Source organism: Heptranchias perlo, chromosome 13 (genome assembly GCF_035084215.1).
Source record: "Heptranchias perlo isolate sHepPer1 chromosome 13, sHepPer1.hap1, whole genome shotgun sequence".
Taxonomy (NCBI): domain Eukaryota; kingdom Metazoa; phylum Chordata; class Chondrichthyes; order Hexanchiformes; family Hexanchidae; genus Heptranchias; species Heptranchias perlo.
Window position 1 is genome coordinate 58748686 of NC_090337.1, and position 144179 is coordinate 58892864.

The 144179-nt window shown below is 47.3% G+C and overlaps 2 protein-coding genes across 2 annotated transcripts; one reads left to right on the forward strand and one right to left on the reverse strand.

The window, feature by feature from the left end:
• Positions 1 to 11409: 11409 nt before the first annotated feature.
• klhl6 (kelch-like family member 6) lies at positions 11410 to 63448 on the forward strand. The gene is made up of 7 exons (XM_067995549.1): positions 11410 to 11867; positions 18764 to 18929; positions 28220 to 28669; positions 38841 to 39078; positions 43109 to 43311; positions 44262 to 44475; positions 61454 to 63448. The coding sequence occupies exons 1-7, from the start codon at positions 11608 to 11610 to the stop codon at positions 61753 to 61755; spliced, it is 1833 nt and encodes a 610-aa protein (XP_067851650.1). The 5' UTR covers positions 11410 to 11607; the 3' UTR covers positions 61756 to 63448.
• A 74317-nt stretch (positions 63449 to 137765) lies between these two features.
• LOC137331150 (probable G-protein coupled receptor 148) lies at positions 137766 to 138803 on the reverse strand. The gene has a single exon (XM_067994755.1). The coding sequence runs from the start codon at positions 138801 to 138803 to the stop codon at positions 137766 to 137768; it is 1038 nt and encodes a 345-aa protein (XP_067850856.1).
• Between the last annotated feature and the right edge of the window lie 5376 nt (positions 138804 to 144179).

Below are 144179 nucleotides of genomic sequence, written 5' to 3' on the forward strand. Positions count from 1 at the left end.
TTTTGTCAATTCCCTTCATAATCCTGAAAAGGAAATACTATCCTGGTGTCTGGAGTTTCTCAAGTCATTTGGAGCAATTCACTCAGTCATTTGGTAGGTGTGGCGGTGTTACATGGGGGTGTGATTTTAATTATGTATCATGGAGCTGGTTTTGAGTCAGGAGGAGCCCTGACTGGAAGCCATGCTATAGGCCAGTGTAACACATAAAAAAACCATTTTCTACATCTGAATCACTTCTATCAGTCATCTATATTGTTCTGCAATGAAAGAAGTGCTCCAAGGACTATCAATGATACTTGACTTATAGAGAGAAATGTGAGTGAAATCCTTCAACATTCTAATTCCATTAATTATCAGCACAAGGAACTTTAACAAAATTAATTATCTCATTAAACAAACATAAGAACAAAAGAAATAGGAGCAAGAGTAGGCCATACGGCCCCTCGAACCTGCTCCGCCTTTCCATACGATCAAGGCTGATTTTCGACCTCAACTCCACTTTCCCGCCCGATCCCCATATCCCTTGATTCCCCTAGAGTCCAAAAATCTATCTATCTCAGCCTTGAATATACTCAACGACTCAACATCCACAGCCCTCTGGGGTAGAGAGTTCCAAAGATTCACAACCCTCTGAGTGAAGAAATTCCTCCTCATCTCAGTCTTAAATGACCCCCTATCCTGAGACTATGCCCTCTAGTTCTAGACTCTCTAGCCAGGGGAAACAGCCTCTCAGCATCTACCCTGTCAAGCCCCCTCATAATCTTATGTTTCAATGAGATCACCTCTCATTCTTCTAAACTCCAGAGAGTATAGGCCCATTCTGCTCAATCTCTGCTCATAGGTCAACCCTCTCAACCCAGGAATCAATCTAGTGAAGCTTTGTTGCACTGTCTCTAAGTATATTCTTCCTTAGATAAGGAGACCAAAACTGTACATAGTACTCCAGGTGAGGTCTCACCAAAGCCCTGTATAATTGTAATAAGACTTCATACCTCTAGTACTCCGCCCCCTTACAATAAAGACCAACATGCCATTTGCTTGCTAAATTTGTGTTTCTTGTACGAGGACACCCAAATCGCTCTGAACACCAACATTTAATAGTTTCTCAACATTTAAAAAATATTCTGTTTTTCTATTCTTCCTATCAAAGTGACTAACCTCACATTTCCCCACATCATACTCCATCTGCCACCTTCTTGCCCACTCACTTAACCTGTCTATATCCTTTTTCAGACTCTTTGTGTCCTCCTCACCTAGCTTTGTGTCATCAGCAAACTTGGATACATTACACTCGGTCCCTTCATCTAAGTCATTAATATAGATTGTAAATAGCTGAGGCCCAAGCACTGATCCTTGCGGCACCCCACTAGTTACAGCCTGCCAACCTGAGAATGACCCGTTTATTCCTACTCTCTGTTTTCTGTCCGTTAACCAATCCTCAATCCATGCTAATATATTACCCCCAACCCCATGAGCCCTTATCTTGTGTAACAACATTTTGTGTGGCACCTTATTGAATGCCTTTTGAAAATCCAAATATACTACATCCACTGGTTCCCCTTTATCTACCCTGCTAGTTACATCCTCAAAAAACTTTTAATAGATTTGTCAAACACAATTTCCCTTTCATAAAACCATGTTGACTCTGCCTAATCATATTATGATTTTCTAAGTGCCCTGTTGCCACGTCCTTAATAATGGATTTTCCTGACAACTGATGTCAGGCTAACTGGCCTGTAGTTCCCTGTTTTCTCTCTCCCTACTTTCCAATCCACAGGACTGTTCTAGAATCTAGGGAATTTTGGAAGATCACAACCAATGCATCCACTATCTCTGCAGCCACCTCTTTTAGAACCCTAGAATGTAGGCCATCAGGTCCAGGGGATTTATTGGCTTTTAGTCCCATTAGTTTCTCCAGTACTTTTTCTCTACTGATAGTAATTACTTTAGGTTCCTCACTCTCATTAGCCCCTTGGTTCCCCACTATTTATGGCTTTTTGTGTCTTCTACTGTGAAGACAGATACAAAATATTTGTTTAACATCTCTGCCATTTCCTTATTTCCCCTTATAATTTCTCCTGTCTCAGCCTCTAAAGGACCAATGTTTACTTTTGCTACTCTCTTCCTTTTAACATACTTTTAGAAGCTCTTACAATATTTTTTAATATTTCTTGAAAACAAATGTTTTCAAAGCCAATTTTAGCTTTCTTGCATTTGAAAAGAGAATTTTTTTTGGCTGGGAGCAAACAGTTTGCACCAGAATTCTCTCTCCGTTATTTTTTAGTGAGAAAAGTAGATATGAATAAAATGTGAGAGCCGATATTACGGAACTGTGCTCCCAGTGTGGAGATCGCTGGCTGGGGACATGTTTTGGGAAACAGGCCTGTGGTGTATTGTTGGCAGAAATGCTAGTGGGCTATTTGTTCATGGTTAACATTGCACTGACTAGTCTTAATCCTCAGAAATGGATTAATGAATACTCATGAAAATGAGGAGAAAAGCCTATTTTGTGCTTATTAAGACCTTGGTAAACTCACCATTGATAAACTCGTTCAGCATTCCATGGATGCACAGTCAAATCCAACAGTGAGTATTTTACTCCAAGTCAGAGTAGCAGGAAGGGAATAGTACAGAGGAATTTTCTGCCCAATATCATGGGTGGAAATGATAGCATTGGAGTGCATAGCGCACAGGAGGTACATATGTATAACTCACAGCGACTTTGGCCCCAAGCAGTGGGTGTACCTCAACAAAAGTCAGTTACCTGCACACGGCAGAGGAATAGTACCTGAAGATGCTCAGGCTCATGAGGGAGAGTGTGACTGAGGTGTGCCTCCTAGTCATGAAAGTTTGCAGAAGCAGTCAGCCATCTGGAATGCACTGCCAGTGGCTCTGAAGGTCACCACTGCCCTCAACTGTTGCATCACAGAGGACATTCCAGGAGCCACCCACTTAATTTGGCTCTTGGACAACTGATGCATTATTTTCTGCACATTAAAGGAATGACAGAAGGCTATATTTATTAAAAATGAATTACTCATTTTAATTGGGTTTTGCAGTGCTTGTGGTGGACATGCTACATGTGTTTTACTCCCATGTCAACCTTTGTGTGTTGTGAATTCCTCCCTATTGACTGTACATGTGCCTTACTAATACATGTTCCTCTAGGGAGTCACACTAGTGGGTAGCTCCAGAGCCAACTGGTGATTATTACATTACAACAGTGACTACACTTCAAAAGTACTTCATTGGCTGTAAAGCACTTTGGGACATCCTGCAGATGTGAAAGGCACCATATAAATGCAAGTCCTTTCTTTCTTGAAATTAACATTTGCAAAATGATTTATTTGATCTCTGACGGTGTACTGGATAAGTACACACCCTGGTGTAGCACTGAACTGTAAAGACCACGAGAGTCACAGGATCAATCTCTGCTCTGTGGTGTGTTAGCTGATCTCAGCTAGGGCAGCAATCCGGGATCCCTGAACTGGGCTGGGATGGGGAAAGGAGAGGAGAGGAGAGGTCAGTCAGGATTCCCGCACCTGATCGCAATCCAGTGCCCGCCTTCTGCACGTCATGCGTGCATGTCGGGTAAGGATAGGACTGGGCTGTATTGTGTTACCCACATAGTTGAATAGCCTGGTGACAGTCACAGCCCAGGCTCATATTTGGGTGAGGTATTGGAGGAAGCAGGGCACCAGTGGAACTGTATCCTAACAGGAGTCCGTGCTTTCAGGAAGAGGATAATATTGCAGGAGGAGGAGGAATAATTGATGAGTTACGAGGGAGTGACGCAGAGTTAAATACTTGGTGACAGCCTTGGCTCAGTAACAGCCCTTGCTCAGTTCCTGGTGCAGACACGACGGGCCAAATGGCCTCCTTCTGTGCCGTAAATTTCTATGATTTCTATGATTCTGCAGGGCCACTACCTGCACTTGTGAATCAGCACCAGGGAGCTCCATGCATGCCACTTCTGGAGAGTGTCTCCATATGATGCTCACTGATCTATCTGAAAAAAGGACAGTGGGCATCTATGAGGACTAAACTTTATGCTCCTGTCAGACATTATGGTGAGGATGAACCAGAACTTTCTCCAACTCGTGTTGTGGAGATGCCGGTGATGGACTGGGGTTGACAAATGTAAACAATCTTACAACACCAGGTTATAGTCCAACAATTTTCATTTAAAAATCACAAGCTTTCGGAGGCTTCCTCCTTTGTCACGTGAAGGAGGAAGCCTCCGAAAGCTTGTGATTTTTAAATAAAATTGTTGGACTATAACCTGGTGTTGTAAGATTGTTTACATTTCTCCAACTCAACACTGGTGGGACTGAAGCCATCCTGTTTGTTTTGTACACTTCAGCTCTCCTCCCCCACTCCCATCCCCCTTCTGCCTGCTCAGTTAAGTTGAGGCCTTCGATGCATAACCTTGGTGTCCTCTTTGACCCCATTTCAAACTCCACATTCAGTCCGTTACTACAGCTGCCAATTTCCACCTCAGTGATATCACCTGTCTCCATCCTTAGCTCATCCTCATTACTGAAACCCTCGTCCACACCTTTGTGGTCATTGGGTGTCTCTCAGCGGCCTTCCATCTCCACCCTACACAACCCCTTATTCATCTAGGACTCCACTGACCCCATTCTACCCCAAGCTAAGCACTGCTCACCTGTCACCCCTGTTGTCACCAACCTCCACTGGCTCCCAGTCCTTCAGTACATCGATTTCAAATTGCTCATCCTCATTTACAATTCCCTCTCTGATCTCATTTAAACCCACCTCTGCAACCTCCTCCCGCCCTGCTCCCAACTCCCACCCTCAAAGAGGTATATCATGTATTGACCCCTTTGATTGCCCCACTATTAGCGGCAGATGTTCCAACCATTATCTCCCCTGCACTCTGGAACTGCCTCTCTAAATCCTTCCTCTATCTCTATCTCTCCCGGCTTTCAAAACCTGCTCAAATCCAACTTCCACCATGTCCATGGTCACCTCCCCCAATTCTTCCCCTAACTCTTAGTGAACAGATCCTCACTGTGAAGCAATTTGGGACGTTTGAGAAGCCAGGTGAAGACACGTTATTCCTGTGCTCGTTTCTTCAATGTTACAGTGGAATGCAGACGATCGTTTGTTGGGTCTAACTATACCACCTTCTAATGCTATGGGTACAGAAGCATCTGATGGCTCAACACAGGTTCCACGTTCTAACAACCTTTGTTGTGAAGCAAGCTGGCCAGGGTCTGGATTACCATGTGACTCAGGTGAGGCACTGAGCATCCTGGGTCTCTACCCTGGACCAGCTGAGCCCCCACCAGCCCCCACCCCATCGCCATTTAATCAGTATTGCTCAGTGCCTGACTCTCCGCTTCCTGCTCCAGATCACAATGAGCTTTTCCAATAACGTGAGTTTCTGTGCTGGTGCCAGCTCCTAGTGAGGATGGGGTTGGCTGGTGCTCGAGTGAGTGGTGCTCTTTGGGTGCACTTTGCAGACGACTGGATTCTCCTTGCTCTGTGGAGAGAGCAGATAAGACATTATGGGGCTGCAATTGGTCTTTGCCAATAGTGCAAAACGAGATCAGAGCGAATCAGCCACCTGCTTTACACCGTACCCGTTTTACACCACGCCCGTTTTACACCACACCTGTTTTACACCGTGCCCGTTTTACACGCGCCCGTTTTACACCGAGCCCGTTTTACACCATGCCTGTTTTACACCACACCTGTTTTACACCGTGCCCATTTTACACCGTGCCCATTTTACACTGTGCCCGTTTTACACCACGCCTGTTTACACCGTGCCCGTTTTACACCACGCCTGTTTACACCGTGCCTGTTTTACACCATGCCCGTTTTACACTGTGCCCATTTTACACCGTGTCCGGTTTTACACCGCGCCCATTTTACACCGTGTCCGTTTTACACCGCGCCCATTTTACACCGTGTCCGTTTTACAACGTGCCCGTTTTACACCGCACCTCTTTACACAGCGCCCGTTTTACACAGCGCCCGTTTTACACAGCGCCCGTTTTACACCACGCCTGTTTACACTGTGCCCGTTTTACACCACGCCCGTTTTACACCACGCCTGTTTACACCATGCCCGTTTTACACCACGCCTGTTTACACCATGCCCGTTTTACACCACGCCTGTTTACACCACGCCTGTTTACACCACGCCCGTTTTACACCATGCCTGTTTACACTGTGCCCGTTTTACACCACGCCCGTTTTACACCACGCCCGGTTTACACCACGCCTGTTTACACCATGCCCGTTTTACACCACGCCTGTTTACACCACGCCTGTTTACACCACGCCCGTTTTATACTGCGTCCGTTTTACACCGCGTCCGTTTTACACCGCACCTGTTTACAGCACGCCCGTTTTACACCACGCCTGTTTACACCACGCCCGTTTTATACTGCGCCCATTTTACACTGCGCCTGTTTACACCACGCCCGTTTTATACTGCGCCCATTTTACACCGTGTCCGTTTTACACCGCGTCCGTTTTACACGTGCCCGTTTTAGACCGCGCCTGTTTTACACCATGCCCGTTTTACACCGCACTTGTTTACACCGTGCCCGTTTTACACCGCACCTGTTTTACACCGCGCCCGTTTTACACCGCACCTGTTTACACCGTGCCCGTTTTACATCGTGCCTGTTTTACACCACGCCTGTTTACACCGTGCCTGTTTTACACCACGCCTGTTTACACCGCGCCTGTTTACACCGTGCCCGTTTTACACCGCGCCGTTTTCCACCGTGCCCGTTTTACACCGTGCCTGTTTACACCGCGCCTGTTTACACCGTGCCCGTTTTACACCGCACCTGTTTACACCGTGCCCGTTTTACACCGCACCTGTTTACACCGTGCCCGTTTTACACCGCACCTGTTTACACCGCACCTGTTTACACCGTGCCCATTTTACACTATGCCCGTTTTACACCGCGCCTGTTTACACCGTGCCCAATTTACACTGCGCCCCGATTTTCTTTTGTACTGACCTCAATCGGTCGTGGTGTAAAACATGCTGCTGATTCGCCATTAGCCCGTCCCGTGGTACTGGCAAAGACCACTGTGAGTACATAAGCACACCTACCCATTTGTGAACTCTTGTCAATACATGCACCATTGTGTGCTTTTGCATAATCAATACCTTATGGACATGTGATATAGTATACTATGCAAATAATAGAATATAACATTATTATGAATTATACCAGTTGGTCTGCACACCCGCCTGAAGTCACAATGTCTTCCAGATTTTCCCTTCCAAATAGCTCTATAATTGCCCCTTCATGCTGGTATAGTTGGTTCATAACCTGTGGTACTGAATTATACAGACCAGAAAGTCCCAGGTTCGATCCCTAGTCTGTACTGAGTGAGCTGATCTCAGCTGGGGTGACAATAGGAGCACTGCAATTGTCCTTAATGTGCTTAGGCTTGAAAGGGGGAAAATCAGCCAGGTTTCCTGCTCCTCACCACTATCCAGTAACCCCTGCTGGACAGTGCACATCTATGGCCATTGGCTGAGGACAGGGTCTTGGTCAGCTGTGAGGCCCCTTTATGGTCATATTGTGATAGTTGTGGCTCAGTTGGTAACACTCTCACCTCTGAGTCAGTAGGTTGTGGGTTCAAGCCCCACTCCAGAGACTTGGGCATATAATTAAGGCTAGCACTTCTGTGCAGAACTGAGGGAGTGCTGCACTGTCGGAGGTACTGTCTTTCGGATGTAGATGTTAAACCTACCCTGTCAGGTAGATGTAAAAGATCGCATGGCGCTATTCGAAGAAGAGCAGGGGGGGGTTCTCCAACATTTATCCCTCAACCAACATCTAAAATTGGTGATCTAGTCATTTATTTCATTGCTGTTTGTGGGACCTTGCTGTGCGCAAATCAGCTGCCATGTTTCCTACATTACAACAGTGACTACACTTCAAAAGTACTTCATTGGCTGTAAAGCACTTAAGGGCATCTTGTGGTCATGAAAGGCACTCTATAAATGCAAGTCTTTCTTTCTGACGACATTCAAAGTCTAGGGTCATGCATGAATAATGGTCATTTGGACAAAATAGTTGAGGGAGGAGCAGAGTCTATTAAATTCTGCTCCAGCAAGAGTCAGAGCCTTGGGGGGGAGAGGAGAATTTTAAAAAAGGCCGATAGTGAATTATGGATATAAACTGGAAGATTTAAGGAGGCACAATCTTCATGAGGATTGTACAGGAAAACGTACGGCCAGACCCTCACGTGACATTCCGTACTATCAAACTGCACAGTGGTGCCGTGATGACGTGCTTTGTGTGTTTGCAAATGAAGTAAAGAAAGCTTTGTCAGACACTTTTTCGCATAGATCGAGCTTGCACCCCTGAGGCTGCTCCTCTCTCCCCACCCCCCCCCTCCCCATGAAGCACAGGAATTGTCCATTGATTTCCTGAGATTCCATGAGACTCTCAGTCAAATGTGGTGGAAAAGAACAGGGCAAAGATTGGGCTTTAAAATGTCCCACTGGAAAAGGCATAGCTGAGGGGTAAGGGAGACAAAACTGGAAATGTCAAAGTGAGACAGGATATCCATGATAGTCAGGAGACTGTCTCAGTGGAACAGATGCTTCTGCAGAACAATAGGCCCACTTCTGTTAACAGTATGGTGGAGTTCAAAGGTTAAAGTTAACTTCCTCTGATGCAGAGTAGCAACACAGCCAATGGCCTGGATAACAGCCAGAATATAACTTTAAATGACACAAAGCAGACCGCTAGATTGAACTAACTGCGTGTATATTGCGTATTTGCCTGAGCTTTCAGAATACAGTAACCGTATTAATTTGCAGGCAAAATAAAATGATCATTTAGAACAGGCCACATTGTTTAGCCCCTGAGATTACACTTGTAGCAAGCGACTGTAGAATTGTCGGCCATTCAGCCCCTCAAGCCTGTTCCATCATTTTATGAGATCATGGCTGATCTGTACCTCAACTCCATTTACCTGCCTTTGCTCCATATCCATTGATGCCCAAAAATCTATCAATGTCAGTCTTGAAAATTTAAACTGTCCCAGCATCCACAGCCTTTTGGGAGAGAGGTTTCCACATTACCGGTACTCTTTATGTGAAAACGTGCTTCCTGATTTTACTCCTGAACAGCCGAGCCCTAGTTTTAAGATGGCGCCCCCTTGTTCTGGATTCCCACACCAGAGGAAATAATTTCTCTGTATCTATCCTAGCGAATCCCTTTATCAGTTTAAAGACCTCGATTAGATCACCTCTCAATCTTCTAAACTCAGGGAATACAATCCAAATTTATGCAACCTGTCCTCATAATTTAACCCTTTAAGCCCCAGTATAATTCCTATGAATCTGCACTGCACCTCCTCCTAAGCCATTGTATCCTTCCTGAGGTGCGGTGCCCAAAATTGAACACAGAACTCCAGATGGGGCCTGACCAAGGCTCTGTATAATTCAGGCATCACTTCCTCATTTTTGTATTCCAGCCTCCTTAAGATGAACCACACTGCGTCTCTTCCTTTTGCAGGCAAAACAAAACACACAGAATGATCAAACTCCCGCAGCTGTTTCCTATACATCTAACTCACAAAAATTACAAAAACTTACCGCCAAAAAACAAGAGGCATCATGGCAACACTGTAATGAATGAACGGAGACCGAAACTAACCAATGTAAATTGACAGCCGCAGTTGATTAGACGCTGTCCTTTCACCTCTGGGACCTGAATGCAGTCTAGACTGTTAAGATGAAGTTCTGTGTTTGTTTCATGGGTTTCAGCTGCACTGTGTTTGGACAGTTCAGATCCAGTTTCTGGTGGACATGTGACCAGAGCATGGAATTGTTCACAGCTCGGCACAAATTGGAACTGAATTACAATCTCACTCAGTGGGGTCGTGAGGATAAACTAATGCAGTAGGAGGTGCTTTTTTGAGCCTGAGGTTGAGGTTGGGTAGAATTATTGGGGTAAGGTAGCTAACCCATGGTATGCATGACCTGGTAATGCTTGTTAGAACAGAATAGAGGGAGCTTTACTCTGTATTCAACCCATACTGTACCTGACCTGGGAGTGTTTGATAGGTCAGCGTGGAAGGAGCTTTACTCTGAATCCAACACGTACTGTATCTGACCTGGTAATGCTCGTTGGAACAGCGTAGAGGGAGCTTTATTCTGTATCCAACCCGTACTGTACCTGACCTGGGAGTGCTTGATAGGACATTTCAGAAGGGGCTTTACTCTGTATCTAACTGTGTTGTATGTGACCTGTGAATGTTTCATGGGCAGTGCAGAGAGAGCTTTACCCTGCACTTAACTCGTGCTGTACCTGCCTTGTCATTATCTGATGAGTCAGTGTAGAGGAACCTGTAGTCTGTATCTAACCCATGCTGTACCTGCTCTGGGCGTGTTTGATGGGACAGTGTAACAGAGCTTTACTCTGCATCTAACCCGTGCTATACCTGCCTTGGCAGTACTCGATGGCACAGTGTAAGAGAGATTTAGTCTGTATCTAACCCTGCCCTGTGAATGTTTGATGGCACTGTGCAGAGGAAGCTTTACTCAACTTCTAACCCATGCTGTCCCTGACTTGGGAGTGCTTAATGGGGCATCAGAACAAAAAGTGGAGAATTATCCCATTCCAGCTAACATCCCACAACCTCAAAAGATATTGCTTGTTGGTGGGCCCTCCTCACTTTATTCCAAAGTCTAGATCTTGTCTGAGACACTGATGGCCTTGGCGCTCTGAGACTCCAGCACTGCTTTGAGGCCAAACGTAACGAGAATACTCAGCACCTCCAGACAAGCACGGTTCTGAGATTCTACGATTGACCCCCCAATTAGCCTGGTGACTGCATTTTACAGGGAGCCATTGCATACTCTGTTCATCACACTTACTGCACTGGATCTCATCGTCTTGCAGCAATGCAGTTTTACATTTAGTGCCAGAGTTTGTGAACTCACAGACAGGGGCAGCGTTAGCACCGTGCGATCCAGAGTATGGACTCTCTTGGGCCCAAGGGACTGAACCGCAACAAGTGTCATCGTCCTCAGGAGAGGTGGAAGAAAAAAAGAATTGTACGACAGAAAATTGTTGCTATCTAGCTGTGCCTCCCCTCGATCAGTAAACACTACGCTCTGGGGAAGGTTATCCAAACACCAGGAACTGACTGCAACACGGTTTGAGGATTCAGATAATTACCGAACCTCTCGATCTGCAGTCTCATGGTTCTTGAGATCATTCAAGCTCTGCTTTGATCCTAACACCCAATGCCCATCTTCTACCACCGTCTCATTTTACCGGAGCTGTACCTGTGCATGACATTCAAATTTCATTTGCACGAAGGAAACTCGACGAGGACAAGAGCTGTTGATTTAATATCATTCAGTGGGCTTACTAAACTCCATGGAAAAAAAGGCAGGTTAGAGACAAGGAAACGAAAAATGAGAAAGTGCACCTCTTCCTGTTCTGCGTGTATGTTGGTCTCTGATAAGAAGCGAGTCATGAGCAGGAAATCCGTCAAAGGGCAACATTACAACGAACTCCGAAACCTCGAAACGCTGCTACAGTCAGCGGAGAGTGGAGGAATCAGGCAGTGGCATGCGATATGGCAGACGTGGTGGAGAACAGCACTGACAAGTCCCCCAGCTGCCAGGCTGGGAAACACCCCCAGGATGTTGAGGGGCTGACGGAGAGCTCGTCTGACGGGAGGGTGACTTTTGACGACACCGGGCTCTCCGCTGTCCTCCAGAGCGGCCTGGAGAACCTGCGGCTGGAGAGGTCCCTGACAGACGTTGTGCTGTGTGTGGACGGCAGGGAGTTCTTCTGCCACCGGGTGGTCCTGGCAGCAGCTAGCAGTTACTTCAGGTAGGCCAAAAGTAGACCATCTAGCCTTTGTTCACACGGCGAGAACATTTGATATTCCCTTCGCTCCACCATTGGAGGCCGTGCCTTGAGCTGCCTAGGCCCTAAGCTCTGGAATTTCCTCCCCAAACCTCTTTACCTCTCTCTCCTCTTTTAGGATGTTCCTTAAGACCTACTTCTTTGCCCAAGCTTTTGGTCACCTGTCCTAATGTCTCTTTATGCGGCTCGTGTCAAATTTTTGTCTGGTTATACTCGTGCGAAGAGTCTTGGAACATTTCACTACGTTAAAGGTGCTACATAAATGCAAGTTGTTGCTCAATTGAGTTAAGCTGCTCCATGGGAGATGTGGACGAGCTTTTTTTTGAGCTGGAGACTGCAGTCTAAAAAAAAAGATAAATAAATATTCAATAATAATCCTCCAGCCCCTCACTATTGTGTGAACAGCTCTCTCGTTCACTGATAAAGAAAACAGCATCAAGTAATAAATTTGAAACTCTGTACCCATCCCTCCGTTTACTGTTGAATCGCTGACACCACTGATAAATAAGATTAGTGTCAGCTGGTCACTCCTAACGCCTCAGTGTGGCTTCCTCTTACACACAGTGACTGCTGATCTGTAATTGTTGAGGCAGAACCCGTCAACATTTGGGAAATGCGAGGAGTGGGAAATGTAAGGAGTGAGATTTATGATCAAAAAATGTGAGGAGGGTTGCCAACCCTCCAGGATTGTCCTGGAGTCTCCAGGAATTGAAGATTAATCTCCTGGACACTGCTGCAAGAAACTCGAGAGAAAAATCATAGGGACACATTTAAAAAAAAAGTGTTTTTTTTTCATTTTCTCATTTATTAGTTATGGAAATATTGGAAATGGGAAAAAAGGCTATTTGATTATACAGGGCCATTGGAGGTGATGAAACCTCCAGGAATACCCTAAACGAGAGACAGATCACAGGCCTGTTTAAAAGCGCAGAGCCGTGTTTGTGAGGACTGAGATACTTCAAAAGAGATGGCAAAATGAGTGCGTTTCATTCCAGACAGCAAGCTGACAGGCCTGCCCAACACATGGAAGTGTGCGCCAGGCTCCAGTTATCTTTCATCGCAAGCATTGCATTTTGCTTTTGTTTTAAATTGATGAAGAATTATATAACAACTTCTACATCATCAGAACTTCCGCAAGGATTTAAAAGCTTGCTTTCGAAGTGTAGTCAGTGTTGTTATGTAAGCTAACGCAGCAGCCAATTCGCGCACAGAAAGGTCTCACAGACAGCAATGAGATAATGACCAGTTAATCCACTTTTGCTGGGGGGTAATTTTGACTTTAGGCGATAGTGTAAAACGGGAGGCTGAATCAATATCGCCCGTTTTACACAATCACCCAAAGTCAAAATGACTCCCTTGGTGTTGGTTGAGAGATGAATGTCGGCCAGGACACGGGGAAAATGTCCCCGCTCTTCTTCAGATAGGGCTGTGGGATTCTTGATGGGGCCTCAGTTTAACATATCACCTGAAAGGTAGTACATCTGACAATGCAGCACTTTCCCTCAGTACTGCGCTGAAATGTCAGGCTAGATTATGTGCTCAGTGCGGGGAGAGTGACTCCCGTGGGTCAGTGTGGGGAGAGTGACTCTCTGTGGGTCACACTGTGGGGAGAGTGACTCCCGTGGGTCAGTGTGGGGAGAGTGACTCTCTGTGGGTCACACTGTGGGGAGAGTGACTCCCGTGGGTCAGTGTGGGGAGAGTGACTCTCTGTGGGTCAGTGTGGGGAGAGTGACTCTCTGTGGGTCAGTGTGGGGAGAGTGACTCCCGTGGGTCAGTGTGGGGAGAGTGACTCCCGTGGGTCAGTGTGGGGAGAGTGACTCCCGTGGGTCAGTGTGGGGAGAGTGACTCCCGTGGGTAAGTGTGGGGAGAGTGACTCCCGTGGGTCAGTGTGGGGAGAGTGACTCTCTGTGGGTCACACTGTGGGGAGAGTGACTCCCGTGGGTCAGTGTGGGGAGAGTGACTCCCGTGGGTCAGTGTGGGGAGAGTGACTCTCTCTGGGTCATACTGTGGGGAGAGTGACTCCCGTGGGTCAGTGTGGGGAGAGTGACTCTCTGTGGGTCAGTGTGGGGAGAGTGACTCTCTGTGGGTCAGTGTGGGGAGAGTAACTTCCGTGGGTCAGTGTGGGAGAGTGGCTCCTGTGGATCTGTCTGGGGAGAGTGACTCCCGTGGGTCAGTGTGGGGAGAGTGACTCCTGTGGGTCAGTGTGGGGAGAGTGACTCTCGTGGGTCAGTGTGGGGAGAGTGACTCTCTGTGGGTCAGTGTGGGGAGAGTGACTCCTGTGGGTCAGTGTGGGGAGAGTGATTCTCGTGGGTCAGTGTTGGAAGAGTGACTCCTGTCGGTCAGTGTGGGGAGAGTGACTCTCTGTGGGTCACACTGTGGGGAGAGTGACTCTCTGTGGGTCAGTGTGGGGAGAGTGACTCCTGTGGGTCAGTGTGGGGAGAGTGACTCTCGTGGGTCAGTGTGGGGAGAGTGACTCTCTGTGGGTCAGTGTGGGGAGAGTGACTCTCTGTGGGTCAGTGTGGGGAGAGTGACTCTCTGTGGGTCAGTGTGGGGAGAGTGACTCCCGTGGGTCAGTGTGGGGAGAGTGATTCTCCTGTGGGTCACATTGTGGGGAGAGTGACTCCCGTGGGTCAGTGTGGGGAGAGTGATTCTCCTGTGGGTCACATTGTGGGGAGAGTGACTCCCTTGGGTCACATTGTGGGGAGAGTGACTCCCATGGGTCAGTGTGGGGAGAGTGACTCCCGTGGGTCACACTGTGGGGAGAGTGACTCCCGTGGGTCAGTGTGGAGAGAGTGATTCTCCTGTGGGTCAGTGTGGGGAGAATGGCTCTCCTGTGGGTCAGTGTGGGGAGAGTGACTCCCTTGGGTCAGTGTCAGGTTCATATCTGCAGTTGCTGCCTGCAGTCAATTTGTATCGGGGATGGGGGTGTGGGTAAAGCAGGATAAGAGGGAGTGTGAACCTATCCCCTCCACTACAGCACACCTCACAGCAGGTGGTCACACAACTGGTCCCAATGGGTGGGATATAGAGTGCCTTGCAATGAGACCTAAAGGGAGAAGTTATAAAGTTAGAAATCACTTTTGAAAGAAAGAGATAACTTACATTTATATAGCTCCTTTCACGACCTCCCGGATGTCCCAAAGTGCTTTAGACCCAATGAAGTACTTTTGAAATGTAGTCACTGTTGTAATGTAGGAAAGGCAGCAGCCAAATTTCACACAGCAAGGTCCCACAAGCAGCAATGTGATAATGACCAGATAATCTGTTTTAGTATTGTTGGTTGAGGGATAAATGTTGGCCAGGACACCAGGGAGAACGCACCGGCTTTTCTTCAAAATAGTGCCATGGGATCTTTTGCATCAGGGCCTTGGTTTAATATCACATCTGAAAGGCAGCACCTCCCTCAGTATTGCACTGAAGTGTTAGACTAGATTTTCAGCTCAAGTCTCTGGAGTGGAGCTTGAACCCATAACGTTATGACTCATGGAGAGAGGTGTACAGTGGTATTCCCCAGGGGTCAGTGCTGGGACCACTGCTTTTCTTGATATATATTAATGACTTGGACTTGGGTGTACAGGGCACAATTACAAAATTTGCAGATGACACAAAACTTGGAAGGGTAGTAAACAGTGAGGAGGATGGTGATAGACTTCAAGAGGATATAGACAGGCTGATGGCATGGGCGGACACGTGGCAGATGAAATTTAACGCAGAAAAATGTGAAGTGATACATTTTGATAGGAAGAACAAGGAGAGGCAATATAAACTAGAGGGCACAACTCTAAAAGGGGTACAGGAACAGAGGGATCTGGGGGTATATGTGCACAAATCGTTGAAGGTGGCAGGGCAGGTTGAGAAAGTGGTTAAAAAAGCATTCGGGATCCTGGGCTTTATAAATAGAGGTATAGAGTACAAAAGTAAGGAAGTCATGATGAACCTTTATAAAACACTGGTTTGGCCGCAACTGGAGTATTGTGTCCATTTCTGGGCACTGCACTTTAGGAAAGATGTGAAGAGGGTCCAGAAGAGATTTACTAGAATGATTCCAGGGATGAGGGACTTTAGTTACATGTATAGAAGATGGAGTTGCTCTCCTTGGAACAGAGAAGGTTGCGAGGAGATTTGATAGAGGTATTCAAAATCACAAATGGTCCAGACAGAGTAGATAGAGAGAAACTGTTCCCGTTGGCGGGAGGGTCAAGAACAAGAGGGCATAGATTTAAGGTGATTGGCAAAAGAACCAAAGCTGACACGAAGAAAAACTTTTTTTCACAGCGAGTGGTTAGGATCTGGAATGCACTGCCCGAAGGGGTGGTGGAGACAGATTCAATCATGGCCTTCAAAAGGAAACTGGATAAGTACTTGAAAGGAAAAAATTTGCAGGGCTATGGGGATAGGGTGGGGGAGTGGGACTAGCTGGATTGCTCGTTCATAGAGTCGGTGTAGACTCAATGGGCCAAATGGCCTCTTTCCGTGCTGTAATCTTTCTATAATTCTATGATTTTATGATTCTATACGTAAGTGTGATACCACTGAACCACGGCCGACACCTTGCTGATATTATTGGACAAACACTGGAACAGGGCCAGGTTACAGAGCTGGGCCAGGTTACAGAGCTGGGCCAGGTTACAGGGGCCAGAGCTGGGCCAGGTTACAGGGGCCAGAGCTGGGCCAGGTTACAGGGGCCAGAGCTGTGCCAGGTTACAGAGCTGGGCCAGGTTACAGGGGCCAGAGCTGGGCCAGGTTACAGAGCTGGGCCAGGTTACAGGGGCAGAGCTGGGCCAGGTTACAGAGCTGGGCCAGGTTACAGGGGCCAGAGCTGGGCCAGGTTACAGAGCTGGGCCAGGTTACAGGGCCAGAGCTGGGCCAGGTTACAGAGCTGGGCCAGGTTACAGGGGCAGAGCTGGGCCAGGTTACAGAGCTGGGCCAGGTTACAGGGCCAGAGCTGTTTGATGTGAAGTTGAAGAACGCGAGCTAGCTCTGTACCCCGTCGCCAGGCAGGTACTGGAAACAACACACTCTCAGCTCGTGACAGAATGCACTTCATAAGGCGATGATACATTTATATTAAACATTTAGAATCAAACCTCAGTTTCTGTTGCGGATGATAAAGGTCGCCCCAGACTGCCCTGCAAATTTATTAACCAATGAATTTTATAACATCCCTTTTCAAAATGCGATTACAGAGAGTGGCTTTCCAGTTGGGGGATTGGGTGGAAACATAATTAAAAAGGAAGTATGCTAAAACTTGAATGCTGGTGAAAATCGGACCCTCTGAGTAAATGGAAGGGTCACTTGGCAAATAAACCCCAGCTGCTTATAAAGAGAGCTGACCCAAAATGAAAATCCAAGCAAACGTCGGACAGGAAACGGACGGATTCGGGGAGTCTAAACAGATGCCAGATGAAGTAAAGGACCACCACGAATGGCATGGCATTGAGTGTCCCAGGGACTGCAGATATCTTAAATGATCTCTTTATGTCCTTGTTCCAGAAGGAAACCATGGGTTCCCTTCCCAGTGCACAGGTTGAATTCCCAGGGCAAGCTGAGTAAAATTGAGGGTGGGGGAGTAAAACGGGTGTTGGACCAGAGCCCGCCTGTTTCTCAACCGGCAGGTCAGGTTAATATTACCCCCATTACCTTTTCTAGGGATTGGTGTTTCTATTGCTGCCCTAACTAGTTATCAGATCTGAGATAACCCACAAAAAGTGGTGGTGCCTTATAGGCTAGGTCAATAGGAACACAATCTACCTGCACAACCTACTGTAGATGTCTTGTTTACCAGTAGAGGCAACGAACTACATGCACAGCCTGAGTCCAGAGAAGATTAGGTTTACTTTTATACCTGCGACACAGCTCTAGCCTTTGGTCATGAGTTTGGAAGCTCCCTCCACACCCCTCCCCCCCTCCCTCCCCCAGCACCTTGTGTGATAGATGGCATTGATTTTGATTTACTGAGGCTTTACCGAGGCAGTTTTCCTTGAGTAGGAGTGTGGCGATTAGTTCACCACAGGATCCCTCCTGTTCTTCCAGCAATAACCAATTTAACAGCAACTTTATGTTGGCTGCCGTGTAAAGGAAGGCAGCTCTGGATCTGGGAGGTGAGGTTCCATTTCCCAATGAGGGAGGAAATGCAGCCGTCTTGGGTTCTCTTCCTCCAAAACAGCTTCTTGTTGTTGGATGTCAAGGCCTTGGAGAGGGTGCAGAGGAGATTTACCAGAATTACACCAGGGAAGAGGGACTTCAGTTATGTGGGGAGACTGGAGAAGCTGGGATTGTTCACCTTAGAGCAGAGAAGGTTAAGGAGAGATTTGATAGAGGAGTTCAGAATTATAAAAGGTTTGAATAGAGTAAATAAGGAGAAACTGTTTCCAGACCAGAAGGGTTGGTAATCAGAGGACACAGATTTAAGATAATTGGCAAACGAACGCAAGGGAAGATGGGGGGAATTGATTTTACAAAGCGAGTTGTTATGATCTGGACTGCACTGCCCGAAAGGGAGGTGGAAGCAGATTCAATAGTAACTTTTAAAAGGGAATTGGATGAATACTTGAAAAGGAAAAATTTGCAGGGCTATGGGGAAAGAGCAGGGGAGTTGGACTAATTGGACAGCTCTTTCAAAGAGCTGGCACAGGCACGATGGCCTGAATGGCCTCCTTCTGTGCTGTGTGATTCTATTATTTGTTGCCTGATCACAGGGTGGAATTAGATGATGACCATGGAACAATTTACAAACAAACCTGCCTCACCCTCGTCCTGGTTTCGGCTGACCTGGCTTCAATGAGAGGAAATACAGAATTGGAAAAGAGAAAGAAAATGAATGATTCATTGTCTCATGTGAGATTTCCCTTCTCTCCCAGGGCGATGTTTTGTAATGACCTTAAAGAAAAGCATGAAGAAAAGATAGTGATTAAAGGGGTCGATGCTAATACCATGCAGACGTTATTGGATTATACCTACACCAGCAAAGCCCACATCACCAGGCAGAATGTCCAGAAGATCCTGGAGGCTGCCAGTCTCTTTCAGGTTAGCAACAACAAAATACTGCTCAAAGGAAGCTGAGACAGCAGATCCCGGGTGGCGTCACTAAGATATGTGATTGCCTGACTAACCGTTGTCCTACATGGTTCTTCAGAAATACCCAGATCATTGCAGGTCGTGCTCTACCTCGCACTCTACGAGAAAACCCACACCAAGGTTAACTACAGCCTTAGTCGCAACTGCCCACATGCCGCCAACCATCTCTGCAGACCCTGGAACAGCTTCCTGGCAAAGACCACGGGGATAAGTTGTCTGAGGGCCTGAGTCAGCAGAGAGGTGGCTGCTGAGCTATGCCATTCGCTGTAAGGATACCTGCAGCTACCATGGGACATAGGGCCTGTACATGTGCAGAAGCGGTAATGGTCTAAAACTTGGCTGCATCTCTTTGTAGGCTTGCTCAATGCTGACCTAGGGAGATGGCACCGTGGAGTGGTACGGAGGGCCACCTTCCTTGAAAGCAGCTCCTGTAGCACCACCTTAACATTATCAGCTGTCAAACTGGAGCTTGGCTGCTGGGCCACTCCATCACTTGTTGGCAGACACTTGCCTACCTCTAGGGTTCCCTTTCCCTTCATATTTGCCTGACACGGCTCGATCCCCTGCCCCTCCAGCCTTGGCAAAGACAGATCCTTTCCGACGCTCTCCTAAAGCTTTCTGATTTTTGTTGTTGTCCCCTTTTAATTGGCTCATTCTCTTAAGTTGGACATATGCAGTTTTTCTTTCCCACCACCCGTTTGAGGTCACACCTGGTGCTGTCAATAACTATGCAAATAAGTTTACACCAGAAAAGCGAATGGTGTTTGCACTTGACCGCTAAGGGAGCATTTGCAGAAGTTCTTAATCATTAGGAAACAACCTACACCTGTAGACTAAAATCGGTCAAAGGTATCTAGGCTGGGGCTTGTTTCTCTCGAAAAGAGAAGGCTAAGGCTAATAGATGCCTTTAAAATTATGAAGGGGTTTGATAGGGTAGACATAGAGAAAGTGTTTCCACTTGTGGGGAGACCAAAACTAGGGGTCATAAATGTAAGACAGTCACTAATAATTTCAATAAGGAATTCAGGAGAAACTTCTTCAGTCAGAGAGTGGTTAGAATGTGGAACTTGCTATCACAAGGAGTAGTTGAGGCAAATAGCATAGATGCATTTAAGGGGAAGCTAGATAAGTACATGATGGAGAAAGGAATAGAAGGATATGTTGATAGGGTTAGATGAAGAAGGGTAGGTGGAGGCTCGTGTGGAGCATAAACACCGGCATCAACCAGTTGGGCCGAATGGCCTGTTTCTGTGCTGTAAATTCTATGTGATTCCCTACACTCAACTACTTAGGGAGAGCTCCACCGGCCAGTAAGGATTCTCTAAAACAACGGGAAATGCCTCTATTCCAACACTGTAAATCTGAGATACAAGCCTGCTCATTTGACTTAAACAGCTGATGGCCAATCGCGGAGTGCAACGGCTGGTTGTTGTGGGCAATTCTATGGCCAGAGATGAATGTCCTTTGGGGGAGTGAGGTGGCACAGGCAGTCGGGGGGCCAGCGTGTTGTTCTTGATGAGTGAGTGGAGGGCACACTGGTGATCCCCCTCTCCCCCCCACCATTCCGCCCCCAACGGGCGGTCACTGGCTCCAATGTTACAGGGAAATATTTTTTGTTTACACTTGTTTGAATCCAGCGCACGGAATTTTTGACACAGTATTTGCATCAAACCACAAACCGTGCATTGCCTCTTCGAATGGGGAAAGATAGAACATATTACAGAGTGATAAAGATCACAGCTTCCCCTCCACGTACCTGTAGTCACTCTGATTTGACTTGAAACTGTTCCACAGTCTTCAGTCTCACATTTCTCTGAAGTTGATGGCATCTCCACTGAACAAGCAGGGTGGCTGAACACCCAGCTCTATGGGGGCACCAACTTGTTTATTATTTATCGATCGTCGTTCCGTTGCAGCTGGTATCTGTTGATGGTTTGAACATGCACACATGTCCAGATTAGTCTGTAAACAGCAGGATGGTGTGGTTTTCACACCAGTGCACTTTGCTGCCTCTGCAGTAACTCTTACTCTGAAATTTTTTTTTAGGCAAGAGTATTAAGGGTTATGGAACCAAGGTGGGTAGATGGAGTTAAGGTACAGATCGGCCATGATCTAATTGAATGGGGGAACAGGCTCGAGGGGCTGAATGGCCTACTCCTGTTGTTATGAAACTTGCACAGAATCTACAGCATAGAATCAGGCCATTCGGCCCAACTGGTCTGTGCCGGTGTTTATACTTTACACGAGCCTCCTCCTGCTCTAGTTACCTCTTCCCACCCTACCCTTGTGTCTCTCTATCCCAGTCTGCCTCATGTATTCCTCAAACTTTCCCTTAAATGTATCAATGCTAGCTGCTTCAACCACTCCATGTGGCAGTGAGTTCCACATTCTCAGCACTCTGTAAAGAAATTGCTCTTAAATTCTTTATTTGATATGTTAGTGGCTATCTTATAGTTATGCCCCCTTGGATTGCCCCACAAGTGGAAACAGTGGCCCCGATATTTACGGGAAGGGTGGAAGGAGCATGGGAGCGTGGTTGTGGGGGAGAATATCGGGAATGCGGAGGTCCTGCCGAATTTATTCCGTTTCCCGCCCGGTAGCCGGCCAGATTGACAGGCTGACAGGCTGCCGGGTGGGAAAGCCTGCAGTAGAAGGCCATAGCTGGGGCCGTTGGGGACGGTCCCCGGCAATCGGGAAAGATCAGGGCTTGGTGGTGGGCAGTTGGACCGGCAATCGGGAGGGAGGGAGGGAAAGATCGCGGGGCAGAAAGGGGAGGGGTCATCAGATCTTGGATTTGTGGGGGGAGTCTTCAGATCGCGGGGCAGGAGTTGGGGAGGAGGGGGGGGGGTCGACCTATCGCGGCAGCGAGGAGAGGCTGCGATCGTCAGAAGGTTTGCTTGGGGGGCCGGGGGGGGGAAGCACTCCCGCTCCTCCTGGTCCACAAGCAGTGCTGGAAAAACCACTAACCTGCTGGATCCGGCTGCTCCCGTCTCCATTTAGCTGCCGGATTTCCCGAGCCCTGGGAAACCCTGCCGACCAGCTTTAAATTTAAATCAGGGTCCCAACTGCACTGTGGGAGCCTGATTTAAATATTATAATGAAGTGTCCCGCCTCTCGAGAACAGGACATTCGCACGGCTCGAAACACGTCTATGTAAAAGCAGCGATAGGTGCGGAAACGGCTGGTTGGGGGTCGCAGTTCGTGATGTTCAATTTTTAACCCCCCCCCGACCCTCTCCCGCCCGTTGTGGGGGATTTAATATCAACCCCCGTCACTCTCCTGCAGCACCTTTCTTGTTTACAATTTTGTTCATGTGAAGTTTAGGTTTAAAGCAAAGGAGGTTAGCCCTCGGGAATACAGCACTTACCATTCCAAGGATCCAGAGAGCATTAAACAAAGTCAGTACAGCACAGAGTATAGCTCCCTCTTCACTGTCCTATCAAACACTTTCAGGGCAGGTACAGCATGGGTTAGATACAGAGTAAAGCTCCCTCTACACTATTTCACCAAGCACTCCCAATTCAGGTACAGCATGGGTTAGATACAGAGTAAAGCTTCCTCACCAAGCATTTCCAGGACAGCTACAGTAAAGGTTTTGAGTAAAGCTCCCTCTGCACTGTTTTAACAATGAGGTTCAGAGTTAACCTTGCAAGAACACACTCGCCTACACTAGTGTGACATTTTTCCCTTTCAGTTTCTGAGAGATTGTTCATTAATGCTGAATTAGGGGTAGATTCGTACTGTGGCCCTCTGCCCACTGGAAATTGGATTTAGACTGCCCGAACTCATTTCACATAGCACCCTTACGGCCAGCAGACAGGAAAGACTTTCACCCCATTAGCCTGGGTTCCCAGAGGCCAGTGTCTAACCCACTGCACTATTAGATCTGGCTTCCTTTTTTTGGCATTGATTGTACTGTTCTCCAGGGAGTAGAGATAGGGCCCCTGCACTGACCTGTAGCAGTGCTTGGAAACTGCCTTTTGCTTGCCTACTGTAAGACCACTGAGAATCATAGAATTTACAGCACAGGAAACTGTTCAGCCCATTGTACCTGTGCCACTGCCAACTCTTCCATTGGAGCTGTCGGCCCTAATCCCTCTTTCCCGGTATCCATTTTATATTCTTCCATTACAAATATTTATCCAATTCCCCTTTAAATGGTGTTGTAGTTTTTTTTTATTCGTTCACGGGATGTGGGCGTCGCTGGCAAGGCCGGCATTTATTGCCCATCCCTAATTGCCCTCGAGAAGGTGGTGGTGAGCCGCCTTCTTGAACCGCTGCAGTCCGTGTGGTGACGGTTCTCCCACAGTGCTGTTAGGAAGGGAGTTCCAGGATTTTGACCCAGCGACAATGAAGGAACGGCGATATATTTCCAAGTCGGGATGGTGTGTGACTTGGAGGGGAACGTGCAGGTGGTGTTGTTCCCATGCGCCTGCTGCCCTTGTCCTTCTAGGTGGTAGAGGTCGCGGGTTTGGGAGGTGCTGTCAAAGAAGCCTTGGCGAGTTGCTGCAGTGCATCCTGTGGATGGTACACACTGCAGCCACAGTGCGCCGGTGGTGAAGGGAGTGAATGTTTAGGGTGGTGGATGGGGTGCCAATCAAGCGGGCTGCTTTATCTTGGATGGTGTCGAGCTTCTTGAGTGTTGTTGGAGCTGCACTCATCCAGGCAAGTGGAGAGTATTCCATCACACTCCTGACTTGTGCCTTGTAGATGGTGGAAAGGCTTTGGGGAGTCAGGAGGTGAGTCACTCGCCGCAGAATACCCAGCCTTTGACCTGCTCTCGTAGCCACAGTATTTATATGGCTGGTCCAGTTAAGTTTCTGGTCAATGGTGACCCCCAGGATGTTGATGGTGGGGGATTTGGCGATGGTAATGCCGTTGAATGTCAAGGGGAGGTGGTTAGACTCTCTCTTGTTGGAGATGGTCATTGCCTGGCACTTATCTGGCACGAATGTTACTTGCCACTTATCAGCTCAAGCCTGGATGTTGTCCAGGTCTTGCTGCATGCAGGCTCGGACTGCTTCATTATCTGAGGGGTTGCGAATGGAACTGAACACTGTGCAGTCATCAGCGAACATCCCCATTTCTGACCTTATGATGGAGGGAAGGTCATTGATGAAGCAGCTGAAGATGGTTGGGCCTAGGACACTGCCCTGAGGAACTCCTGCAGCAATGCCCTGGGGCTGAGATGATTGGCCTCCAACAACCACTACCATCTTCCTTTGTGCTAGGTATGACTCCAGCCACTGGAGAGTTTTCCCCCTGATTCCCATGGACTTCAATTTTACTAGGGCTCCTTGGTGCCACACTCGGTCAAATGCTGCCTTGATGTCAAGGGCAGTCACTCTCACCTCACCTCTGGAATTCAGCTCTTTTGTCCATGTTTGGACCAAGGCTGTAATGAGGTCTGGAGCCGAGTGGTCCTGGCGGAACCCAAACTGAGCATCGGTGAGCAGGTTATTGGTGAGAAAGTGCCGCTTGATAGCACTGTCGACGACACCTTCCATCACTTTGCTGATGATTGAGAGTAGACTGATGGGGCGGTAATTGGCCGGATTGGATTTGTCCTGCTTTTTGTGGACAGGACATACCTGGGCAATTTTCCACATTGTCGGGTGGATGCCAGTGTTGTAGCTGTACTGGAACAGCTTGGCTCGAGGCGCAGCTAGTTCTGGAGCACAAGTCTTCAGCACTACACCTGAGATGTTGTCGGGGCCCATAGCCTTTGCTGTATCCAGTGCACTCGGCTGTTTCTTGATATCACGTGGAGTGAATCGAATTGGCCGAAGACTGGCTTCCGTGATGGTGGGGATATCGGGAGGAGGCTGAGATGGATTATCCACTCGGCACTTCTGGCTGAAGATGGTTGCAAACGCTTCAGCCTTGTCTTTTGCACTCACGTTCTGGACTCCGCCATCATTGAGAATGGGGATGTTTGTAGAGCCTCCTCCTCCCGTTAGTTGTTTAATTGTCCATCACCATTCACGACTGGATGTGGCAGGACTGCAGAGCTTTGATCTGATCCGTTGGTTGTGGAATCGCTTCGCTCTGTCTATAGCATGTTGCTTCCGCTGTTTAGCATGCATGTAGTCCTGAGTTGTAGCTTCACCAGGTTGGCACCTCATTTTTAGGTACGCCTGGTGCTGCTCCTGGCATGCTCTTCTTCACTCCTCATTGAACCAGGGTTGATCCCCTGGCTTGTTGGTAATGGTAGAGTGAGGAATATGCCGGGCCATGAGGTTACAGATTGTGCTGGAATACAATTCTGCTGCTGCTGATGGCCCACAGCGCCTCATGGATGCCCAGTTTTGAGCTGCTAGATCTGTTCTGAATCTATCCCATTTAGCACGGTGGTAGTGCCGCACAACACGTTGGATGGTGTCCTCAGTGCGAAGACGGGATTTCATCTCCACGAGGACTGTGCGGTGGTCACTCCTACCAATACTGTCATGGACAGATGCATTTGCGACAGGTAGATTGGTGAGGACGAGGTCAAGTAAGTTTTTCCCTCGTGTTGGTTCGCACACCACCTGCCGCAGGCCCAGTCTAGCAGCTATGTCCTTCAGGACTCGGTCAGTAGTGGTGCTTCCGAGCCACTCTTGGTGATGGACATTGAAGTCCCCCACCCAGAGTACATTTTGTGCCCTTGCTACCCTCAGTGCTTCCTCCAAGTGGTGCTCAACATGGAGGAGGACTGATTCATCAGCTGAGGGAGGACGGTAGGTGGTAATCAGCAGGAGGTTTCCTTGCCCATGTTTGACCTGATGCCATGAGATTTCATGGGGTCCAGAGTCAATATTGAGGACTCCCAGGGCCACTCCCTCCTGACTGCATATCACTGTACCGCCACCTCTGGTGGGTCTGTCCTGCCGGTGGGACAGGACATACCCAGGGATGGTGATGGAAGAGTCTGGGACGTTGGCTGAAAGATATGATTCTGTGAGTATGGCTATGTCAGGCTGTTGCTTGACTAGTCTGTGGGACAGCTCTCCCAATTTTGGCACAAGTCCCCAGATGTTAGTAAGGAGGACCTTGCAGGGTTGACTGGGCTTGGTGTTTTTTTGCCGTTGTCGTGTCCGGTGCCTAGTGGTCCGATGCCGGGTGGTCCGTCCGGTTTTATTCTTATTATGACTTTTCGTAGCGAGATTTTACAACTGAGTGGCTTGCTAGGCCATTTCAGAGGGCAATTAAGAATCAACCACATTGCTGTGGGTCTGGAGTCACATATAGGCCAGACCGGGTAAGGGCGGCAGGCTTCCTTCCCTAAAGGACATTAGTGAGCCAGATGGGTTTTTACGACAATCCGGTAGTTTCATGGCCATCATTACTGATACTAGTATTTTAATTCCAGATTTTTTATTTAATTAATTGAATTTAATTAATTGAATTTAAATTCGCCAGCTGCTGTGGCGGGATTTGAACTCATGACTCCGGATTTTAGTCCAGGCCTCTGGATTACTAGCCCAGTAACATAACCACTATGCTACCGTACCCTCAATAGCCACTTGTGGTAAATTTTACATTTTTGAAATAAATCTCCATCTGAAAAGATCTCACCCAACATCTCCCTCTCTCTCCGCCCCTTGGTTACTGATTCGTCAACCAGTAGAAACAATCTCACAATACTTATCCTCTCAGAAACGTTCATATTTTTAAAAACTGCTATTAGATCCCCCTTAACCTTCTCTGCTCCAGTGAAAAAGCCATAGTTTTCAAGCTTTTCTCCATAACTATAAACTCATTCTACTGAATCTTTGTTATACTTTTTCCATCCTTCCCATAATGAGGAGCTCAGAACCACACACAGTTTGTGGCCCGTGACAAACAAAAGAACATGCATTTGTATAGAACCTTTCACATCTTCAGGACATCCCAAAGCACTTCACAACCAATGAAATACTTTAAAGGTAGTCACTGTTGTAATTTGGAAACGCAGCAAACAATTCGCGCACAGCAAGGTCTCACAAACAGCAATAAGATAATGACCTCTCTCCCTGGCAGTCCCTCAGGGTCGATGACTTGGTGGAAGATGCCCGTGCGTGGATTCTTTTAACAGGGGTGGTCGTTGCACACCAACCAGTCCCAACAGAGTGAAGTCTTGGCCCAATAGCAGGGAAATCCAAGACAACTGGAGACCAGGCTCTGCTGTAGGATGGGGACAGTGCAGCACTTCACTGGAGTGTCAGCCTAGATTTTTGTGCTCAAGTTGCTGGAGTGGGACTTGAACCCACAAACCTTCTGTCTCAGAAGCAAGAGTGCTGCCCGCTGAGCCACGGCCGACACAAGCTAATGACCATATAATCTGTTTTAGCGATGTTGATTGAGGGATGAATATTGGCCAAGGACACCAGGGAGAACTCCCCTGCTCTTCTTCCTATGATGCTGTAGGATCTTTTGCATCCATTCTTGAGAGCAGACGGGGCCTCAGTTTAACGTCTCATCTGAAAGGCAGCACCTCCGACGTTACTGCACTGGAGTGTCAGCCTGGATTTATTTGCTCAATTCCTGGAGTGGGGCTTAGAACCCACAACCTTTTGACGCAAAGGCAAAAGTGCCAGCCATCAGCCAAGCGAGATGGGCAATTCATGCATGAGATATGATAGGATCAGGCTTGGCCATTAGCCCCTCCATGTCTAGGCACAGATATTAGATTGGTGTTTCCCCACATTAGAAAAGTGACTACACTTCAAAAAGTATTTCATTGGCTGTGAAGTGCTTTGGGACGTCCTGAGGTCATGAAAGGCGCTAAATAAATACAAGTCTTTACTTCTTTCCAATGTGTTGTCCGCTGAGCAGTGAAGCTGAATGTTGCTGCTCTACTTAATGAACAAGCCTCATCTGACTCATGTCATCTCAGCGTAGTGGGGGTGGGGGGGTAGGGGGAAGAGCGGGCATGGTAGGGGTGCTACAGTTGGCCTCAGTGCCATCAGGATAGGGAGGGAAAAATATCAGGCAGGGTTTCCAATTCTGATCATTATCCACTGGCTCCCATTGGACTTGTGAGGTCATCAGGATCGGGCCAGGCTGTGATACTACCCACGGTGGAATAGTCAACGGACAATCACAGTCCAAGCTCACACGTGAAGAATGGACAAAGTGATGGTGGGCTGCCAGTGCTCGAGGGACTTAGCTCAGCCAGAGTCAGGGGAAGAAGGGGAGAGAGAACAGGAACAGAAAAGCTAAGGGGGCCTCTATTTCTTGCCTGCTGACTGTGTGCCTGTTTTTTTTTTGCCCGACAGTTCCTCCGGATGGTGGATGCCTGCGCCAACTTCCTCACCGAGGCGCTGCACCCGGACAACTGCGTGGGGATCCTCAGGCTGGCCGACGCTCACTCCTTGGACACCCTGAGGTGCTGCGTCCAGAACTACATCGTGCAGAACTTCCCCCAGGTGCTGATTCACGAGGAGTTCCTGGAGCTGCCGGCGGAGATTCTGTCGGAAATTCTCGGAAGCGACGAGCTCTACGTCACGGAGGAGGAGCAGGTGTTTGAGACGGTGACGCGCTGGGTGCGTTACCGAGAGCCCGAGAGGCGGCATCAGCTGTGCCAGGTCCTGAGGCATGTCCGTCTGCCCCTCCTGGACCCCTGGTATTTTGTGGAGCGCGTGGAAGGTGATGAACTTGTTTGGCAAAACCCTGACGTGTTCCATCTGTTGCAAGAAGCCAGGATGTACCATCTGTCAGGCAATGAGGTCGGACTTTTCTACACTGATTCAGTCATTCCAACCTTTTTTTTCAGATTGCGCTGGTTTGTGATGGTGACGATGCAAATAGAAAGAAAAAGACTTGCATTTCTTTGGAGACTTTCACGACCTCAGGACATCCCAAAGCGCTTCACAGCCAATAAAGTACAGTCACCGTTGTAATGCAGCAGCCAATTTGTGCATAGCAAGGTCCCACAAACAGCAATAAGATACATGACCAGATAATCTGTTTTTATTGATATTGGTTGTGGGATAAAAGTTGACCAGGACACCAGCCCTGCTCTTCTTCATATAGTGCTGTAGGATCCTCTACATCCACTTGAGAGAGCAGATGCAGTTTAACATCTTGTCTGAAAGGAGGCGCTGCCAAGAGTGCACCACTCCCTCAGTACTGCACTGAAGTGTCAGGCCTAGCCTCTGGAGTGGGACTCGAACCCACAGCCTCTGACACAGATACAGGAGTGCTGCCATTGTGCCAAGGTTGACAGTTAAAGTGTAGTCACTGTTGCTTTTGTAGATGAATGTGGCAGTCAATTTGTGCACAGCAAGGTCCCACAAACAGTAATGAGACATAGTGCCATGGGATCTTTTACATCCACCATGAGAGGGCAGATGGGGCCTCAGTTTAACGTCTCACCCAAAAGTCAGCACCACAGATAGTGCAGCACTCCCACAGTACTGCACTGGAGTGTCAGCCAAGGTTATGTGCTCAAGTGTCTGGAATGGGGCTTGAACCCACAACCCTCTGATACAGAGGCGAGGGTGCGACTAATGGCTGACGCCTCGGGATAGTGTAATTCAAAATTCCCCAGGTTTCAGTTAGATGAGATGACTAAAAGGGAGCTCTCCTGATCATAGAATCATAGAAAGTTACTGCACGGAAGGAGGCCATTCGGCCCATTGTGTCCGTGCCGGCCGAAAAAGAGCTATCCAGCTTAATCCCACTTTCCAGCACTTGGTTCGTAGTCCTGTCGGTTACGGCACTTCAAGTGCACATCCAAGTACTTTTTAAATGAGTTGAGGGTTTCTGCCTCTAACAACCTTTCAGGCAGTGAGTTCCAGACCCCCACCACCCTCTGGGTGAAAACATTTCTCCTCAGCTCCCCTCTAATCCTTCTACCAATTACTTTAAATCTATGCCCCCTGGTCACTGACCCCTCTGCTAAGGGAAATAGGTCCTCCCTATCCGCTCTATCAAGTCCCGTCATAATTTTATGTACCTCAATTAAATCTCCCCTCAGCCTCCTTTGTTCATAGAAAACAACCCCAGCCTATCCAATCTTTTCTCATAGCTAAAATTCTCCAGCCCTGGCAACATCCTCGTAAATCTCCCCTGTACCCTCTCCAGTGCAATCACATCTTTCCTGTAATGTGGTGACCAGAACTGTACGCAGCACCCAAGCTGTGGCCTAACTAGTGTTTTATACAGTTCTAGCATAACCTCCCTGCTCTTATGTTCTATGCCTCGGCTTATAAAGGAAAGTATTCCGTATTCCTTTTTAACCACCTTATCTACCTGTCCTGCTACCTTCAGTGATCTGTGGACATGCACTCCAAGGTCCCTTTATTCCTTTACATCTCTCCGTTTCCTTCCATTTATGGTGTATCCCCTTGCCTTGTTTGCCCTCCCCAGATGCATTACTTCACACTTCTCTGGATTGAATTCCATTTGCCATTTTTCTGCCCACCTGACCAGTCCATTGATATCCTCCTGCAGTCTACAGCTTTCCTCCTCACTATCAACTACACAACCAATTTTTGTATCATCTGCAAACTTCTTGATCAAGCCCCCTACATTCAAGTCCAAATCATTAATATATACCACAAAAAGCAAGGGACCTAGTACTGAGCCCTGCGGGACGCCACTGGAAACAGCCTTCCAGTCACAAAAACACCCGTCAACCATTACCCTTTGCTTCCTGCCACTGAGCCAATTTTGGATCCAACTAGCCATTTGATGGCCCAGTTGGTGAATACATTGCCCAATGTGGTGCTCAGTCGTACAGTGGAGGGGCTCTGGCTTCAATCCCTGAATAAGCTGATTTCAGCTGCGCAATAGGTGAGGGGTTATGACTAACCTCCATACAACTTGACAAGGGAGCAGAAAATTGACTGCTCCTGATCGCTATCTGGTGATTTCCACTGCAAAGTGTGCTTGTGCAGATGTCGGATGAGAAAAGGATTGGGTCCAAAAGTGACGCCCTCCACAGTCGACTAGCCTGGTGAAACATATGGAGAATGGCCACTTTTAACAAGGCTTAGCTCAAATTCCAAGTAGAGTCAGTCCCTGTATACCCTGTCAATTCCCTTCATTATTTTAAACACCTTGATCAGATCAACTCCTGAACAACCTCAACCCCAAGGAATATAAAACAAGTTTTCCCAGTTTCCCATCAGTCCTTCATTCCTGAGAGGGAATTTTACAAATTTGTGTTTCAAGTGTAGACACTGGGAATTAATAGACAGAAAGTCACATGTCCAAATTCCCAATATACTTCCAGCAGGTGAAACTCCCTGCTGGAAGTGCAAATTTGTAAACCTGCCCTCCTGCTGAGTTGAAGTTTGGCGATTATTTGCTTTTATAGGTGGGTTGCCCAAACCTGAGACCTGACAGTGCTCTGAGTAACTGCTTTTATATTCTGAACCCCCTGTGTTGAAGCCTGGTATTCCATTAGGCCTCTGATCACATTTTACATTTTGGAACTAGTTATTACTGAATTACGTACCTGAACCCACAACTCCCTCTGTTTACCTAGCACTCATGGCTTTCCCATTTCGACTTTACTGCCGACTTACATCTAAAGTGCAGTACCTCACACATCGTTCTGTTAAACTGCATTTGCCATCAATCCGCTCACTTGCTTACCTTCTCTGCAGCCTTTTCCATTTTTCCTGCTTTCCATCACAATTCACAATACCCTCCTAGATGCTAACTATATTTCCTAGATTGTAATTATACATACATACAAACATACAAACATACAACAACAACAACAACAACAACAACAACTCGCCCTTATGTAGCATCTCTAATGTAAAGAAGGTCCAGAGGTGCTTCACCGGTAAATAGGAGGAAATTGTACGCTAAGCCAAGAAGGGTGAAATTAGGGGTGACCAAAAGTTTGGTCGAAGAGATGAGAAGGCTTTTAAAAGAAGAGGGAAAGGGGGAGAGCAGAGTGGTTTGGGAAAGGAATTTCACAGAGTAGCACGCAGGTGGCTGAAGGCATTGCCGTTAATGGTGTGGCTGAAAGACTGGGTGTGGGGAGGAGGGGTTCCATTTCATGGGACACTGGCCCCAGTACTGGGACAGGAAGGAGCTGTACCGTTGGGACGGGTTCCACCTGAACCGGAATGGGTCCCGTGTTCTAGCGGAAAGGATAAATAGGGCTGTCGATTGGACTTTAAACTAGTAAGACGGGGGGACGAACCTGGTGAGGGTAACTTAAGTCTGAAGATAAAAGAAATAGGAAGTAATAGAGAGTAAAGGTCAGACGAAGGCAAGGAATATGGGTAATATAACCGGTCAGGGAATAAATACAGTTACAGAACATCAGTACAAAATGACTGTTAAAAATAAAGTGAGGGGAACAATTATTAAAAACAAATTAAATTGCCTAGACAGCAATGTGCACAGCATCTGAAACAAAACAGGGGACCAGGAGGCAATAATTCATAGTGAGGAGCCAGATGTGGTAGGGATCACTGAAACACGGCTACATTGGGAACAGGGCTGGCAGTTGAATATTGCAGGTATAATGTATTTAGAAAGGATTGGGAAGAAGCGGGGATGGGGTAGCTGTACTAATTAGAGAGAACATAATTGTAATAGAAAAAAGAGACATAAGTAATATTAAGATAGAAACAGAATCCATGTGGATTGAGACAAAGGATAAGAAGGGATCGATCACGTTAATAGGGGTATTCCACAGACCACCTAATAGTGGAGGGGAAGTGGAGGATGAAATATGTAGACAAATCTATGAAATGAGTAAAAAACATCGAATAATAATCATGGGAGATTTCAACTACCACCAATTGGCAAGAAGAGGTAGGAAATGGGGAAAGGGGAATGGGGTTTTTACAGTGTGTACAGGACTCCTTTCTTACCCAGAATGTGAGAAGCCCAACATGAGAGGAATCACTGCTGGATCTAGTAATGGGAAATGAACCAAAGCAGATAAAAGAAGTTAGCGTTGGGGAACATCTAGGCAATAGTGATCATAACATAATACTGTTTAAAATAATGATTGAGAAAGACGTAAATGAGATAAAGACTAAAGTAATAGATTGGAAAAAAGCTAATTTTGAGGGGATGAGAATGGAACTAGGGAAGGTAAACAGGAAAAAAATGTTGACAGGCGAAGAGATAGAATAACAGTGCGAAATATTTAAAACGGTGATCAATAGAGTTCAGGAGAAATATATTCCTTTAAAAGCAAGAACAAACCAGCCAATAATGATGAATAAAGAGATAATAGTAATAATGGATGAATAAAGAGATAAAAGTAAAATTGAAACCAAAGAAAAGAAATATACTCTAAGTACACAGTCAATAAAGGAGAGGATGACACAAGGGAATATGAAGAGGTGAGGAAAAAAGTTAAAAAAAACAATTAGGAAAGCAAAGAGGAATAATGAGATTAAATTTTCAAGGAATATGAAAAGAAACAGTAAAGTATTCTACAGACACATAAATAACAAAAGAAAAATTAGGTTAGGGATAGGGTCACTAAGGGAGGCACACGATAAACTCACAGGTAATGACTGTGAAATGGCAGAAATATTGAACAGTTACTTTGCCTCAGTGTTTACCAGGGAGACTAACAAGGTGGGCATGACATTGGAAGAAGAGATCAAAAAAGGTATAAAAACATTTAAGATAGAAAGGGGTGAGATAAACTAATCAAACTTAGAGAGGATAACACCATTGGTCCGGATCAATTGCATCCACGAATATTAAAAGAAGTTAGGGAGGAGATAGCAGAAGCACTATTACATATATATAAAAATTCATTAGAAAAGGGAATAGTTGTGTTATACTTGTATAGAACCTTGGTTAGACCACACGTGGGGTATTGTGCACAGTACTGTCTCCACACTATAGAAAGGATATAGAGGCATTGGAGAGGGTGCAAAAATCAGGAAAGGCTGAATAGGCGGGGGTCGTTCCTCTAGAAAGAGAAGATGGAGGAGTGACCTGATAGAGGTCTTAAGGTTAATTAAAGGGTTTGATAGGGTAGATGTAGAGAAAATGTTTCCACTCCTGTGGGAGTCCAAAACTAGAGGTCATAAATATAAAATAATCGCTAATAAATCCAATAGGGAATTTAGGAGAAACTTCTTTACCCAAAGAGTGGTAAGAATGTGGAATGCACTACCACAAGGAGCAGTTAATGCAAATAGCATAGATGCATTTAAGGGAAAGCTAGATAAGCAAATGAGGGAGAAAGGAATAGAAGGGTATGCTGATAGGGTTAGATGAAGTAGGGAGGGAGGAGGCTCGGTTGGAGTATAAACGCTGGTATAGACTGGTTGGGCCAAATGGCCTGTTTCTGCACTGTAGTTTTGATGTAACTCAATGAGAGGAGGAGAGGATGCAGAAGAAAACCAGAGTTAAAGGAACGGAGGCAATATAGAGCTGGAGGAGGCTGCAGCGATAGAGAGGGGCAAGGCCATGGAGGGATTTAAAGACGAGGATGCGGATTTCAAATTTGATGCACTGGGGGAATGAGGAGCCAGTGCAGATCAGCATGGGAATCAGTGTCGGGGCTTGCAAATGAGGCCCAGGAATTAATATCTCTCAGGCCTCATGGTCTCGGGTTACCAGAAGGCTTGGCGCCAGCTTTGGACCCCATACCTCCAATTCCCGCCTCAACTTAAAACCGGGGCTGACATAACGTCAATCCTTAGATGCATACGGTCCTGATTTGTTGTACGCATTAAGAATGATACAGGTGCAAACTGTTTTTGTAGGGGGGGGGCGGTGGTGAAGGGGAAGGGGAATTCTTGTATGATGAAGTTGGCCCTGTGAACTGCTGAAATGGTGGCAACAGCATAATGTTTCCATCGGTTACCGAACAAAACATGAGGAATAGTCCCTTGGGTGAGGTACTGGGGGCTGATGTTGCTCAGGGAGTCATTCGCATCACCTTCAGGAGAGAGGGGGGTAACTTGGTAAATAAAAAAGAGCTAACACCGTGCTGCAAATAGCCGTGGATTGTTAGGAGGGACTGTGCTGTATCCAATCTGAACTGGGCTGGAATCTCATGGGTCCAGCCGACGAGATGAAATAGAAATGAAACACGATGGAGTGAGAGAATAAAGAGAGAGAGGATAAGTGCGGAAGAGAGAGAGAAACTGAGAAAGAAACTGCGAGAGGGAGAGACAGAAAGAAATCTAGAGAGAGACAAAGTGAGAGAAAGATACAGAGAAAGAAACATAAAGAACGGGAGACAGAAAAAATGAAAGAAAGTGAGAGATGGTGAGAAAAAGTGAGAGAGGAAGAAAAAAAGAAATTGGTCAGTGTCTGACTACAGGCGCGAAATGAGCAGCGTTACTGCAGCCCACCCCCGAAGAAGTCAGCTCAAGGATCTCCCGAAATTGGTCCTCAGGCCTCATTATAATAATTGTAGCGAGCACCTCCAATGGAGGATCACTGCTCCCCACTGCTGTAGAAACTGTATTTAACAGATTCTAAGACCCATGAGTCAGTTATACATTGACAGATGTTTATTAATATTTGACAGCATACTGAGGCTAGAAGTAATCAATATGCGTATATATACTTACAAGTAGAAAGTCCATCGGGGACATACAAATGATACCTCTCAAGGCTATTTGCAGCACTGGGTCTCAACTTGTGCTAGAAATCACTTGTGCCAGCAATCAATATTTATACAGATTAACAAACAAGCGTAGCTGAACTGTGTTATGATTAACTTCCTCTCAACTGCTGTCTTTGCCTCTTTTGTTCTAAACTTGTCTCAAGTTCTCTCTGTTTTCTTACATGGCCATGATGAGCTGATTATTGTACTTTTCCGTTACCCTTAAACTAGTTTGTCCCATTGTAACCTTAGCAATTCTCATGGCATTCACACATAATGCTTTCTGCTCATGTCAAGTTATCCTAACCTAGCCATGTTCTGTGTACACCTCCTAACAGCCACAGGACCAATTTGGGTCTCCTGCCTCATCGGCCGTCAGGTATGTCCTGGAAGGGTGATGGAGGAGAATGGGAGCATGGCAATTGTGGGCTAACAGCGGCCCACAGTAGTTCTGTGGATCCAGGAGAGCACTCCAGCAGCCCCCCCTCCCCCCACCCCCGACCCCTGGCTCCACATAAATGTAAATTAAAAAAAAAATGTACTGACCTTTTTTTACTGTGGCCTTTAGGAGCATTTTTTTGACGAATACTGAAACTGTCGCAGGACCCACATTCTTTGCATATTTAAATCAGGCCAACGCATGCTTTCAGGCAGCCACCAGGGACGCCTAAAAACAGTGAGGACCAATATGGCGGCAGCACATATCGTGTGCAGGACCACGCATCCAGAAATTGGTGTACGTTGCACCCGTTTCACGCCCGAAAACTGGGCATAATGCATACCAATTTCTCCCCCAGTAAGTAAGAGAGAGAGAGAGAAAGACAGAAAAAAAGTAATGGGGGACAGACAGGCAGGGAAAGCATATCAAGTGGAAGTGAGAGTTGAAAGGAAATAATAGGTTATTTTTAGAAGCATAAGACAACATCAAATTAATCATCGGCTGAGTGTTTACCACTGTTCCTTTTTTGGATGCAAGAATTATTCAGTGTTAAAGAGTGTCCACTAAAGGAACTCAGCTCCATAAACATGCCCAGTGACAGGCTTTTTACTTCTCCTAACCATCTCTCAGCAGTAACCTCACAAATGAGACGTTGAATTCTTGTTGCTACGTGGCCCGTGACCATAAGATGGCGCCAGTCGTGGAGATCACCAATGCAGCGCGGTTACAGCCGTCATGGCAGTACCAAAACTTGTGGTCAAATGATAGAGCTGTTGCCCTTTGCCACGGTGGAGGTGGTGCGAGGTGGGGGGGAGTGGGAGTGGAGATGCAAGGGCAGAGTCGACAACGTAGGGGGGCAAACCTGGGGACCCACCTTGGGCCTGTTCCAGCGCAGGAGCCAAGAGCTGTTACTGCCAGCAGGAACTGATAGAGCAGGATCATGACCTCCACAGGTCGAAACCAGCTGCTGAGGGGCAAAATAAAGTTGTGGATGGGAATAGCAGCATTCTGTGCTTAAATGAATCTCAGCACAGGTCAGAGATTGGACGGCTGCTCTCAAACCAATGGTTTAGTGCTCTTGTGGCTATTGTCCCCGCTCCTGATTATATCTCCCGTCTCCCAGATAGGCTGTCCCTGGCTGGTTCTTGGGAGGACAGTCTGCTTTTTGACCAGGGTCCATTTTTGTATTCTTGTTAATGTTGGTCAAAGAGGTAGGTTTTAAGGGGCATCTTAAAGGAAGAGAGAGAAGTGGAGAGGTTTAGGGAGGGAATTCCAGAGCCTAGGGCCCAGACGGCTGAAGGCACGGCCGCCAATTGTGGAGCGAAGAAAGTGCGGGATGCACAAGAGGCCAGGGTTGGAGTGACGCAGAGATGTCGGAGAGTTGTAGGGCTGGAGGAGGTTACAGAGATAGGGAGGGGTGAGGCCGTGAAGGGATTTGAACATGAGGATGAGAATTTTAAAATGGAGGTGTTGGTGCACCGGGAGCCACTGTAGGTCAGCGAGCACAGGGCCGATGGGTGAATGGGACTTGGTGTGAGTTAGGAGACGGGCAACAGAGCTTTGGATGAGCTCAAGTTTATGGACTTTGGAAAATGGGAGGCCGGTTTTGGAATAGTCTAGAAGTAACAAAGGCATGGATGAGAGTTTCAGTAGCAGTTCAGCTGAGGCAAGAGCAGAGATGGGTGATGTTACGAAAGTGGAAGTAGGCGGACTTGGTAATGGAAAGGACGCACTTGGAAATTTTCCCCTGTAAGGGGTGGGTGCAGTCTTGTGTTCATCGGGCAGTGACCTGCCAACGAGAGCCACGCAGTCTGCATGTAATTTCAACATTTAATTTCTTTGCATGTCACTCCCAGCACATGTGCAACTGCTAGGCCTGAGGCCTGCACTTATCCTGTCTTCTGGCAGGGTCCTTTCATATCTGGTGTAAAAATGCCTGAACACAACAATCAATAGATTTTACTGGGGTTTTTCTCCCAAATTTTTCTACCCGACCTGTCCTGAAGGTTCTCACTCTCGCTGAGGTCCAGTTCTGTGAGTGGCAGTCACTCTCACCCAGCTCAAAGGGAGAGTGCTGAACGGGCTATTCAACATGGGGGCATCACAGCCAGGCCCAATTTTATCCTCACCCAACATTCATGGGCACAAACCTGCCAGCAGGGCTCACTGAACAGTGATAATCAGCAGGAGGCCCTGGTCTGTTATTTTCCTTCCTTAGTCCAGGGGTGCTGAGAAAGAAAGAAAAAAGAAAGAAGAAAGACTTGCTTTTATACAGCGTCTTTCACAACTTCAGGACATCCCAAAGCGCTTTACAGCTAATGAAATAATTTTGAAGTGTAGTCACTGTTGTAATGTAGGAAACACGGCAGCCAATTTGCACACAGCATGATCCCACAAACAGCAATATGATAATGATCAGATAATCTGTTTTTAGGTGTTAGTTGAGGAATAAATATTGGCCAGGACACCGGCTTTCTTTCGAAATAGTGCCATAGGATCTTTTATGTCCACCAGAGATGGCAGACAGGGCCTCGGTTTAGCATCTCATCTGAAAAATGGCACTCCCTCAGTGCTGCACTGGAGCATCAGCCTAGATTTTGTACTCAAGTCTCTGGCATGGAACTTGAACCCACAACCCTTCTGACTTAGAGGCAAAAGTGCTACTCGCTGAGCCACAGCTGACAGCTGAGGCCACCTTTGATCCCAATCCTTGAGGCCAATTGGTTGCCTGGCTGAGATCAGCCCAAGGATTGAACCTGATACCCCCCTGTTTTGTATGACTGAAGAGGGTAAAGTTCCTCATTGTGAACTTGTTTCAGGGTTCTTTGTAATCCAAGATCGAATGAAAAAAAGAATAACCCGGATTTTGCACTCACCCTTTTTATCATTGGCGCAGGTTATTTCGGAGAGGACAAAGCCCAGGATGCAGGAGTTCCAGTCAGAGGTCTTCATGATAATTGGTGGCTGCACCAAGGATGAGAAATTTGTGTCGGAGGTGACCTGTTTGGACCCGCTCCGACGTAGTCGCCTGGAGGTGGCCAAGCTGCCCATCACGGAGCAGGAGATGGAGAGTGAGAACAAGAAGTGGGTGGAGTTTGCATGCATTACATTCCGCAATGAGGTCTACATCTCAGGTGAGCAGTGTTTAGAGCCATTAATCCCACTGAGATAGTTCTTTTCATTTGTTTATTTTGTGATCATCAAGGTGAGACCTGGGGAATGCAGCACTTTCCATTTCAAGGAACCAGAATGATAGGACAGTGTAGAGGGAGCTTTACTCTGTATCTAACCCGTGCTGTACCTGCCCTGGGAGTGTTTGATGGGACAGTGTAGAGGGAGCTTTACTCTGTCTCTAACCCATGCTGTACCTGCCCTGGGAGTGTTTGATGGGACAGTGTAGAGGGAGCTTTACTCTGTATCTAACCCGTGCTGTACCTGACCTGGGAGTGTTTGATGGGAGAGTGTAGAGGGAGCTTTACTCTGTATCTAACCCGTGCTGTACCTGACCTGGGAGTGTTTGATGGGAGAGTGTAGAGGGAGCTTTACTCTGTATTTAACCCATGCTGTACCTGCCCTGGGAGTGTTTGATGGGGAGTGTAGAGGGAGCTTTACTCTGTACCTAACCCCTGCTGTACATGCCCTGGGAGTATTTGATGGGACAATGTAGAGGGAGCTTTACTCTGTATCTAACCCGTGCTGTACCTGACCTGGGAGTGTTTGATGGGTCAGTGTCGAGGGAGCTTTACTCTGTATCTAACCCATGCTGTACCTGCTCTGGGAGTATTTGATGGGACAGTGTAGAGGGAGTTTTACTCTGTATCTAATCCGTGCTGTACCTGCTCTGGGAGTGTTTGATGGGACAGTGTAGAGGGAGTTTTACTCTGTATCTAATCCGTGCTGTACCTGCTCTGGGAGTGTTTGATGGGACAGTGTAGAGGGAGCTTTGTCAACACTGGCATCCCTCACCCTAATGAACATAAAAATTCAGAACAAAAAAGCTGCACGTGTCCCATTCCTGGTTCCGGCAGCTCCGTAAACAATTGTTTAGCTGCCTTCCTAAAATAAATCCAGTGGCAGTTCTGCATAAAGTGGCCCAATGCCAGGCTGTTTTCTACAGAGCTCAGTGATGAAAAACAGGGGAGACGGCATTCTGAGAGGAAGTGAAGATACAAACAGGAAATATGGCAAGAGATGAAGGGGACGCTGAGTGCTATTTTTGGCATTCATGAATCAAAGCTGCATCTCCTCTGCTGACACAGCTAGGCCCCACGTATTTCCAGAGTTCTTTTCTCCCCACCCTGAGTTTTCTCCCCTCGTCATCTGAAGGGACTGATTCTCGCTGGGGCATGTAGGAACAGGAATAGGCCATTCAGCCCCTCGAGCCTGCTCCACCATTCAACTAGATCATGGCTGATCTGTACCTCAACTCCATCTACCCACCATTGACCCATATCCTCTTGATACCCTTACCCAACATAAAACTATCAATCTCAGTTTTGAAAGCTTCAATTGACCCCCAGCATTCGCAGCTTTTTGGGGGAGAGAGATCCAGATTTATACCAAACTTCCGTGTGAAGAAGTGCTTCCTGATATTATCCCTGAATGGCCTGGCTCTAATTTTAAGATTGTTCCCTCTTATTCTGGATTCCCTCACCGGAGGAAGTAGTTTCTCCGTATCTACCCTATCGAATCCCTTTAACATTTTAAACACCTTGATTAAATCACCCCTCAATCTTCTACATTCAAGGGAATACAAACCAAGTTTATGCAAACTGTCCGCATAATTTAACCCTTTAATCCCCGGTATTATTTTGTTGAATCTGCACTGTACCACCACCAGGCCAATATATCCTTCCTGAGGTGTGCTGCCCAGAACTGAACGCAGTGCTCCAGATGGGGTCTAACCAATGCTCTATACAAACGGAGCATCATTTCCACCCCTTTGTATTCCAGCCCCCTTGAGATAAAGGCCAACATTCCATTTGCCTTCATGATTACTTTTTGTACCTGACCATTAGCTTTTAGTGATTTGAGTACCCGGACACCCAAATCCCTCTGCTCCTCCACAGCTCCTAGTTTCTCACCAAGGTCCAGTTCGACAGATACCGGCTGTCTCCAGCACCTCACCCAAGTGACTATTCTTTCCCTCTGAGTCAAGTCAATGAGTTTTGGCTTAGCTCGTTGATCGTCGGGGGGGGGCTTCACTGTCGAGCCCCCAGCCTGTCCCCACCTGACGATCATGCACGTGCACTTTCCATCGGGGGACACAGGAACGTTGGCTGATTTTTTCCCCCCCCCCCTTTCTAGTCTGGGTGTGCTGAGTCCGCTCATCTCGCCTCAACTGCTACCTCAGGTTTTAGCGGTACCAATCAGCACAGCCTGAGGACCAAACCTGGGATCTTCTTGTCTGTATGGTTTGGTTCTACACAGGCCATTAGGGGAGCTTCCAGAATTGTTCCACACAAAGCAGGGGCTGCAGTATGCATCAAATTGGTACAATGAGAAGGCCCCTGCTAACCCTTGTGGCATAGTGGCAGCCCAGTAAGTCCGTGTTGGCCAGTGATGGAGTGTTGTATTTCTTCACCATAAGGTCCCTAGTTCAAGACCTGCAATTGCTAAAAGTTTCTTTTATGGGAAAAACCCTTGGGGATAAAAAAAAGCTCAGTAGGTAACAGCATGAGACTAGCAACAATACTTTTACTGAGATAGTACCTTAATACATTGGAACATCACAGAACACCTCGCTTAATGAATTACTTCACTGTTGCAACAACAACTTGCATTTATATAGCGCCTTGACGCAGTAAAAGGTCCCAGGGCGCTTCACAGGGGCGTAATAAGACAGAAATTGACACCGTGCCAAAGAAGGAGAAATTAGCAACCAAAGGTTGGTCAAAGAGGTGGGTTTTATGCAGTGTTTTCAAGGAGAAGAGAGAGGTAGAGAGGTTTATGGAGGGAATTCCAGAGCTTAGGGCCTAGGGAGCTGAAGTCATGGCCGCCGATGGTGGGGTGAAGGTAAGTGGGGGAGGCACAAGAGGCCAGAATTGGAGGAATGCAGAGATCTCAGAGGGTTGTAGGGCTGGAGGAGGTTACAGAGATAGGGAGGGACGAGGGCCATGGAAGGATTTGAACACGAGGATATCTGGGCATTATATGCCAGCATTGTCCCACAAACAAAAAATGAGATGAATGTGGAAGGTTTTTTTGATGGTGTTGGTTGAGGGACACCGGGAAAAGTCCCATGGAACCTTTACCGTCCACGGGAACTGGCAGACGGGATCTTGGTTTAACATCTCTTCCAAAGGACTCCCTCAGTACTGCACTGGAGGGTCAGCCTAGATTATGTGCTCAGTTCCCGGAGTGAGCTAGGCCCAGGAAACAGGAATAAGCCATGCAGCTCAAATAAGCCCAACTCTTTTTCATGGACCAGCCTCACCTACTCGCCTTCTCACTGTCTAAAATAAGAAAATCTAGACCAAGAAAAGGCCATTTGGCCCATCAAGTCTGCTCCATCCAGAGCCATGTACGATTATTCCATCATGAAATTCCCTTGACTGTTGATCTTATAGTTTAAGGAACACTACATCCCTTTGAAAGACTCAATCAGTGCTCTAACCATATTCTCCCATTCTCAACAGCTATCAATCCAGCTCTTTTCTAGTGGTGCTAATTGTCCAGGATCAATTCCCTCCTTTCAGAGCCTGTTCTGTCCACTATCCAATGAGGAAAGTGTTTCCTAATCTCTAATCCTGCTTGAAATTCATAGGGGAAAGATTTTAGTCTGGGCCCGTTTCCGGGCCTAGACTTGGTGCTGTGGAGCCAGTGTGCGCCTGAACCAAAAGGCCCGAATTGGTCCTCGGGCCTCATCTACATGTTCAGGGTGAGCTGATCATGTCTTGGTGAAGTGCCTTGGGATGTCCTTCTACGTTAAAGGTGCTATGTAAATGGCACTTGTTATCGTCCTGCGTTTGCTGTACAAGATAAAATAGCTAGTTTTCTTCACCGCTTTTCATTATTTAAAGACCTGAATCATGGCCAAGGAAGCAGGAATGTATGTGGAACAGCTCATCGGTCACATGTACACAAGAACTTTCAAGGGATAGAATTCAAGTCAGGGCTCGTGCGTCTGGAAGATTAACTGTCATATTTCTGTCATCTTTCCAGGTGGTAAAGAAACGCAGCATGAAGTGTGGAAGTACAATGCCTCCCTAAATAAGTGGATTCAGGTTGAATATTTAAACATTGGACGGTGGCGGCACAAGATGGCAGTTCTGAGTGGCAAGGTATACGCAGCGGGAGGTTTTGACGGCAATGCGCGCCTCAACAGTGTGGAAGCATACGACCCCTTTCACAACTGCTGGACAGAGGTATTTATCGAGCGGAACATCAAACAATCATATATATGTATATATACATCCATGTAAATGTCAATCTATAATATATCGAGTTATTTGTATAGTGTGCACTTCCTGTACATTTCACACTTTATTTCCTGTGTCACAATTTTTCTGTAACGCTACTTCTGTCACGCCTGGGTGTCACATCTCTTGGAGAAAGAACTTGCATAGTGGCTTTCACAACCTTAGCACATACCAATGAAGTACGTTTTTGAAGTGTAGTCACTGTTGTAATGTACGGAAAAGCGGCAGTCAATTTGCGCACAGCGAGGTCCCACAAACAGCAATGAGATAAATGACCAGATGACTTGTTTCTTTTAATGATGTTGGTTAAGCGATCAATATTGACCAAAGCACCAGGACAGCTTCCTGCAAATGGTGCCATGGCATCTTTTCCATCCGCCTGAGAAGGCAGGCGGGGCCTCAGTTTAACATCTCATCCGAAATGCGGCACCTCCGACAGTGCAGCACTCCCTCAGTACTGCACTGGAGTGTCAGTCTAGATTGTGTGCTCGAGTCTCTGGAGTGGGATTTGAACTCACCAGTTTCTGATACAGAAAACACTGTAAATGCCACTTGATGTCGTCCTGTGATTGTTGTACAAGATAAATAGCTAGTTTTTTTCACCTCATTATTACCTTTCAATACTGAGGAAGTGGAATCAGTTCTTATACCTGCCTTGTTCCTGGGGGATGGTGATGTGATGCAGCAATGGGGGAGGGGGTGGGGGGAGGAGGGGAGGGGGTGATGGAGAGAAGCTGAAGAGAGAGGAGAGAAAAACTGAAAAGTTGTGATAAAGTAAATACTTTTCTTCTCTTTTACCTTTCTTAAGCAATCACATCCCTCATTCGAAAATGTGTCCTTTCATTCTGTGAATTCCGATCAGTGAATTGTGATCCAAATTATTCCTTCTGCCGCAGGTGGTTCCGCTCCTCGTAAACGTGAGTTCGTTTGCTGCCACCACCTATAATAAGAAGCTATACATCATTGGAGGAGGACCCAATGGAAAGCTGGCCACTGACAGGACTCAATGCTACGACCCTTCAGCCAATAAATGGAGCCTCAAGTCACCCATGCCCATTGAAGCCAAGTGCATCAATGCTGTAACATTCAATGACCACATTTACGTCGTAGGTATGTGGACTGCGGTGCTTTGCTATGGAGCTGTGGGTGGTGAGTGCAGATGTTACATCTGAGCACGAAGAGTTTGGGTACAACTTTCTGTTCAAAGAACAGAAGGATGTTTAGGAATGTGCAAAGGTTATTGAACCAAACAAGCCCTTCCCTTTTTCATCGATCAACGCTAACTACTCCCCACCCCCCTCTCACCATATCACTCAACCTTTTCTGTCTCCAGGAACGCATCCAATTGTTTCCTACAAGTTGAAATTTACCCGAGTTGTGCACCAGAGATGAGGTACCTCGCCCACCACCCAGCGCCTAACGAAAGGTCGTGGGCACGGTGCCCATGATTTCTCATCGAATGTAAAATCGCAAGCGTTTCCCATTGTACATTGGCGCGTACTTGGAAAACTGACTGGATATTGGCTGCTTCAGAGTCCTTCGCTGGTAACTTATTTTTGAAACTCCAAACGCCTGTTGTGTCACAGTTTTCCCACTAATCTTCCCTTGTCTCTCCTGACTTCCTCGTTCATTACTTGTCTCCCCTGGGATTTGAAGCCTTCATCACATGGATCAGTTGGCCCGGGTAACTATGTCAGTTCCTTTCATCATTTCAATTAGATCGCCTCAAAGTGGTGGTTTTAGTTACACAATAACATTAGGAAGAGGCCATTCAGCCCCTCGAGCCTGATGTGCCATTTGATTAGATCTGGCTGATCTGTACCTCAACTCTATGTAGCCGCCTTTGATCCATATCCCTTGATACCCTTACCTAAGAAAAGTCTATCAGTCTTGAAAATTCCAATTGACCCCCAGCAACCCAACCTTTTGGAGGAGTGAGTGATTTCTACTACCCTTTGTGTGAAAAAGTACTTCCTGTTTTCCCGACTGTACTAGGTCAAAATTTCTCATATGCTCTACTGGTAGGTCAAAGTCAGGAAATGGCCTCTCTTGTCCATGACTTGAATTCCTGATATACAGAGTGATCTTTGCTAGCCCCTTGGTACCCTCTCGGGGTCAATAAGTGGTTTTGAGCTCTGCTGAGGGTCGCTATGAAGGTAAAGGGCCGTAGAGACGTATCTTTCCTGCCTGTTTGCGGGTAGTTCAGACTGGCTGGCCCGGTGGATTTAACGGTGGGATATAGAAGGGCGGTTGACCCCATGTCATGCACCTTGCACCCAGCACATGATCGAGTCAGGTGGCACCAAATTCTTGACTCAGCGGCAAGAAGGCGGCTCACCACCACCTTCTCAAGGGCAATTAGGGATGGGCAATAAATACTGGCCTTGCCAGCGACACCCACATCCCATGAATGAATAAAAAGAAGACCTTTGAAGATTTTGAAGTGTGCGTGGGCCTCATTGTAGCATTGAAAGATGCTGAATGTTTCCTTACTGATCAGCTCTTTGGGCTTTGCTTGGCAATTTAGAACTGGGACTTCTGGGCTTCTGTACTATTCAGTGCAGAACATCCATTCTTAAAGTTGGGGCTGACTAGTTGTTTGGACACTTGCCTTGTGTTGCTGTCATTTTTGACTCGTCAGACTGTTCTTTCTGCACATTCTTGTTTGCCCAATCTCTTTCTTCTCCCTGCTGTTTGGTGTCGAACTTTTGTAATTCACGACTCCCTTTGCACAGATCTCCAGCCACAGCTGGCTAGCAGCTGTCAGCCTCAGCACCATCCATAGTTGCAGACCACGTGCTCTTTTTTTGAGCGAGCGATCAGCAATTCTGGCCCCTCTCTGCGCTGCTTGTGCAGTGCTCTCCTGGCCGGCCTCCCTCCTTCCACCCTCCATAAACTTGAACTCATCCAAAAGTCTGCTGCCCTTTTCCTAAGTCGCACCAAGTCCCGTTCGCCCATCACCCCTGTGCTCGCTGATCTGCACTGGATCCCAGTCCGGCAATGCCTCGATTTAAAAATTCTCATCCTTGTTTTCAAATCCATCCATGGTCTCGCCCCTCCCTACCTCTGTAACCTCCTCCAGCCCCACAACTCTCCGAGATCTCTGCGTTCCTCCAATTCTGTTCTCTTGCGCATCCCCTACTTCCTTCCCCCACAATTTTCGGCTGTGCCTTCAGTCATCTAGGCCCTAGGCTCTGGAATTCCCTCCCTAAACCTCTCCGCCTCTCTACCTCTCTCTCCTCCTTTAAGGCGCTCCTTAAAACCTACCTCTTTGACCAAGCTTTTGATCACCTGTCCTAATCTCATTCTTTGGTCTGGTGTCAACTTTTGTCTGATTCACTCCTGTGAAGCACCTCGGGACATTTTACTACGTTAAAGGCGATATATAAATGCAAGTTGTTGTTGGTGAAAACATTCTCAAATTGCGGAACTGTTCAAATTGTCTCTCGGTACTTTCCTAGGGTTCAGTCCTGTGGATGTGCTGGACTTGTCCTTCATGCATGTACATCCGAGGCGATTGATTATAGTGCGATTTCAAACAGGAACGTTAATATAGAAGCGTGGGAATTATAATAGTAGGGAGCTGTGCGAGTCAGGGCTGTTGATATTGACCGCTCATCAATGTGAACCAACAACAAGTAGTATCACAGGCAATACATGGCTATACCAAGAACACGGGGAAATTACCAATGCTTCAGTGCATCGGCTATAATCTGATCCAGTGCTGATATTTGCATGTGTATGAGAAGAGGCGGAACAGGCATTAAAGGCAGGAATTTCAAGGTTGTGGTTTGAAGTCCACATCAAAGTGAGCGACAGCTGAGTTCAAGGAACTGTTATCACAGCCGAAGGAGACAGAAAGAAAAAAAATCAGCATCTCAATAGGAAGCACAATGCTGACAGGCTGAGGGCCACGTATTCAGCTCACAGTTTTATTTGCAACTTTAAACCACAATCATTCTTGTAGAACTTATTTGATTGTGATTACAAGAACACTAGTCGATTTCTTGGTAAACGGATTATCAGATTTCTACCAGGTTAAAAACTACAAGGAAGTTTCCAACCATATCAGATCTTCAGGATCTTGTCAAGAGCGTGAAGTAAACATTTCTTTGGAATTACGATTATTTTATTCCGTGGAAAAGTGCCAAGGCTTATGTTTAGAGCCCGGAGGTGGGTTTAAAAACGATCAACAATATTACTCCATCAGGGAATGGAACTGACTTCTCTCTAAAGTATAGAGGGAAGTCAGTTCCATTCTAAATGCGATTTCATTTTGAGGATTTCATTTCGTTCACCTGAGGAAGGAGGAAGCCTCCAAAAGCTTGTGAATTTAAAATAAAATTGCTGGACTATAACTTGGTGTTGTAAAATTGTTTACAATCCCTCTAATGTAGTTCATGTAGTTCACTGTAGCACATTTGGCAAAATATAGTTTAATTGGTTTAATACGTAGATAATTGAATCCAATTAAGGTGTTAGCTGTTATGGTAATTGCACAATCCAGATCACTGTAGTAAGACACTTATGATTAAACATTCGTGGCTTGAAGCAATTACCTTTTCCAAAGGAAGGGTACAGTAGTGTAGTGGTTATGTTACTAGATTAGTAATCCAACAATACTGGGCTAATAATCCAGAGAATGTGAGTTTAAGTCCCACCATGATAGTTTGAGAATTTGAATTCTGTTTTAAAATTAAATCTGGAAATAAAAAGCTGCTATCAGTAAAAGTGAATGTTAAAAACCCAAGTGGTTCACCAATGTCCTTTAGGGAAGGAAACCTGCTGTCCTCACCCAGTCCGGCCTACACATGACTCCTGCCTCACACCAACACGGCTGACTCTTCACTGGCCCCAGAAGTGACCCAGCAAGTCACTAAGATGTATCAAACCACTGCAGTAGTTCAAGAAAAAGGCCAATCACCACCTTCTCAAGGCAACTAGGGATGGGCAATAAATGCAGGCCTTGCCAGCGATGCCCACATGAGAATGAATAAAAAAATATTTTGCTATTCTCCTCTGGAGAATATATTTGCTATTCTGCTCTGGGGTAAAGGTGATGATCCCTTCTTCTGGAAAAGGGTTGGTGTAAAATTCCCAAACAATAGGAAATACCCACAAGGCAAATTGTGTCGGTTTTATTCACTACCCTGGGATCGGGAAGATTGCGTCGTCCCAAATTATAATGCAGGCCCATTTGAACCCAGAAACAGCTTGTGTGGTTGGCTTAAAATATAAAAAAATATAGAGTTCAATGGGAAATTAAAATGAATGATTTTCCCAGTGCCTATGCAAATCATCACCAACGCCCCCACTTTCAGGTTTAACGGAGGCGCGTTTGGATGTGCGAGAGTAACCTACTCACCGGAGGTGGGTCCCGAGTCAGTGCAGGCGGGCGGGTAGTTATCGGAGCAGATTAACATCATTATGTCAGCATTTACAGTAGTTTGATGAGATTAATTTCCATCCACTGTGACTTTCAGATTGAATAGTTAAAAAATCCTGGACGGGTATCAAAAGAGTCACTGAAGGAAGGAATTGTTTTTGAGAAACTATTCGAACAGCAGGAGACAAAAGTTATAATTTCAAGAGGAGAGAAGTTACGCAGAACCTTTTGCACAAAGGGGTAATCAAGCTGTGGAACAAGCCGGGGGAAGGACATTGAAGCAGGCAGTGTAAATGGGCTCCAGGGGACAGTTAGATGTGATTCTGGAGAGAGATGGGATTGAGAGATAGGGTGAGAAGGTTGTTGTCCTTGGAACAGAGACAGTCGCGAGGAGATTTGATAGAGGTATTCAAAATCATGAAGGGCCTAGACAGAGTAGATAGAGAGAAACTGTCCCCATTGGCGGAAGGGTCAAGAGCCAGAGGACATAGATTTAAGGTGATTGGTAAAAGAACCAAAGGCAACATGAGGAAAAACCTTTTTATGCAGCACTGGTTAGGATCTGGAATGCACTGCCCGAGGGGGTAGAGGAGGCAGATTTAATCATGGCCTTCAAAAGGAGACTGGATAAGTACTTGAAAGGAAAAAATTTGCAGTGCTGCGGGGATAGGGCGGGGGAGTGGGACTAGCTGGATTGCTCTTGCATAGGGCCGGCACGGACTCGATGGGCCGAATGGCCACCTTCCATGCTGTAACCTTTCTATGAAACGTTAATTAGGTCTTTTTAAATTGATTTTAAGAGGCCTTCAAATTTAACACCTCCAGCACGGGTTTCCCAGGGCTCGTAAATCTCGCCAGCGAAACGGAGGTGAGAAGGGCCGGACCCATGAGGTAAGTGCCTTTGTTGCACTGCTCGTGGGTCAGGAGGAGCAGGAGTGTTTCCCCATGGCTCACCAAGCTTACCTTTTAAAGAACCCGTGATCAGCCGACCCCCACCCACGATGTCCGACTTTCCACATCTTCCCCCAACCCCCAGTGATTGTCCCCCCCGCCCCCCCATATAAAGCCCGAAGACTCCGATCTCTCCCGGGCTGCGTTCCCGCCCGACAGGCCGCCAGCCTGTCAATCTGACTGGCTGCCCAGCGTGAAACCCGGGAAAAAAAATGGAATCTTTCAATTCAGCTGTGATTGCGGAATCCGACCCGCTAACTTCACCTCTGGGTTTTGGGTCCGAAAAGATCCCCCCCCTCCCCCGCACCTGCTCTCTCCCTGGCTCCAAGTAAATTCTGGGGCCATTAGGTCAGAAGGCAAAACTGTGGTAGATGGAGTTCAATGTGGGGTCACCCACTTTGGATCCAAGAAAAGCAAATCGGAGTATTTTCTAATTGGTGAGAGACTGGGAACTGTAGAGGAGCAAAGGGATTTGGGTGTCCATGTACACAGATCACTGCAGAGGTAGAAAAAGTAATCAAAATGGCAGATGGAATGTTGGCCTTTATCTCAAGGGGGCTGGAATACAAAAATGAGGAAGTGATGCTTCAGCTGTACAGAGCCTTGGTCAGACCCCATCTGGAGTTCTGTGTTCAATATTGGGCACATTGGCCTTGGAGAAGGTACAGCACAGATTCACCAGAATGATACTGGGGCTCAAAAGTGTTAAATCATGAGACCAGGTTGCATAGACTTGGCTTATATTCCCTTGAGTTTAGAAGGTTGAGGGGTGACCTAATTGAGGTGTTTAAAATGTTAAAAGGGTTCAATAGACTAGATACAGAAAAGGTATTTCCTCTGGTGGGGGAATCCAGAACAAGGGGGCACCATCTTAAAATTAGAGCTAGGCCGTTCAGGAGTAAAATCAGGAAGTACTTTTTCACAAAGGATAGTAGAAATCTGGAACTCTCTCCCTCAAAAGGCTGTGGATGCTGGGACAATTGGAGCTTTCAAGACTGACATTGATAGATTTTTGTTGGGTAAGGATATTAGGGGATATGGAGCAAAGGCGGGTAAATGGAGTTGAGGTACAGGTCAGCCATGATGTGATTGAATGGTGGAACAGGCTAGAGGGGCTGAATGGCCTCCTCCTGTTCCTAAATTTCCTATACATGAAGCCGTTGGGTTCCACCTTCAAGAACGACAAACTGAGTTGCAGAATGTGATCCCAACACATCAATAAAAATACTGAAACCCAGTGCAATAAAAACCAATTTAACTTATTCAGTTGCCCTGAAGCAGTTCCCTTGGTAACAGGCCTCGTCATAGTATTCAGGGTTGTGTTTCAGTTATACTTTGTTTTATTGGGTTGTCAGTTTTTGGGGGCTGTGCCAGATTTTCTGAAGCTGTTTTGTCAGCTTTTCTGAGTTTTGTAAGTTGGCATCTGTGTGAAATGCAGCTCTGGTGTATCAGCAAACACTGTTGTTACAGCTGGTGTTACTTATGTTGTGGGACATCTGCTGAGAGCAGACAGCAACGCCATCTTCTGGACTATCTTTTCTAACTGAAGAAGGCTCTTTACAGTAATTTGATGAGATTGTAACTATCTGTAACTATCAGATTGAATAGTTCAAAAACCCTGGACGGTTAACTGATGGAAGGAATTATTTTTGAGAAAATGTATTCCAACAGCAGGGGGCATATGTTATAATTTCAAAAGGAGAGAAGTTAGGCAGAACCTTTTGCACAAAGAGGTAATCAGGGTACCTGGGGAAGGACATTGAAGCAGATAGTGTGAATGGGCTCAAAGGACAGTTAGATGTGATTATGGAGAGAGGTGGGATTGACGGATAGGGTGAGAAGGTGGGTAGGTGGGATAGAGGGATAGGGTGAGAAGGTGGGTAGGTGGGATTGAGGGATAGGGTGAGAAGGTGGGTAGGTGGGGTTGAGGGATAGGGTGAGAAGGTGGGTAGGTGGGATTGAGGGATAGGGTGAGAAGGTGGGTAGGTGGGATTGAGGGATAGGGTGAGAAGGTGGGTAGGTGGGATAGAGGGATAGGGTGAGAAGGTGGGTAGGTGGGATTGAGGGATAGGGTGAGAAGGTGGGTAGGTGGGATAGAGGGATAGGGTGAGAAGGTGGGTAGGTGGGATTGAGGGATAGGGTGAGAAGGTGGGTAGGTGGGTAAGAGGGATAGGGTGAGAAGGTGGGTAGGTGGGATTGAGGGATAGGGTGAGAAGGTGGGTAGGTGGGATAGAGGGATAGGGTGAGAAGGTGGGTAGGTGGGATTGAGGGATAGGGTGAGAAGGTGGGTAGGTGGGATAGAGGGATAGGGTGAGAAGGTGGGTAGGTGGGATAGAGGGATAGGGTGAGAAGGTGGGTAGGTGGGATTGAGGGATACGGTGAGAAGGTGGGTAGGTGGGATAGAGGGATAGGGTGAGAAGGTGGGTAGGTGGGATTGAGGGATAGGGTGAGAAGGTGGGTAGATGGGATTGAGGGATAGGGTGAGAAGGTGGGTAGGTAGGGCTGAGGGATAAGGTGAGAAGGTGGGTAGGTGGGATTGAGGGATGGGTGAGAAGGTGGGTAGGTGGGATTGAGGGATAGGGTGAGAAGGTGGGTAGGTGGGATTGAGGGATAGGGTGAGAAGGTGGGTAGGTGGAATAGAGGGATAGGGTGAGAAGGTGGGTAGGTGGGATTGAGGGATACGGTGAGAAGGTGGGTAGGTGGGATAGAGGGATAGGGTGAGAAGGTGGGTAGGTGGGATTGAGGGATAGGGTAAGAAGGTGGGTAGGTGGGATAGAGGGATAGGGTGAGAAGGTGGGTAGGTGGGATTGAGGGATACGGTGAGAAGGTGGGTAGGTGGGATAGAGGGATAGGGTGAGAAGGTGGGTAGATGGGATTGAGGGATAGGGTGAGAAGGTGGGTAGGTAGGGCTGAGGGATAAGGTGAGAAGGTGGGTAGGTGGGATTGAGGGATAGGGTGAGAAGGTGGGTAGGTGGGATTGAGGGATAGGGTGAGGAGGTGGGTAGGTGGGATTGAGGGATGCGGTGAGAAGGTGGGTAGGTGGGATTGAGGGATAGGGTGAGGAGGTGGGTAGGTGGGATTGAGGGATAGGGTGAAAAGGTGGGTAGGTGGGATTGAGGGATAGGGTGAAAAGGTGGGTAGGTGGGATTGAGGGATAGGGTGAGAAGGTGGGTAGGTGGGATTGAGGGATAGGGTGAGGAGGTGGGTAGGTGGGATTGAGGGATAGGGTGAAAAGGTGGGTAGGTGGGATTGAGGGATAGGGTGAGAAGGTGGGTAGGTGGGATTGAGGGATAGGGTGAAAAGGTGGGTAGGTAGGGCTGAGGGATAAGGTGAGAAGGTGGGTAGGTGGGATTGAGGGATAGGGTGAAAAGGTGGGTAGGTGGGATTGAGGGATAGGGTGAGAAGGTGGGTAGGTGGGATAGAGGGATAGGGTGAGAAGGTGGGTAGGTGGGATAGAGGGATAGGGTGAGAAGGTGGGTAGGTGGGATTGAGAGATACGGTGAGAAGGTGGGTAGGTGGGATTGAGGGATGGGTGAGAAGGTGGGTAGGTGGGATTGAGGGATTGGGTGAGAAGGTGGGTAGGTGGGATAGAGGGATAGGGTGAGAAGGTGGGTAGGTGGAATAGAGGGATAGGGTGAGAAGGTGGGTAGGTGGGATTGAGGGATACGGTGAGAAGGTGGGTAGGTGGGATAGAGGGATAGGGTGAGAAGGTGGGTAGGTGGGATTGAGGGATAGGGTGAGAAGGTGGGTAGGTGGGATTGAGGGATACGGTGAGAAGGTGGGTAGGTGGGATAGAGGGATAGGGTGAGAAGGTGGGTAGATGGGATTGAGGGATAGGGTGAGAAGGTGGGTAGGTAGGGCTGAGGGATAAGGTGAGAAGGTGGGTAGGTGGGATTGAGGGATAGGGTGAGAAGGTGGGTAGGTGGGATTGAGGGATAGGGTGAGGAGGTGGGTAGGTGGGATTGAGGGATGCGGTGAGAAGGTGGGTAGGTGGGATTGAGGGATAGGGTGAGGAGGTGGGTAGGTGGGATTGAGGGATAGGGTGAAAAGGTGGGTAGGTGGGATTGAGGGATAAGTTGAAAAGGTGGGTAGGTGGGATTGAGGGATAGGGTGAGAAGGTGGGTACGAGGGATTGAGGGATAGGGTGAGGAGGTGGGTAGGTGGGATTGAGGGATAGGGTGAAAAGGTGGGTAGGTGGGATTGAGGGATAGGGTGAGAAGGTGGGTAGGTGGGATTGAGGGATAGGGTGAAAAGGTGGGTAGGTAGGGCTGAGGGATAGGGTGAGAAGGTGGGTAGGTGGGATAGAGGGATAGGGTTAGAAGGTGGGTAGGTGGGATTGAGGGATAGGGTGAGAAGGTGGGTAGGTGGGATAGAGGGATAGGGTGAGAAGGTGGGTAGGTGGGATTGAGGGATAGGGTGAGAAGGTGGGTAGGTGGGTTAGAGGGATAGGGTGAGAAGGTGGGTAGGTGGGATTGAGGGATAGGGTGAGAAGGTGGGTAGGTGGGATAGAGGGATAGGGTGAGAAGGTGGGTAGGTGGGATTGAGGGATAGGGTGAGAAGGTGGGTAGGTGGGATTGAGGGATAGGGTGAGAAGGTGGGTAGGTGGGATAGAGGGATAGGGTGAGAAGGTGGGTAGGTGGGATAGAGGGATAGGGTGAGAAGGTGGGTAGGTGGGATTGAAGGATACGGTGAGAAGGTGGGTAGGTGGGATAGAGGGATAGGGTGAGAAGGTGGGTAGGTGGGATTGAGGGATAGGGTGAGAAGGTGGGTAGATGGGATTGAGGGATTGGGTGAGAAGGTGGGTAGGTAGGGCTGAGGGATAAGGTGAGAAGGTGGGTAGGTGGGATTGAGGGATGGGTGAGAAGGTGGGTAGGTGGGATTGAGGGATACGGTGAGAAGGTGGGTAGGTGGGATAGAGGGATAGGGTGAGAAGGTGGGTAGATGGGATTGAAGGATACGGTGAGAAGGTGGGTAGGTGGGATAGAGGGATAGGGTGAGAAGGTGGGTAGGTGGGATAGAGGGATAGGGTGAGAAGGTGGGTAGGTGGGATTGAAGGATACGGTGAGAAGGTGGGTAGGTGGGATAGAGGGATAGGGTGAGAAGGTGGGTAGGTGGGATTGAGGGATAGGGTGAGAAGGTGGGTAGATGGGATTGAGGGATTGGGTGAGAAGGTGGGTAGGTAGGGCTGAGGGATAAGGTGAGAAGGTGGGTAGGTGGGATTGAGGGATGGGTGAGAAGGTGGGTAGGTGGGATTGAGGGATACGGTGAGAAGGTGGGTAGGTGGGATAGAGGGATAGGGTGAGAAGGTGGGTAGATGGGATTGAGGGATTGGGTGAGAAGGTGGGTAGGTAGGGCTGAGGGATAAGGTGAGAAGGTGGGTAGGTGGGATTGAGGGATGGGTGAGAAGGTGGGTAGGTGGGATTGAGGGATACGGTGAGAAGGTGGGTAGGTGGGATAGAGGGATAGGGTGAGAAGGTGGGTAGGTGGGATTGAGGGATAGGGTAAGAAGGTGGGTAGGTGGGATAGAGGGATAGGGTGAGAAGGTGGGTAGGTGGGATTGAGGGATACGGTGAGAAGGTGGGTAGGTGGGATAGAGGGATAGGGTGAGAAGGTGGGTAGATGGGATTGAGGGATAGGGTGAGAAGGTGGGTAGGTAGGGCTGAGGGATAAGGTGAGAAGGTGGGTAGGTGGGATAGAGGGATAGGGTGAGAAGGTGGGTAGGTGGGATTGAGGGATAGGGTGAGAAGGTGGGTAGGTGGGATAGAGGGATAGGGTGAGAAGGTGGGTAGGTGGGATTGAAGGATAGGGTGAGAAGGTGGGTAGGTGGGATTGAGGGATAGGGTGAGGAGGTGGGTAGGTGGGATTGAGGGATGCGGTGAGAAGGTGGGTAGGTGGGATTGAGGGATAGGGTGAGGAGGTGGGTAGGTGGGATTGAGGGATAGGGTGAAAAGGTGGGTAGGTGGGATTGAGGGATAGGGTGAAAAGGTGGGTAGGTGGGATTGAGGGATAGGGTGAGAAGGTGGGTAGGTGGGATTGAGGGATAGGGTGAGGAGGTGGGTAGGTGGGATTGAGGGATAGGGTGAAAAGGTGGGTAGGTGGGATTGAGGGATAGGGTGAGAAGGTGGGTAGGTGGGATTGAGGGATAGGGTGAGAAGGTGGGTAGGTGGGATTGAGGGATAGGGTGAGAAGGTGGGTAGGTGGGATAGAGGGATAGGGTGAGAAGGTGGGTAGGTGGAATAGAGGGATAGGGTGAGAAGGTGGGTAGGTGGGATTGAGGGATACGGTGAGAAGGTGGGTAGGTGGGATAGAGGGATAGGGTGAGAAGGTGGGTAGGTGGGATTGAGGGATAGGGTAAGAAGGTGGGTAGGTGGGATTGAGGGATAGGGTGAGGAGGTGGGTAGGTGGGATTGAGGGATGCGGTGAGAAGGTGGGTAGGTGGGATTGAGGGATAGGGTGAGGAGGTGGGTAGGTGGGATTGAGGGATAGGGTGAAAAGGTGGGTAGGTGGGATTGAGGGATAGGGTGAAAAGGTGGGTAGGTGGGATTGAGGGATAGGGTGAGAAGGTGGGTACGGGGATTGAGGGATAGGGTGAGGAGGTGGGTAGGTGGGATTGAGGGATAGGGTGAAAAGGTGGGTAGGTGGGATTGAGGGATAGGGTGAGAAGGTGGGTAGGTGGGATTGAGGGATAGGGTGAAAAGGTGGGTAGGTAGGGCTGAGGGATAAGGTGAGAAGGTGGGTAGGTGGGATTGAGGGATCGGGTGAGAAGGTGGGTAGGTGGGATAGAGGGATATGGTGAGAAGGTGGGTAGGTGGGATTGAGGGATAGGCTGAAAAGTTGGGTAGGTGGGATTGAGGGATAGTGTGAGAAGGTGGGTAGGTGGGATAGAGGGATAGGGTGAGAAGGTGGGTAGGTGGAATAGAGGGATAGGGTGAGAAGGTGGGTAGGTGGGATTGAGGGATATGGTGAGAAGGTGGGTAGGTGGGATAGAGGGATAGGGTGAGAAGGTGGGTAGGTGGGATTGAGGGATAGGGTGAGAAGGTGGGTAGGTAGGGCTGAGGGATGCGGTGAGATGGTGGGTAGGTGGGATTGAGGGATAGGGTGAGGAGGTGGGTAGGTGGGATTGAGGGATAGGGTGAAAAGGTGGGTAGGTGGGATTGAGGGATAGGGTGAAAAGGTGGGTAGGTGGGATTGAGGGATAGGGTGAGGAGGTGGGTAGGTGGGATTGAGGGATATGGTGAGAAGGTGGGTAGGTGGGATTGAGGGATATGGTGAGAAGGTGGGTAGGTGGGATTGAGGGATAGGGTGAGAAGGTGGGTAGGTGGGATTGAGGGATAGGGTGAGGAGGTGGGTAGGTGGGATTGAGGGATGCGGTGAGATGGTGGGTAGGTGGGATTGAGGGATAGGGTGAGGAGGTGGGTAGGTGGGATTGAGGGATAGGGTGAAAAGGTGGGTAGGTGGGATTGAGGGATAGGGTGAAAAGGTGGGTAGGTGGGATTGAGGGATAGGGTGAGGAGGTGGGTAGGTGGGATTGAGGGATAGGGTGAAAAGGTGGGTAGGTGGGTTAGAGGGATAGGGTGAGAAGGTGGGTAGGTGGGATTGAGGGATAGGGTGAGAAGGTGGGTAGGTGGGATAGAGGGATAGGGTGAGAAGGTGGGTAGGTGGGATTGAGGGATAGGGTGAGAAGGTGGGTAGGTGGGATTGAGGGATAGGGTGAGAAGGTGGGTAGGTGGGATTGAGGGATAGGGTGAGAAGGTGGGTAGGTGGGATTGAGGGATAGGGTGAGAAGGTGGGTAGGTGGGATAGAGGGATAGGGTGAGAAGGTGGGTAGGTGGGATTGAGGGATAGGGTGAGAAGGTGGGTAGGTGGGATTGAGGGATAGGGTGAGAAGGTGGGTAGGTGGGATAGAGGGATAGGGTGAGAAGGTGGGTAGGTGGGATTGAGGGATAGGGTGAGAAGGTGAGTAGATGGGATTGAGGGATAAGGTGAGAAGGTGGGTAGGTGGGATTGAGGGATGGGTGAGAAGGTGGGTAGGTGGGATTGAGGGATAGGGTGAGAAGGTGGGTAGGTGGGATAGAGGGATTGGGTGAGAAGGTGGGTAGGTGGAATAGAGGGATAGGGTGAGAAGGTGGGTAGGTGGGATTGAGGGATACGGTGAGAAGGTGGGTAGGTGGGATAGAGGGATAGGGTGAGAAGGTGGGTAGGTGGGATTGAGGGATACGGTGAGAAGGTGGGTAGGTGGGATAGAGGGATAGGGTGAGAAGGTGGGTAGATGGGATTGAGGGATAGGGTGAGAAGGTGGGTAGGTAGGGCTGAGGGATAAGGTGAGAAGGTGGGTAGGTGGGATAGAGGGATAGGGTGAGAAGGTGGGTAGGTGGGATTGAGGGATAGGGTGAGAAGGTGGGTAGGTGGGATAGAGGGATAGGGTGAGAAGGTGGGTAGGTGGGATTGAGGGATAGGGTGAGGAGGTGGGTAGGTGGGATTGAGGGATGCGGTGAGACGGTGGGTAGGTGGGATTGAGGGATAGGGTGAGGAGGTGGGTAGGTGGGATTGAGGGATAGGGTGAAAAGGTGGGTAGGTGGGATTGAGGGATAGGGTGAAAAGGTGGGTAGGTGGGATTGAGGGATAGGGTGAGAAGGTGGGTAGGTGGGATTGAGGGATAGGGTGAGGAGGTGGGTAGGTGGGATTGAGGGATAGGGTGAAAAGGTGGGTAGGTGGGATTGAGGGATAGGGTGAGAAGGTGGGTAGGTGGGATTGAGGGATAGGGTGAAAAGGTGGGTAGGTAGGGCTGAGGGATAAGGTGAAAAGGTGGGTAGGTGGGATTGAGTGATAGGGTGAAAAGGTGGGTAGGTGGGATTGAGGGATAGGGTGAGAAGGTGGGTAGGTGGGATAGAGGGATAGGGTGAGAAGGTGGGTAGGTGGAATAGAGCGATAGGGTGAGAAGGTGAGTAGGTGGGATTGAGAGATACGGTGAGAAGGTGGGTAGGTGGGATTGAGGGATGGGTGAGAAGGTGGGTAGGTGGGATTGAGGGATAGGGTGAGAAGGTGGGTAGGTGGGATTGAGGGATGGGTGAGAAGGTGGGTAGGTGGGATTGAGGGATGGGTGAGAAGGTGGGTAGGTGGGATTGAGGGATAGGGTGAGAAGGTGGGTAGGTGGGATTGAGGGATAGGGTGAGAAGGTGGGTAGGTGGGATAGAGGGATAGGGTGAGAAGGTGGGTACGGGGATTGAGGGATAGGGTGAGGAGGTGGGTAGGTGGGATTGAGGGATAGGGTGAAAAGGTGGGTAGGTGGGATTGAGGGATAGGGTGAGAAGGTGGGTAGGTGGGATTGAGGGATAGGGTGAAAAGGTGGGTAGGTAGGGCTGAGGGATAAGGTGAGAAGGTGGGTAGGTGGGATTGAGGGATAGGGTGAGAAGGTGGGTAGGTGGGATAGAGGGATATGGTGAGAAGGTGGGTAGGTGGGATTGAGGGATAGGGTGAAAAGGTGGGTAGGTGGGATTGAGGGATAAGGTGAGAAGGTGGGTAGGTGGGATAGAGGGATAGGGTGAGAAGGTGGGTAGGTGGAATAGAGGGATAGGGTGAGAAGGTGGGTAGGTGGTATTGAGGGATACGGTGAGAAGGTGGGTAGGTGGGATAGAGGGATAGGGTGAGAAGGTGGGTAGGTGGGATTGAGGGATAGGGTGAGAAGGTGGGTAGGTAGGGCTGAGGGATAAGGTGAGAAGGTGGGTAGGTGGGATTGAGGGATGCGGTGAGATGGTGGGTAGGTGGGATTGAGGGATAGGGTGAGGAGGTGGGTAGGTGGGATTGAGGGATGCGGTGAGATGGTGGGTAGGTGGGATTGAGGGATAGGGTGAGGAGGTGGGTAGGTGGGATTGAGGGATAGGGTGAAAAGGTGGGTAGGTGGGATTGAGGGATAGGGTGAAAAGGTGGGTAGGTGGGATTGAGGGATAGGGTGAGGAGGTGGGTAGGTGGGATTGAGGGATAGGGTGAAAAGGTGGGTAGGTGGGTTAGAGGGATAGGGTGAGAAGGTGGGTAGGTGGGATTGAGGGATAGGGTGAGAAGGTGGGTAGGTGGGATTGAGGGATAGGGTGAAAAGGTGGGTAGGTGGGATTGAGGGATAGGGTGAAAAGGTGGGTAGGTGGGATTGAGGGATAGGGTGAGAAGGTGAGTAGGTGGGATTGAGGGATAGGGTGAGGAGGTGGGTCGGTGGGATTGAGGGATAGGGTGAAAAGGTGGGTAGGTGGGATTGAGGGATAGGGTGAGAAGGTGGGTAGGTGGGATTGAGGGATAGGGTGAAAAGGTGGGTAGGTAGGGCTGAGGGATAAGGTGAGAAGGTGGGTAGGTGGGATTGAGGGATAGGGTGAGAAGGTGGGTAGGTAGGGCTGAGGGATAAGGTGAGAAGGTGGGTAGGTGGGATTGAGGGATAGGGTGAGAAGGTGGGTAGGTGGGATAGAGGGATATGGTGAGGAGGTGGGTAGGTGGGATTGAGGGATACGGTGAGAAGGTGGGTCGGTGGGATTGAGGGATAGGGTGAGAAGGTGGGTAGGTGGGATTGAGGGATAGGGTGAATAGGTGGGTAGGTAGGGCTGAGGGATAAGGTGAGAAGGTGGGTAGGTGGGATTGAGGGATAGGGTGAAAAGGTGGGTAGGTAGGGCTGAGGGATAAGGTGAGAAGGTGGGTAGGTGGGATTGAGGGATAGGGTGAGAAGGTGGGTAGGTGGGATTGAGGGATAGGGTGAGAAGGTGGGTAGGTGGGATTGAGGGATAGGGTGAGAAGGTGGGTAGGTGGGATAAAGGGATAGGGTGAGAAGGTGGGTAGGTGGGAGAGAGGGATAGGGTGAGAAGGTGGGTAGGTGGGAGAGAGGGATATGGTGAGAAGGTGGGTAGGTGGGATTGAGAGATACGGTGAGAAGGTGGGTAGGTGGGATTGAGGGATAGGGTGAGAAGGTGGGTAGGTAGGGTTGAGGGATATGGTGAGGAGGTGGGTAGGTGGGAGAGAGGGATATGGTGAGAAGGTGGGTAGGTGGGATTGAGAGATACGGTGAGAAGGTGGGTTGGTGGGATTGAGAGATATGGTGAGAAGGTGGGTAGGTGGGATTGAGGGATACGGTGAGAAGGTGGGTAGGTGGGATTGAGGGATAGGGTGAGAAGGTGGGTAGGTGGGATAAAGGGATAGGGTGAGAAGGTGGGTAGGTGGGAGAGAGGGATATGGTGAGAAGGTGGGTAGGTGGGATTGAGAGATACGGTGAGAAGGTAGGTAGGTGGGATTGAGGGATAGGGTGAGAAGGTGGGTAGGTAGGGTTGAGGGATATGGTGAGGAGGTGGGTAGGTGGGAGAGAGGGATATGGTGAGAAGGTGGGTAGGTGGGATTGAGAGATACGGTGAGAAGGTGGGTAGGTGGGATTGAGAGATATGGTGAGAAGGTGGGTAGGTGGGAGAGAGGGATAGGGTGAGAAGGTGGGTAGGTGGGATTGAGGGATAAGGTGCGGGTATGGAGACAAACGATGAGGGGTGGTAGGTAGTTGGCGAGTGGGGTTGTAGCAGTAAGCATGGGTAAGGCGAGTGGTATGTAAGGGGGAGAACTTTGATCTCTTTGGTTTTCATTACACTGTAATATGGAATATTGAGCTGGAATGTCATTGGGTCAAACCTCCATGCTTGGTTTCCAATCTACCATGTTGCTCTACTGCAGCCTCAGTAATCTGTGACCCAGTCACCTGTTCCCACTGCTTTAATCGCTCTCTCTTTCCCCAAGGCGGTGCAATGAAGGCCCTTTACTGTTACAGCCCCAAGGAGGACTCGTGGACTCTCGTCACGCAGATCGGTCATGAGCGCGCCAGCTGTGGGATCGCGGCGTGCAACAACAAACTGTTTATCACGGGGGGCCGCGACGAGAAGAACGAGGTCATCGCCACCGTGCTGTGCTGGGACACAGAGAAGCAAAAGCTGACAGAGGAGTGCGTCCTGCCCCGTGGGGTATCGCACCACGGCAGCGTCACTGTCAGGAAGTCGTACACGCACATCCGCCGCATCGTTCCAGGAGCAGTCTCCGTATGACGGACGGGGAATCGCGGGCAACTTACTCGTCTCCTGAAGGGCTGCCCCCGGGGGGGCTTTCGAAGATTCCGCATTCTCCTGAGTTTCTATCTCGACAGTTGGATGCGTTTAACAAAACGTTTTCCTGATACCAGGATCTGTTTCCTTCTGGATGTCACCAGAGAACTGACTGTGCAGTCATTGCGACTGACCCCTGGTGGGACAAACATTGCAGTGTCAGAAACCGGAGTCTCATCCAAAAAGATTAATTGCATGTGTTTTTGTGTATAAAGAAACTGCAAAATAGATATAGAGGATGCACATTAAGGAAACAGTGGGATATGAAGGAGACACATTGGGATCAAAGGGATATAGGGGAAATATGCCAGTAGTGGAGAGATATAGAGAGGGTACACACTGGCTAAAAGGGTTAATTTATGAGGTCAGCTTGCATAAACTAGGCTTGTATTCCCTCCAGTATAGAAGATTAAGGGGTGATCTAATTGAGGTGTTTAAGATGATTAATGGATTTGATAGGGTAAATAGAGAGAAACTATTTCCTCTGGTGGGGAGAGTTCAGAACAAGGGGGCATAACCTTAAAATTAGAGCTAATCCTTTCAGGGGTGATGTCAGAAAGCACTTTGTCACACAAAGGGTAGTGGAAATCTGGAACTCTCTCCCCCAAAAAGCTGTTGAGGCTGGGGGGTCAATTGAAAATTTCAAAACTGAGATCGACAGATTTTTGTCAGGCAAGAGTGTTAAGGATTACGGAACCAAGGTGGGTAGATGGAGCTAAAATACAGATCAGCCATGATCTAATTGAATGGCGGAGCAGGCTCGAGGGGCTGAATGGCCTACTCCTGTTCCTATGTTCCAAACGGTGGGATCTAGGGGAGACACTGGGGAACAGTAGAATATAGAAGAATACAAGTTGTGGAACTTGTTCCCCATTGAGTGTCTCATCACATCCTCCTGTTCCCCGGTGTGTATCCTTTCGAAATCTTCAGTCTCCCAGTGTTGATCCTCTTAATATCTTCGCAGTGTTAATCCTCTCTATATCCCACTGTTCCCCAGTGTTAATCCTCTCCATATCCCACTGTTCCCCAGTGTTTAACCTCTCTATATCCCACTGTTCCCCAGTGTTTAACCTCTCTATATCCCACTATTCCCCAGTGTTAATCCTCTCCATATCCCACTATTCCCCAGTGTTAATCCTCTCTATATCCCACTATTCCCCAGTGTTAATCCTCTCTATATGCACTGTTCCCCAGTGTTAATCCTCTCTATAATCCCACTATTCCCCAGTGTTAATCCTCTCTATATCCCACTATTCCCCAGTGTTTAACCTCTCCATATCCCACTATTCCCCAGTGTTAATCCTCTCTATATCCCACTATTCCCCAGTGTTAATCCTCTCTATATGCACTGTTCCCCAGTGTTAATCCTCTCTATAATCCCACTATTCCCCAGTGTTAATCCTCTCTATATCCCACTATTCCCCAGTGTTTAACCTCTCCATATCCCACTATTCCCCAGTGTTAATCCTCTCTATATCCCACTATTCCCCAGTGTTTAACCTCTCCATATCCCACTATTCCCCAGTGTTTAACCTCTCTATATCCCACTATTCCCCAGTGTTTAACCTCTCCATATCCCACTATTCCCCAGTGTTTAACCTCTCCATATCCCACTATTCCCCAGTGTTTAACCTCTCCATATCCCACTATTCCCCAGTGTTTAACCTCTCTATATCCTATAAATTGGATATTTTTATTCTGGCTTCGGTAAGCTCCGAAATTCTTGAATTGTGATTTGTTGACGCTTTCTGAATGTGAAATTTGAGCAAATGAGTGTTAGTGTGACAGTGATTGTGTGATTCTGATACATGATGGGCGCTGGTGGGAGTGTTGGGGACGGTCCTGAGATCTGAGAACACTTGGGAGAGGGTAGTTTTGGAAGATCGGAAGGGGTTTATGGGGTCTGGAACACTGAGTACAGAGAAGGGGGTCTTGGGATCTAGCAGCAATGTGGGCAATTGGATTCTGGAAGCACAGGGGATGCTGCAGCATTGTGGAAAGGAGTACCTGGATCCCAGCTTCATCAGCATTGTGGAGTGGGGAGGGGTGGGGTGGGGGTAATTGGGACTGGGAGGATGATCCCAGGTTATAGCAACACCGAGGAGGGGGATCCTGGGTTTCGTAGAATTGGGGTTGGCCAGGGTTTGGCAGCATTAAGCAGAAGGGACTGTGTAGACACTGGGCTGTGTTGCCCTCCGCCATCCTCAGATATCAACATTCCATGCGGCTCCCACTTTCATATATTTGCTGGGTCTGTATTCAGTCAGCAAATCCAGTATTATCTCATACGTGAAACCGTGCTCAGGATATGATCCAGGAGTGCAGGAGAGGGTGCTGCCTGATGGCCAGGACTGGGTTGGAGCAGCAGGGACCGTACTCGGCCGGGGAGGGGGATGGGCAGCTGATGCAAGCAGGCAGTGGTAGGTGGCACATGCTTCAGAGATCACAGGGAGAGCGGCCAGTGTCGCACTTGGAGACTGGTATAGGTTCCAAGCAGGAAGAAAAAGTAGAGCTTGGGCCTGGTGGGATCCCAGATTCGAAGGGGTAGAGAAAGTGAGATGCCTGGAGGTATCTCAGACTCAGGTGTGTGTGTCTCAGTACCTGGTGTGTTTCTCAGTACCTGGTGTGTGTCTCAGTACCTGGTGTGTTTCTCAGTACCTGGTGTGTGTCTCAGTATCTGGTGTGTGTCTCAGTACCTGGTGTGTGTCTCAGTACCTGGTGTGTGTCTCAATACCTGGTGTGTGTCTCTGTACCTGGTGTGTGTCTCTGTACCTGGTGTGTGTCTCTGTACCTGGTGTGTGTCTCAATACCTGGTGTGTGTCTCTGTACCTGGTGTGTGTCTCAATACCTGGTGTGTGTCTCAGTATCTGGTGTGTGTCTCAGTACCTGGTGTGTTTCTCAGTACCTGGTGTGTGTCTCAGTACCTGGTGTGTTTCTCAGTACCTGGTGTGTGTCTCTGTACCTGGTGTGTGTCTCTGTTCCTCGTGTGTGTCTCTGTACCTGGTGTGTGTCTCGGTACCTGGTGTGTGTCTCAGTACCTGGTGTGTGTCTCAGTACCTGGTGTGTTTCTCAGTACCTGGTGTGTGTCTCAGTACCTGGTGTGTGTCTCAGTACCTGGTGTGTGTCTCAGTACCTGGTGTGTGTCTCAGTACCTGGTGTGTGTCTCAGTACCTGGTGTGTGTCTCAGTACCTGTTGTGTGTCTCTGTACCTGGTGTGTGTCTCAGTACCTGGTGTGTTTCTCAGTACCTGGTGTGTTTCTCAGTACCTGGTGTGTGTCTCAGTACCTGGTGTGTGTCTCTGTACCTGGTGTGTTTCTCAGTACCCGGTGTGTTTCTCAGTACCCGGTGTGCGTCTCAGTACCTGGTGTGTTTCTCAGTATCTGGTGTGTTTCTCAGTACCTGGTGTGTGTCTCAGTATCTGGTGTGTTTCTCAGTACCCGGTGTGTTTCTCAGTACCTGGTGTATGTCTCAGTACCTGGTGTGTTTCTCAGTATCTGGAGTGTTTCTCAGTACCTGGTGTGTGTCTCAGTACCTGGTGTGTGTCTCTGTACCTGGTGTGTTTCTCAGTACCTGGTGTGTGTCTCTGTACCTGGTGTGTTTCTCAGTACCCGGTGTGTGTCTCAGTACCTGGTGTGTTTCTCAGTATCTGGTGTGTTTCTCAGTACCTGGTGTGTGTCTCAGTATCTGGTGTGTTTCTCAGTACCCGGTGTGTTTCTCAGTACCTGGTGTGTGTCTCAGTACCTGGTGTGTTTCTCAGTACCCGGTGTGTTTCTCAGTACCTGGTGTGTGTCTCAGTACCTGGTGTGTGTCTCAGTACCTGGTGTGTGTCTCAGTACCTGGTGTGTTTCTCAGTACCTGGTGTGTGTCTCAGTACCTGGTGTGTGTCTCAGTACCTGGTGTGTGTCTCAGTATCTGGTGTGTTTCTCAGTACCTGGTGTGTGACTCAGTACCTGGTGTGTGTCTCAGTACCTGGTGTGTGTCTCTGTACCTGGTGTGTTTCTCAGTACCTGGTGTGTGACTCTGTACCTGGTGTGTGTCTCAGTACCTGGTGTGTGTCTCAGTACCTGGTGTGTGTCTCAGTACCTGGTGTGTATCTCAGTACCTGGTGTGTGTCTCAGTACCTGGTGTGTGTCTCTGTACCTGGTGTGTTTCTCGGTACCTGGTGTGTGTCTCAGTACCTGGTGTGTGTCTCAGTACCTGGTGTGTGTCTCTGTACCTGGTGTGTTTCTCGGTACCTGGTGTGTGTCTCAGTACCTGGTGTGTGTCTCAGTACCTGGTGTGTGTCTCAGTACCTGGTGTGTGTCTCAGTACCTGGTGTGTGTCTCATTACCTGGTGTGTGTCTCAGTATCTGGTGTGTGTCTCAGTACCTGGTGTGTGTCTCAGTATCTGGTGTGTTTCTCAGGACCTGGTGTGTGTCTCAGTACCTGGTGTGTGTCTCAGTATCTGGTGTGTTTCTCAGGACCTGGTGTGTGTCTCAGTATCTGGTGTGTTTCTCAGTACCTGGTGTGTGTCTCAGTATCTGGTGTGTTTCTCAGGACCTGGTGTGTGTCTCTGTACCTGGTGTGTGTCTCAGTACCTGGTGTGTGTCTCAGTACCTGGTGTGTGTCTCAGTACCTGGTGTGTGTCTCTGTACCTGGTGTGTTTCTCGGTACCTGGTGTGTGTCTCAGTACCTGGTGTGTGTCTCTGTGTCTGGTGTGTTTCTCAGTACCTGGTGTGTTTCTCGGTACCTGGTGTGTGTCTCAGTACCTGGTGTGTGTCTCTGTATCTGGTGTGTTTCTCAGTACCTGGTGTGTGTCTCAGTACCTGGTGTGTGTCTCAGTACCTGGTGTGTGTCTCAGTATCTGGTGTGTTTCTCAGTACCTGGTGTGTGTCTCATTACCTGGTGTGTGTCTCAGTACCTGGTGTGTTTCTCGGTACCTGGTGTGTGTCTCAGTACCTGGTGTGTGTCTCTGTATCTGGTGTGTTTCTCGGTACCTGGTGTGTGTCTCAGTATCTGGTGTGTGTCTCAGTATCCGGTGTGTGTCTCAGTACCTGGTGTGTGTCTCAGTACCTGGTGTGTGTCTCAGTACCTGGTGTGTGTCTCATTACCTGGTGTGTGTCTCAGTACCTGGTGTGTGTCTCAGTACCTGGTGTGTGTCTCTCTATCTGGTGTGTTTCTCAGTACCTGGTGTGTGTCTCATTACCTGGTGTGTGTCTCAGTACCTGGTGTGTGTCTCAGTACCTGGTGTGTGTCTCATTACCTGGTGTGTTTCTCAGTACCTGGTGTGTTTCTCAGTACCTGGTGTGTGCCTCAGTACCTGGTGTGTGTCTCTGTATCTGGTGTGTTTCTCAGTACCTGGTGTGTGTCTCATTACCTGGTGTGTGTCTCAGTACCTGGTGTGTGTCTCAGTACCTGGTGTGTGTCTCATTACCTGGTGTGTTTCTCAGTACCTGGTGTGTTTCTCAGTACCCGGTGTGTTTCTCAGTACCTGGTGTGCGTCTCAGTACCTGGTGTGTTTCTCAGTATCTGGTGTGTTTCTCAGTACCTGGTGTGTGTCTCAGTATCTGGTGTGTTTCTCAGTACCCGGTGTGTTTCTCAGTACCTGGTGTATGTCTCAGTACCTGGTGTGTTTCTCAGTATCTGGAGTGTTTCTCAGTACCTGGTGTGTGTCTCAGTACCTGGTGTGTGTCTCTGTACCTGGTGTGTTTCTCAGTACCTGGTGTGTGTCTCTGTACCTGGTGTGTTTCTCAGTACCCGGTGTGTGTCTCAGTACCTGGTGTGTTTCTCAGTATCTGGTGTGTTTCTCAGTACCTGGTGTGTGTCTCAGTATCTGGTGTGTTTCTCAGTACCCGGTGTGTTTCTCAGTACCTGGTGTGTGTCTCAGTACCTGGTGTGTTTCTCAGTACCCGGTGTGTTTCTCAGTACCTGGTGTGTGTCTCAGTACCTGGTGTGTGTCTCAGTACCTGGTGTGTGTCTCAGTACCTGGTGTGTTTCTCAGTACCTGGTGTGTGTCTCAGTACCTGGTGTGTGTCTCAGTACCTGGTGTGTGTCTCAGTATCTGGTGTGTTTCTCAGTACCTGGTGTGTGACTCAGTACCTGGTGTGTGTCTCAGTACCTGGTGTGTGTCTCTGTACCTGGTGTGTTTCTCAGTACCTGGTGTGTGACTCTGTACCTGGTGTGTGTCTCAGTACCTGGTGTGTGTCTCAGTACCTGGTGTGTGTCTCAGTACCTGGTGTGTATCTCAGTACCTGGTGTGTGTCTCAGTACCTGGTGTGTGTCTCTGTACCTGGTGTGTTTCTCGGTACCTGGTGTGTGTCTCAGTACCTGGTGTGTGTCTCAGTACCTGGTGTGTGTCTCTGTACCTGGTGTGTTTCTCGGTACCTGGTGTGTGTCTCAGTACCTGGTGTGTGTCTCAGTACCTGGTGTGTGTCTCAGTACCTGGTGTGTGTCTCAGTACCTGGTGTGTGTCTCATTACCTGGTGTGTGTCTCAGTATCTGGTGTGTGTCTCAGTACCTGGTGTGTGTCTCAGTATCTGGTGTGTTTCTCAGGACCTGGTGTGTGTCTCAGTACCTGGTGTGTGTCTCAGTATCTGGTGTGTTTCTCAGGACCTGGTGTGTGTCTCAGTATCTGGTGTGTTTCTCAGTACCTGGTGTGTGTCTCAGTATCTGGTGTGTTTCTCAGGACCTGGTGTGTGTCTCTGTACCTGGTGTGTGTCTCAGTACCTGGTGTGTGTCTCAGTACCTGGTGTGTGTCTCAGTACCTGGTGTGTGTCTCTGTACCTGGTGTGTTTCTCGGTACCTGGTGTGTGTCTCAGTACCTGGTGTGTGTCTCTGTGTCTGGTGTGTTTCTCAGTACCTGGTGTGTTTCTCGGTACCTGGTGTGTGTCTCAGTACCTGGTGTGTGTCTCTGTATCTGGTGTGTTTCTCAGTACCTGGTGTGTGTCTCAGTACCTGGTGTGTGTCTCAGTACCTGGTGTGTGTCTCAGTATCTGGTGTGTTTCTCAGTACCTGGTGTGTGTCTCATTACCTGGTGTGTGTCTCAGTACCTGGTGTGTTTCTCGGTACCTGGTGTGTGTCTCAGTACCTGGTGTGTGTCTCTGTATCTGGTGTGTTTCTCGGTACCTGGTGTGTGTCTCAGTATCTGGTGTGTGTCTCAGTATCCGGTGTGTGTCTCAGTACCTGGTGTGTGTCTCAGTACCTGGTGTGTGTCTCAGTACCTGGTGTGTGTCTCATTACCTGGTGTGTGTCTCAGTACCTGGTGTGTGTCTCAGTACCTGGTGTGTGTCTCTGTATCTGGTGTGTTTCTCAGTACCTGGTGTGTGTCTCATTACCTGGTGTGTGTCTCAGTACCTGGTGTGTGTCTCAGTACCTGGTGTGTGTCTCATTACCTGGTGTGTTTCTCAGTACCTGGTGTGTTTCTCAGTACCTGGTGTGTGTCTCAGTACCTGGTGTGTGTCTCTGTATCTGGTGTGTTTCTCAGTACCTGGTGTGTGTCTCATTACCTGGTGTGTGTCTCAGTACCTGGTGTGTGTCTCAGTACCTGGTGTGTGTCTCATTACCTGGTGTGTTTCTCAGTACCTGGTGTGTGTCTCAGTACCTGGTGTGTGTCTCAGTACCTGGTGTGTTTCTCAGTACCTGGTGTGTGTCTCAGTTCCTGGTGTGTGTCTCAGTATCTGGTGTGTTTCTCAGTACCTGGTGTGTGTCTCAGTATCTGGTGTGTGTCTCAGTACCTGGTGTGTGTCTCAGTACCTGGTGTGTGTCTCATTACCTGGTGTGTGTCTCAGTACCTGGTGTGTGTCTCAGGACCTGGTGTGTGTCTCAGTACCTGGTGTGTGTCTCATTACCTGGTGTGTTTCTCAGTACCTGGTGTGTGTCTCAGTATCTGGTGTGTTTCTCAGTACCTGGTGTGTGTCTCAGTATCTGGTGTGTGTCTCAGTATCTGGTGTGTGTCTCAGTACCTGGTGTGTGTCTCAGTACCTGGTGTGTGTCTCATTACCTGGTGTGTTTCTCAGTACCTGGTGTGTGTCTCAGTATCTGGTGTGTTTCTCAGTACCTGGTGTGTGTCTCAGTATCTGGTGTGTTTCTCAGTACCTGGTGTGTGTCTCAGTACCTGGTGTGTTTCTCAGTACCTGGTGTGTGTCTCAGTACCTGGTGTGTGTCTCAGTATCCGGTGTGTGTCTCTGTACCTGGTGTGTGTCTCAGTATCTGGTGTGTTTCTCATTACCTGGTGTGTGACTCTGTACCTGGTGTGTGACTCAGTACCTGGTGTGTTTCTCAGTACCTGGTGTGTGACTCAGTACCTGGTGTGTGTCTCTGTACCTGGTGTGTTTCTCAGTACCTGGTGTGTTTCTTGGTACCTGGTGTGTGTCTCAGTATCTGGTGTGTTTCTCAGTACCCGGTGTGTGTCTCAGTACCTGGTGTGTGTCTCAGTACCTGGTGTGTTTCTCATTACCTGGTGTGTGTCTCAGCATCCGGTGTGTGACTCTGTACCTGGTGTGTGACTCAGTACCTGGTGTGTTTCTCAGTACCTGGTGTGTGACTCAGTACCTGGTGTGTGTCTCTGTACCTGGTGTGTTTCTTGGTACCTGGTGTGTGTCTCAGTGTCTGGTGTGTTTCTCAGTACCTGGTGTGTGTCTCATTACCTGGTGTGTGTCTCAGTATCTGGTGTGTGTCTCAGTACCTGGTGTGTGTCTCAGTACCTGGTGTGTGTCTCAGTACCTGGTGTGTTTCTCAGTACCTGGTGTGTGTCTCAGTATCTGGTGTGTGTCTCAGTACCTGGTGTGTGTCTCAGTACCTGGTGTGTGTCTCAGTATCCGGTGTGTGACTCTGTACCCAGTGTGTGTCTCAGTATCCGGTGTGTTTCTCAGTACCTGGTGTGTGTCTCTGTACCTGGTGTGTGTCTCAGTATCTGGTGTGTTTCTCAGTATCTGGTGTGTGTCTCAGTACCTGGTGTGTGTCTCAGTACCTGGTGTGTGTCTCAGTACCTGGTGTGTGTCTCAGTACCTGGTGTGTTTCTCAGTACCTGGTGTGTTTCTCAGTACCTGGTGTGTGTCTCAGTACCTGGTGTGTGTCTCTGTACCTGGTGTGTTTCTCAGTACCTGGTGTGTTTCTCAGTACCCGGTGTGTTTCTCAGTACCTGGTGTGTTTCTCAGTATCTGGTGTGTTTCTCAGTACCTGGTGTGTGTCTCAGTATCTGGTGTGTTTCTCAGTACCCGGTGTGTTTCTCAGTACCTGGTGTATGTCTCAGTACCTGGTGTGTTTCTCAGTATCTGGAGTGTTTCTCAGTACCTGGTGTGTGTCTCAGTACCTGGTGTGTGTCTCTGTACCTGGTGTGTTTCTCAGTACCTGGTGTGTGTCTCTGTACCTGGTGTGTTTCTCAGTACCCGGTGTGTGTCTCAGTACCTGGTGTGTTTCTCAGTATCTGGTGTGTTTCTCAGTACCTGGTGTGTGTCTCAGTATCTGGTGTGTTTCTCAGTACCCGGTGTGTTTCTCAGTACCTGGTGTGTGTCTCAGTACCTGGTGTGTTTCTCAGTACCCGGTGTGTTTCTCAGTACCTGGTGTGTGTCTCAGTACCTGGTGTGTGTCTCAGTACCAGGTGTGTGTCTCAGTACCTGGTGTGTTTCTCAGTACCTGGTGTGTGTCTCAGTACCTGGTGTGTGTCTCAGTACCTGGTGTGTGTCTCAGTATCTGGTGTGTTTCTCAGTACCTGGTGTGTGACTCAGTACCTGGTGTGTGTCTCAGTACCTGGTGTGTGTCTCTGTACCTGGTGTGTTTCTCAGTAACTGGTGTGTGACTCTGTACCTGGTGTGTGTCTCAGTACCTGGTGTGTGTCTCAGTATCCGGTGTGTGTCTCTGTACCTGGTGTGTGTCTCAGTATCTGGTGTGTTTCTCATTACCTGGTGTGTGACTCTGTACCTGGTGTGTGACTCAGTACCTGGTGTGTTTCTCAGTACCTGGTGTGTGACTCAGTACCTGGTGTGTGTCTCTGTACCTGGTGTGTTTCTCAGTACCTGGTGTGTTTCTTGGTACCTGGTGTGTGTCTCAGTATCTGGTGTGTTTCTCAGTACCCGGTGTGTGTCTCAGTACCTGGTGTGTGTCTCAGTACCTGGTGTGTTTCTCATTACCTGGTGTGTGTCTCAGCATCCGGTGTGTGACTCTGTACCTGGTGTGTGACTCAGTACCTGGTGTGTTTCTCAGTACCTGGTGTGTGACTCAGTACCTGTTGTGTGTCTCTGTACCTGGTGTGTTTCTTGGTACCTGGTGTGTGTCTCAGTGTCTGGTGTGTTTCTCAGTACCTGGTGTGTGTCTCATTACCTGGTGTGTGTCTCAGTATCTGGTGTGTGTCTCAGTACCTGGTGTGTGTCTCAGTACCTGGTGTGTGTCTCAGTACCTGGTGTGTTTCTCAGTACCTGGTGTGTGTCTCAGTATCTGGTGTGTGTCTCAGTACCTGGTGTGTGTCTCAGTACCTGGTGTGTGTCTCAGTATCCGGTGTGTGACTCTGTACCCAGTGTGTGTCTCAGTATCCGGTGTGTTTCTCAGTACCTGGTGTGTGTCTCTGTACCTGGTGTGTGTCTCAGTATCTGGTGTGTTTCTCAGTATCTGGTGTGTGTCTCAGTACCTGGTGTGTGTCTCAGTACCTGGTGTGTGTCTCAGTACCTGGTGTGTGTCTCAGTACCTGGTGTGTTTCTCAGTACCTGGTGTGTTTCTCAGTACCTGGTGTGTGTCTCAGTACCTGGTGTGTGTCTCTGTACCTGGTGTGTTTCTCAGTACCTGGTGTGTTTCTCAGTACCCGGTGTGTTTCTCAGTACCTGGTGTGCGTCTCAGTACCTGGTGTGTTTCTCAGTATCTGGTGTGTTTCTCAGTACCTGGTGTGTGTCTCAGTATCTGGTGTGTTTCTCAGTACCCGGTGTGTTTCTCAGTACCTGGTGTATGTCTCAGTACCTGGTGTGTTTCTCAGTATCTGGAGTGTTTCTCAGTACCTGGTGTGTGTCTCAGTACCTGGTGTGTGTCTCTGTACCTGGTGTGTTTCTCAGTACCTGGTGTGTGTCTCTGTACCTGGTGTGTTTCTCAGTACCCGGTGTGTGTCTCAGTACCTGGTGTGTTTCTCAGTATCTGGTGTGTTTCTCAGTACCTGGTGTGTGTCTCAGTATCTGGTGTGTTTCTCAGTACCCGGTGTGTTTCTCAGTACCTGGTGTGTGTCTCAGTACCTGGTGTGTTTCTCAGTACCCGGTGTGTTTCTCAGTACCTGGTGTGTGTCTCAGTACCTGGTGTGTGTCTCAGTACCAGGTGTGTGTCTCAGTACCTGGTGTGTTTCTCAGTACCTGGTGTGTGTCTCAGTACCTGGTGTGTGTCTCAGTACCTGGTGTGTGTCTCAGTATCTGGTGTGTTTCTCAGTACCTGGTGTGTGACTCAGTACCTGGTGTGTGTCTCAGTACCTGGTGTGTGTCTCTGTACCTGGTGTGTTTCTCAGTACCTGGTGTGTGACTCTGTACCTGGTGTGTGTCTCAGTACCTGGTGTGTGTCTCAGTACCTGGTGTGTGTCTCAGTACCTGGTGTGTGTCTCAGTACCTGGTGTGTGTCTCAGTACCTGGTGTGTGTCTCTGTACCTGGTGTGTTTCTCGGTACCTGGTGTGTGTCTCAGTACCTGGTGTGTGTCTCTGTACCTGGTGTGTGTCTCAGTACCTGGTGTGTGTCTCAGTACCTGGTGTGTGTCTCAGTATCTGGTGTGTTTCTCAGGACCTGGTGTGTGTCTCAGTATCTGGTGTGTTTCTCAGGACCTGGTGTGTGTCTCAGTATCTGGTGTGTGTCTCAGTATCTGGTGTGTTTCTCAGGACCTGGTGTGTGTCTCAGTATCTGGTGTGTGTCTCAGTATCTGGTGTGTTTCTCAGTACCTGGTGTGTGTCTCTGTACCTGGTGTGTGTCTCAGTACCTGGTGTGTGTCTCAGTACCTGGTGTGTGTCTCTGTACCTGGTGTGTTTCTCGGTACCTGGTGTGTGTCTCAGTACCTGGTGTGTGTCTCAGTACCTGGTGTGTGTCTCAGTACCTGGTGTGTGTCTCAGTACCTGGTGTGTGTCTCATTACCTGGTGTGTGTCTCAGTATCTGGTGTGTGTCTCAGTACCTGGTGTGTGTCTCAGTATCTGGTGTGTGTCTCAGTATCTGGTGTGTTTCTCAGTACCTGGTGTGTGTCTCTGTACCTGGTGTGTGTCTCAGTACCTGGTGTGTATCTCAGTATCTGGTGTGTGTCTCAGTATCTGGTGTGTTTCTCAGTACCTGGTGTGTGTCTCTGTACCTGGTGTGTGTCTCAGTACCTGGTGTGTGTCTCAGTACCTGGTGTGTGTCTCTGTACCTGGTGTGTTTCTCGGTACCTGGTGTGTGTCTCAGTACCTGGTGTGTGTCTCAGTACCTGGTGTGTGTCTCAGTACCTGGTGTGTGTCTCAGTACCTGGTGTGTGTCTCATTACCTGGTGTGTGTCTCAGTATCTGGTGTGTGTCTCAGTACCTGGTGTGTGTCTCAGTATCTGGTGTGTTTCTCAGGACCTGGTGTGTGTCTCAGTACCTGGTGTGTGTCTCAGTATCTGGTGTGTTTCTCAGGACCTGGTGTGTGTCTCAGTATCTGGTGTGTTTCTCAGTACCTGGTGTGTGTCTCAGTATCTGGTGTGTTTCTCAGGACCTGGTGTGTGTCTCTGTACCTGGTGTGTGTCTCAGTACCTGGTGTGTGTCTCAGTACCTGGTGTGTGTCTCAGTACCTGGTGTGTGTCTCTGTACCTGGTGTGTTTCTCGGTACCTGGTGTGTGTCTCAGTACCTGGTGTGTGTCTCTGTATCTGGTGTGTTTCTCAGTACCTGGTGTGTTTCTCGGTACCTGGTGTGTGTCTCAGTACCTGGTGTGTGTCTCTGTATCTGGTGTGTTTCTCAGTACCTGGTGTGTGTCTCAGTACCTGGTGTGTGTCTCAGTACCTGGTGTGTGTCTCAGTATCTGGTGTGTTTCTCAGTACCTGGTGTGTGTCTCATTACCTGGTGTGTGTCTCAGTACCTGGTGTGTTTCTCGGTACCTGGTGTGTGTCTCAGTACCTGGTGTGTGTCTCTGTATCTGGTGTGTTTCTCGGTACCTGGTGTGTGTCTCAGTATCTGGTGTGTGTCTCAGTATCCGGTGTGTGTCTCAGTACCTGGTGTGTGTCTCAGTACCTGGTGTGTGTCTCATTACCTGGTGTGTGTCTCAGTACCTGGTGTGTGTCTCAGTACCTGGTGTGTGTCTCTGTATCTGGTGTGTTTCTCAGTACCTGGTGTGTGTCTCATTACCTGGTGTGTGTCTCAGTACCTGGTGTGTGTCTCATTACCTGGTGTGTGTCTCATTACCTGGTGTGTTTCTCAGTACCTGGTGTGTTTCTCAGTACCTGGTGTGTGTCTCTGTATCTGGTGTGTTTCTCAGTACCTGGTGTGTGTCTCATTACCTGGTGTGTGTCTCAGTACCTGGTGTGTGTCTCAGTACCTGGTGTGTGTCTCATTACCTGGTGTGTTTCTCAGTACCTGGTGTGTGTCTCAGTACCTGGTGTGTGTCTCAGTAACTGGTGTGTTTCTCAGTACCTGGTGTGTGTCTCAGTTCCTGGTGTGTGTCTCAGTATCTGGTGTGTTTCTCAGTACCTGGTGTGTGTCTCAGTATCTGGTGTGTGTCTCAGTACCTGGTGTGTGTCTCAGTACCTGGTGTGTGTCTCATTACCTGGTGTGTGTCTCAGTACCTGGTGTGTGTCTCAGGACTTGGTGTGTGTCTCAGTACCTGGTGTGTGTCTCATTACCTGGTGTGTTTCTCAGTACCTGGTGTGTGTCTCAGTATCTGGTGTGTTTCTCAGTACCTGGTGTGTGTCTCAGTATCTGGTGTGTGTCTCAGTATCTGGTGTGTGTCTCAGTACCTGGTGTGTGTCTCAGTACCTGGTGTGTGTCTCATTACCTGGTGTGTTTCTCAGTACCTGGTGTGTGTCTCAGTATCTGGTGTGTTTCTCAGTACCTGGTGTGTGTCTCAGTATCTGGTGTGTTTCTCAGTACCTGGTGTGTGTCTCAGTACCTGGTGTGTTTCTCAGTACCTGGTGTGTGTCTCAGTACCTGGTGTGTGTCTCAGTATCCGGTGTGTGTCTCTGTACCTGGTGTGTGTCTCAGTATCTGGTGTGTTTCTCATTACCTGGTGTGTGTCTCTGTACCTGGTGTGTGACTCAGTACCTGGTGTGTTTCTCAGTACCTGGTGTGTGTCTCTGTACCTGGTGTGTGTCTCAGTACCTGGTGTGTTTCTCAGTACCTGGTGTGTGACTCAGTACCTGGTGTGTGTCTCTGTACCTGGTGTGTTTCTTGGTACCTGGTGTGTGTCTCAGTGTCTGGTGTGTTTCTCAGTACCTGGTGTGTGTCTCATTACCTGGTGTGTGTCTGAGTATCTGGTGTGTGTCTCAGTACCTGGTGTGTGTCTCAGTACCTGGTGTGTGTCTCAGTACCTGGTGTGTTTCTCAGTACCTGGTGTGTGTCTCAGTATCTGGTGTGTGTCTCAGTACCTGGTGTGTGTCTCAGTACCTGGTGTGTGTCTCAGTATCCGGTGTGTGACTCTGTACCCAGTGTGTGTCTCAGTATCCGGTGTGTATCTCAGTACCTGGTGTGTGTCTCTGTACCTGGTGTGTGTCTCAGTATCTGGTGTGTTTCTCAGTATCTGGTGTGTGTCTCAGTACCTGGTGTGTGACTCAGTACCTGGTGTGTGTCTCAGTACCTGGTGTGTGTCTCAGTACCTGGTGTGTTTCTCAGTACCTGGTGTGTTTCTCAGTACCTGGTGTGTGTCTCAGTACCTGGTGTGTTTCTCAGTACCTGGTGTGTGACTCAGTACCTGGTGTGTTTCTCAGTACCTGGTGTGTGTCTCAGTACCTGGTGTGTTTCTCATTACCTGGTGTGTGTCTCAGTATCTGGTGTGTGTCTCTGTACCTGGTGTGTGTCTCAGTATCTGGTGTGTTTCTCATTACCTGGTGTGTGACTCTGTACCTGGTGTGTTTCTCATTACCTGGTGTGTGTCTCAGTACCTGGTGTGTTTCTCATTACCTGGTGTGTGTCTCAGTACCTGGTGTGTTTCTCATTACCTGGTGTGTGTCTCAGTACCTGGTGTGTTTCTCAGTACCTGGTGTGTGTCTCAGTACCTGGTGTGTTTCTCATTACCTGGTGTGTTTCTCATTACCTGGTGTGTGACTCTGTACCTGGTGTGTGTCTCAGTACCTGGTGTGTGTCTCAGTACCTGGTGTGTGTCTCAGTACCTGGTGTGTGTCTCTGTACCTGGTGTGTTTCTCAGTACCTGGTGTGTGTCTCAGTACCTGGTGTGTTTCTCAGTACCTGGTGTGTTTCTCAGTACCTGGTGTGTGTCTCAGTACCTGGTGTGTGTCTCAGTATCTGGTGTGTGTCTCAGTACCTGGTGTGTGTCTCAGTACCTGGTGTGTGTCTCAATACCTGGTGTGTGTCTCTGTACCTGGTGTGTGTCTCTGTACCTGGTGTGTGTCTCTGTACCTGGTGTGTGTCTCAATACCTGGTGTGTGTCTCTGTACCTGGTGTGTGTCTCAATACCTGGTGTGTGTCTCAGTATCTGGTGTGTGTCTCAGTACCTGGTGTGTTTCTCAGTACCTGGTGTGTGTCTCAGTACCTGGTGTGTTTCTCAGTACCTGGTGTGTGTCTCTGTACCTGGTGTGTGTCTCTGTTCCTCGTGTGTGTCTCTGTACCTGGTGTGTGTCTCGGTACCTGGTGTGTGTCTCAGTACCTGGTGTGTGTCTCAGTACCTGGTGTGTGTCTCAGTACCTGGTGTGTGTCTCAGTACCTGGTGTGTGTCTCAGTACCTGGTGTGTGTCTCAGTACCTGGTGTGTGTCTCAGTACCTGGTGTGTGTCTCTGTACCTGGTGTGTGTCTCAGTACCTGGTGTGTTTCTCAGTACCTGGTGTGTTTCTCAGTACCTGGTGTGTGTCTCAGTACCTGGTGTGTGTCTCTGTACCTGGTGTGTTTCTCAGTACCTGGTGTGTTTCTCAGTACCCGGTGTGTTTCTCAGTACCTGGTGTGCGTCTCAGTACCTGGTGTGTTTCTCAGTATCTGGTGTGTTTCTCAGTACCTGGTGTGTGTCTCAGTATCTGGTGTGTTTCTCAGTACCCGGTGTGTTTCTCAGTACCTGGTGTATGTCTCAGTACCTGGTGTGTTTCTCAGTATCTGGAGTGTTTCTCAGTACCTGGTGTGTGTATCAGTACCTGGTGTGTGTCTCTGTACCTGGTGTGTTTCTCAGTACCTGGTGTGTGTCTCTGTACCTGGTGTGTTTCTCAGTACCCGGTGTGTGTCTCAGTACCTGGTGTGTTTCTCAGTATCTGGTGTGTTTCTCAGTACCTGGTGTGTGTCTCAGTATCTGGTGTGTTTCTCAGTACCCGGTGTGTTTCTCAGTACCTGGTGTGTGTCTCAGTACCTGGTGTGTTTCTCAGTACCCGGTGTGTTTCTCAGTACCTGGTGTGTGTCTCAGTACCTGGTGTGTGTCTCAGTACCTGGTGTGTGTCTCAGTACCTGGTGTGTTTCTCAGTACCTGGTGTGTGTCTCAGTACCTGGTGTGTGTCTCAGTACCTGGTGTGTGTCTCAGTATCTGGTGTGTTTCTCAGTACCTGGTGTGTGACTCAGTACCTGGTGTGTGTCTCAGTACCTCGTGTGTGTCTCTGTACCTGGTGTGTTTCTCAGTACCTGGTGTGTGACTCTGTACCTGGTGTGTGTCTCAGTACCTGGTGTGTGTCTCAGTACCTGGTGTGTGTCTCAGTACCTGGTGTGTGTCTCAGTACCTGGTGTGTGTCTCAGTACCTGGTGTGTGTCTCTGTACCTGGTGTGTTTCTCGGTACCTGGTGTGTGTCTCAGTACCTGGTGTGTGTCTCTGTACCTGGTGTGTGTCTCAGTACCTGGTGTGTGTCTCAGTACCTGGTGTGTGTCTCAGTATCTGGTGTGTTTCTCAGGACCTGGTGTGTGTCTCAGTATCTGGTGTGTTTCTCAGGACCTGGTGTGTGTCTCAGTATCTGGTGTGTGTCTCAGTATCTGGTGTGTTTCTCAGTACCTGGTGTGTGTCTCTGTACCTGGTGTGTGTCTCAGTACCTGGTGTGTGTCTCAGTACCTGGTGTGTGTCTCAGTACCTGGTGTGTGTCTCTGTACCTGGTGTGTTTCTCGGTACCTGGTGTGTGTCTCAGTACCTGGTGTGTGTCTCTGTACCTGGTGTGTGTCTCAGTACCTGGTGTGTGTCTCAGTACCTGGTGTGTGTCTCAGTATCTGGTGTGTTTCTCAGTATCTGGTGTGTGTCTCAGTACCTGGTGTGTGTCTCAGTACCTGGTGTGTGTCTCAGTACCTGGTGTGTGTCTCATTACCTGGTGTGTGTCTCAGTATCTGGTGTGTTTCTCAGGACCTGGTGTGTGTCTCAGTATCTGGTGTGTTTCTCAGTACCTGGTGTGTGTCTCAGTATCTGGTGTGTTTCTCAGGACCTGGTGTGTGTCTCTGTACCTGGTGTGTGTCTCAGTACCTGGTGTGTGTCTCAGTACCTGGTGTATGTCTCAGTATCTGGTGTGTTTCTCAGGACCTGGTGTGTGTCTCAGTATCTGGTGTGTTTCTCAGTACCTGGTGTGTGTCTCAGTATCTGGTGTGTTTCTCAGGACCTGGTGTGTGTCTCTGTACCTGGTGTGTGTCTCAGTACCTGGTGTGTGTCTCAGTACCTGGTGTGTGTCTCAGTACCTGGTGTGTGTCTCTGTACCTGGTGTGTTTCTCGGTACCTGGTGTGTGTCTCAGTACCTGGTGTGTGTCTCTGTATCTGGTGTGTTTCTCAGTACCTGGTGTGTTTCTCGGTACCTGGTGTGTGTCTCAGTACCTGGTGTGTGTCTCTGTATCTGGTGTGTTTCTCAGTACCTGGTGTGTGTCTCAGTACCTGGTGTGTGTCTCAGTACCTGGTGTGTGTCTCAGTATCTGGTGTGTTTCTCAGTACCTGGTGTGTGTCTCATTACCTGGTGTGTGTCTCAGTACCTGGTGTGTTTCTCGGTACCTGGTGTGTGTCTCAGTACCTGGTGTGTGTCTCTGTATCTGGTGTGTTTCTCGGTACCTGGTGTGTGTCTCAGTATCTGGTGTGTGTCTCAGTATCCGGTGTGTGTCTCAGTACCTGGTGTGTGTCTCAGTACCTGGTGTGTGTCTCATTACCTGGTGTGTGTCTCAGTACCTGGTGTGTGTCTCAGTACCTGGTGTGTGTCTCTGTATCTGGTGTGTTTCTCAGTACCTGGTGTGTGTCTCATTACCTGGTGTGTGTCTCAGTACCTGGTGTGTGTCTCAGTACCTGGTGTGTGTCTCATTACCTGGTGTGTTTCTCAGTACCTGGTGTGTTTCTCAGTACCTGGTGTGTGTCTCAGTACCTGGTGTGTGTCTCTGTATCTGGTGTGTTTCTCAGTACCTGGTGTGTGTCTCATTACCTGGTGTGTGTCTCAGTACCTGGTGTGTGTCTCAGTACCTGGTGTGTGTCTCATTACCTGGTGTGTTTCTCAGTACCTGGTGTGTGTCTCAGTACCTGGTGTGTGTCTCAGTACCTGGTGTGTTTCTCAGTACCTGGTGTGTGTCTCAGTTCCTGGTGTGTGTCTCAGTATCTGGTGTGTTTCTCAGTACCTGGTGTGTGTCTCAGTATCTGGTGTGTGTCTCAGTACCTGGTGTGTGTCTCAGTACCTGGTGTGTGTCTCATTACCTGGTGTGTGTCTCAGTACCTGGTGTGTGTCTCAGGACCTGGTGTGTGTCTCAGTACCTGGTGTGTGTCTCATTACCTGGTGTGTTTCTCAGTACCTGGTGTGTGTCTCAGTATCTGGTGTGTTTCTCAGTACCTGGTGTGTGTCTCAGTATCTGGTGTGTGTCTCAGTATCTGGTGTGTGTCTCAGTACCTGGTGTGTGTCTCAGTACCTGGTGTGTGTCTCATTACCTGGTGTGTTTCTCAGTACCTGGTGTGTGTCTCAGTATCTGGTGTGTTTCTCAGTACCTGGTGTGTGTCTCAGTATCTGGTGTGTTTCTCAGTACCTGGTGTGTGTCTCAGTACCTGGTGTGTTTCTCAGTACCTGGTGTGTGTCTCAGTACCTGGTGTGTGTCTCAGTATCCGGTGTGTGTCTCTGTACCTGGTGTGTGTCTCAGTATCTGGTGTGTTTCTCATTACCTGGTGTGTGACTCTGTACCTGGTGTGTGACTCAGTACCTGGTGTGTTTCTCAGTACCTGGTGTGTGACTCAGTACCTGGTGTGTGTATCTGTACCTGGTGTGTTTCTTGGTACCTGGTGTGTGTCTCAGTATCTGGTGTGTTTCTCAGTACCCGGTGTGTGTCTCAGTACCTGGTGTGTGTCTCAGTACCTGGTGTGTTTCTCATTACCTGGTGTGTGTCTCAGTATCCGGTGTGTGACTCTGTACCTGGTGTGTGACTCAGTACCTGGTGTGTTTCTCAGTACCTGGTGTGTGACTCAGTACCTGGTGTGTGTCTCTGTACCTGGTGTGTTTCTTGGTACCTGGTGTGTGTCTCAGTGTCTGGTGTGTTTCTCAGTACCTGGTGTGTGTCTCATTACCTGGTGTGTGTCTCAGTATCTGGTGTGTGTCTCAGTACCTGGTGTGTGTCTCAGTACCTGGTGTGTGTCTCAGTACCTGGTGTGTTTCTCAGTACCTGGTGTGTGTCTCAGTATCTGGTGTGTGTCTCAGTACCTGGTGTGTGTCTCAGTACCTGGTGTGTGTCTCAGTATCCGGTGTGTGACTCTGTACCCAGTGTGTGTCTCAGTATCCGGTGTGTTTCTCAGTACCTGGTGTGTGTCTCTGTACCTGGTGTGTGTCTCAGTATCTGGTGTGTTTCTCAGTATCTGGTGTGTGTCTCAGTACCTGGTGTGTGACTCAGTACCTGGTGTGTGTCTCAGTACCTGGTGTGTGTCTCAGTACCTGGTGTGTGACTCAGTACCTGGTGTGTTTCTCAGTACCTGGTGTGTTTCTCAGTACCTGGTGTGTGTCTCAGTACCTGGTGTGTTTCTCAGTACCTGGTGTGTGACTCAGTACCTGGTGTGTTTCTCAGTACCTGGTGTGTGTCTCAGTACCTGGTGTGTTTCTCATTACCTGGTGTGTGTCTCAGTATCTGGTGTGTGTCTCTGTACCTGGTGTGTGTCTCAGTATCTGGTGTGTTTCTCATTACCTGGTGTGTGACTCTGTACCTGGTGTGTTTCTCATTACCTGGTGTGTGTCTCAGTACCTGGTGTGTTTCTCATTACCTGGTGTGTGTCTCAGTACCTGGTGTGTTTCTCATTACCTGGTGTGTTTCTCAGTACCTGGTGTGTGTCTCAGTACCTGGTGTGTTTCTCATTACCTGGTGTGTTTCTCATTACCTGGTGTGTGAGTCTGTACCTGGTGTGTGACTCAGTACCTGGTGTGTGTCTCTGTACCTGGTGTGTTTCTCAGTACCTGGTGTGTGTCTCAGTACCTGGTGTGTTTCTCAGTACCTGGTGTGTGTCTCAGTACCTGGTGTGTTTCTCAGTACCTGGTGTGTGTCTCTGTACCTGGTGTGTGTCTCAGTACCTGGTGTGTGTCTCAGTACCTGGTGTGTTTCTCAGTACCTGGTGTGTTTCTCAGTACCTGGTGTGTGTCTCTGTACCTGGTGTGTCTCAGTACCTGGTGTGTTTCTCAGTACCTGGTGTGTTTCTCAGTACCTGGTGTGTGTCTCTGTACCTGGTGTGTGTCTCAGTACCTGGTGTGTTTCTCAGTACCTGGTGTGTGTCTCAGTACCTGGTGTGTCTCAGTACCTGGTGTGTTTCTCAGTACCTGGTGTGTGTCTCAGTACCTGGTGTGTGTCTCTGTACCTGGTCTGTGTCTCTGTACCTGGTGTGTGTCTCAGTACCTGGTGTGTGTCTCAGTACCTGGTGTGTGTCTCAGTACCTGGTGTGTGTTTCTCTGTACCTGGTGTGTTTCTCAGTACCTGGTGTGTGTCTCAGTACCTGGTGTGTGTCTCAGTACCTGGTGTGTTTCTCAGTACCTGGTGTGTTTCTCAGTACCTGGTGTGTGTCTCTGTACCTGGTGTGTGTCTCAGTACCTGGTGTGTTTCTCAGTACCTGGTGTGTGTCTCAGTACCTGGTGTGTTTCTCTGTACCTGGTGTGTTTCTCAGTACCTGGTGTGTGTCTCAGTACCTGGTGTGTTTCTCTGTACCTGGTGTGTTTCTCAGTACCTGGTGTGTGTCTCAGTACCTGGTGTGTGTCTCTGTACCTGGTGTGTGTCTCAGTACCTGGTGTGTTTCTCAGTACCTGGTGTGTGTCTCAGTACCTGGTGTGTTTCTCAGTACCTGGTGTGTGTCTCTGTACCTGGTGTGTTTCTCAGTACCTGGTGTGTGTCTCAGTACCTGGTGTGTGTCTCAGTACCTGGTGTGTGTCTCAGTACCTGGTGTGTGACTCTGTACCTGGTGTGTGTCTCTGTACCTGGTGTGTTTCTCAGTACCTGGTGTGTGACTCTGTACCTGGTGTGTGTTTCAGTACCTGGTGTGTGACTCTGTACCTGGTGTGTGTCTCTGTACCTGGTGTGTTTCTCAGTACCTGGTGTGTTTCTCAGTACCTGGTGTGTGACTCTGTACCTGGTGTGTTTCTCAGTACCTGGTGTGTGACTCTGTACCTGGTGTGTGTCTCAGTACCTGGTGTGTGACTCTGTACCTGGTGTGTGTCTCTGTACCTGGTGTGTTTCTCAGTACCTGGTGTGTGACTCTGTACCTGGTGTGTGTTTCAGTACCTGGTGTGTGACTCTGTACCTGGTGTGTGTCTCTGTACCTGGTGTGTTTCTCAGTACCTGGTGTGTTTCTCAGTACCTGGTGTGTGACTCTGTACCTGGTGTGTTTCTCAGTACCTGGTGTGTGACTCTGTACCTGGTGTGTGTCTCAGTACCTGGTGTGTGTCTCTGTACCTGGTGTGTTTCTCATTACCCGGTGTGTGTCTCAGTACCTGGTGTGTTTCTCATTACCCGGTGTGTGACTCTGTACCCGGTGTGTGACTCTGTACCTGGTGTGTTTCTCAGTAACTGGTGTGTTTCTCAGTACCTGGTGTGTGTCTCAGTACCTGGTGTGTTTCTCATTACCTGGTGTGTGTCTCAGTATCTGGTGTGTGTCTCTGTACCTGGTGTGTGTCTCAGTATCTGGTGTGTTTCTCATTACCTGGTGTGTGTCTCAGTACCTGGTGTGTTTCTCAGTACCTGGTGTGTGTCTCAGTACCTGGTGTGTTTCTCAGTACCTGGTGTGTTTCTCAGTACCTGGTGTGTGTCTCAGTACCTGGTGTGTGTCTCTGTACCTGGTGTGTTTCTCAGTACCTGGTGTGTGTCTCAGTACTCGGTGTGTTTCTCAGTTCCTGGTGTGTTTCTCAGTACCTGGTGTGTGTCTCAGTACCTGGTGTGTGTCTCAGTACCTGGTGTGTTTCTCAGTACCTGGTGTGTGTCTCAGTACCTGGTGTGTGTCTCAGTACCTGGTGTGTTTCTCAGTACCTGGTGTGTTTCTCAGTACCTGGTGTGTGACTCAGTACCTGGTGTGTTTCTCAGTACCTGGTGTGTGTCTCAGTACCTGGTGTGTTTCTCAGTACCTGGTGTGTGACTCAGTACCTGGTGTGTTTCTCAGTACCTGGTGTGTGTCTCAGTACCTGGTGTGTTTCTCAGTACCTGGTGTGTTTCTCAGTACCTGGTGTGTGTCTCAGTACCTGGTGTGTTTCTCAGTACCTGGTGTGTTTCTCAGTACCTGGTTTGTTTCTCAGTACCTGGTGTGTGTCTCAGTACCTGGTGTGTTTCTCAGTACCTGGTGTGTGTCTCAGTACCTGGTGTGTGTCTCAGTACCTGGTGTGTTTCTCAGTACCTGGTGTGTGTCTCAGTACCTGGTGTGTGTCTCAGTACCTGGTGTGTGTCTCAGTACCTGGTGTGTTTCTCAGTACCTGGTGTGTGTCTCTGTACCTGGTGTGTGTCTCAGTACCTGGTGTGTTTCTCAGTACCTGGTGTGTTTCTCAGTACCTGGTGTGTGTCTCAGTACCTGGTGTGTGTCTCTGTACCTGGTGTGTGTCTCAGTACCTGGTGTGTTTCTCAGTACCTGGTGTGTGTCTCTGTACCTGGTGTGTGTCTCAGTACCTGGTGTGTTTCTCAGTACCTGGTGTGTGTCTCAGTACCTGGTGTGTGTCTCAGTACCTGGTGTGTGACTCTGTACCTGGTGTGTGACTCTGTACCTGGTGTGTGTCTCAGTACCTGGTGAGTGACTCTGTACCTGGTGTGTGTCTCTGTACCTGGTGTGTTTCTCAGTACCTGGTGTGTGTCTCAGTACCTGGTGTGTGTCTCAGTACCTGGTGTATGTCTCTGTACCTGGTGTGTTTCTCAGTACCTGGTGTGTTTCTCAGTACCTGGTGTGTTTCTCAGTACCTGGTGTGTGTCTCAGTACCTGGTGTGTTTCTCAGTACCTGGTGTGTGTCTCTGTACCTGGTGTGTTTCTCAGTACCTGGTGTGTGACTCAGTACCTGGTGTGTGTCTCAGTACCTGGTGTGTGTCTCTGTACCTGGTGTGTGTCTCAGTACCTGGTGTGTTTCTCAGTACCTGGTGTGTGTCTCAGTACCCGGTGTGTGACTCTGTACCCGGTGTGTGACTCTGTACCTGGTGTGTTTCTCATTACCCGGTGTGTTTCTCAATACCTGGTGTGTTTCTCAGTACCTGGTGTGTGTCTCAGTACCTGATGTGTGTCTCGTACCTGATGTGTGACTCTGTACCTGATGTGTGTCTCAGTACCTGGTGTGTGACTCTGTACCTGGTGTGTGTCTCAGTACCTGGTGTGTTTCTCAGTTCCTGGTGTGTTTCTCAGTACCTGGTGTGTTTCTCAGTACCTGATGTGTGTCTCGTACCTGATGTGTGACTCTGTACCTGATGTGTGTCTCAGTACCTGGTGTGTGACTCTGTACCTGGTGTGTGTCTCAGTACCTGGTGTGTTTCTCAGTTCCTGGTGTGTTTCTCGTACCTGATGTGTTTCTCAGTACCTGGTGTGTGTCTCAGTACCTGATGTGTGACTCTGTACCTGGTGTGTGTCTCAGTACCTGGTGTGTGTCTCAGTACCTGGTGTGTTTCTCAGTACCTGGTGTGTGTCTCAGTACCTGATGTGTGACTCTGTACCTGGTGTGTTTCTCAGTACCTGGTGTGTGTCTCTGTACCTGGTGTGTTTCTCAGGACCTGGTGTGTGTCTCTGTACCTGGTGTGTGTCTCTGTACCTGGTGTGTTTCTCAGTACCTGATGTGTTTCTCAGTACCTGGTGTGTGACTCTGTACCTGATGTGTTTCTCAGTACCTGGTGTGTGACTCTGTACCTGGTGTGTTTCTCAGTACCTGGTGTGTGTCTCTGTACCTGGTGTGTTTCTCAGGACCTGGTGTGTGTCTCTGTACCTGGTGTGTGTCTCTGTACCTGGTGTGTTTCTCAGTACCTGGTGTGTTTCTCAGTACCTGATGTGTGACTCAGTCCCTGATGTGTTTCTCAGTACCTGATGTGTGACTCTGTACCTGGTGTGTTTCTCATTACCCGGTGTGTTTCTCAGTACCTGATGTGTGACTCAGTCCCTGATGTGTGACTCTGTACCTGATGTGTGTCTCTGTACCTGGTGTGTGTCTCTGTACCTGGTGTGTTTCTCATTCCCCGGTGTGTTTCTCAGTACCTGATGTGTGACTCAGTACCTGATGTGTGACCTGGAGTGGACCAATGTTGCAAACCACACATTAACTTTACTCTGTGGTCACCAGAGGATGCAACAGCATCTTTATTTGAATCAGGATTGATTTAAACTGCTCTTCCATCAGTGAACATGCAGGTTAGATACTGAATGTGGGAGCTAAGCATCATCCTGTGTATGCAGGATCTGGAATGTTCCAATCAGTCACGATTAATGAAATTAAAATGCAAAGAGCACAAACTAATTCCAGCAAAATAAAATCTTGGACTGCGCCCCCTGGTTTGATGTATGTTTACAGCTGGGTGGACTCAGAGCTCAGTGCCTCTGGTGCGATGGGCCATTACCAGGGCCAGTGATTTACAATGAGCCAAATTCCCTGTTTATTGCATGGGAATCTGAGATTTTTACCAACGTTTTGGGGATCAAATTCAACAATTCTGCTCATTTTACTATGAAAGAAGGAAAGATCTTGCTTTCATACAGGGCCTTTCACGACCTTGGGATGTCCCAAAGCACTTCACAGCCAGGGAAAGTGGTCACTGTTGTTATGTGGGGAGACGCAGCAGCCAGTTTGCACACAGCAAGGTCCCACAAACAGCAATGGGATAATGATCAGGTGACCTGTCTTGATGGTATTGTTTGAGCGATAAGTATTGGCCAGGACACCAGGAGAACCCCCCAGCTCCTCTTCAAATAGGATTGTTTACATTACCTCAGAGAGCAGACCTCTGTTTAACGGCCCAGCTGGAAGGCGACACCTCAGCACTCCCTCGGTATCTAGATCCTGAACTCAAGTCTCTGAAGTGGGACATAAACCCAAGACTTTCTGATTCACAGACAAGGGTGCTGCAGCTCAGCCAAGGCTGAGACTTGAACAACATTAATCAATTTTCCTATTTCCAGTCCCTTCTACCTGACACAGCCACACAGGGAATTTGATACCATTTGACATGCCCTAACACTGGGTGCATTGTGGGATGGAGGATTTAAAGGGGACCTGTCTTCGTTGTGACCAAAGAGAAGACCCAGCAGAGCCTGGTGTAATGCTCCACACCTCGACACAGTGTGAGTCCGGGTGTCCCGTGAACGCGTATCAGAAATCCAAGCTCATGATCGGAAAATCATGGGCCGCACACACCCGAATTTTCCATACCTGTCCTGGCTGGCAAGGCTCATTGTCAGGAATGCGGACTTGTAAAGCTACCCCCCACCCCACAGTAAGAGACTATGGACACCCATATGATTCCTGTCATCATGTCATGTGGTTGGAAAACAGAAAAAAAAGTTAGCCGGACATTTTCCTCCACGTCTCCACCACCTATCTCAATCTCTCCAACACCTATCTCCGCCTCACCACCACCCATCTCCACCTCTCCACCACCTAACTCCACCTCTCCACCACCCATCTCCACCTCTACACCACCCATCTCCACCTCTCCACCACCTATCTCCACCTCTCCACCACCCATCTCCGCCTCACCACCACCCATCTCCACCTCTCCACCACCCATCTCCACCTCTCCACCACCTAACTCCACCTCTACACCACCTATCTCCACCTCACCACCACCCATCTCCACCTCTCCACCACCCATCTCCACCTCTCCACCACCTAACTCCACCTCTACACCACCTATCTCCACCTCACCACCACCCATCTCCACCTCTCCACCACCTATCTCCACCTCTCCACCACCTATCTCCACCTCTCCACCACCTAACTCCACCTCTACACCACCTATCTCCACCTCTCCACCACCTATCTCCACCTCTCCACCACCCATCTCCACCTCTCCACCACCTATCTCCACCTCTACACCACCTAACTCCACCTCTCCACCACCTATCTCCACCTCTACACCACCTATCTCCACCTCTACACCACCTATCTCCACCTCTCCACCACCCATCTCCACCTCTCCACCACCTATCTCCACCTCTACACCACCTAACTCCACCTCTCCACCACCTATCTCCACCTCTACACCACCTATCTCCACCTCTCCACCACCTATCTCCACCTCTCCACCACCTAACTCCACCTCTACACCACCTATCTCCACCTCACCACCACCCATCTCCACCTCTCCACCACCTAACTCCACCTCTACACCACCTATCTCCACCTCACCACCACCCATCTCCACCTCTCCACCACCTAACTCCACCTCTACACCACCTATCTCCACCTCACCACCACCTATCTCCACCTCTCCACCACCCATCTCCACCTCTCCACCACCTAACTCCACCTCTACACCACCTATCTCCACCTCTCCACCACCCATCTCCACCTCTCCACCACCTATCTCCACCTCTACACCACCTATCTCCACCTCACCACCACCCATCTCCACCTCTCCAACACCCATCTCCACCTCCCCACCACCTATCTCCACCTCACCACCACCCATCTCCACCTCTCCACCACCTAACTCCACCTCTACACCACCTATCTCCACCTCACCACCACCCATCTCCACCTCTCCACCACGCATCTCCACCTCCCCACCACCTATCTCCACCTCACCACCACCCATCTCCACCTCTCCACCACCTAACTCCACCTCTACACCACCTATCTCCACCTCACCACCACCCATCTCCACCTCTCCACCATGCATCTCCACCTCTCCACCACCCATCTCCACCTCTCCACCACCTAACTCCACCTCTACACCACCTATCTCCACCTCTCCACCACCTATCTCCACCTCTACACCACCTATCTCCACCTCTACACCACCTATCTCCACCTCTCCACCACCTATCTCCACCTCTACACCACCTATCTCCACCTCTCCACCACCTATCTCCACCTCTCCACCACCTATCTCCACCTCTCCACCACCTATCTCCACCTCTACACCACCTATCTCCACCTCTCCACTACCTATCTCCACCTCTACACTACCTATCTCCATCTCTCCACTACCTATCTCCACCTCTCCAGCACCCATCTCCACCTCTCCAGCACCCATCTCCACCTCTCCAGCACCCATCTCCACCTCTACACCACCTATCTCCACCTCCCCACCACCTATCTCCACCTCCCCACCACCTATCTCCACCTCTCCACCACCTATCTCCACCTCCCCACCACCCATCTCCACCTCTCCACCACCTAACTCCACCTCTACACCACCTATCTCCACCTCTCCACCAACCATCTCCACCTCTCCACCACCTATCTCCACCTCCCCACCACCTATCTCCACCTCTCCACCACCCATCTCCACCTCACCACAACCCATCTCCACCTCTCCAGCACCCATCTCCACCTCTACACCACCTATCTCCACCTCTCCACCACCCATCTCCACCTCTCCACCACCTATCTCCACCTCTCCACCACCTATCTCCACCTCTCCACCATGCATCTCCACCTCTCCACCACCTACCTCCAACTCTACTGCACCTATCTCCACCTCTGCACTACCCATCTCCACCTCACCACCACCCATCTCCACCTCTCCACCACCCATCTCCACCTCCCCACCACCTATCTCCACCTCACCACCACCCATCTCCACCTCTCCACCACCTAACTCCACCTCTACACCACCTATCTCCACCTCACCACCACCCATCTCCACCTCTCCACCACGCATCTCCACCTCCCCACCACCTATCTCCACCTCACCACCACCCATCTCCACCTCTCCACCACCTAACTCCACCTCTACACCACCTATCTCCACCTCACCACCACCCATCTCCACCTCTCCACCATGCATCTCCACCTCTCCACCACCTATCTCCACCTCACCACCACCCATCTCCACCTCTCCACCACCCATCTCCACCTCTCCACCACCTAACTCCACCTCTACACCACCTATCTCCACCTCTCCACCACCTATCTCCACCTCTACACCACCTATCTCCACCTCTCCACCACCTATCTCCACCTCTCCACCACCTATCTCCACCTCTACACCACCTATCTCCACCTCTCCACCACCTATCTCCACCTCTCCACCACCTATCTCCACCTCTCCACCACCTATCTCCACCTCTACACCACCTATCTCCACCTCTCCACTACCTATCTCCACCTCTACACTACCTATCTCCACCTCTCCACTACCTATCTCCACCTCTCCAGCACCCATCTCCACCTCTCCAGCACCCATCTCCACCTCTCCAGCACCCATCTCCACCTCTACACCACCTATCTCCACCTCCCCACCACCTATCTCCACCTCCCCACCACCTATCTCCACCTCCCCACCACCTATCTCCACCTCCCCACCACCCATCTCCACCTCTCCACCACCTAACTCCACCTCTACACCACCTATCTCCATCTCTCCACCACCTATCTCCACCTCTCCACCAACCATCTCCACCTCTCCACCACCTATCTCCACCTCCCCACCACCTATCTCCACCTCTCCACCACCCATCTCCACCTCACCACAACCCATCTCCACCTCTCCAGCACCCATCTCCACCTCTACACCACCTATCTCCACCTCTCCACCACCCATCTCCACCTCTCCACCACCTATCTCCACCTCTCCACCACCTATCTCCACCTCCCCACCACCCATCTCCACCTCTCCACAACCCATCTCCACCTCTCCACCACCTAACTCCACCTCTACACCACCTATCTCCACCTCTCCACCACCCATCTCCACCTCCCCACCACCTATCTCCACCTCTCCACCACCTATCTCCACCTCTCCACCACCCATCTCCACCTCCCCACCACCTATCTCCACCTCTCCACCACCTATCTCCACCTCTCCACCACCTACCTCCAACTCTACTGCACCTATCTCCACCTCTGCACTACCCATCTCCACCTCTCCACCACCTATCTCCATCTCTCCACCACCTATCTCCACCTCTCCACCACACATCTCCACCTCTCCACCACCTACCTCCACCTCTACACCACCCATCTCCACCTCTACACCACCTACCTCCACCTCTACACCACCCATCTCCACCTCTCCACCACCTATCTCCACCTCTACACCACCCATCTCCACCTCTACACCACCCATCTCCACCTCTCCACCACCCATCTCCATCTCTCCACCACCTATCTCCACCTCTACACCACCCATCTCCACCTCTCCACCACCTATCTCCATCTCTCCACCACCTACCTCCACCTCTACACCACCCATCTCCACCTCTCCACCACCTATCTCCACCTCTCCACCACCTATCTCCACCTCTACACCACCTATCTCCACCTCTACACCACCCATCTCCACCTCTCCACCACCTATCTCCACCTCTCCACCACCTATCTCCACCTCTACACCACCCATCTCCACCTCTCCACCACCTATCTCCACCTCTACACTACTTCAATGGACATTTATTCGATATGTTGCTCACTCTCTGTGTGAAGAACTATTTCCTAATATCAGTTATATTTTGCTGGTTTGAACCTGTGTCCCTTTGTTCTACTTCCACAATTTTAATTTTCCTATTGCCTTAACTATCTCACATATCTCCATACGATCACCTCTCATGGACCAGCCTCGTGCTCTTCTCTGCACTGCCTCCGTCACTTCAATGTCTTCCTTGTTTTTTGGCGACCAGAACTGGATGCAGTGTTCAAGGTTCAGTCTGACCAGAGAACTGAACAGTCTGATCAGAACCTCCTCTGACTGACATTCCACTGTCTTGGCTGTGTAGTTTAATATCCTATTGGCTTTGTTGATTGCTGCACTGCATTGGTTGGACATGTTTGACGATGAGTCTGCTAAGATTTCTAGGTCTTGTTCAGCTTCATCCTTGGGTATTTTAACTCATGGCAACAGCAACTTGCATTTACCTAGCACCTTTAACCTGAAGAATGCCTGCTTCACAGATGGGGGAAAGGAAAGTGGATGCTGCACCAGGATGGAGGGATGTGGAGGGGTGAGGGAAAGCTTGGTTGACCAGATGGATTGTGAGAAGGAGGACTGCCCTGTTTGGCTCCCAAGGGCACTCTCCCCAGAGGGCAGCAGTGAAACATGCCTCACAAGAAGTGACAGCCATGGTCAATGCTGTGTGCAGTACCTGGGAACAGATAGCAATCTTTAAGATAAGACTATCCAACAGCACCACTTGCCAGGTAGATGGTCTGAGTATACGTACAACAAACTGTTTCCACTGGCAGGAGGGTCAGTAAAACAGAGGACACAGATTTAAGATAATTGGCAGAAGAACCAAGGGGGAGATGAGGAGAATTTTTTTAAGCAGCAAGTTGTTATGATCTGGAATGCACTGCCTGAAAGGGTGGAGGAAGCAGATTCAATGGTAATTTTCAAAAGGGAATTGGATAAATACTTGAAAAGGAAAAAAATTGCAAGGCTATGGGGAAAGAGCAGAGGAGTGGGCCTAATTGGATAGTTCTTTCAGTGAGCACAATGGGCTGAATGGCTTCTTTCTGTGCTGTATGATTCGATGAAAGTGATTCCTGTCAACCTGTTCCATTTTTACCTCTCTCTATGTCAAGCCTGTGCACAGCTTTACAGCTCATTTGTTGCTTATCATATATAACCACATTCAAGCTGCAACTTATGAATGACATCTTTGGCATACTCACATCTTCAAAAGTATCCACGGATAAAATTATTGCAAGGCAGCCTACCTGCATGAGGCATAGTCACTTACTGACGACCAGGAGGGGCTGCAGTATGGCCACATGGCTGCCATCAATGAGTACTCTGCTTTGGGAACTCTTGCAGTGCAGTGACATGCTACACTTGCTATTGAGTGGGAAGGGAAATCATAGTGCTACCCTTGCTGGTCAGTGCATTAATCACCAGTTTGATACACGTATGGTCAGCGCAGTGGCTGATACTGAAGAGAATCCCTGTTAACCTGGAAGGAAGCACATGAAAAAAAGTTGAGAGAGGAGGTTTCACTGGTTCTGGCACTAGCACTGACGGTGCTGTCTCTCTGGTGCAGGCTGGCTGCAGATGTCCTTACAGCAGGTGGCACAGATCAGCAACTGTCTCCGTGTTGACCCAGCGCCAATTCCCTGTGTAACCTATACTCCTCAGCAACCCATTGCAACTCCACTTCTTCCTCTGCTCCTCCACATGTGGCTCATCACCAAATCACAGAGCATGGAAGATGTATCAGCTTTGGGGCCAGACTCCCTCAGATTGTAGGTTCTTTGCAGAACTCTTTGTGCTGTAATTGCAGGGGTGCAGAGGATGCCATAACACAGAGGCCCTAAGGGCAGTCTTAGCTTCAGGCATGGAGGCTCAGACTGCTGCCATGGAGGTCTGGGGGGCCACAGGTCGGAGTCAACTTTCTCAATCGGCTTAGCGGCCTTGCAGACAAGTATCTCTCGGACCTTCTCAGATCTCATTGGATCCGTTCGGTCAGCTTGCCCACTGACCAGTGGCCAAGCAGATGCTGTTCCCAGTACTATTGGGATGTCAGGAAGGGCACATCGTATGATGCTGCTTTCTCTCAGTACAGCAGCACATGATTCACCTCCCTTTACCCCCTCCACCCCAACACCCCCCATCAGATGCCTACACATGTGACACGAAGTAGGCATAGCGAGGCTGGCCTTGTGGCCCAACAAGAGATTCAGCCAGTGGTAGGCCCATCTCAGGACTCAGCTCCCCTAAGATGAGGGTCACTTCAGAACCAAGAGGCTGGTATGCAAGTAGATCAGCCAAACACATCGTGTATGCTGCTCCTCGTACCAGCCAGGAGAAGAAATACATTCGGGATTAGAGGGGCTAAAGTGGGAACGGTCACCGAGGGGAAGCACAGTGCTGAAAGAAAATAATAAGTAACTATTGCCTCAAAATGCAAATTGTGTTTTCAGTGACATTCAGTTGTATGCAGACATTATTTTGCCAGGTATGGTTTTGGAGGAGGTGTACAGAACGTAAGCAGGAGGAAATTGTGCTCTTTGATTGTCAGGAGATAGAGGCATGTTTGTGATATTGCCAATTAATGCACTGGGGACAATTGGAATTTAAGAATGGTTTTCACGAATGAGGCTGGCACAAACCTCATTAGCTAGTTAGTTAGTTGCCCTCTTCCTCCGTTTGGTGCTGTTGCTGCTGTCCAATAGCTACTCACCAGCTGGCCTTGGTCGCCATCCTCTTGCTCCTGTTATTGCTGCCACCAGCTACCTTGCCTGGCTGGCCCTGGTCATCTTCCTCTTGGTCGTGTCCATCAGCTTCCTCACCTGGCCGGTCCTGATCGCCATCCTCTTGATTCTCTTGCTGCTGACCGCCAGCTACTTTGCCCAGCAGGCCTGGTCTCCTTTGCCTTGCTCTCCCTTCCCAAAGCAAAGCACACTACAGCAATCCTGGTCAATCTTTTGGAGCTGCACTGCAGAACGCCCCCGATCGATCCAGACAGTGAAATCAGGAACTCGGAATCCCAATTGTCCACTTGGAGTGCTGTCTGTCGCCGGTGACACGGATCCATGGGGAAGTTAATGAGCAAGCTTGGTCTAACAAGCAAGACATCAGTCACTTGTTTAATGCATCTGTGCACAACTCATTGGGTTATGTTGCAGATGTTGTTACCAGATAAAGCCTGAAATGTCCCTGAGGCAGACAAATTCAAAATTCATTGTGACTTTCACAGACACTGACGGTGCAGTGGATGAAGTGGTCAAGTTGGGTTTCAATATCTCACACAACTTGTACATGGTTTCTCTCGTGAAGTGCACCCTCCGAGGGCACTGCTTCTGGGACAAGTTGAGGTAGGAGCACTTTGGTGCGAGTGTTTTCTAAATGCCGCTGGTGCTGCCTGAACCGCCATATCTGCTGCAGGAATGTGATGGCATCTCTCATCCCCCATATCTGCTGGTGAAGATGAGATGTTAGCCTCTCTTCCCATATCTGCCGGTGAGGAGCTGATGCTGAACCTCCCCGTCATGTTGGCTGCAGGAACGTTTTGGTATCTCTCTCACCATTATCTGCCGGTGAAAATGTGATTGTATTCTTCTTCCCCCATATCTGCTGGTGAGGATGTGATGGTACCTGCTCACCACCACCTTCCTCCCACCATGTCTGCTGGTGAGGATGTGATGGTACCCCCTTTCCCCCCATGTCTGCTGGTGAGGATGTGATGGTACCCCCTCTCCCTCTATATTTGTTGGTGGGGATGTGATGGTATCCCTCTCCCCAATATCTGCTGGTAGGGATGTGATGGTAGCTCCCTCCCCCATGTCTGCTGGTGGGGATATGATGGTATCCCTCTCCCCCATCTATGCTGGTAGGGATGTGATGGTATCCCCTGCCCCCATGTCTGCTGGTGGGGATGTGATGGTATCCCTCTCCCCTCTATCTGCTGGTGGGATGTGATGGTATCCCTCTCCCCCATCTATGCTGGTAGGAATGTGATGGTATCCCCCGCCCCCATATCTGCTGGAGGGGATATGATGGTATCCCTCTCCCCCATATGTGCTGATAGGGATGTGATGGTAGCTCCCTCCCCCATATCTGCTGGTAGGGATGTCATGGTATTCCTTTCCCCATATCTGTTGGTGAAGATGTGATGGTGTCCCTTTACCCATATCTGCTTGTGGGGATGTGATGTTATCTCTCTCCCCCCATATCTGTTGGTGGGAAAGTGATGGTATCTCCCTCCCCCAATATCCCACACCTGCCTGCCCCGATAATGCCCCAGAAGGCCAATTTGTTCCCATTTTGCGGTAGTAGATTTGAACATTCTTTAACTTAACTGTTTTCAAATCTTCCGTTTCTTAAAATTTACTTTTCAAATTAAATCATGACATGGACACTGCAAAAAAAAAAGGCAGGAAGGGTTCATGCGGCTTCATAACTTATCAGAGCACGAAATTAAAATTGAAAGGATCATTTTATATTGACGCTTCTATCCAAGTTAAAACCGGACACATACTCTATTGTCGCTGTGGCAGTTTTCAGAGCTGCCTGAAACTCAGATATATCTTTCATGAAGTCAAGGGTTTCAAAACAGGGGCATTTGGAACCTGTTATCGCGGCATTAAATCTTTGCCAGGAAACGGGTTGCCATGGTAATACCATTGAAAGCACCAGAACTGAAATGGTACCGTCTGATTGCCCTGCCTGAAATTCGATACTGGTTACATCTTCACAGTGAGCCTTTGTAGAGATTTACTTTTAAGATGGCTGCCACTGGCTCTATTTTCAGGCTGGTGTGCGGCCCACCACTGGTAATTTAGTGCTGGTCGGCACTTTAAAGTGTGTAATTCACCTTACCACCCCCTGCCGCCCTCCCCAGCTGTGACTGTGCTTATCAGTGGCATTAACTTGCATCAGCATCACTGTACCTGTTGTGTTCTTTATTTACTCAGTTACTATGACAGAGATAGCCTTGCCTGCTTAATCAGAGCTGATGACAATGGTGTTATCACTTCATTTCCCAATCGGTCAACAGCAGCAATATTTACTGAAACGGCTCCATTTCCATCCAGGAGGTGATTGGCTGCAGAGAGGTTTACTTAACAGCAATTCCACTTCCAAACGCACTTTACCGCCAGCCCGGCTCAGTCAGGTGAGTGAAAATCTGAATTTATTTTATGTACAGTTAATGCATGGTTGCACTGACTGGAAACATTACACTTTTAATGGGCTTTCTGTTTTTTTTTTGTCTTACTGTTTTAAACAAAACGAGAAATGAATCTAGAAATTACGACCCAGTCAGCCCAACGTTTGTACGGGGTAAACTGGCTAAGATTTAGGAAGTAGAGGATGTTATGGGACTGAGGTAGGAGGTGGGCAGTGCAGTTCTGCTCTTCACTCTTGCCTGTCACCTCTTAGTCCCCTAAGCTGCAGCCTCGCCAAAGGCAACTGGTGAGTTGAGATTCCATTGAGCTTTTCCAAAGGCTTTCATAATTTTTGTCACTCTTGTGGGACACTGCCCTTTAACTATCCCCTTCCCCTTAATTTTGAATTACAGGTATTTTGTCACTCGCGCACTGACTGCACACATCCAAGTTCGCAGCTGGAGACACACATAATTATAATGACGAGCTGATCTTGGAGAAATAGCAGGCTTCCGACTGATATTGGTGCAAAATCCCCCTCACCTGTGTATTCACTCACCGCCGCCCCCCTGGCTCCCCGCAACCTTGAGTCATGGCAAAGGACAGAGGAAATCTTATCAGGAAGGTCCATTTTAAACATTGTGGTGACATTCAAATAAATAAGATACATCAACAACTTACATTTATATAGTGCCTTTAACGTAACAAAACATCCCAAGACATTTCACTGGAGCACAATCAAACAAAAACTGACACCAAGCCACATAAGGAGATATTAGGACAGGTGACCAAAAGCTTGGTCAAAGAGGTAGGTTTTAAGGAGCGTCTTAAAGGAGGAGAGAGAGGCGGAGAGGTTTAGGGAGGAGATTCCAGAGTTTCAGGCCCAGTGTAAAAATACTTTATCATTTGAAACGGGATGGATCCTTTCAAAACTTCTGCTAATAAAATGAAATCTGAAACATCGAGAAAAGAAAAATGCAGAGAAATTAGAAAATTATCAACTTCCAGAAAATATTTTTAAAATTACGATGAATTATTGATACATATACACAGTAAATGATTGATAAATATAAACCAAATTTCTGCAAAATTAAAACAAGTAAAAAATAAATGTAAAGAACTAGAGACACAGAAATGTCCTTTAGGGAAGGAAACCTGCCGTCCTTACCCGGTCTGGCCTATATGTGACTCTAAGACCCACAGAAATGTGGTTGATTCTTAATCGCCCTCTGAAACAGTCTAGCAAGTCACTCAGTTGTACAATCTCACTACAGAAAGTAATAATAAGAATAAAACTGGACGGACCACCCGGCATCGGACCACTAGGCACCGGACACGACAAAGGCAAATCAAGCCCAGTCGACCCTGCAAAGTCCTCCTCACTAACATCTGGGGACTTGTGACAAAATTGGGAGAGCTGTCCCACAGACTAGTCAAGCAACAGCCTGACACAGGACTACATGCATGCTAAACACCAGAAGCAACATGCTCTTGACAGAGCTAAGTGATTCCACAACCAACGGATCAGATCAAAGCTCTGCAGTCCTGCCACATCCAGTTGTGAATGGTGGTGGACAATTAAACAACTAATGGGAGGAGGAGCCTTTGAAAACATCCCCATCCTCAATGATGGAGGAGTCCAGCACGTGAGTGCAAAAGACAAGGCTGAAGCGTTTGCAACCATCTTCAGCCAGAAGTGCCGAGTGGATGGTCCATCTCGGCCTCCTCCCAATATCCCCACCATCACAGAAGCCAGTCTTCGGCCAATTCGATTCACTCCATCTGATATCAAGAAACGACCGAGTGCACTGGATACAACAAAGGCTATGGGCCCCGATAACATACCGGCTGTAGTGCTGAAGACTTGTGCTCCAGAACTAGCTGCGCCTCTAGCCAAGCTGTTCCAGTATAGCTACAACACTGGCATCTACCCGACAATGTGGAAAATTGCCCAGGTAGGTCCTGTCCACAAAAAGCAGGATAAATCCAATCCAGCCAATTACCGCCCCATCAATCTACTCTCAATCATCAGCAAAGTGATGGAAGGTGTCGTCGACAGTGCTATCAAAGGGCACTTACTCACCAATAACCTGCTCACCAATGCTCAGTTTGGGTTCCGCCAGGACCACTCGGCTCCAGACCTCATTACAGCCTTTGTCCAAACGTGGACAAAAGAGCTGAATTCCAGAGGTGAGGTGAGAGTGACTGCCCTTGACATCAAGGCAGCATTTGACCGAGTGTGGCACCAAGGAGCCCAAGTAAAATTGAAGTCAATGGGAATCAGGGGGAATACTCTCCAGTGGCTGGAGTGATACCCAGCACAAAGGAAGATGGTAGTGGTTGTTGGAGGCCAATTATGTCAGCCCCAGGACATTGCTGCAGGAGTTCCTCAGGGCAGTGTCCTAGGCCCAACCATCTTCAGCTGCTTCATCAATGACCTTCCCTCCATCATAAGGTCAGAAATGGGGATGTTCGCTGATGATTGCACAGTGTTCAGTTCCATTCGCAACCACTCAAATAATGAAGCAGTCCGAACCCGCATGCAGCAAGACCTGGACAACATCCAGGCTTGGGCTGATAAGTGGCAAGTAACATTTGTGCCAGACAAGTGCCAGGCAATGACCGTCTCCAACAAGAGAGAATCTAACCACCTCCCCTTGACATTCAATGGCGTTACCATCGCTGAATCCCCCACCATCAACATCCTGGGGGTCACCATTGACCAGAAACTTAACTGGACCAGACATATAAATACTGTGGCTACAAGAGCAGGTCAGAGGCTGGGTATTCTGCGGCGAGTGACTCACCTCCTGACTCCCCAAAGTCTTTCCACCAACTACAAGGCACAAGTCAGGAGTGTGATGGAATACTCTCCACTTGCCTGGATGAGTGCAGCTCCAACAACACTCAAGAAGCTCAATACCATCCAGGACAAAGCAGCCCGCTTGATTGGCACCCCATCCACCACCACCCTAAACATTCTATCCCTTCACCACCGGCGCACTGTGGCTGCAGTGTGTACCATCCACAGGATGCACTGCAGCAACTTGCCAAGGCTTCTTTGACAGCATCTCACAAACCCGCGACCTCTACCACCTAGAAGGACAAGGGCAGCAGGCACATGGGAACAACACCACCTGCACGTTCCCCTCCAAGTCACACACCATCCCGACTTGGAAATATATCGCCGTTCCTTCATCGTCACTGGGTCAAAATCCTGGAACTCCCTTCCTAACAGCACTGTGGGAGAACCTTCACCACACGGACTGCAGCGGTTCAAGAAGGCGGCTCACCACCACCTTCTCAAGGGCAATTAGGGATGGGCAATAAATGTGTCAGTGTTTGCAGAGGGTCTTCAGGAGTGTGTCAATATTTGCAGGGGGTCTTCAGGAGTGTGTCAGTATTTGCAGGGGGCCTTCAGGAGTATGTCAGTATTTGCAGGGGGTCCCAGGAGTGTGCCAATATTTTCAGGGAGCCGCATGGAGTGTCTCAGTATTTGCAATGTAGGTTCTGCCAATATTTGCAAGATGAGTGCAGCTCCAACAATACTCAAGAAGCTCGATACCATCCAGGACAAAGCAGCCCGCTTGATTGGCACCCCATCCACCACCCTAAACATTCACTCCCTTCACCACCGGCGCACTGTGGCCTCACCAGCGACGCCCACATCCCATGAACGAATAATAAAAAAAGAAATACAGTCACCCTTAAAACATGGTGATTTCCTGATTTTAAAACATAACCACCTATATAATTAAAAGTGTGTATAACATATATCACACTTTAAATCGGCCACACTTCAATGTATCACACTTTCAATCTGTCACAATTTCAATCTGTTACTCTCGAAATGTATCACACTTTAAATCCACTAGTGCAGTGGACGGAAATTAAAGATTGCTTGTCCCACACACTTTCCGCTGCATTTCCATGCACTCATATTTTCTGACAGATGCAATTCCTGGAGGCCAGAGATCCAGCCTGAAACTCAACATTTTCCGTGTGGGACCTCCTACAAATATTGTCATATTCCAAGGACATCTTGCAAATATTGGCAGAACCTCCATTGCAAATACTGAGACACTCCGTGCGGCTCCCTGAAAATATTGGCACACTCCTGGGACCCCCTGCAAATACTGACATACTCCTGAAGGCCCCCTGCAAATACTGACACACTCCTGAAGGCCCCCTGCAAATATTGACACATTCCTGAAGACCCCCTGCAAATACTGACACACTCCTGAAGACCCCCTGCAAATATTGACACATTCCTGAAGACCCCCTGCAAATACTGACACACTCCTGAAGACCCCCTGCAAATACTGACACACTCCTGAAGACCCCCTGTGAATATTGTCTTCAGCATACTCTGCTGAAGTGTAGGAAATCCGAGGGGATCATCTATGCCTCTGCACCAGTGATTTGTCGATCAAAAAACTCCCTCTCCTCCAAATTCATCAGAGTATGACATGCCAGGAGTGCACTGTGCACTCTGAATTAACTTCACTAGGCCTGACCTTGATTCTCGCTTGATCAGGTAACATTGGGGAAAATCCATGCAAATATTCCTAAAGTGCTACCTTGGTGGGACCTGGTGGAGGAGGCTCAGCAAGGGCTTGACATTCAATACCGGTAACATAGGAACAGGAGTAGGCCATTCAGCCCCTTGAACCTCTTCCGCCATTCAATCAGATCATGGCTGATCTGTATCTCAACCTCATTTACCAGCCATATCCCTTGATAACCTTACCTAACAAAAATCTATCAATCGCAGTAACCCCTTCCTCATACACATTGCCATCAGTATCAACACCCACTTTTAAAATATAAATCAACTGAAATGGGTGTTGGACAAGGTGATGTTGGAGGCAGTTCTAATTATTTATTACTGTTTGATTTTGGAAACGTTCTGGCCGTAAATCTCTCTTTTTAAAATTCCCACAAGATTAAGGGCTTGATAGTATTTTGTGCCAACTCTGTTGTTGCATTTCAATCAAGGCATTCATAAAATCAGTGTTTATTTACAGAAATCAGGGGATGAGAATCAAGCATCGAACAATAACCAGACACCTGCCGACCTAGGACGGGATTAAAGCTGGAGATCGATTAGTGAAGAATAGTGCATAGTGAAGATATTGACATGTCCCTTTAACCGTATCATTGCAACTGGCTGCAGTTTCCTTTCGTGACCCAGTCCCCAAATCCAGAGGAAGGTACATCAACAGTCAACGATTGGAAAGTGTGCAGAAGATAATTGTGTCAACACCATCCTCAGATGTTGGCATTTTTGAATGCTGGTTCCATCTGACTGGAAGCACAATGGCTTTTCTTGGGGTTAATGTTTCCAATTTTAGGGAGACCATGTCAGGCATTGGGCTTTCCAATGCAACCAACGGTAATGAAGACTGCAGCGACTCAGTTAATAGTATCCCTTACCAGCGCTTAAACCTGTTGCTCATCTCTGTAGCTCTGTGCCTCGGAGGGCCAACCTACTGCTCCTGGTGCTTACTTTGTTAAACAAAAGGTTTCGCCAGGAGATGAGGTGTCTGCTTCTGGCCAACTTGATGGTGTTTGACCTTATTTTCTTGCTACTTAACAGCTTTATGGCCATTAGCAATGCAGCACATCAGTGCATTCCCAAGCTCCATTGTGATGCCGCAGTTAATGGCTTAATAATGTCCTACTCTAGCGCGTCATTACCATCACCGTTTTGGCCATTGATACCTACGTCACGGTTAATTTGCCGCTGTGTTACATGTCGCTTGTACTCCCGTCACGGACTGTCAAACTTGTAATCGTGATTTGGATTCTGGCATCAGTGTATCCGTTCTCCCTCTTAACTGTGATCCTGGCAACACAACCGGCTCTCATTCACAATCCCGAGAAGTGCCTCATGCTGCTGACCCTAGATTCGGGCCCTTTCGGCCACCAGCTGATATTAGGTGTCCACATTTTCCTTTGGTGCAGTATTCTGATGTGCTTGTTGCTGATACTGTACTGCTACATCATGCTGTACTGCAAAACCAGGAGATCGGGAATTTGGGACAGTCTCAACTCCAGGGTAAGAATGACCCTGCTGATACATGGGATCTTGCTCTTCCTGTATTTCGCTCCCAGTTTGTTTATTGCCATCGAAATACTGTTCAATGGCACACCCCCCGTCAACTGCAGCACCAGAATGTGGCTCGACACCATCAATTGTCAAGTTCTCATGATGCTCCCACGGCTGCTATGCCCTTACCTTTATGGGCTGAGCTACAGAGAACTAGAATAGTCAAGAGGCTATTCATCATGAGAAGGCATCATGTACATTCAATAAACACATAGGAGCCCGAAATTCCTGGAGGGGGGGTAGTCCGCTCTTTTTAAAAATTATTTCTTGAGACATGGGCATCGCTGGTGAGGCTGCTATTTTATTGCCCATCCCTAGTTGCCCTTGAGAAGGTGGTGGTGAGCCGACGTCTTGAACCGCTGCAGTCTGTGTGGTGAAGGTTCTCCCACAGTGCTGTTAGGTAGGAAGATCCCAGATTTTGACCCAGCCACGATGAAGGAACGGCCGATATGTGTCCAAGTCAGGATGGTGCGTGACTTGGAGTGGAACTTGGAGATGACGGTGTTGCCATGCTTCTGCTGCCTTTGTCCTTCTAGATGGTAAAGGTCGCGGGTTTGGGCACTCTACGGGCGCATGTGCGCAAAGTGGAATCCCTTCCCATCCTAGCTCCTGGCCCCCAATCCCAGTGTTGGGGTCACGTGCACGGCTGGGATGGGCCGTACACTCCTGCCTGAACCACCAGCGGAATGCCGGAGCGTCGCCATGATACTCTAATGGTGCCGAGAAGGCCCAGCGAGGCCCTGAGATAAAAGTATCTTCTTCAGTGCAGCTCCTGATGGAGCAAGCGAGCATTATGGGCCAGGTGAACAGTCCCCCCTCGGATCAGTTACCTTTCCCTAGCAAAGTTTTCAGGCATTTTTATGGTCCTCGGAAAATGGCTCGCTGAGAAATAAGGGGAGGATTTCCCAGCAGAATCAAGATCTGCTGGGATTCTGCTTTGGCCCCGATTGGAATTTCGGGGCCGTAGTTTGTTTCCAGGCTGCACTGTTGAGACTTTTGCCCCTCCCCCCTCCTCAGCCCCTCTCAGACTGGGACATCGCTTAAAGCTCGGAGCAACTGTCAAGGGCCAATCTGGACAACCATGTAACATTCATATTGGGTTGACATGTTTGCAGCCTGTTCTGCTTTAAGGCTTCCTGCCCAGAGTCCAGATCTGCAACAGGCTGGTCCAGATCTCAAAATGCCTCCCTTGCTGCTCTGCTTTTTAAAGGTTATTTTACTGGAAACATTTGAAAAATGAAATGACAGACAGGTGGAGAACTGTCGCGAAACCTTAAACACATTCAATAAATTACTGAAGATATGCTGCCTTTTATTTGTACATATATTATATTCTTAATTGACTGGTCAGTTAACAATTTGTAGACATTACAGAAGTAGAATGTTGTTGGAGGGAGGGAGTGGAAACACATGGCATTTTAAGATCGTTTTGCATCTGTCAGAGAGTATGGGAGGCCAAAAGGGTAAATTATCCAAATTATAAGAATCATCTTTATGCTTTTAAATTTGTCACTGAAAAGTCTTATGTTAACTCTTTCTATGGAGTTTTGTTTGTTAAACGCGCCCACACTTTGCTGCTAGGTTTGAAAAGAATCTAGAGCACAGAAACAGGCCATTCAGCTTATACTCCACACGAGCCTCCTCCTACTCTAAATACCTCTTCCCACCCCTGCCCCCGTATCGCTCTGTTCCCTTATCCCTCATGTCTGCAAAATTGGCTGGATTTGCACAGCTGCATGCAACGCTGGAAGCTTAACAGCCATCACTGCTCCAGTGGCAAGGCCTGGACTCAAGCCCTTGCCTAAAGGATGAGGAGCCCAATGCATTAACCACTTGGTCACCTTGGTTTGTAGGTAACTTTTTTCCCCTGCAACACCTGTAAGATTCTCCCGTCTTAGTGGAGTCTGGTAACATTACAGCTGTCACAAACCCTGTGATGTTCTACAGCCCAAGTATTGGGAGAAAAAATGCTTTAAGTCTGCATGTGGTTGGTAGTGCTGTAAAGTGCTTTTTTTAATATTTCAAAATATACTTTATTTCATGAAATTTAAAGATACATACAGTTCAATGTAAAAGGACACAATTTCAAACAATGCAGTTCAAACTAATACAATGTAGATCGTACACACTACGATTCCGTTATTACAATTCAAAACTCAGTACATGTCTTCTAATACATTTTGTACAATACAGAGTGGGGTGGCCTTACACGCTGGCCTTTCCCCATTGAGCCTTTGCGTAGGTCGCACCTCACTTCAGTGCGTCCTGCAGCACATACTCTGGACCTTGGAGTGTGCCAGTCGGCAACACTCGGTCGTGGACAGCTCATTCAGCTGGAAGACCAGCAGGTTTCGGGCAGACCAAAGGGCCTCATTCACCGAGTTGATGGTCTTCCAGCAGCAGGTGATATCTGTCTCAGTGGGCGTCCCGGGGAATTGCCCGTGGAGCACAGCGTCCTGTGTTACCGAACTGCTGGGGATAAATCGGGACAGATACCAACGCATCTCTCTCCACACTCTCTGTGCAAAGTCCATCAGGAGCCAACTTTACATTCAATGTAGCTTTAACATTAAAAGGCATATGGTCTGCTCCCTTCACCTTCAATAACCCCTCAGCTTATTCCATCTTCCCCAAATCCCCTCTCAGCTTTCCTCCTCAATCCAGGGTTGCCAACTCTGGTTGGATGTATTCCAGGAAGTTTCATCACATGACCTCCCACCTCCAGCCAACCCGCCCCACCATTGGTTGCCCAACACGTCCATCCTCGCGGCACACCGCCTTCTCAGCCAATTGGAAAGCGAACAGACTCCTCATTACCTGATTGGAAGATTCTTGACTGTCAGTCAAACAGCCTTTTTTTCCCATCTCCAATATTTTTATAACTAATAAACGAAAGTGATCAAAGATAATAAAAAAACATTTTTCTCTTAATACCCCGATGAATTTTCTCCCGGTTTGCTCACTGCAGTGTCCAGCAGATTGATCTTTAATTCCTGGAGACTCCAGGACAATCTTGGAGGGTTGGCGACCCTACCTCAATCCCCTTCTCTATCCCAATCCACCATAAGTCACCTGAAAGTTTTTGGATTCAACAAACCGCTGTGTTGTGTCCACTGCCTAGTCTCTAGGGGTTTCACTGGTTTTCCACAAGGTAGAATAGTTTATAACGTATTTTCTGACTGTAACAGCGCTTTTGAAATCTAAAGTGCCAGAGAAACCGATGGACTTTGGGCACCAGCCATGGGGGCTGGGAAGCAGCAATCCGACACAAAGATGATGTGGGCGTGGAGGCAAGAGGTAGTGGGTTCAGGACATGGTTGAAGTGGGTGGGGGTGGGGGTGGGGGAGGGCAGGAGGTATCGGTCAGGCCTTGGGCCCAGGAGAGGGATGCAGCGGGTTCAGTGATGGAAGGCAGGAAACCCAGGAGTTGGAGGCTGCAGGCCAGAGAAAGAGGCAGCAAGGTTAAGAGATCATACAGGCAGGTAGACAGGCAGCAGAAGAGGCCCAATAAATCTGCAAATTACATTTTTAAATTGGAAAACCTTTAAAATTGAAGTTAAAACTTTGTAAAAAAAAACCACTTGCAATATCACCCATATGACCAGATCTCTGCTTCCCAGCCCCCATGATTGGTGCCCAAACTCCACCACTTTCACTGACACTACAGTTTTCAAAGCGCTGTTACAGTCAGAAAATACGTTATAAGCTGTTCTAGTGTGTGCAAAACTAGCAAAACCAGCAGAGATTGGGCGATGGATGCAGGACGGGGGCTTCATTGTTTCCAAAAACTTTCAGGTGACCCATGATGAGGAGAATTTTTTTTTACGCAGTGAGTCGTTATGATCAGGAATACACTGACTGATACAGGGCGGGGAGGGGAGCGGGTAGAAGCTGATTCAATAGGAACTTTCAAAAGGGAATTGGATTTATACTTGAAAAGGAGGAATTTGCAGGGCTATAGGGAACGAGTGGAGGAGTGAGACCAATTGGAAAGCTCGTCAAAGAGCAGACACAGACATGATGGGCCGAATGGCCTCCTTCTGTGCTACATGATTCTATGGGAGATGGACCTTGGAGCAGCAGCAGTGTCACCTTACATTTGGAGGCCTGAAAAAGTAATAATGGTAATTCAGAAACCTATACAAACCTTACAGTTTAATTTAAAAGGAATTCAATGCCTTAGACTTAGTCAGGACGGCCAAGCATGACAAAATCATGACACAGGAAGTAAGTGACAAACAGTACATTAATAGTCTTGCACCTAGTATACACGTACTGGTAGTCACACTTAATTCCTGTGTTATGATTCTGCTATCTATATATATAAAAAGTGCTAAAACCTTCCAGCATCGATTGAAACAATTGTCCATGAACCCTCACTCTGAGAGGATCTCTCCAGCCTGCGAACACACGCACGAACAAGACCTTCTGTTGGAAGTGCATCAAAAAGATTTAGCACATCTGCAAAGGTATTGAAGTTAATGTGTGGCTTGGCACAAAAGGAATGGACAAATCACAAGGCTTCATTTTTCTTCTTCCCACTTTAAACAATTGCTAAAATTGTTGAACGTGTTATTGATTGAGGGTCATATAGGACCTCAAAGAAATAAAGAAAATCGTGGTGTGTAATGTACTATTGTGGGAGCATTTAATAATCCTCCACTTAATAATACCTCACCTGAATAATGCCTCCATTTAATAATGCCTCCACTGAACAATGTGGAGATGCCGGTGATGGACTGGGGTTGACAATTGTAAACAATTTTACAACACCAAGTTATAGTCCAACAATTTTATTTGAAAATCACAAGCTTTCGGAGGCTTCCTCCTTCCTCAGGTGAATGTGGAAATGAAATCCTCGAACCTTTCGCATTTATAAATCACAGAACAATACCTGGTGATTACAGATAGTCTTTCCAACTGCCCGTTGCCAAGGCAATCAAAGTGTTCAGACAGAGAGGTGTTACCTACAGGGCCACCGAATATACAAACAACCAAAAAAACACAGAGAGAGAGAGAGGCAGAAACATAGAAACATCCGGAAGGAAGAGAAAGACAGCAAATGACCCATTATATTAAAAACAGATAACTTTTGTTCGCTGGTGGGTTTACGTGTAGCGTGACATGAATCCAAGATCCCGGTTGAGGCTGTCCTCATGGGTGCGGAACTTGGCTATCAATTTCTGCTCGACGATTTTGCATTGTCATGTGTCTTGAAGGCCGCCTTGGAGTACGCTTATCCGAAGGTCGGTGGCTGAATGTCCTTGACTGCTGAAGTGTTCCCCGACTGGGAGGGAACCCTCCTGTCTGGCGATTGTTGCGCGGTGTCTGTTCATCCGTTGTCGCAGTGTCTGCATGGTCTCGCCAATGTACCATGCTCTGGGGCATCCTTTCCTGCAACGTATGAGGTAGACAACGTTGGCCGAGTCACAGGAGTATGAACCATGCACCTGGTCGGTGGTGTCCTCTCGTGTGATGGTGGTATCTGTGTCGATGATCTGGCATGTCTTGCAGAGGTTACCGTGGCAGGGTTGTGTGGTGTCGTGGACGCTGTTCTCCTGAAAGCTGGATAATTTGCTGCAAACGATGGTCTGTTTGAGGTTGGGTGGCTGTTTAAAGGCGAGTAGTGGAGGTGTGGGGATGGCCATAGCGAGGTGTTCGTCGTCATTGATGACATGTTGAAGGCTGCGGAGAACATGGCGTAGTTTCTCCGCTCTGGGGAAGTACTGGACGACGAAGGGTACTCTGTTGGTTGCGTCCCGTGTTAATCTTCTGAGGAGGTCTATGCGATTTTTCGCTGTGGCCCGTCGGAACTGTCGATCGATGAGTCGAGCGTCATATCCCGTTCTTACTAGGGCGTCTGTAGGTGTCCATCGCGTTCCTCCTCGTCTGAGCAGACCCTGTGTATTCGCAGGGCCTGTCCATAGGGGATGGCCTCTTTGACGTGGTTAGGGTGGAAGCTGGAAAAGTGGAGCATCGTGAGGTTGTCCGTGGGCTTGCGGTAGAGTGAGGTGCTGAGGTGCCCGTCTTTGATGGAGATTCGTGTGTCCAAGAAAGAAACTGATTCTGAGGAGTAGTCCATGGTGAGCTTGATGGTGGGATGGAACTTGTTGATGTTATCGTGTAGTCTCTTTAGTGATTCTTCGCCGTGGGTCCATAGAAAGAAAATGTCGTCGATGTCTCTGGTGTATAGTGTTGGTTGGAGGTCCTGTGCAGTGAAGAAGTCCTGCTCGAACTTGTGCATGAAAATGTTGGCGTACTGGGGTGCGAATTTGGTCCCCATGGCTGTTCCTGTTCCACTGAATAATACCTCCATTTAATAATGCCTCCACTGAATAATACCTCCACTGAATAATACCTCCACTTAATAATGCCTCCACTGAATAATACCTCCACTGAATAATACCTTCACTTAATAATGCCTCCACCTAATAATACCTCCACTGAATAATACCTCCACTTAATAATCCTCCACTTAATAATGCCTCCACTGAATAATGCCTCCATTTAATAATGCCTCCATTTAATAAAGCCTTCACTGAATAATCCTCCACTGAATAATACCTCCATTTAATAATGCCTCCATTTAATAATCCTCCACTAAATAATGCCTCCATTTAATAATACCTCCACTTAATAATCCTCCACTTAATAATGCCTCCACTGAATAATGCCTCCATTTAATAATGCCTCCATTTAATAATGCCTCCATTTAATAATCCTCCACTGAATAATGCCTCCATTTAATAATACCTCCATTTAATAATGCCTCCATTTAATAATGCCTCCACTTAATAATCCTCCACTGAATAATACCTCCATTTAATAATGCCTCCATTTAATAATCCTCCACTGAATAATCCTCCACTGAATAATACCTCCATTTAATAATGCCTCCATTTATTAATCCTCCACTGAATAATGCCTCCATTTAATAATGCCTCCATTTAATAATCCTCCACTGAATAATGCCTCCACTGAATAATACCTCCATTTAATAATGCCTCCATTTAATAATGCCTCCACTAAATAATACCTCCATTTAATAATGCCTCCAATTAATAATCCTCCACTGAATAATGCCTCCACTGAATAATGCCTCCATTGAATAATACCTCCACTGAATAATGCCTCCATTGAATAATACCTCCACTGAATAATGCCTCCATTGAATAATACCTCCACTTAATAATCCTCCACTGAATAATGCCTCCATTTAATAATCCTCCACTGAATAATACCTCCACTTAATAATCCTCCACTGAATAATGCCTCCATTTAATAATGCCTCCATTTAATAATCCTCCATTTAATAATGCCTCCATTTAATAATGCCTCCATTTAATAATCCTCCACTGAATAATCCTCCACTGAATAATGCCTCCATTTAATAATGCCTCCATTTAATAATCCTCCATTTAATAATGCCTCCATTTAATAATGCCTCCACTTAATAATCCTCCACTGAATAATGCCTTCATTTAATAATGCCTCCACTTAATAATCCTCCATTTAATAATGCCTCCATTTAATAATACCTCCACTTAATAATCCTCCACTGAATAATGCCTCCATTTAATAATGCCTCCATTTAATAATCCTCCATTTAATAATGCCTCCATTTAATAATGCCTCCACTTAATAATCCTCCACTGAATAATGCCTCCATTTAATAATACCTCCACTGAATAATGCCTCCATTTAATAATCCTCCACTGAATAATGCCTCCGTTTAATAATGCCTCCATTTAATAATCCTCCACTGAATAATGCCTCCATTTAATAATGCCTCCATTTAATAATGACTCCACTGAATAATGCCCCCACTTTATAATACCTCCACTGAATAATGCCTCCATTTAATAATCCTCCACTTAATAATGCCCCCACTTTATAATACCTCCACTGAATAATGCCTCCATTTAATAATCCTCCACTGAATAATGCCTCCGTTTAATAATGCCTCCATTTAATAATCCTCCACTGAATAATGCCTCCATTTAATAATGCCTCCATTTAATAATGCCTCCACTGAATAATGCCCCCACTTTATAATACCTCCACTGAATAATGCCTCCATTTAATAATCCTCCACTGAATAATGCCTCCATTTAATAATGCCTCCATTTAATAATGCCTCCACTGAATAATGCCCCCACTTTATAATACCTACACTGAATAATGCCTCAATTAATAATCCTCCACTGAATAATACCTCCACTGAATAATACCTCCACATAATAATACCTCCACTGAATAATGCCTCCACTTAATAATGCCTCCACTGAATAATGCCTCCATTTAATAATGCCTCCATTTAATAATCCTCCACTTAATAATGCCTCCATTTAATAATGCCTCCACTGAATAATGCCTCCATTTAATAATGCCTCCATTTAATAATCCTCCACTGAATAATGCCTCCATTTAATAATGCCTCCATTTAATAATCCTCCACTTAATAATGCCTCCATTTAATAATCCTCCACTTAATAATGACTCCACTTAATAATGCCTCCACTGAATAATTCCTCCACTGAATAATGCCTCCATTTAATAATCCTCCACTTAATAATGCCTCCATTTAATAATCCTCCACTTAATAATACCTCCACATAATAATACCTCCACTGAATAATGCCTCAATTTAATAATGCCTCCATTTAATAATCCTCCACTTAATAGTGCCTCTATTTAATAATCCTCCATTTAATAATCCTCCATTTAATAATGCCTCCATTTAATAATCCTCCATTTAATAATGCCTCCACTGAATAATACCTCCATTTAATAATCCTCCATTTAATAATGCCTCTATTTAATAATCCTCCATTTAATAATGCCTCCATTTAATAATCCTCCACTTAATAGTGCCTCTATTTAATAATCCTCCATTTAATAATGCCTCCATTTAATAATCCTCCATTTAATAATCCTCCATTTAATAATCCTCCACTTAATAGTGCCTCTATTTAATAATCCTCCATTTAATAATCCTCCATTTAATAATCCTCCACTTAATAGTGCCTCTATTTAATAATCCTCCATTTAATAATCCTCCATTTAATAATCCTCCATTTAATAGTGCCTCCATTTAATAATCCTCCATTTAATAATGCCTCCATTTAATAATCCTCCACTTAATAGTGCCTCTATTTAATAATCCTCCATTTAATAATCCTCCATTTAATAATGCCTCCATTTAATAATCCTCCATTTAATAATGCCTCCATTTAATAATCCTCCATTTAATAATACCTCCATTTAATAATACCTCACCCGAATAATACCTCTACTTGATAATACCTCCACTGAATAATACCTCCACTAGTGTCAGCCGTGGCTCAGTGGGCAGCACTCTTGCCTCTGAGGTAGAAGGTTTGTGGATTCAAGTCCCACTCCAGAGACTTGAGCACAAGAATCTAGGCTGACACCCCAGTGAAGTGCTGCACTGTCCCCGTCCTACAACAGAGCCTGGTCTCCAATTGTCTTGGATTTCCCTGCTATTGGGCCAAGACTTCACTCTGTTGGGACCGTGTGGTGGTTGGTGTGCAACAACCACCCCATGTTAAAAGAATCCACGCACAGGCATCTTCCACCAAGTCATCGACCCTGAGGGACTGCCAGGGAGAGAGAGACTACCTCTGCTTAATAATGGCTCCACTTAATAATGAGCTGAGGGCACAGATAGACATGTGGAAGTATGCTACCATAGCTATTACTTAAAGAAGGGCAGGAATGGCAGTTCAACATCCCTGGTGACAGGGTTTTCAGTTGAAATAGAGAGGGGGATAAAAAAAGAATTGGGGGTCGCAATATTGGTATAAAGAAACAATTACCGCTGTGAGGAGGGATGATATGTTAGAAGGATCATCAAATAAGGCCATATGGGTTGAACTAAGGAACAAAAAAGGGGCAGTCTCACTGCTGGGAGTGTACTAAAGACCCCCCAAGAGTCAGAGCGAGATAGAAGAGCAAATATGTAGCAAATTTCAGAGAAGTGCAAAAACAATAGGGCAGTAATGGTGGAGGATTTCAACTACCCCAATATTAACTGGGATAGAATCAGTGTAAAAGGTATAGAGGGCGTAGAATTCTTAAAATGGATTCAGGAGAACTTTTTTAGCCAGTACGTAGCAAGCCCAACAAGAGAGGGGGCAGTTCTGGATTTAGTTTTAGGGAATGAAGCTGGGCAGGTGGAAAGAGTATCAGTGGGAGAGCATTTTGGTAGCATAATTCAATTAGATTTAGCATTATTATGGAAAAGGACAAAGATAGACCAGGAATAAAAGTTCTCAACTGGGGAAGGGCCAATTTTACTAAGCTGAGAAGTGATTTAGCAAAAATGGACTGGAAACAGCTACTTGAAGGTAAATCAGTGTCAGAGCAGTGGGAGGCATTCAAGGAGGAGTTAGTGAGAGTTCAGAGCAAATATGTTCCCTCAACGAAAAAGGGTGGGACTGCCAAATCTAGAGCCCCCTGGATGTCAAGGAGCATACAGGGTAAGATAAGGCAAAAAAGGAAAGATTATGTCAGATACCAAGAGCTCAATATTGCAGAAAGCCAAGAGGAGTATAGAAATTGCAGGGGTGAAATTAAAAAGGAAATTAGGAAAGCAAAGAGAGGATATTAAAAAATATTAGCAAGTAAAATTAAGGAAAACCCAAAGATGTTTTATAAATACATTAAGAGCAAGAGGATAACTAAGGAAAGAGTAGAGCCTATTAGAGACCAAAAAGGTAACCTATGTGTGGAAGCAGAAGACCTGGGTATGGTTCTTAATGAATACTTTGCGTCTGTCTTCACAAAAGAGAGGGACGATGCAGAGATTGTAGTTAAGGAGGAGGAGTATGAAATATTGGATGTGATAAACTTAGGGAGAGAGGAAGTATTAAGGGGTTTAGCATCCTTGAAAGTAAATAAATCGCCAGGCCCGGATGAAATGTATCCCAGGCTGTTAAAAGAAGCAAGGGAGGAAATATTGGAGGCTCTGACCATCATTTTCCAATCTTCTCAGGATACAGTTGTGGTGCTGGAGGACTGGAGGATTGCTAACATTGTACCATTGCATAAAAAAGGAGAAAGGGATAGACTGAGTAATTACATACCAGTCAGCCTAACCTCGGTGGTGGGCCAATTATTGGAAAAAATCTGAAGGACAGCATTAATCATCATTTAGAAAGGCACGGATTAATCAAGGACAGTCAGCATGCATTTGTTAAGAGAAGGTTGTGCCTGACTAACTTGATTGAATTTTTGGAGCAGGTAACAAGGAGGGTCGATGAGGGTAGTGCATTTGATGTAGTCCACATGGATTTTAGCAAGGCTTTTGATTCCAGGGAAAGTAGCAAGTTGGATCCAAAATTGGCTCAGTGGCAGTAAGCAAAGGGTAATGGTCGACGGGTATTTCTGTGACTGGAAAGCTGTTTCTAGTGGGGTTCCGTAGAGCTCAGTACTAGGTCCCTTGCTTTTTGTGGTATATGTCAATAATTTAGACTTAAATGTAGGGGGCATGATTATTAAGTTTGCAGATGATACAAAAGTTGTGTGGTTGATAGTGAGGAGGAAAGCTGTAGACTGCAGGGCGGTATCAATGGACTGGTCAGGTGGGCAGAAAAGTGGCAAATGAAATTCAATCCGGAGAAGTGTGAGGTAATGTATTTGGGGAGGGCAAACAAGGCAAGGGAGTACACAATAAATGGGAGGATACTGAGAGGTGTAGAGGAACAGAGGGACCTTGGAGTGCATGTCCACGGTTCCCTGAAGGTAGCAGCACAGGTAGATAAGGTGGTTAAGAAGGCATACGGGATACTTTCCTTTATTAGCCGAGGCACAGAATATAAGAAAAAGAAGGTTATGCTAGAACTGTATAAAACACTAGTTAGGCCACAGCTAGACTACTGCGTACAGTTCTGGTCACCACATTACAGGAAAGATGTGATTGCACTAGAGAGGGTACAGAAGAGATTTAGAGTTAGAAAGTGGGATTAGGCTGGATAGCTCTTTTCGTCCAGCACAGACATGATGGGCTGAATGGCCTTCTTCTGTGCTGTAAATTTCTATGATTCTATGATTCTATAAATAATGCCTCCACTTAATAATGTCTCCATTTAATATTGCCTTTGGCACTGCCAGGCTTCACTATTCCAATGTTCTCTTGGCCGGCATTCCATCCTCCACAGTCTGTAAACTTCAGCTCATCCTAAAATTTGCTGCCTGCATCCTATCCCAATCCAAGTCCTGCTCACCCAACAGCCCTGTCCTCATTGACCTACATTGGCACTGAGTCCCACAACACGTCAAATGTAAAATTCTCACACCTGTGTTTAAATCCCTCCATGGCCTTGCCCTCCCTATCTCTCTAATCCCCTCCAGCATTATAACACTTGCTGCCCTGAGCTCTCTGTTTCTCTTGACTCTGGCCTCCTGTGCAATCACCCCTTCTTTCATCCCACCATTGTCGGCCGTGCCTTCAGCTGCCTGGGCCCTACAGTCTGAATTCACTCCCTAAACCTATCCACTTCTCCAACTCCTTCTCCTCCTTTAAGACTCTCCTTATAACTCATTTCTGGCCAAACTTTTGTTTACCCCTCCTAATATATCTTTCTTTGGCTCAGTGTCCATTTGTCCTTAAACCTCTGTAAAGTGCTTTGGGATGTTTTTCGATATTAAGGTTGCTATATAAATGCAAATTATTCTTGTTATTCCAAACTCACTCTGTTCTTTGTTTCTATGTTATTCCGGGCTCACAGTTATCTATATTTCTGTTACTCCAGGGTTATTCTGCTCTATGCTTCTTATTACTCCAGGTTCACTCCACTATCTGTTATTCCAGTTTTAATCTGCTGTATGTTTCCTGCTATACCAAGCTCATACTGTTCTCTATTTCCTTGTTTTCCAGATTCACTCTGTTCTCCATTATCCCAGACTCACTCCACTCTCTGTTATCCCAGACTCACTCCACTCTCTGTTATCCCAGACTCACTCCACTCTCTGTTATCCCTTGCTCACTTCACTCCCCGTTATCCCAGACTCACTCCACTCTCTGTTATCCCAGACTCACTCCACTCTCTGTTATCCCTTGCTCACTTCACTCCCCATTATCCCAGACTCACTCCACTCTCTGTTATCCCAGACTCACTCCACTCTCTGTTATCCCAGACTCACTCCACTCTCTGTTATCCCAGACTCACTCCACTCTCTGTTATCCCTTGCTCACTTCACTCCCCGTTATCCCAGACTCACTCCACTCTCTGTTATCCCAGATTCACTCCACTCTCTGTTACCTCAGACTCACTCCACTCTCTATTATCCCAGACTCACTCCACTCTCTGTTATCCCAGACTCACTCCACTCTCTGTTATCCCAGACTCACTCCGCTCTCTGTTACCTCAGACTCACTCCACTCTCTATTATCCCAGACTCACTCCACTCTCTGTTATCCCAGACTCACTCCGTTCTCTGTTACCTCAGACTCACTCCACTCTCTATTATCCCAGACTCACTCCACTCTCTGTTACCTCAGACTCACTCCACTCTCTATTATCCCAGACTCACTCCACTCTCTATTATCCCAGACTCACTCCACTCTCTGTTACCTCAGACTCACTCCACTCTCTGTTATCCCAGACTCACTCCACTCTCTGTTACCTCAGACTCACTCCACTCTCTGTTATCCCAGACTCACTCCACTCTCTGTTATGCCAGACTCACTCCGCTCTCTGTTATCCCAGACTCACTCCACTCTATTATCCCAGGCTCACTCCACTCTCTTATCCGGCTCACTCCACTCTCTGTTATCCCAGGCTCACTCCACTCTCTTATCCGGCTCACTCCACTCTCTATTATCCCAGGCTCACTCCACTCTCTTATCCGGCTCACTCCACTCTCCGTTATCCCAGGCTCACTCCACTCTCTGTTATCCCAGACTCACTCCACTCTCTGTTACCTCAGACTCACTCCGCTCTCTGTTATCCCAGACTCACTCCACTCTATTATCCCAGGCTCACTCCACTCTCTGTTATGCCAGACTCACTCCGCTCTCCGTTATCCCAGACTCACTCCACTCTCTGTTATCCCAGACTCACTCCACTCTATTATCCCAGACTCACTCCACTCTCTGTTATCCCAGACTCACTCCACTCTATTATCCCAGACTCACTCCACTCTCTATTATCCCAGGCTCACTCCACTCTCTTATCCGGCTCACCCCACTCTCTATTATCCCAGGCTCACTCCACTCTCTTATCCGGCTCACTCCACTCTCCGTTATCCCAGACTCACTCCGCTCTCCGTTATCCCAGACTCACTCCACTCTCTTATCCGGCTCACTCCACTCTCTATTATCCCAGGCTCACTCCACTCTCTTATCCGGCTCACTCCACTCTCCGTTATCCCAGGCTCACTCCACTCTCTGTTATCCCAGACTCACTCCACTCTCTGTTACCTCAGACTCACTCCGCTCTCTGTTATCCCAGACTCACTCCACTCTATTATCCCAGGCTCACTCCACTCTCTTATCCGGCTCACTCCACTCTCTGTTATCCCAGGCTCACTCCACTCTCTTATCCGGCTCACTCCACTCTCTATTATCCCAGGCTCACTCCACTCTCTTATCCGGCTCACTCCACTCTCCGTTATCCCAGGCTCACTCCACTCTCTGTTATCCCAGACTCACTCCACTCTCTGTTATCCCAGACTCACTCCACTCTCTGTTATCCCAGACTCACTCCACTCTATTATCCCAGACTCACTCCACTCTCTGTTATGCCAGACTCACTCCGCTCTCCGTTATCCCAGACTCACTCCGCTCTCTGTCATCCCAGACTCACTCCGTTCACTGTTATCCCAGACTCATTCCGCCCCCCCGTTATCCCAGGCTCACTCCACTCTCTATTATCCCAGGCTCACTCCACTCTCTGTTATCCCAGGCTCACTCCACTCTCTATTATCCCAGGCTCACTCCACTCTCTATTATCCCAGGCTCACTCCACTCTCTTATCCGGCTCACTCCACTCTCTATTATCCCAGGCTCACTCCACTCTCTTATCCGGCTCACTCCACTCTCCGTTATCCCAGGCTCACTCCACTCTCTGTTATCCCAGACTCACTCCACTCTCTGTTATCCCAGACTCACTCCACTCTATTATCCCAGACTCACTCCACTCTCTGTTATCCCAGACTCACTCCACTCTATTATCCCAGACTCACTCCACTCTCTATTATCCCAGGCTCACTCCACTCTCTTATCCGGCTCACTCCACTCTCTATTATCCCAGGCTCACTCCACTCTCTTATCCGGCTCACTCCACTCTCCGTTATCCCAGACTCACTCCGCTCTCCGTTATCCCAGACTCACTCCACTCTCTTATCCGGCTCACTCCACTCTCTATTATCCCAGGCTCACTCCACTCTCTTATCCGGCTCACTCCACTCTCTGTTATCCCAGACTCACTCCACTCTCTATTATCCCAGGCTCACTCCACTCTCTATTATCCCAGGCTCACTCCACTCTCTATTATCCCAGGCTCACTCCACTCTCTGATATCCCAGACTCACTCCACTCACTGTTATCCCAGACTCACTCCACTCTCTGTTATCCCAGACTCACTCCACTCTATTATCCCAGGCTCATTCCACTCTCTATTATCCCAGACTCACTCCACTCACTGTTATCCCAGGCTCACTCCACTCACTGTTATCCCAGACTCACTCCACTCTCTATTATCCCAGGCTCACTCACTCTCTGTTATCCCAGACTCATTCCGTCCCCCCGTTATCCCAGACTCACTCCACTCTATTATCTCAGGCTCACTCCACTCTCTATTATCCCAGACTCACTCCACTCTCTGTTATCCCAGGCTCACTCCACTCTCTATTATTCCAGACTTACTCCGCTCTACGTTATCCCAGACTCACTCCACTCTCCGTTATCCCAGACTCACTCCACTCTCTATTATCCCAGACTCATTCCGTCCCCCCGTTATCCCAGACTCACTCCACTCTATTATCTCAGACTCACTCCACTCTCTATTATCCCAGATTCACTCCACTCTCTATTATCCCAGACTCACTCCACTCTCTATTATCCCAGATTCACTCCACATTCTGTTATCCCAGTCTTACTCCACTCTCTGTTATCCCAGATTCACTCCACTCTCTATTATCCCAGACTCACTCCACTCTCTATTATCCCAGATTCACTCCACTCTCTATTATCCCAGACTCACTCCACTCTCTATTATCCCAGATTCACTCCACATTCTGTTATCCCAGTCTTACTCCACTCTCTGTTATCCCAGATTCACTCCACTCTCTATTATCCCAGACTCACTCCACTCTCTATTATCCCAGATTCACTCCACATTCTGTTATCCCAGTCTTACTCCACTCTCTGTTATCCCAGTCTTACTCCACTCTCTGTTATCCTAGCATCACTCCGCTCTCTGTTATCCCAGGCTCACTCCGCTCTCCGTTATCCCAGGCTCATTCTGCACACTGTTATCCCAGACTCACTCTGCTCTCTGTTATCACAGGCTCACTCCACTCTCTGTTATCCCAAACTCATTCCACTATCTGTTACCCCAGACTCATTTCACTCTCTGTTATCCCTGACTCATTCCACTCTCTGTTATCCCAGGCTCACTCCGTTCTCTGTTATCCTAGACTCACTCTGCTCTCTGTTATCCCAGGCTCACTCCGTTCTCTGTTATCCTAGACTCACTCCACTCTCTGTTATCCCAGACTCACTCCACTCTCTGTTATCCCAGGCTCACTCCGTTCTCTGTTATCCTAGACTCACTCCACTCTCTGTTATCCCAGACTCATTCCACTCTCTGTTATCCCAGACTCACTCTGCTCTCTATTATCCCAGGCTGACTCCGTTCTCTGTTATCCTAGACTCACTCCACTCTCTGTTATCCCAGACTCACTCTGCTCTCTGTTATCCTAGACTCACTCCACTCTCTGTTATCCCAGACTCACTCTGCTCTCTGTTATCCCAGGCTCACTCCGTTCTCTGTTATCCTAGACTCACTCCACTCTCTGTTATCCCAGACTCACTCCACTCTCTGTTATCCCAGGCTCACTCCGTTCTCTGTTATCCTAGACTCACTCCACTCTCTGTTATCCTAGACTCATTTCACTCTCTGTTATCCCTGACTCATTCCACTCTCTGTTATCCCAGGCTCACTCCGTTCTCTGTTATCCTAGACTCACTCTGCTCTCTGTTATCCCAGGCTCACTCCGTTCTCTGTTATCCTAGACTCACTCCACTCTCTGTTATCCCAGACTCACTCCACTCTCTGTTATCCCAGGCTCACTCCGTTCTCTGTTATCCTAGACTCACTCTGCTCTCTATTATCCCAGGCTGACTCCGTTCTCTGTTATCCTAGACTCACTCCACTCTCTGTTATCCCAGACTCACTCTGCTCTCTGTTATCCTAGACTCACTCCACTCTCTGTTATCCCAGGCTCACTCTGCTCTTTGTTATCCCAGGCTCATTCCACTCTCTGTTATCGCAGACTCACTCCACTCTCTGTTATCGCAGACTCACTCCACTCTCTGTTATCCCAGGCTCACTCCGTTCTCTGTTATCCTAGCATCACTCTGCTCTCTGTTATCCCAGGCTCACTCTGCTCTCTGTTATCCCAGGCTCACTCTGCTCTCTGTTATCCCAGCATCACTCTGTTATCCATTATCTGTTTTCGTGGACTCTGGCCTCATTAGAATAGGGTCCACTGTTATTCCCGATTTCCTTCTCCATTGTCTCACTTTTAACCGAATTCCCCTTTCCCTTTTCATCAAGAAGTTTGTGAAAACTGTACCTCACGGATGATGAGAGGCGATATAGAAAGGAGAGAGCTAATATTTGCAGTGTGCCTGGACCAAGCTGAAATCTTTACTGAAATCATCGACCTGAAACGTTAACTCTGTTTCTCTCTCCAAAGATGCTGCCTGACCTGCTGAATATTTCTGTTTTTGCTTCTGAAATCTTTACTGTTTTGTTCCTTTTGTAAACCTTTTGTTAAGATTAATTGAGCTGTTTACAAATTCATAGGAAGGCTCTTTGCATTATTTAGTGTTTACTGTACTCTGTTACTGCACAGAGAGACCTTGTGTAGGTCCCCTAATGCACTGAGTGTTTATACTGAACACAGCTGGGTTCTTGTCCATTAAACTATGTACCAAGCAATGTTCTCATAGCAACTGTGCTGCCACCAATGAAAGTGCTAGAGTTTAGAGTCCTTATCAAGCCAATAAACTTGTGCTTGGTAGTCATGACAATGGCAACGTTTCCTCCATGACAACATAACATCAGGGCACGCTACATCACCTGGTCTTGTGGATCAATCCACCTTCAGTTTAATTAATATTTTCAAAATGTTCTCATTTACACCATTCACTCTTATAGTTGACATCTTTATCTTAAGGGGGCTGGATTACAAAGGGGAGGAAGTTATGCTTCAGTTGTCTCGAGCCTTGGTCAGGCCCCATCTGGAGTACTGCGTTCAGTTTTGGGCACCGCACCTCAGGAAGGATATATTGATATATATATATATATATATATATATGTATTGAGAGGGTGCAGCGCAGAACGATACCGCGGCTTAGAGAGTTAAATTAGGAGGACAGGTTGCATAAACTTGGCTTGTATTCCTTTGAGTATAGGAGATTCAGTGGAGGTGGGTGCAGAGGAGATTTATTAGAATGGTTCTAGGGACAAGGGACTTCAGTTATGTGGAGAGGCGGTTAAGGGGAGATTTGGTAGAGGTGTTCAAAATTATGAAGGATTTTGATAGAGTAGCTAGGGGGAAACTGTTTCCACTGTCAGGAGGTTCAATAACCAGAGGACACAGATTTAAGATAATTGGCAAGAGAACCAGAGGTTAGATGACGAGAATTTTTTTATGCAGCAAGTTGTTATGATCTGGAATGGACTGCCTGAAGGAGTGGTGGAAGCAGATTCAGTAATAACTTTCAAATCGAATTGGAAATATACTTGAAAAGAAAAAATTTGCAAGGCCAAGGGGAAAGAGCAGGGGAGTGGGATTAAATGGATAACTCTTTAAAAGAGCCAGCATAAGCACAATGGGCCAAATGGCCTCCTGTGTGTAAGATTCTATGATTCCACTCTCACTTTACCACTGCCACTTTTCGATCCATGTCTCATTGGGGAGCTTCAGAATTTTACCTTTCTGAAATACTCCATTTGTAATTCCATACGGAATAACGGACAGATGGGAGTGACCCCAAGGCAGTAATCAAAATGATTGGTTTGGATCATGTCACAGTGTCTGAGGGAGAAACCTCAGGCACGTCATCTGATTAAAGCATCAAACCCACCTCAGGGTGTTTGCTTTTTATGTAACACAGAATGTGAACTTTACAGGATAGTTTTCGTTCTGTGTTATTTTTTCTAGGTGCGATATTTCTAGCAGGTAGCAGAGGTCTTCCTGTGTGCCACATCAATGTTGCATAATGATGTGGATGTGGATGATTGACATAGCTGATATGATTATTGAAAATTTACCACATTACAATCAGCGTTTGTTTGCTTGGAAATGATAAGATTACTATTGACTCAATATGATTTATATAATGTAGGATCAGAACATACTGAGTACTGAGTGAGAATATACTACATAATACAGGGTCAATATGTATCAGTTACCGAGTCAGAATATCTTATATACTGCGTACCAAGTTGGAATATATTATACAACACAGACACAGGCCGAGTACATATTAAGTACTGAGTCAAGAAATATTACATCGAGTTACATTGAAACTACTGCACAGAAACAGGCCATTGGGCCCAACTGGTCGATGCCGGCATTTATGCTCCACACGAGCCTCCTCCCTCCCTACTTCATCCAACTCTATCAGCATACCCTTCTATTCTTTTCTCTAATTACTATTTTTATAGTAATTTATAAAAAAATATTTTTTATTATATTTTCTTTCTCTGAGTGTTTTTCTATTACATCTTTGAGTAAGGATTCCATTATCTTTCCCACCACTGATGTTAAACTAACTGGTCTGTAGTTCCCTGGACATGTTCTATCTTCCTTTTTAAATATAGGAATAACATTAGCTATCCGCCAGTCCTCTGGCGCTATTCCCTTGTCTAATGAATTTTATATATATGTAATAGTGCCTCTGCTATCTCCTCCCTAACTTCTTTTAATATTCATGGATGTAATCCATCCAGACCAGGGTCTTATCCTCCCTAAGTGTGATTAGTTTATCAATTATCTCCCCCCTTTCTATCACAGATTTTTAAAATATATTTTTTGATCTCTTCTTCTCATGTCATGCCCACCTTGTTAGTTTCCCTGTTAAACACTGAGGCAAAGTAACTATTCAATATTTCTGCCATTTCCCTGTCATTACCTGTGAGTTTATCTTGTGCCTCCCTTAGTGGCCCTATCCCTCTCCTGATTTTTATTTTGTTATTTATGTGTCTATGGAATACTTTACTGTTTCTTTTCATATTCCTTGATAATTTAATTTCGTAGTTCCTCTTTGCTTTCTTAATTTTTTTTTTAACTTCTTTCCTCATCTCTTCATATTCCCTTTTGTCATCCTCTCCTTTATTGTCTGTGCACATAGAGTTTGTCTTTTTCTTTAGTTTCAATGTTACCATTATCTCTTTATTTATCCATGGTGCTTCATTATTGGCTAGTTTGTTCTTGCTTTTTAGAGGAATATATTTCTCCTGAACTCTATTGATCACCGTTTTAAATATTTTCCACTGCTGTTCTATCTCTTTATCTGTCAAAATGTTTTTCCTGTTTACCTTCCCTATTTCCATTTTTATCCCCTCAAAATTAGCTTTTTTCCAATCTATTACTTTAGTCTTTGTCTTACTTATGTCTTTTTCAATCATTATTTTAAACAGTATTATGTTATGATCGCTATTGCCTAGATGTCCCGCTAAGCTCTCTTCTCTTACCTGTTCTGGTTCATTTCCCATTACTAGATCCAGCAGTGATTCCTCTCTTGTTGGGCTTCTCACATTCTGGGTAAGAAAGGAGTCCTGTACACACTGTTAAAACTCCATTCCCCTTTCCCCATTTCCTACCTCTTCTTGCCAGTTTAGTTGAAATCTCCCATGATTATTATTCAATGTTTTTTATTCATTTAATAGATTTGTCTACATATTTCATCCTCCATTTCCCTTCCACTATTAGGTGGTCATATCTTTTGTCTCAATCCACATGGATTCTGTTTTTATCTTAATGTTATTTATATTATATAATACAGGCTCAGTATATATTAAGTAGTGAGTAAGAACACAGTATATAATTGTCAAGTTTCGGGATCTTTTGACCATTTTTCCGCAGAAAGGATTTTGAAGAAAGAATTACTTTAAATGTTGTGTTTTAAAGCAGTGTATTCATGCATGTTAAAAAAGGGGCTGAGATAAAAGCAATTACGATTCTAATGAGTTAGCTTTGATTTTGTTTCCTCATAGACTGTAAATAAGCAATTCATTAATTTGTCTTGACAATCAAAAAAAGCCACACACATCCCTTGTATTGGAAAGTCTTTGATCTCCTTTTTATGGTTAATAACAGCAAGAGATAATTCACAGATACACAACCAGACAGACAGGTTTTTGAAACATAAAATTGAGAAGTATTGAGGCCCAGAAAAAGGCTGTATCAAGGATACAATATGAGGTAATTAGAAATTAGTTTAAATCAAACAAAGTGATCCATTGATGTAAAGCTTAGTGTGTTCATTATTTTTGTACTATTATGCGAAGACAAGTTGTACCAACTGAACTAAATTAATTGGATCATAACTGTTGCTCTGTATGTTCAACTGCTGCAAATTAAAATAGTTTAATAAATTCATGTCAAACCTCATCTCGCCAAGTGTCTGCTCAGTCTGCCTTCAGAGATTGAAAAAGTACACGTGAAAGACACGAATATCTGGCTCAGATTGCCAACAACAACAATAACAACTTGCATTTATATAGCGCCTTTAACGCCCCAAGACGCTTCACAGGAGCGATTAGCAAACAAAATTTAACACTGAGTCACATAAGGTGATATTAGATATTTGGTCAAAGAGGTAGGTTTTAAGGAGCGTCTTAAAGGAGGAGAGAGAGGCGGAGAGGTTTAGGGAGGGAATTCCAGAGCTTATGGCCTAGGCAGCTGAAGGCATGGCTGGTAATAGTGGAGTGATTAAAATCAGGGATGTGCAAGAGGCCAGAATTGGAGGAGCACAGAGATCTTGGAGGGATGTAGGGCTGTAGGGGACCACAGAGATAGGGAGGGGCGAGGCCATGGAGTGATTTGAAAACAAGGATGAGAATTATTTTTGTACTGTTATGCAAAGACAAGTTGTACCAACTGAACTAAGTGAATTGGATCATAACTGTTGCTCTGTATGTTCAACTGCTGCAAATTAAAATAGGCCGAGATCCAGTATGGTTAGCGTACACAGGAGTGCTGGGTGAACAGGACTTGGTGTGAGTTAGGATACGGGCAGCAGAGCTTTGGATGAGCTCAGGTTTATGGAGGGTGGAAGATGGGGGGGCGGTCAGGAAAGCATTGGAATAGTCAAGTCCAGAGGTAACAAAGGCATGGATGAAGGTTTCAGCAGCAGATGAGCTGAGGCAGGGACGGAGACAGGGAATGTTATGGAGATGGAAGTAGGCGGTCTTGATGATGGAACAGATAAGGGGTCGGAAGCTCAGCTCAGGGTCAAATAGGACGCCAAGGTTGCAAACTGTCTGGTTCAATCTCAGACAGTGACCAGGGAGTGGAGTTGGTGGCTAGAGAATGGAGTTTTTGGCGGGGACTGAAGACAATGGCTTCGTTCTTCTCAATATTTAGTTGGAGGAAATTTCTGCTCATCCAGTACTGGATGTCGGACAAGCAGTGTGACAAATCAGAGACAGTGGAGGGGTCAAGGGAGGTGGTGGTGAGGTAGATCTGGGTGTCGTCAGCGTACATGTGGAACCTGACATTATTTTTTTGGATGATGTCGCTGAGGGGCAGCATGTAGATGAGAAATAGGAGGGAGCCAAGGATAGTTCCTTGGGGACACCAGAAGTAAAAGTGCAGGAGTGGGAAGAGAAGCCATTGCAAGTGAATCTTTGGCTACGACTGGATAGATAAGAATGGAACCAGGCGAGGGCAGTCCCTCCACTGGACGAAGGAGGAGAGGCGTTGGAGGAGGATGGTGTGGTCAACCATGTCAAAGCTGCAGACAGGTTGAGAAGGATGAGGAGGGATAGATAACCATGGTCACACTCACACAGGATGTCATTTGTGACTTTGAAAAGGGTCGTTTCAGTACTATGTCAGGGGCAGAAACCTGATTGGAGGGATTCAAACATGAAGTTGCGGGTAAGATGGGCACGGATTTGGGAGGCGACAACACGTTCAAGGACTTTGGAGAGGAAAGGGAGGTTGGAGGTGGGATGGTAGTTTGCAAGGACAGAGTGGTCAAGGGTGGGCTTTTTGAGGAGGGGCTGATGACGGCAGATTTGAAGGGGAGTGAACAGTACCTGAGGAGAGGGAACCATTAACAATATCATCTAACATGGGGGCCAGGAAGGGAAGTTGGGTGGTCAGCAGTTTGGTGGGAATAGGGTCGAGGGAGCAGTAGTTGGGTCTCATGGACAAGATGAGCTCGGAGAGGGCATGAGGGGATATAGGAGAGAAACTACAGAAGATGCGAGTTCAGGGCTCGGACAGGGGGACACCTTAGGGGAAATTTGACTTGGTGGGCCAGGGGAAGGGAGGGAAACGGCAGAGGCAGCTGAACAGATGATCTCAATCTTAGTGACAGAGAAGTCCATGAGCTCCTTGCACTTGTTGTTGGAGGTGAGAGTGGAGGAGGCAGGGGAGAAGAGTTTAAGAAGGTGGCGAATAGAATCTGGGGGTTACCTTTGCATTCCAGGATAATTCTGAAAGTCTGATGATCCTGGAATAGTGAGCAGTTTTGGCAGAGGATAGCGCTTTATGTGGTTCAGCCAGACCTGGCGATGAATGGCTAAACCAGTTGTCCGCCATGAATGGGATACTATTGTTACACCCCCAGGTTATGATGTTGTGCAAGTAGAAATAGGGCAGTGTACATTAACCCCCACAAAAGTAACACGCTCAGAACGATTACAGAAGTGACTGACCCCACTGAATTCCAGAAGGTATCTATGGAAGACCCAAATTTGTAATAATAATACACAGGCTCTTTTATGTATTCGGTACTGATTTGAATATATTACATAATACAGGCTTAGTATGTTTTAGGTACTGAATCAGGATATTTACATAGTGATCCATCATTTATTATACTAAAAATCTTGTGTATTCATAGAAACATAGAAAATAGGAGCAGGAACCTGCTCCACCACTCAGTATGATCATGGCTGATCCTCTATCTCAATACCATATTACCGTTCTCTCCCCATACCCCTTGATGCCTTTTGTGTCTAGAAATCTATCCAGCTCCTTCTTAAATATATTCAGTGACTTGGCCTCCACAGCCTTCTGTGGTAAAGAATTCCACAGGTTCACCACCCTCTGAGTGAAGAAATTTCTCCTCATCTCAGTCCTAAATGTCCTACCCCATATCCTGAGACTGTGACCACTCGTTCTAGACCCCCCAACCAGGGGAAACATCGTCCCTGCATCCAGTCTGTCTAGCCCTGTCAGAATTTTATATCTTTCAATGAGGTCCCCTCTCATTCTTCTAAATTCAAGTGAATACAGGCCAAGACGACCCAATCTCTCCTCATACGACAGTCCTGCCATCCCAGGAATCAGTCTAGTGAACCTTTGCTGCACTCCCTCTATGGCAAATATATCCTTTCTTAGGTAAGGAGACCAAAACTGCACACAATACTTCAGGTGTGGTCTCACCAAGGCCCTGTATAACTGCAGTAAGACATCCTTGCTCCTGTACTCAAATCCTCTTGTAATGAAGGCCAACTGCTTGCTGCACCTGCATGTTTGCTTTCAGTGACTGGTGTACAAGGACACCCAGGTTCCTTTGTACATCAACATTTCCCAATCTATCACCATTTAAATAATACCCTGACTTTCTGTTTTTCCTTCTGAAGTGGATAACTTCACATTTATCCACATTATATTGCATCTGCCATGTATTTGCCCACTCACTCAACTTGTCTAAATTGCCCTGAAGCCTCTTTGCATCCTCCTCACAACTCATGATCCCACCTAGTTTTGTGTCGTCAGCAAACTTGGAAATATTACATTTGGTTCCCTCATCCAAATCATTGATATATATTGTGAATAGCTGGGGCCCACTAGTCACTACCTGCCACCCCGAAAAAGACCCATTTATTCCTACTCTCTGTTTCCTGTCTGTTAACCAATTTTCAATCCATGCCAGTATATTACCACCAATCCCATGTGCTTTAATTTTGCACACTAACCTCTTATGTGGGACTTTATCAAAGGCCTATGAAAATCCAAATAAACCACATCCACTGGTTCTCCTTCATCTATTCTACCAGTTACATCCTCAAAAAAACTCCAGTAGGTTTGTCAAACATGATTTCCCTTTCATAAATCCATGTTGACTTTGTCTAATCCTGTTGATATTTTCTAAGTGTCCTGTTATCACATCCTTTATAATAGACTAGCATTTTCCCTACTACTGATATTAGGCTAACCGGTTTGTCGTTCCCTGTTTTCGCTCTCCTTCCTTTTTTAAATAGTGTGGTTACATTTGCCACCCTCCATTCTGCAGGAACTGTTCCATAATCTATAGAATTTTGGAAGATGACAACTAATGCATATTCATGTATTTGCTGTGCACAAACCAATTTCTTATGGTCAGGATTGTTGGTCACAGTCTTTATGCCAACTTTTAACATTGAAAGTAGCTATGTAATCAGTTATAATGGGAGTTCCTTTTGTTAACAGGTCCCAGTGACATGCTGGTCACAGAGTGTGGCCACTGGTTGGTGGTGTTCCCCACTGTATCCTCGGACCCACTGTAAGCACAGCTGATCTACAATAATATATTAAAATTCATACTCCTGCGCACACTCCCATTATAAATTTCCATGTTCCACATTTATAAAAGAAGCTGTCTGTGTAAACTATCAATGTAAACTACCTATGTAAACGTGTCGTGCTGTAATTATACCCTCCTGCCAGTGGTGGCGCTGCAGCATCTCAGTTCTGCTTCTCCCAAATCCTCAGCCTGCACTATAGAGAACGTCCAATACTACAACAAGCTAAGTCTGCTTCTCCCAAATCCTCAGCCTGCACTATAGAGAACGTCCAATACTACAACAAGCTAACTCTGCTTCTCCCAAATCCTCAGCCTGCACTATAGAGAACGTCCAATACTACAACAAGCTAAGTCTGCTTCTCCCAAATCCTCAGCCTGCACTATAGAGAACGTCCAATACTACAACAAGCTAAGTCTGCTTCTCCCAAATCCTCAGCCTGCACTATAGAGAACGTCCAATACTACAACAAGCTAAGTCTGCTTCTCCCAAATCCTCAGCCTGCACTATAGAGAACGTCCAATACTACAACAAGCTAAGTCTGCTTCTCCCAAATCCTCAGCCTGCACTATAGAGAACGTCCAATACTACAACAAGCTAAGTCTGCTTCTCCCAAATCCTCAGCCTGCACTATAGAGAACGTCCAATACTACAACAAGCTAAGTCTGCTTCTCCCAAATCCTCAGCCTGCACTATAGAGAACGTCCAATACTACAACAAGCTAAGTCTGCTTCTCCCAAATCCTCAGCCTGCACTATAGAGAACGTCCAATACTACAACAAGCTAAGTCTGCTTCTCCCAAATCCTCAGCCTGCACTATAGAGAACGTCCAATACTACAACAAGCTAAGTCTGCTTCTCCCAAATCCTCAGCCTGCACTATAGAGAACGTCCAATACTACAACAAGCTAAGTCTGCTTCTCCCAAATCCTCAGCCTGCACTATAGAGAACGTCCAATACTACAACAAGCTAAGTCTGCTTCTCCCAAATCCTCAGCCTGCACTATAGAGAACGTCCAATACTACAACAAGCTAAGTCTGCTTCTCCCAAATCCTCAGCCTGCACTATAGAGAACGTCCAATACTACAACAAGCTAACTCTGCTTCTCCCAAATCCTCAGCCTGCACTATAGAGAACGTCCAATACTACAACAAGCTAAGTCTGCTTCTCCCAAATCCTCAGCCTGCACTATAGAGAACGTCCAATACTACAACAAGCTAAGTCTGCTTCTCCCAAATCCTCAGCCTGCACTATAGAGAACGTCCAATACTACAACAAGCTAAGTCTGCTTCTCCCAAATCCTCAGCCTGCACTATAGAGAACGTCCAATACTACAACAAGCTAAGTCTGCTTCTCCCAAATCCTCAGCCTGCACTATAGAGAACGTCCAATACTACAACAAGCTAAGTCTGCTTCTCCCAAATCCTCAGCCTGCACTATAGAGAACGTCCAATACTACAACAAGCTAAGGCTGCTTCTCCCAAATCCTCAGCCTGCACTATAGAGAACGTCCAATACTACAACAAGCTAAGTCTGCTTCTCCCAAATCCTCAGCCTGCACTATAGAGAACGTCCAATACTACAACAAGCTAAGTCTGCTTCTCCCAAATCCTCAGCCTGCACTATAGAGAACGTCCAATACTACAACAAGCTAAGTCTGCTTCTCCCAAATCCTCAGCCTGCACTATAGAGAACGTCCAATACTACAACAAGCTAAGTCTGCTTCTCCCAAATCCTCAGCCTGCACTATAGAGAACGTCCAATACTACAACAAGCTAAGTCTGCTTCTCCCAAATCCTCAGCCTGCACTATAGAGAACGTCCAATACTACAACAAGCTAAGTCTGCTTCTCCCAAATCCTCAGCCTGCACTATAGAGAACGTCCAATACTACAACAAGCTAAGTCTGCTTCTCCCAAATCCTCAGCCTGCACTATAGAGAACGTCCAATACTACAACAAGCTAAGTCTGCTTCTCCCAAATCCTCAGCCTGCACTATGGAGAACGTCCAATACTACAACAAGCTAAGTCTGCTTCTCCCAAATCCTCAGCCTGCACTATAGAGAACGTCCAATACTACAACAAGCTAAGTCTGCTTCTCCGTTTCTCGAATTGTCATATTATTCGTTATTTAACTATAAATAACATAAAATCAATATATTATATAAAATGAGGACAGAGGGACTGAATTATGTCTGTGCACCCTGATCCAATTATCCCCACCTTCTAACCTGCTTCAGCTGAAGACTATACTTAGTCTTTGTCACCCATAAAGGGGGTGAAGACTAAGTATACTACGATGCCACGGCAGATCGACTGGTAATACACTAAAAATCTTCTCTCTGCACACATTTCCAGTCAACTTTTTCTATTATGAATTCCTTTATCCACATTTATAATGGAAACCGCCTATGTAAACTTGTCACACTGTAATTATGCCTTCCCACCAGTGGTGGCACTCTAGCTGCTCAGCTTTGCATCACTCAACTCCTCTGTCTATACTGCAGTGAAACCTTTATGTGCCAACCTACTCTACTTCCCTGTTTCTCAAATTGCTGGGAGTTTTGCTACTTAACTACAAGTAATATTATAAAATCAAAATATATTGTTAAAAAAAGGATAGAATATATGGCTTTAAAATGGATTCTGAATTGCTTCTTAGAAATATAGAAACATAGAAAATAGGAGCAGGAGTAGGCTATTCGGCTCTTCGAGCCTGCTCCGCCATTCAATATGATCATGACTGATCCTCTATCTCAATACCATATTCCCGTTCTCTCCCCATACCCCTTGATGCCTTTTGTGTCTAGAAATCTATCTAGCTCCTTCTTAAATATATTTAGTGACTTGGCCTCCACAGCCTTCTGTGGTAGAGAATTCCACAGGTTCACCACCCTCTGAGTGAAGAAATTTCTCCTCATCTCAGTCCTAAATGGCATACCCCGTATCCTGAGATTGTGACCCCTTGTTCTGGACCCCCCAGCCAGGGGAAACATCCTCCCTGCTTGCTGCACCTGCAAGGATACCCAGGTCCCTTTGTACATCAACATTTCCCAATCTATCACCATTTAAATAATACTCTGCCTTTCTGTTTTTCCTTCCAAACTGGATAACTTCACATTTATCCACATTATACTGCATCTGCCATGTATTTGCCCACTCACTCAACTTGTCTAAATTGCCTTGAAGCCTCTTTGCATCCTCCTCACAACTCATGATCCCACCTAGTTTTGTGTTGTCAGCAAACTTGGGAATATTACATTTGGTTCCCTCATCCAAATCATTGATATATATTGTGACTAGCTGGGGCCCAAGCACTGATCCCTGCAGTACCCCACTAGGGGTGGGACCTTATCAAAAGCCTTCTGAAAATGTTTCTATGTTTCTATGTTTCACTCCCACCCCTCATCACCTCTTGCTCCTGAACTGCTTTTTCTTCCCATTAGATTCAATGCCGACGTTGTTTCACTTTATTTTTCAAATCTTTCCCTCTCCTACTCTTCAGAATTGCTGTATTCTTTTGCCCAGTTGTTTTATTTCCCATTAGATCATTCATTAAATTCCAACCCCTCCCGCTCTTTAGAAACCACACTACCAGTGAAGTTTTAGCACGTTGCCCGTTTCCCAGCTGATTCATTTTCTATAGTTTTCTGAATGAATTTACACTGTTGCTAACTTCATTTGATTCCTTTCCATGCTCTACTAAATTAAAAAAATGTTTTATTCATTCTAGAGATGTGGGCGTCGCTGGCAAGGCCAGTATTTTATTGCCCATCCCCAGTTGCCCTTGAGAAGGTGGTGGTGGGTCTTCTGCTTGAACCGCTGCAGTCCGTGTGGTGAAGGCACTCCCACAGTGCTGGAGTTCCAGGATTTTGTCCCAGTGACGATGAAGGAATGACGATATATGTCCAAGTCGGGTAATGTGTGACTTGAAGGGGAACTTGGAGGTGATGGTGTTCCCACGCAGCTGCTGCCCTTGTCCTTCTGGTTGTGGTGGAGATCACAGGTTTGGGAGGTGCTGCCGAAGAAGTTTTGGCGACTTGTTGCAGTGCATCCTGTAGACAGTACACGCTGCAGCCACGGTGCGATGGTGGTGGAGGGAGTGGATGATTAAGGTGGTGGATGAGCTGCTGATCAAGGGGGCTGCTTTGTCGTGGATAGTGCTGAGCACCTCGAGTGTTGTTGGAGCTGCACTTATCAAGGCAAATGCAAAGTATTCCATCACACTCCTGACTTATTAGGAAAGGCTAAACAGGCTGAGGCTCTTTTCTCTAGAAAAGAGAAGGCTGAGGGGTGACCTGATAGGGTTTAATAGGGTGGATGTAGAGAAAATGTTTCCACTTGTGGGGGAATCCAAAACTAGAGGTCATAAATATAAAACAGTCGCTAATAAATCCAATAGGGAATCCAGGAGAAACTTCTTTAGCCAAAGAGTGGTTAGAATGTGGAACGCCCTACCACGAGTAGTTGAGGCGAATAGCACAGATACATTTAAGGGGAAGCTAGATAAGCGCACGAGAGAGAAAGGAATAGAAGGATATGTTGATAGGGTTAGATGAAGTAGGGAGGGAGGAGGCTCGTGTGCAGCATAAACACCAGTATAGACCAGTTGGGCCAAATGGTTTGTTTATGTGCTGTAGTTTCGATGTAACTCAATGTGACTTGTGCCTTGTAGGTGGTGGAGAGGCTTTGGGGAGTGAGGAGGAGAGCCAATCGTCGCAGAATACCCAACCTCTGACCTGTTCTATTAGCCATGGCATTTATGTGGCTAGTCCAGTTGAGTTTCTGGTCAATGGTGACCCCTGGGATGTTAATGGTTATGCTATTTCTGAGCTCATTTGACTCGTTTCCATGCTGTACTGAATTAACTTACTGACCCATTAATGCTTAAGATCCACAATATTCTGGCAGGCCTATAAATGGGCGAGCAGGCTGGCTGCCTGAAACAGGTGGGAGGCTGCTTAAATATGTAAATGAGAGTCCTAAGCTGATTGTAGGAACCCGATTGTGATTATCAGGTACGGACGGACAGGCCGTGTGCACATGCTCCACCCATTGGTATCAGTGGCCTTACTGTTAACATTAAAGGGACTGCTGAAGACTGCTCACAAAATGGCTCAAGAAAGCTTTTACTTTTTTTCCTTGTGCTCCTCCTGAGCCCCCCAAAACATTTGGCTTGTTGCTGGCCAATTCGGGACCCCACCCCGGATCACCGCCCTTCTCCGGGCTTGACTTGCTCACCGGCTGGGTGTGGGAGCCAGCCAATTTCCCGCTCTCCCGTAGCTCACCGGCAGCCTATCGATAAGACCTGGACCTATAAATGAGCAGGCAGAGAGGCCACCTTTCGCCTGTTTTGGGCGCTATATGAAAATTGACCACGCAATGTCACAGGCCCATGTCGTGCCAACAGGTACCACCAGATGGAGCTGTACAGGGCGTCCGAACCTCAAACACAGCCAGCAATCTGTGAACACCTCAGCATCTCTGCCTGAGTTGAGGTAATCATAGAATCATAGAAAGGTTACAGCATGGAAGGAGGCCATTCGGCCCATTGATTCCGGGCCGGCTCTATGCAAAAGCAATCCAGCTACTTGCACTCCCCCAGCCTATCCCCGTAGCCCTGCAAATTTTTTCCTTTCAAGTACTTATCCAGTTCCCTTTTGAAGGCCATGATTGAATCTGCCTCCACCACCCCCTCGGGCAGTGCATTCCAGATCCCAACCACTCGCTGTGAAAAAAAGTTTTTCCTCATGTCGCCTTTGGTTCTTTTACCAATCACCTTAAATCTATGTCCTCTGGTTCTTGACCCTTCCACCAATGGCAACAGTTTCTCTCTATCCACTCTGTCTAGACCCTTCATGATTTTGAACACCTCTATCAAATCTCCTCGCAACCTTCTCTGTTCTAAGGAGAACAATCCCAGCTTCCCCAGTCTATCCACGTAACTAAAGCCCCTCATCCCTGGAATCGTTCTAGTAAATCTCTTCTGCACCCTCTCTAAGGCCTTCACATCTTTCCTGAAGTGCGGTGCCCAGAACTGGACACAATACTCCAGTTGTGGCCGAGCCAGTGTTTTATAAAGGTCCATCATGACTTCCATACTTTTGTAATCTATGCCTCTATTTATAAAGCCCAGGATCCCGTATGCTTTTTTAATCACTTTCTCAACCTGCCCTGCCACCTTCAACGATTTGTGCACATAAACCCCCAGATTCCTCTGTTCCTTTTAGAGTTATGCCCTCTAGTTTATATTGCCTCTCCTTGTTCTTCCTATCGAAATGTATCACTTCGCATTTTTCTGCGTTAAATTTCACCTGCCGTGTGTCTGCCCATGCCACCAGCCTGTCTATATCCTCTTGCAGTCTATTACTATCCTCCTCACTGTTTACTACCCTTCCAAGTTTTGTGTCATCTGCAAATTTTGAAATTGTGCCCTGTACTCCCAAGTCCAAGTCATTAATATATATCAAGAAAAGCAGTGGTCCCAGCACCAACCCCTGGAGAACCCCACTGTACACCTCCCTCCAGTCGGAAAAACAACTGTTCACCATATTCTCTGTTTTCTGTCCCTTAGCCAATTCTGAATCCATGTTGCTACTGCCCCCTTTATTCCATGGACCGCAATCTTGATGACAAACCTACCATGCGGCACTTTATCAAACGCCTTTTGGAAGTCCATATACACCACATCAACTTCATTACCCTCATCTACCCTCTCTGTTACCTCATCAAAGAAATTTACCAGGTTAGTTAAACACGATTTGCCTTTAACAAATCCGTGCTGGCTTTCCATAATCAATCCACACTCGTCCAAGTGATTGTTAATTCTGTCCCGGATAAATTTTTACTTTGCCCTTCTAGTCTTTAAAGTTTTTTGTTAAAGGTTGCTTTCCTTGTTTATCTCCCACTCCTTCTCCATGTTGCTTTTCACACACACTGCTTCCGCTCACACACCTCTGCCAACATCACAGGCCTTTCCCACCATTTACAAGAACAAAAACAACAACAACCTGCATTTAAATGTAGTAAAACATCCCAAGCTGCTTCAGAGCATCATAATCAGACAAAAATTGACACCGAGCCAAAGAAGGGAACATTATGTCAGGTGGCCAAAAGCTTGGTCAAAGAGGTAGGTTTTAAGCAGTGTCCTAAAGGAGGAGAGGGAGGTGGAGGCAGAGAGGTTTAGGGAGGGAATTCCGGAGCTTAGGACCTAGACGGCTGAGTGTGTGGCCGCCAATGGTGGAGCAGAGGAAGTGGGGAATGCATGAGACCAGAACTGGATGAACGCAGAGTTCTTGGAGGGTTGTAGGGATTGAGGCGGTTACAGAGTTAAGTAGGAGTGAGGCCATGGGAGGATTTGAGCAAAAGGGATTTATTTGCTGCTCCCCGTTGGGTACATTTGAAAAATTTGATGTGCTGCCCTGAATAAAATTTTAACTTCGGGCCCCTGGCCCCACTCTCTGCTCCCTGCTACTGTCTGCCCTGGGCCATCTTCACTGTAGCTGCTGCTTAATAAATCTCCCTTATCTAAATTAATAAGTCCACACTATTCCCCTCTTAAAAAAACATAAGTAAATGGTCTCACCTTACCATCAATAAATACATCCCTACAAATCTCATTTCCAAATGCTGCCTTCGACAAATTTATTCCTCCCCCCATCTTAATACCAATTCATTCCATTCCCATTGTTCCCCTTTTATAAATGTGACCCCAATATTAAAACAATGAAATTAATGGCTACATATAAACTATATTCTATTTTACTAATAAACCACCCATTCTTCAAATTCATCAATCTTAAAAATAAATCTGTGCCAATAAAATGCATTCCCAGTACTACCCTTTTGTTTTAAAAATTACCCTGATATTAATATCTATAAATTCCAATCCCGGTATTTTCCTTTAATACATAAATAACCCCAATAACATCATATAACACTCCTATCCTTAAAATACCAACTGCTTGTGTCAACCTTGGCTCAGTTGGTAGCACCCTTGCTTCTGATGTTATGAAGGTTTAAGGTTCATGTCCCACTCCAAAGACTTTGAGCACATAATCCAGGCTGGCACTTCAGTGCAGTACAGAGGGAGTGCTGCACTGTCGCAGGTGCTATCTTTCAGATGAGATGTTAAACCAAAGCCCTATGGCCTCTCAGGCGGATGTAAAGGATCCCATGGCATTATTTTGAAGAAGAGCAGGAGAGTTTTCCCGGTATCCTGGCCAATATTTATCCCTCAACCAACATACTAAAAGCAGATGACCTGGTCATTTATTTCATTGCTGTTTGTGGGACCTTGCTGTGTGCAAATTGGCTGCCACGTTTTCCACATTACAACAGTGACTATACTTCAAAAGTATTTTGATGGCTGTAAAGCGCCTTGGGACGTCCTGAGGTCGTGAAAGGCGCTATATTAATGCAAATTCTTTCTTTCTTTTACTCTAACTTACCATGAGCAAAGCCAAGGGACATTCACTGGTATATATTTTATGAGTCAGTGTATATATTATATCTTTTATAATTAATTAATTTTAGCGTATTTAAAACAGAGAAAAGAAGACACGTATATAACCATACAACACTTGTAACGATCTTAGTTTAGTGTAAATACACTCTGACAAGCCTGAGGGGGTAATGTGAAATCTGTGTTCTCACAGAGTTAAAACATGGGTTCCACCTGATTAACTTCTTTTAAAAAGATGAAAGATTTGATAACCTTTGCTAATTCTCTGTACCTCATTCCATACAGATAGGGAGCCAGGGCCTTTGGTGCCACCATTACTGTATTAGACATGGCCCGAGCTATGAATATGGTCGTCTTGAACTTGATTACGTCGCAACTATATAAAATCCTTTCCACTAGCAGCAGTAACATTGAGCAAAAGTAAAAAGCAAAGATAACGGAGTGCATTAGAAAGGTGAGTCTTGCCCTGGAGGAAAAGCCGCTCCATATCCCGGAATTCCTCGTTTTCCAGTACAACATGAAGTAACAGCTCAGTAGCAAACATATGCATGACAGCAACAGGACGATGATCAAGCCATAAAAAAGATGCATGAGGACTGCACCGTTTGGGACTATCAGGAAAATGTAGTCTACCTCACAGAATTGTAGCTCGCAAAACGGAGCCTGTTGGGTTGTTAACATTATTACGGTGATGATGAACTGGGGCAAAGCAACCACAATCCATATAAAGATGACCAGTCTAACAGCCCTGGAGGGAGGAAGCAGTGTGATATAATGCAGAGGCCAGTTAACAGCTAAGTAGGTGTCCATCACCATGGCTGTGATTGTCATTATCCCACAGCAGCATGTAGTCGTTAGAGTAAAAAGCAGCAACTCACACACCACCTTGGGAGAGCTCAGCTGGGAAATGTTAAAAAGCTGGATGCAGAAGTTTAGCACCAAGTAAATTAAGTCACTGATCAAGGTGTTGCTGAGCAGCAGATATCTGGATTCTTGGCGGAGGCTGCTGCTGGTAAAAATGGCTAGCAGGACCAGCGGGCTGGCTACCAAAGATGCAAAGAAGCAGAGTGCTCCAGGGATGACCATGAGCTTGGATCTGCCCTGTGTCAAAGCAAGAGCCCATTGCATGTATATGTCAGCAATCATACTGGAGGCAGTTGTGGAGTTTGGGAGCTCTGTTGATGAGTTGTTGGAGTGGAAATGAAAAGCACATTCAGCATCAAGTAGAGTCATCCTGCTGCGTTCAGTGAAGATTCACAAATCATTTATCATCTTCATCCTCTAGAAAAAGGGAACGTGATCCCAAATAATTAGAATCTCTTTTCTTATGTACCAAATTTCAGTCCGTTCCAATATTCTTCCTAGATGAAGCTCAAAACCACATTGCTCATCTTTCCCACGGGGAACAGTTATTTAAAGTCCAAACTGTTTTACTGTGAGAAGAAAGGTACAGTTCACAGTGCACCTCTCCTCTTAACTGCATTCGAAATCCAGATTGCCTATATCCTGCGCAAGCTCTCACTGTGGCCTCTGAAAGTAACAGCATGGAAGCCCCATATCTACTCCAAGCTCAATTAGCTCCGGAATGCAACTCCTCTCTGCCTCTCTCAGAAACTTCTGAGCAAGTGTAGCTCTTCAAATCATTGCAACTGATGTATTTTTGTTTCATGGTGGGTGCATGGCGGTGAACAGATGGAGTAGTCAAACAAAGCCCATATCAAACAACTTGACTGCCGCTAATGCATACATTCCACTTCTCCTAATGTGTTACACAAACTTTGGCAGGGGACTCATGACAACGAGTTACCTGTTTGTTTAACAAGCACATTTATTTATTAGCTGTTAATTTATTTGATTTTTTTTTGATAATATCTAAAAAATCTCCTTTGAAACCCTCTAGAAATGATTTCCGCAGTGCCATTTTTCCTATATTTGAACCAATCAACCAAAGGAAGACAAAAGCAAAACACTACGGATGCTGGAAATCTGAAATAAAAACAGAAACATAGAAAATAGGAGCAAGAGTAGGCCATTCGGCCCTTCGGGCCTGCTCCGCCATTCAAAATGATCATGGCTGATCGTCTAACTCAGTACCCTGTTCCCGCTTTTTCCCCAAATCCCTTGATGCCTTTAGAATTAAGAAATATATCCATCTCTTTCTTGAATACATCATGCTGGAAATACTCAGCAGGTCAGGCAGCATCTGTGGAGCGAGAAACAGAGATAACGTTTCCTCTCCACTGATGGTGCCAGGCCTGCTGAGTATTTCCAGCATTTTCTATTTTTAAACCAAAGGAAGACTTGGGTTCTTGGAGTCGACTTGGACGCTCAAACCTCGCTGTGCAGAAAGACAAACCAAAGCCGAGAGATTACTCTTAGCTGTATCAGTGGGCAAATGCTTAATGCCTTCATATGACATTCTTCTGTTTGCTATTTTAGCTGAGATGTTAACCAATCTTAACTAAGAGGTTTATCCTTTGTCAAAACAGCAGACCGTGGAATGTCATCCGAATATGCCAGGCGTTCGCCCGCTAAAATCAACAACCTCTACCCTTAACTTTCCAGTGTCCCGTGTCAGAGTTACTGGTGATGTAGGCCCAGAATTTCCTCAAGCTGCTCCCGCTCCACCGCCGTAACTTTACTAGAAGTCCGTCGGAAACCCCGTTTAGGCTGCACTTCCGGTGAAGTTACGGCGGTGGAGCTTCCAGGAAATGTCGGGCCTGTAATCGAATAGAATCACTGCCTGTGCTGTACATATACGGTGTACTATGCCTGGAGCAACTGTACCCTTATACTTATAGGACCAGCATGGCACTCTTAACTTCATCACATTAAAGGCAAGATTCTCTCATGCATCAGAAGGAAAGCTCTGACCCTACAGTACCAAGAGGCTGTAGTAACGAGATTAGAGCTGGATTTCAAACACAACCCTGCCAATTAATGGTTCACTGGGGAGCCCTTGAATTTTGCCTATTTTGAATAGAAGTTGGCCTGACCCTTTAAAACAAATGGCGTAGCAGATTGTAGATGCCATGTGAGCATTCTATACTGCTATGTGACTCCTCACAGTTGTGATGGGCAAATGATTGTGATTTGTCGCTGAAGTCCAGTGTGGGCCAAACCACGGGTTCTTGGCCATCTAATTGGGGAAGGAGGGGGGATTTCTATTTCAGTCAGGCGTCATTGGAGAGATAAGATCGAACAATACATTGTGAAACCAACCAGGGAACAGGCTATTTTAGATCTTGTCTTGTGTGATGGGACAGGATTAATTAGTAATCTTAATTAGGATTAATTAGATCCTCTGGGGAAGAGTGATCATAATATGATAGAATTTTACACTGAGTTCGAGAGTGACGTACTTAAGTCCGAAACTAGAGTCTTAAACTTAATCAAAGCCAATTACATAGGTATGAGGGGCGAGTTGGCTAAGGTTGATTGAGAAATTAGATTAAAAAATATGACAGTAGATAAGCAATGGCGAACATATAAAGAAATATTTCATAATTCTCAACGAATATACATTCCATTGAGGAATAAAAACTCTACGGGAAAAGTGATCCATCCGTGGCTAACTAAAGAAGTTAAGGATAGTATTAGATTAAAAGAAGAGACTTATAATGTTCCCAAGAAGAGTAGGAAGTCTGAGGATTGGGAGAGTTTTAGAAACCAACAAAGGATGACCAAAAAATTGATAAAGAGGGAGAAAATAGAATATGAGAGTAAACTAGCAAGAAATATAAAAACAGATTGTAAGAGGTTCTACAAGTATGTAAAAAGGAAGAGATTAGTGAAAGTAAACTTGGGTCCCTTAGAGGCTGAGACAGGAGAAATTATAATGGGGGAAAAGGAAATGGCAGAGACATTAAACAAATATTTTGCATCAGAAATAGTGGGGAACCAAGGGTCTAATGAGAGTGATGAACTTAAAGCAATTAATATTAGTAAAGAAAAAGTACTGGAGAAATTAATGGGACTAAAAGCCAACAAATCCCCTGGACCTGATGGCCTACATCCTAACGTTCTAAAAGAGGCGGCTGCAGAGATAGTGGATGCATTGGTTGTGATCTTCCAAAATTCCCTAGATTCTAGAATGGTCCCAGTGGATTGGAAGGTAGCAAATGTAACACCACTATTCAAGAAAGGAGGGAGAGAGAAAACAGGGAACTACAGGCCAGTTAACCTGACATCAGTCGTCGGGAAAATGCTGGAATCCATTATTAAGGAAGTGGTAACAGGGCACTTAGAAAATCATAATATGATGAGGCAGAGTCAACATGGTTTTAGGAAAGGAAAATCATATTTGACATATCTATTAGAGATTTTGAGGATGTAACTAGCAGGGTAGATAAAGGGGAACCAGTGGATGCAGTGTAAGTGGTTTTCTCGGGTGTACCGAAAACACACCCCTTACTATATGTTCTGGAACAATAGGGATTATAAGGACAGATCAAACTCGGACAAACATTTTCGGGCTTAACTGTATTGTGTTTAATAAGATTAACAATAACACTAGTAAACAGTACAAACAGTACAACCCTGGCTTGTCCAATAAGCTCTACCGTGCTAAATTACCACGGCCTAATAAGAGAAATCTCCCGTGAAATAAATTAACACAGGACCCCCCGCCCCCCCCCCCCCCAGAACTAAAACCCTCTAAGGTTTGGATGGGACTTACAATCACCCCCTCACACAGTTAAGTGGTCTTGTGGATGTGTAGGCGCAGGCAATATGCTCACCCTGATTGCCCATTGTTGCTTGCAGTTTCTTACTGCACGTCTCGCTCCTGGTCCCGTACCGTCGATGCAGTATCCAAGTTCCAGTTTGAATCGAGGTCCGTTGATGAGGGATGAAGAGCAGCGCTCAGCTTCTGGCGGTGTTCTGTTGAATCGAACAGAGCCCCACTCGATGCTGAGGAGCAGAGAGAAGAGAGAGCAGACTCCCAGAGCCCACCTGAGCCGACCAGAGCCGAGGTGATACTGTGCTGAGCTGAACCTGTAGCTAAGCCCAAACGATACTAATACTGATCGAAGTATTGACTCAAGTCATCTGTCTGCCCACTCCCACCCCCCCCCCACTCCGGAGTGACTCATAAACTTTGAAATCTTTGTGAAAAATGCTATTTCGTTATCCCACTCCCAGGCCTTGCACCTGGAGAGACAATGAGTGCTGATTACTGGGTGTCTGTCGTTTCCTGAGTTGATGGCCCCCATTAGCAGGTAATGGGTTTCGATCTCAAACTGATCTTACTTAACTGGCTTCTCTCCTGGCAATATCCTGCCTCCCACCAGGAGACTGAGTGTCTCTGAGTTACCTCTCGGGGTATTGTTCCCAGTAATCTTGTCAAATGGTGATGACGTCAATTGGCCTGGGTTCCCTTCCACCCAGCCTGTCAGTGTGAAATGTCCGTTTGAGTATGAATGCACCTTAGTCAGGTTAGCCTGGCTCGAAACTCCTGCCAGTCAATCCTATTCCCTAAGCCACTCCCACAACTTGCCAAACAGTACAGTTCTTTCTTGGGGGTATTGGATTAAAAATATGATTCATAAAAATGGCCAGAACGGTGCTGCTACAGTAGTATATTTGGATTTTCAAAAGGCATTCGATAAGGTGCCACATAAAAGGTTGTTACACAAGATAAGGGCTCATGGGATTTGGGGTAATACATTAGCATAGATAGAGGATTGGTTAATGGACAGAAAACAGAGAGTAGGGATAAATGGGTCATTCTCAAGTTGTCAGGTTGTAACTAGTGGGGTGCCGCAAGGATCAGTGCTTGGGCCTCAGCTATTTACAATCTACATTAATGACTTAGATGAAGGGACCGAGTGTAATGTATCCAAGTTTGCTGACGATACAAAGCTAGGTGGGAAAATAAGCTGTGAGGAGGACACAAAGAGTCTGCAAAGGGATATAGACAGATTAAGTGAGTGGGCAAGAAGGTGGCAGGTGGAGTATAATGTGGGGAAATGTGGGGTTATTCACTTTGGTAGGAAAAATAGAAAAAACAGAATATTTTTTAAATGGTGAGAAACGATTAAATGTTGGTGTTCAGAAGGATTTTGGTGTCCTTGTACACGAATCACAGAAAGTTAACATGCACGTACAGCAAGCAATTAGGAAGGCAAATGGTATGTTGGCCTTTATTGCAAGGGGGTTGGAGTAGAAGGGTAAGGAGGTCTTGCTGCAATTGCACAGGGCTTTGGTGAGACCTCACCTGGAGTATTGTGTACAGTTCTGGTCTCCTTACCTAAGGAGACCTTAGAGGTGGTGCAACAAAGGTTCACTAGATTGATTCCTGGGATGACAGGATTGTCCTATGAGCAGAGATTGAGTAGAATTCTCTGGAGTTTAGAAAAATGAGAGGTGATCTTATTGAAATATATAAGATTCTGAGAGGGCTTGACGGGGTAGAGGCTGAGAGGCTGTTTCCCCTGGCTGGAGAGTCTAGATCTAGAGGGCACAGTCTCAGGATAAGGGGTCAACCATTTAAGACTGAGATGAGGAGAAATTTCTTCTCTCAGAGGGTCGTGAGCCTTCTCCCAGAGGGCTGTGGCTGCTCAGTCGTTGAGTCTATTCAAGGCTGAGATCGATAGATTTTTGGACTGT

Excerpts from the sequence above, each read along its gene's own strand:
- LOC137331150 (XM_067994755.1), bottom strand. The coding sequence starts at position 138,803 with ATGACTCTACTTGATGCTGAATGTGCTTTTCATTTCCACTCCAACAAC.
- klhl6 (XM_067995549.1), top strand. The coding sequence starts at position 11,608 with ATGGCAGACGTGGTGGAGAACAGCACTGACAAGTCCCCCAGCTGCCAG. Across the intron at positions 11,868-18,763 it reads GCAGCTAGCAGTTACTTCAG|GGCGATGTTTTGTAATGACC; the intron begins GTAGGCCAAAAG and ends CTTCTCTCCCAG. Across the intron at positions 43,312-44,261 it reads TTCACAACTGCTGGACAGAG|GTGGTTCCGCTCCTCGTAAA; the intron begins GTATTTATCGAG and ends CTTCTGCCGCAG.